The following is a 144179-nucleotide window of genomic DNA, read 5'->3' on the forward strand; positions in this document are numbered from 1 at the left end:
CGCTTCCGTGACTTGCAGTTTCAAGCTCCGAGGAGCCAGATGAAATTTGCTTATCTTTGGGACTGGTTCGAGTACTACCTTAAGAAATATGCCCGTCCCAAGAGAAAGTTTGAGATCAAGCCTCGCTCAACATTCTTCGTTGATGGAGCTGCGCAATCTCATGTGGAAGTGGGCACTGTCTCAACTGACTATCCGCCTTCTTCTTATTCAATAGCTCCACCACTGCCTAGTGATGTTGAGTATCATGCTCACACACATGTTCATCCTTCACACTCTCCCAACATCACTTCACTCAATTTTCACGCAGATTTGGTTGTGATTCCTTCATTTCCTCATATGCATTCTTTTCTACGACCTCCGTCTTCACACTCGGGTGTTCTTCCAGATGATTTTGTCTTGTGTTCATCCATTCTAGACTCTTCACTTGTTGTGAACGAGGAACAATCCACCGACGGAGTTGGTGTTGCACAACCAACATGCGTTGTCATTCAAGAAGAGTATGAGTGGGAGCTTGAGCATCAACACTCAGCAAGGGATGACTCCCTTCCATCTGAGCCCCCTTCGTTCTTTCCTAACATTGTTGGTGAACCTGCCATCCATGATTTCGCATGTGTGTCTTCATCCACGGATGCACCCATTATTGATCTTTCGCAGGACACACCATATGTTAGCCCATCATCCAACAATGGAGAGGACGAATCATTCATTGGAAATCCAGTTGATCTTTCATCTACTTTTTCCGGAAACGCAGAGGGTGAACATCCTTCCTCCTCATCTACCCCTCTATGTGATTCATCAAACCATGAGGATGCTGACCAATATCCTGAATTTTCTGATCTTGGTTGTCATGATCTCTTCACCTCATCATCCAATCATGATGTTGATTCACTTGTTGTTAATCTGTCTAAGCCACTGGTCTACGAAGATCCATCTGTCAACGAAGTCGAAACCCCACAGACCATCAATGCACTTCAACCTGAGATGATGGTTATGTTAGGCCCTCACTGTCCTGAGGTTGTTTTCGCCTCCGATCAAGAAATTGTTCAAACACTCAAGGCTCCTCATCACTCATCTATATGCACTCAAGATCAATCTAACACTCTGATCTTACTTCCTCCACTCAAACTACACGGTCCCATTTCTCATGCATTAGAGGATTCTTACATTGCAAGCACTCATACACGACGCAAGTTATCTTTGTTTCTTTCGTTTGCTTGCGTGTCACAGTAAAGAGTGTTATTATGCTTCAAAGTTGCATGTAGTGTCACACAGCACCATGATAAGTCCGTGGACTGCCCGTCATGCACATGCACTAACTTATGTCTCGTGGGAACTTTGAACCACGAAGTGTGGTTGTCTTCATTTTTATATATTTCTTTCTTACTGGTTCGCAGAACTGGGTTGCTTGCGGACCAAGCCTTCACCAACATGGGTCTACCAATGCATCGTTGGCTGCAATGGAAGTATCACTTCACGTGATCAAGCCCATGTGCCATTAGTGTAGGAGTAGGAGTAGTGTTTTTTTTTAGTTGTTTGCTTGCATTCTTGTTTGCTTATGTGATTTGTTTGCTTGTTTGTTGCTTGCTTGTTTGTTTACTTGCTTTTCTTTCATTTTTGCTTTTGCTCTTGCTTTGCTTTGTTGATTGTTAGTTCATTCGCTTGTTTCTTTCATAGGTTAGTTTTGCATGAAACCATGTATGAATCTTGAAGCAATGTGGGTAAAGTACAAGAGGGATTGTACAGCTATCGCTACTTGGTTATATATCATCTTGCCTCTGTATGATGAGTTTGTTACTCTTAGTCCATGATATCTCAAAGAAGAGTACATATTGTTCGAAGTGAACCTTGGTGTAAACACAATGCTTGCGTGCTAACTAGTGTCACCTTCTCTAGTTGATTGTTTTTGGGTTAACCCTTGTCAGCTCAGTCAAGTAGAGTAAGGTAAGGGGGGAAACCTTAATAGGCATGTCAGAGATACAACAAGCTACTTCTCTGTTGGAACAACCTCTTCTAATCTCAATAATTCAAGATCCCTCTTCTGCCTCTAAAATGAATAAGTGTTATGCACAGTGAAAAATGAAAAAATGAAAAGTCAAAATATTCAAAATGAAAAATGAATAAGGTGAAAGAAGAGAAAGGCTTCCTATGTAGTGAGGTGATGCAAGTAACTCTGCCGGGGTACTGTCCAGGCTTGCTGGCAGTGAAGCCATGCTTGTGTTCCTATGTGACTCCACCGAGGTACTGTCCAGGCCTGCTGGCAGTGGAGAAACACCAGAGAGGAAACTAAGACTCTAATGACTATACTACTTGAGCATTTATATACCCCTCAACCCTAATCAAAACAACTGTGTTGCCTTGGCTTGGAATGTGTCTCAATCAACCAAGGGTTTGGCAGATGCTACATCTTAGAATCAAGTTAGTGTGAAGCCAAGATGAGCAGAAAACTGAATAATAATTCCGGAGGTGTTAGACTTGCTTTTCACGAACAATGTCCATTCAGAGAGCTGGAGTTCTACCAGTGTCTCGCCAAGTGTTGTAGCGGCCACAACCACCCTCCAAAATTTTGCCTTAGCCTTGTGTTGGAGCCTCCCTTCCCACCTTCACAACATCTTGCCTTGCTTCGTCAAGTTCACAAGCTTCAATGTCTTTCTCGCACAAAGGCAGCCTGTCGGTCATAGCTTGATCCATTCCCCTCACAAGTTGTTCACCCGAACTTGGTCCAGCTGCAGGCTTAGCAGCTTCCCCTTGAAAATTGCGCATTTCTGGAGGGAAACTAGCCTTCCCTCCAGAAATTGCACAATCCTCTCTAACAACCTGCTGGGCTCCAGGATTCCGCAATCCTTCCAGCCAACCCTCTCAGAAGGATTTGCACAAATTTTCCCAGCAGCAGGCTATTCAGCCCAGGATTTGTGCAAATCTAGGTAGCATTCAACTGCTCTACCCAGAAATTGTGTAAATCTCCTAGGCAGCCAGCCCCGCTCCCAGCTAGAAATGTGCATTTTTCTCCATCAGTCAAATAGTCTCTTGCACGTGCAGCTGAGTTGACTGGTTCCCCTCTAGGACTGAGCAAGATAGACTTGCATGAAGGGGCTACTTCTCCCAAGGTAGCATGCAAAGGCATCCCTTGTTTCAGGGATCTATGTTTAGCGATTGGAGGTTACATGCAAGGATAAATTTCGAAACCTCCCACCAAGTGTCGCTTCCCCTAGATTCATGGAATGCGCGTCACAACCTCGATGTTATCAAAACTCATCAACCAGACTATTGGCTTATATGGGCCTGACCTAGGTTCAGAAGAGTTATTTAGCCAAACAAATCCCGCAGATCAACCAGACTATTAGCTTATATGGGCCTGACCTAGGTTCAAAAGAGTTATTTAGCCAAACAAATCCCACAGCTACTGGCCCTTTCGGCAATAGCCCATGGAGCACGGACTGAGGTCTCACCCGAGGTAGCAAGGGAGGGTGCGGGAACCAGGTTTCTGCACACTTGGGATGTCTTGATGTGGTCTAGAAGGTTCGTGCATCGTTCTGTGTCTTTGTGCCACTCTGCTTTGCATAGATCTGAACCCAGGAGACTCCTTAATACTTATTAATGCGTTGTTATAAATTAGATCTACCTTTTATGGTCTTTAAGTAAACATTTAACAGAAATAACCAATTCGCGCACCCAGACAGATATAGATTTGCAGAAACTCACAACATAAGCATATGCGCATAGATTAAAATAGTTATTTCAATCATAAATTAGCCAGATCCACAACAATTCAGATTTAACATAGAAATTCTAAATCAACTTATCTCTATTCAATTCTTCCACCAATACATCCAAATCTGCCCTGCGCACTCAACTGCAAGGGTCCACACACACATCTGCGGACTCTACTAGGCCTCTGCACACATAGCTGCAGAGCCTCTATCTACCTACCAACACCCTTGACTCAGACTTACAGACGCGTCAGGACTTCGCTCTTCAAAAACCCATTACATTCCAGATCCAAAAGTACATACCCAAAAAATACTTTCTACCCATACAACCTTGCTCTATTTATACATTCCCATGGTCCGACGCGTCTTCGCTCTTCAAAAACCCATTACATTCCAGATCCAAAAGTACATACCCAAAAAATACTTTCTACCCATACAACCTTGCTCTATTTATACATTCCCATGGTCCGCGGACCATGGGAAAGCTGACTTACTTCCTATTATTCTATATTATTTCTTGGGTGGAAAACCCTTTGACTCGATCTATTACATTTCGCGCTCCACATATTTCAAAGTTCTTACAATATTCTCCTCCTAATTTATAGGCTCTCAGCCCCAAAACTGTTACGCGGGACCTCCGCTACCCAATGGGCCCCCAACACAATCATCGTGACTCGTCCTGAGTCACTCGTCGGTGCGGCGGGACGCACTGCCTAGGCTCCGCGGTTCACCTCCCCCTGAGTGACGTCCTTCATTCTGCTGCTCCTTCTTTGTTTCCTGCAACGCTTCTTCTAGCTCTTGCTTCGTGGTTTCGACCAATTCTCGCAACCAATAATGCTCATTCTGCTGTGCTCAGTTAACACAAAGCATCCCCACATAAGATTTTAGCTCTAGCTGGGGTGCTTCATACGGGACCACCTCATACCAACATAGCCAATTTCTAAGTTCGTGTCTTCCCTTCGCACTGTCTGCTGCAGCTTGTGTTGCAATTTTGCAAGATCGTTGATGCTGTCCGCGAGATCCCAATCTTCAAAATACACCAGAGACGAATTGTTAACTTCAATTCCACCAATTAGCTCCATCTTCACAGCGTTTCCTTTATCCTTTATGTTTTGCTGACCAGCCCATGGGAAAGGTGACGGCATCCGGACCAGTTTTGCTTCGTGTCTATAAACTTCCGGCACATCCCCTCTCGTCGATGCTGAACTCTGCATGGTGCCCACAGCTATCCACATCGTATTCTGCCGAAAGCCCAGCCTCTTTGGCCATATCACAATTCTCAGCCTGACTCCTTGAGCGTAGATAATGAAGAGTTCCATAACAGCGGGAAAGAACAATAGCTTAAAGTTCTCGGAAGCGCAACTTGTTTGGTGAAGGCCTCCATGTAATTTATAAGTGTTTCGAAATTCAAATTTATTGGCTCCCACCTTTTCCAGTGTCCTCATTGTAAGCCTGCGGTAGATTGTTCCAGATCTGGTTCGTACCTTGTCTCTTAACTACCCACTGGCCACTCCCTTTTGCCATAAATCAGACATAATGTCATGAATAGTGAAAGCAATGGTCACCTCTTTGCTTGTCAATGTAGCAGCGCATCCTTTTCTGTGCAACTGTGACCCTTGTGACAGACCATATCCATGCGCACCCCAGTGGTCACGTAGCTTCCCCCCAGACTGCTTTATCATCTCGTGCTCTCTTTCAACTGGCTGGAGCAGCGAGATTGTCCTTCGTTCGGTTATTCAGGCGGTCGACCCACCTATGTAGAGCTTTAGGCGACTACCATTTACTCTTCCTGGGAAGGGCTCTCCATTGAGCTTAGCAAGCTGGACTGTGCCTCCATCTGTAACTTCTTTGACCATATAGGGACCCAACCAATGCATTTGGAGCTTGCCAGGGAATTTCTCGAACTTGCTATCATATAGTAATACTAGATCATTCTCCTTGAAAGTGCGCACCTTGATATGGTGATCATGTCATGCTTTCTCTCACTGTTTTTGTACTTGCTGATGGAATCTAGCCAAAAACCATTCCTCCTCGAGTTCCTCCAATTGTGCAAGCCATTCCTCCAAATCCCCGCGGTCGGCCATGCCTGTTATTGCCACGATTCACAAACTGGGTACAATATATTCCATGGGCAGAACGGCTTCCTTACCATAGACTAATTGGAAGGGTGTCTGGCCCATCAACTTCTTGCACATGGTTCGGTAAGCCCATAACACAGCAGGGATGCACAAGTCCCAATCGTTTTGTTGTGCGTTACAGACCTTAGTCAATGCAGTCTCCAAAATTTTGTTGAATGCTTCGACGGTCCCATTCGCTTGTGGATGGTATGGCGTACTTTGTTGATGATATGTTTGGAATTCCTCAGTGAGTGTGCTGATCATTTCATTCAGAAAGTGTGTTCCCCAGTCGCTTATTATAATTTTGGGACATCCAAACCATGTCAACACGTATTTGAACAAAAATTTCATCGTTGTACCATCTATGCAGTCCTTAACCGGCTGTGCTTCTACCCACCAGGTCAAATATTCTGTCGCGATGATGATATCGCGCGCACTCGTCTTCCCTTGAGGTGCAATAGGTCCCACGAAGATGATTGCCCACTTCTCGAATGGTTGCAACGTCATCTGTGGATTGAGTGACATTTCATCTCTTCGCGATGGTTTCCCAGTCTGTTGACATATGTCGCAAGCCCGACAGTATCCTTTTGAGTCTTGATGTAGAGTTAGCCACCATAGTCCTACATGAATAATCTTCTATGTTGTGGCACGACCCGCATAATGTCCTCCAACAACCCCTCCATGTGCTTCGGCCAGGATCTATCCTCGCTCAAATTTAGGTACATATCTGTGTAATATTTTGTCGTTGCCCATTTTGTAGAGGTGTCCTGCAATAACAGTAAAGTTTGTTGCGCATATCACCAATTCTTTCTTCTACTGAACGGAATATCCTTGGAGCACAGTTCCCATGGTTAATAAGTGGATTATGTCCTCAAAATTGCCATCCACGATGCACACTGCATAGAGTTGTGCATCCGGTAGTCCTTCCTCCAAGTTTGTTGGCTCTTCACCGTTCTCAATTCGAGATAGGTGGTCTGGGCCTGCGTTCAGACACCCTGGCTTTACAACGACTTCGAAGTCATATTCTAGAAATAATAACAGCCACCTACAAATGTGCCCCCCAAACACAGGCTTATTCACTAGGTATTTTAGCGCTAAGTGGTCAGTATACATCTTAAAGTGTCCGCCAAGCAAATAGTGGCAGTATTTCTGGAGCGCGTATACCATCGTCAATCCTTCTCGCTCAGCAGTGGAGTAGTTCTTCTCAGCTTTTGACAATCGTCAACTTGCGAACGCAATCAGATGATCTATTCCCTCTTCTCCTTCTTGAGTGAGTACTGCTCCCAATGCGATACCCGACTCCTCTCTGTTTCTGGAATATTGATGTTTCTAGGGTCGTCCTCATCATCTTCTACCTGCAAATTGTAACATTCCACGGCCTAGCTCAACTGTCGCAACCAGTTTGGTTGCACGATTTCTTATGGTTTTGATGGTATTTTGAATATAGTGGCCTTTACCACCTGCAACACGTCGTCCACAGTATCCATCCATTGATCCTCAAAGAGGAACGCTGACAAAAATCCTTCACGCAAGATATCCCATTCGCATGTGCCATGACGGAGCTCGGTTTTAGTATACCAATTCTTTGGGATGATGTCTCGGGTATGATAAAACAGGTGTACCCACTCCTGTTGAGGCTCTTATCCATAAGCTTGGACCCATCTGGTTAGGTGCATGCGTGGATCATCACGTCCATTGTATTTCTCGGTTATGTGTAGTTTCGACCTCCCAAATCATATCTGCAACATGTGCCTATAGTCGCACCAATTTTCGAAGGTTCCTTCATGTGTGTCCCACCAACGTGCAGGCATCACGCGCAATGCCCATTTCAACACATCGAACCGCTGGTGCTATGGTACCGTGCTTTCAAATTTGATCAAGGATTCATCTAATACTATTAGCCCATCATACATCAGTAGCTCTCGATCCTGAGCTTTAACGCAATACAATGATTTAGTCACCATATTGTAGTTTAACATGGTTACCCCATTCAACCAGTTATGCCATCGCTCATCTTCTTCATCTGAATCTTCGGTGCAAGGGTCTGCATGCTCCCATGATATTCTTCCTCCTGCCATCGGATTGTCCCCCACTTGATTTTGTGTAGTGATTTTGTAAATACAATCTAATTCATCATCACTTCCTTCGTTGCGCACGGGTTCAGTGTAATGCGGTCCTTCAAACGGGTCTAACGGAGTGACTTCTTCTCAAAGATCATTTTCGCTTCTTTAAAATAATAACTCCATTCATGTCAGTGGCCCAGTCTATTCCTAATAACACAGGGTAAGGTCTACTTTCATCCACAATTTACCTCGAAGTCCATTCAGGTCCTCGCGCCTTCTATATCTACCATAATCCCTTGCAGTCTTCCCATGTGTAAGATCTTTTGTTGATTTGCCATCCTCAATTGAATAGGAGACCATTGCAACATGAGCTTGCCCATGCGTTCCCACGTCTGTTTAGGTAGTACATTTGCATCTGAGCCCAAGTCCAGAATGATTTGATCCATCTCATAATCTCCAATCTATGTTTTTAACCGCATTTCCTGCCCAATCCGCGACGCATGTTTTCCCAATTTTCAGATCACACGAGTTTCATTTGACCCTGCGCACCTATTTATCAATTCATGCAAGCCTTTAACCGCTCTATTGTCGCGAAGCAATTTCATGCATGTCTCTGAAAAGGTAGTCAACATCGAGGGATCCTTTTCTAGCTCAGATTGATCCCTACTACCTGGGGTAGAGACCTTCGCGAAGCTCTCCCTAGCTTCCAGACTTGTCTCCTTCCGGACTCCTGCGTCCTCCTTGGTTGGTTTCTTTCCTGTGACCATGCCACTTCTGAGCACCATATTTACGTTGGGCTCTTCCTCGCATGGTTCGACCCTCATCATCTGGACGTTTTGGGTCATCGTAGGTTGTGCTACATTTTTCTCACGAATTTGCGCTATTAGTGTGGGGCAATCTATCAGTTCATGATCGAATTATTCACAGTAAGGGCATAATATTCTGATTGGATTAGTACAGTCCCACGCATAGGGACCTGGTCCTCCGCAATTGTAACAGATGAGCTGCCCACGACCCCTTCCTGACTCCATTCCTCCCCATCCTTATCCATGTCCCTGGAACCCACTGCGCGCTATCGCCGCGGCTGGATCTCGGCCTCGCACTTCAGCCTGCATTCTGTAAGTGGGTCACTGGTCCATCAATAATTGATAACTACGGTAGTCTCGTTCCTCGTGGCCGACCAATCTGCAAAATTTGCAAAATAGTTGTTGTGGGGGGGGGGGGTTGTCTCATGTTCTGTAATAGATGGCAGTTGTCTGTGGCATGCTTTCCTCCCTCCTGACATATCGCACACCAGAGTGCAGGCACCGCGCTTGGCCCTGCCTGTGCCTCTGGTTGCAACGGCGTTGGTCCCCCCATTGCCACATAGTTCGCAAAGACTAAATAGTGATCTTTATCATGACCCTGGATTCTACACTTTATACACCAAACTTCCTCCCGAGCTCCTGGGCGGGGTGCCTATTCTTGTTTTAACTTTTGCATTTCTAAACACAGGTTTTGTATTTACGCGTGGATTTGCTGAACTCCTAACCCCAAATCCTGTATCAGAGTTTCGTGCAACCTCATCGCTGTCTCTAATGCTTCAGCCTGGGTTGAGATTTTTTGCTGTGACAGAGCCGTCCTCAGATGTGGCATCAGTGACGCCACAAACCACGTGCAGTGCTGTGCATCCGACAACATCATGTTTTCCTCACAGATTGTGCTTTTCAATCTCTGATCTAGATCCCACAGAGTTTCACCAGGCATCATCGCGATTTCCTTGAACCCTATGATTGACTGCATTTCTAATTGCGGTCGGCTAAACTGTTTTTTTAATTCGATCCGAATCTCCGTCGTTCCTACATTCAGGTTATCGTTTGAGTACTTTATATACCATGTCAACACTCGGCCCTGCAACACGCTAACTAAGGTAGCCTTCTTGATGTTATCATCCATAACTCCATGTGCTTCCCATACCACCGCTACCACGAACCAAAATTGTTCTAGATCTTCGCTTCCTGCTCCTTTGAATATTGGTAGCTAGATCGCACTCGTCATTATTAACCTTTGGCTTGCACGTCTGTGTTCTATAAACTCGTCCTGCTCCTAATACAATCAATCTTCAAGCTCTTTCCTTGTAGGATTCTAGTGTTTCGACATCAAACACCCCTTAGGTAGATCCCGGTCCTGGCAACAGAACCATTTGTTGGCTTATATGGGCCTAACCCAGGTTTGGAAGAGTTATTACCAAACAAATCCTGCAGCTACTGGCCCTTTCGGCAATAGCTCGTGAAGTGCGAACTGAGGTCTCACCCGAGGTAGCAGGGGAGGGTGCAGGAAGTAGCAGGGGAGGGTGCAGGAATTAGTAGGGGAGGGTGCAGGAACCAGGTTTCCACACCCTTGGGATGTCTTGATGTGGTATAGAAGGTTCGCGCACCGTTCTGTGGCTTCGCGCCACTCTGCTTCACATAGATCCGAACCCAGGAGACTCCTTAATACTTATTAATGCACTGTTATAAATTAGAACTACCTTTTATGGTCTTTAAGTAAACATTTACATAAATAACCAGTTTGTGCACCCAGAAAGGTATATATTTGTAGAAACTCACAACATAAGCATATGTGCATAAATTAAAACAGATATTTCAATCATAAATTAGCCAGATCCACAACAACTCATATTTAACACAGAAATTTCGAATCAACTTATCTTTATTCAATTCTTCCACCAATACATCCAGATCTGCCCTGCGCACTCAGCTGCAGGGGTCCGCGCACACAGCTGTGGACTCTACTAGGCCTCTGTGCACACAACTGTAGAGCCTCTATCTACCTACCAACACCCTTGACTTGGACTTACAGACGCTTCAGTACTTCGCTCTTTAAAAACCCATTACATTCCAGATCCAAAAATACATACCCAAAAACTACTTTCTACCCATAGAGCCTCGCTCTATTTATACATTCCCATGGTCCACAGACCATGGGCAAGCCGACTTACTTCCTATTATTCTATATTATTTCTTGGGCAGACAACCCTTTGACTCGATATATTACATTTCACGCTCCGCATATTTCGGAGTTTTTACAATATTCTCCTCCTAATTTTTAGGCTCTAATCCCCAAAATTGTTACGCGGGACCTCCACTACCCAACACAGACGCTGCAGAGCTCATTCCTCACATCAACCTTGTAGCTCTGACATTCCACATCACATCTAGGAGCAGTCAACACATTCAACTCAGATGTTCTGGGGTAAGCCCACTTCCCATGCCTTATGCTGCATTTCTGTTGCTTTTTATGTTTTCACTTGTGGGAGTACTGTTTGCTTGATTTATTTGAATGCTTGTTTCCATTTACATGTATACTAGCTTTTCCTAGCTTTGTTTCAGTTTTCGTTGCTATCTCGATGTTGTTGCATGCATGAAACTATTTTGCACATAAGTTCGCCCAACCGGCGAACTACCTCACCCACATGGATGTTGATCTGTTTGCTGAATTTTTCATGCATTGTTAATCACTTCTGCTATCACTTAGTGTCACCATGCATTCATTGACTTACATTCTTCCAGTTTCTTGTCAGTGAGTCGGACCAACCTTGGCCCGAGCTCTGCCTTCACCAAGGCTGCATTGCGTAATCTAGGAAAGGAAGGCTCACCTTCCTCTCTAGATTTATGCATTCCTGCCCAACACTGGCCTCTAGGACTGTTTTGCGCATTTCTGGAGGACAATGGCTTCTTGGCCCAAGAAATTATGCAAATCTATCCCTAGGCCAGCAGTCCTTCCCAGCTAGAATTTTGCATTGTGTAATCCCAACAGTCAGCAGCCAGACTGGACTATGCATTGCATAGTTCCAGCAATCAGTCAGTCTCCCAGCAGCCCAAACTATGCCTTGTGCAGTCTTGGCAGTCGGTCTCCTGACCTCTCGACTGAAATTGTGCAACCTTCATGATCATGCACCCATGTATGTTGCAAGTCAATTCTCAGGTTCATTTTGGTTTTCGACTGACAGATTGCTTGTTGTGAGTGTTTCCATGTCTTCAGGTATCCCAAGAGTTCATCTGCCTCTCTGTTGTGGAGGTAAACCCCCTCTGCGGACAGAGACGATCCCTACTAGCCCAGACCGGGTCTAGCAACAATCAAACAATGCTATCACGCAAGTTCCTAATTGCAAATTAAAGGTGGATGATGAGAACCTACTTGGATTCCAATGCTAATGTTAGTAGAAGAGACGTCGCTCTCGTTCCTTTGCTCCGGCCGGTCACGATCCCCACGATCTCCGTGATTGGACACCTGCACATGCAAAGAACAACACAAATACTCAACATCAATCATTACAAAGGACAATGAGAGTGGAACCATAATGATAGTCATCTATTATTGATAAATAACAAAGAAGAATACAACCATCGTTCTGACGTCAAATCCTCCTTTGGCTGGGTGATCAGCTACACAAGTCTTGCAAAGCTTGTTGGGATGGGAAACAAGCCTCTCTCTCTCTTTGGTAACAAGAATCTCCTCACTTAGATTTGGCCTTATGGATGCAAAGAAGGCTCTTGCAACTTCAATCTCTTGAACTCCCGGAATTCTCACTATCACTAGCACTATGCTGGAACTAGCTTGCTCAAGGCATAGAGACAAGCTTTTATAGATAGAGGGGAAGGAGATAAGATCAATCACAATTTCCATGGGATTGGCTTTATCACTTAGAAGCTTCCATGAAAGGTGGCAAACCACTTCCCTTCTATGGAGATTCGAAGCCAAACCATCCTAACTCAACACGGATTCAGTTGGTGAATGGGTTAAGGAGAACCTTCGGAAGTTTGTTCGTTGAAAACTTTACCCAACTGGGTTGGCGTGAGTGCGACTCCGAGACAGAGTGCCACTGGCGCGCCCTCTTTAGAGGATTTCCCCCATTGGTGCGGGCAGTACACTGCGGACCCGCGCTAATGAAAAAAGGGTTGTTTTTATGGGTATACTGAAGGAGATGTCTTTAGGGCATATGAAACTCACACTTAGAGGAATATAATGCAAGTAGTTTCAGGTTATGTCACTTCTCACAAGTCCCGGAATGAGTCCTCCAATGTGTGGGAGAGGGGAAACAGGGACGGAGATAAATGGTGACAAATTACTATGTAACAGATGCCCCCTAAAGCATGAGGCCCGAGGGAGAGAGAGGGGTGAAATGCTTTTACAAGAACATGCGTAACTGAAAACACTGCCGCCGGAGAACCTGCGTAAAGAAGTACAACTGATATCTCAAGTACATGATATATGTGGTATGGGCGCAGCCATCCATAACAGAGCACACAAGAATCTAGATCCAAGGTATGGGCGCAGCCATCCAGTGAGGATCGATAAATAGACTCAGGCATGGTCGTAGCCATCCAGTGAATGAGTCATGTAATGATCATAATAAGCCACAAATCGCAGCCTGGATTCCAACAAACAAAATCCAGGGTCTTGTGCTCCATCTCGACCCGAACAAAGTACAAGTTCAAGCATGTGAATACATGAGTTGGAGTCGAACATGCATGAACATCATCTGATTACCAGCCAATATTGAAAGTTGTTAACAGACACAAGAGGTACCACTAATAATGACAATGGCCCTCAAGGTACTATAGGTACAATCTACGGCATGCAAATGAGTGAGCTGGCGTCGAACACCCGTAGAATCATTTGATTGGAGGCCAATGATGAAAACCTCTTGTCGAACATGAAGAACCTGCCATTGAGGCATGCAGGCTCCAAGGCACCGAAAGGGAGTCTCTAGATCAACTTCCTGGATAATGAGCTGAAGTCGACAGGAAGTGACCTTGATCAAAGGTGGGCCATAGTGTTTCCCACATCATTGACACGAGACAGAGGAAGAATGTTGTGGTGAATCAGAATTATGTGAGGTATCAGAGGAAGGTTGTAATTCTGCAGAGGTCAACTTCTCTTGAACATATCGGCGGCACGACAGTGGACTTGGCAGTATTTGACATTAAATGATCAAGGGTCATGGTGACAAGGCAATGAGCAGATGAGAGGTCAAATAGGATAACCCAAACCCACGGAGGCAAGTGAAAAGCGAGATGAGATGTCCCCAGCCAGACACGAATGCAGACAAGTGCCATGTTCAAGAGCGACATACTGCTGACACAATAATGATTACGGTTCCATTTTCCCCACCATTTCTGGCGAGTACCCCAGTTATTTTTAACAAGCTTGACGGGGATGGCATATGCTTGTAAGGCGTCATTCTGACAGAATCCGATGTCATTAAGTTTTAACGAGTCTGACAAAGGAAGAACTCGGCGTCTTTTCCTGTTTAGAGAGTCTGAAAAGACAGCAGAAAAGTGAACTCCAGGGGGGTCCTTTTTCGTAAAGTTGTGTCTCGCGAGCCCGAAAAAGTATAAAACAATGCTCGAAAGAACCGCCCGATCATTACGATCGAGGAGTACTTTTCATATGTAGTGACATCGACCTGAAAAAGTAAAAAAGTGATTGATATCACGTCGTTTCGTAACCATTAACGAACCTGAAACAACAAGGGTCCGACGATCTTTTCATTTTTTACACGGTAGGAAAAGAGTTTAAATACGACCGCCTCTTATTTACATTTAACGAGTCAAGAGGGATAACTCGGCGATCTTTTCATCTTTAGCGATTCAGAAAAGAGCTGAAAGATGACTCCACAATGACTTTTTCGTGTATTTACCGAGTCCAAAAAAGTAAAAAATACAACTCGTTTCACCATCGAAGTTGTGTAAAAGACCTGTCATTGCACAAGAAGCAAGCGTAAAATCCATTCTCGACCAAAAATATATTAAAATATTCAAAAAATAACTTTTTAAACCTAAGTATAAGTCAAAAAGTTTATAAATATGGTGAAAATGGTAAAAAATAGAATTACTTTTACTTTTTACCTCTTTGAATAGTAGCAGTGGTCTGTTTGGGGAGTGAACTTCAGATGGTGATTACAGCCAATCTGTGCAACCATTCGGGATTTCGTCGGTTCCAGGTAAGAGGCGCTTCCCTTAGCTCCATTTCCATACATTTTTATGCATTTTGGCTTCCTGATTGACCCTCTGCAAGGAGGATTTCAAAATTTAGGGCTACGCCCATTGGCGCGGGTATCCGGCACAGACCCGCACTAATGGGGTGATTTTTATAAAGGGGTCGTGCCAACCACGCAACCTAATTTTTACTTTGAAATTTCCCATTGCATTTTAAATTTGTCTGGATTGTAAGCTTACCAGTGTTCTAATAATGATTTATTCATCCTTGTGGGCGCAGGAAAACAGGAAAAATGGTGGTGGAATGGAAAGAAAGGGAACATGATGTCGTAGATGCCTTAGCCATAGAGAATGAGGGATGCATGAACGCCTTAAGAGACTGTGGTCTCAAGAAATTCTTCCTCACATCTTACCTGCGAGCTCAGCCCGAGCTATTGCAGTTCATAGTTGACGCTTGGGATGTTGATGACCAAGTATTTCGCTTACGGGACCAAGTATTAGAGCTGGATGTGTCCGATGTGTATTTCATCACTGGGTTATCACGGAGAGGGGCGAGGCCCATCTTGACTGGAAGTAGACCTTTCGGGGAGAAGATGGGTGAAGTGATGGCCCGAGTGTGTCCAAGGGCACAATTTGGGAAAAACAGTGCCAAGGTGGATATTTCCACCATTCGAGACTTGGTTCTCAAGGTGATACTATTCACCATCACTCGTGCAGCCGGGGTACAGTCGCCCCATGAGGCGAGCAAGAATCATCTGCTACTAGCAACAGAATGCCTCAGCCCCACCATTTTTGACTGGGCTACAGCGGTGACCACCAATATCAAAAGGCAGCTTACAAAGTGTAAGCGAGGAGGAGTGAAACAGTTCGGGTATGGATCAATTGTGGTGTTGTTCTTCTTGGAACGATTACCCCTTTTTCAGATTCAGGGAGCTATAGTGGCTGATCCATTTCCACGAGAGCCTAGGATGGCTCGCTGGGCAGCACTGATGCCTAGAGGAGGAGGGGGCCAGCAGATGTCCTGGCGGCCCGAGTTCTTTATATGGCTCCGCCGTCAGTTGATTATGGTGGAGGATTGGCCATACGCGGGGACTGATTTCACCGGGGATCCAGACCTCCCACTGCCAGAGGGAGAGGAGTGGGACGAGGAGCTGGGTATGATTTTTTTGTTTTTTGATGTTTTTTGTATTTTTTGTTTTTGTCAATACATGCATGTTCTGATGACAGTTGTATGTATATGCAGATGTTGGCCCAGAGCGACCAGCTGTCTTGTCTCCCGTAGCGCGGAGGGTCCAGCCCGCAGTTGACCCTCAAGCAGAGGGTGCCGTGGGGGAAGAGTTGGTTCAGAATCTCGAGGGACTCACTCGAGGGATTCCGGGTTACGCTAGACTGGCGGATGTGCCCTTTGCATACCAGAGGCACACAGTGGGGGTGCTGAGTCGTGTCCATCGTCTGTTGAGACGATTGGTGTGCGCAGTGACGTGCTATCATGAGCACCACCGCGATTAGACTTCTAGGCTTTTTTTATGCATATTTTTTGAGGGACATGTCATCCCTGGATGTATCAGGATGAACATGTATTATTTTTTGAACTATATAATGCACATGGTACAAACATTGCGACACACATATATATATACATATGCCTATGGTTTATTATTGTGCTTTTATGTGCTTGCTTGTATGATGTTTTGATTATAAATTACGCAAATGTCTATCTAATACATGATTAGCCAATGCATCAGATAATGTGTTTAATCGTCATGGAATATGCTGATATGTGATAAAGTCAAAATTCCTTTCTAACAATTTAACACGTAAGTACAACCTTAAAATGTGACGGTCTCTGATGGAATATCGCCCATTGAGCTGATGAGCGACAAGCTGAGAGTCTAGGTTAACAACCAATGTACGAATACTAAGATTAATCGCCTCGGCTAATAATTCAATAACAGCACTATATTCAGCGACATTGTTTGTAGTACAGCCTAAACACACACCTTGAAGATCTATCAACTCACCGTGAGGATCGTAGATCACCCATGCCGCAGAGGACAAATTGCGAGTGCTGCGGCAGGCACCATCAGTGAAACCAACATAAGGTGCACCCAACATCTGCACAAGAAGCAAAAACACAATAAGGGGCAATCACGCCTTCACACCAAGCCAAAAACATGAAAACACAAACACACACACACACACGCATGTATAAATCGAAGTGCATGGAATCATGCATAGTACTTTTTCAAGTATAGCCCATTGCGAGGCTTATCAAGAGGATTACCTTCGTAGTCAACTAGCTCATATGCCCCCTTCTGCAACACTTTCTTTACAATATAAGGGCCTAGCCACATGGGCTCGAGTTTTCCTGCCCCCAGCTTGTCATTTGCTTGGTCGTATAGCAGGACTAGATCTCCCTCAACAAAGGAACGAGGATGGATGGTATGGTCAAAGTGAGTTTTGACTCTCTTCTTTTGAGCTTTGATAACTAGAGAGGCTAGGCGGCGGGTCTCATCCAGCCGTTCTAGGTAAAGAAGCCGTTCCTCTACCGGAGTAGTGTTGGGAAGCAACTCGACAGCTATTTTTAACGAAGGGATTTCACATTCTATAGGAAGGGTAGCCTCCAGTCCGTAAACTAGTTGAAATGGAGTGAAACCGGTGGCATCCTTCACAGAGGTTCGGTAGGCCCACAAGGCGGGAAACAACATCAGATGCCAATTAGACTTATGCATGTCAACAGTACGTTGAAGCATCGTAACCAAAATCTTGTTAACGGCTTCAACCTGGCCGTTGGACTGAGGATAGTATGGGGTCGAACTATCATGCCGTAAGCCTAGTTGGGTTGTTAGTTCGGTCATCATGTGATTACGAAAATGCTTTCCGTGATCCATGATGATGGCCTGCGGAACTCCGAATCATGTAATAACATGGTTGAACAAAAACTGCGTCGCTGTGTGACCGTCTTCAGTTAATGTGGGCATCGCCTCGGCCCATTTTGTAAAGTAATCGACGACAACGATAATAAACCCATGCCCCCCGGCCGAGCGAGGCTTACAGGTCGTATAATCAATGCCCCATTTTGCAAAAGGGCCAACGGTGACTACAGGGTGTAGCGGAGCTGGTGGCGCACGCATCTTCCGCTGGTATATCTGGCATGCATGACACGAACGGACGGCAAGAATGCAATCCTTGAAAATGGAGGGCCAGAAGTAACCAGCACGAAGTATTTTTTGAGCTGTGGCATATCCGGACATATGACCACCATAGGCGCCAGAGTGGCAGTCATTCAGGACTCTCTCAGCTTCCTCGAGGGTTAAACATCAGCAGAGGACGGAGTCAACACCAAGACGGTACAGGGTGTCCCTGATAATACGGTAGGGTTGAGACTGATGACGGATCCACCGCCGAGCATCTTTGGATACAGCGGGGCGGAAAGAGGACATCTGCAAATATACAATAATATCCCCGTACCAGGGATCGAGGGTGCTGATCAGAAAAAGAGTTTCGTCTGGGATATGATCCTCTGAAAGAGAGGGTACAGAAGGATATGGCAAAGAGCAAAGTAACTCAGCAAAGACCAAGGACTTCTTAGACTTGGCAGCAGTAAATTCCAAGTCAAAATCTTAGAGGATGACGATCCACTTTGAGTATTTTCCCCCAACAACTGATGTGACAAAATGTACGTCATCGGGTTGCAATCAAAAATCACGGTCGTGGTGCGCAACAAGATATAATGCCGGAAGCGTTGGATGGCACAAACGGCGGCCAATGCCAACTTCTCGATGTAAACGTATCGAGTTTCTGTATCTAAGAGGTTGCGGCTGAGGTAATATATGACGTGCTCATTGTCATCATCGTCGTCTTGCATGAGAACCATGCCGATAGTGGTATCCGCGGTGGCCAGATACAGGGTATAATCACGGTGGTAATTTGGAGGTCGCAATAATGGAGCAGATACAAGGAGACCCTTGAGACGCTCGAAAGACTCTTGAGCGATAGCATCCCAATGAAAGGGTGCATCTCGCTTCAATAACCGTGTAAAACCTTTAGCCACCTCAGCATAGTTCGGAACGAATCGTCTTAGGAAATTTGCTTTGCCCTGCAAGCTCTGCAACTGCTGCAAAGAAGCAGAGGCAGGAAGATTCAGAATAGCCTCGACTTTGAGGGGATCCAGATGGATGCCCTCTCGAGAGACGATGAACCCGAGTAGTCGGCCTGATTCAACGCAGAAGACACATTTATGAGGATTGAGCCTGATACGGTAGTGTCGACAGCGGAGAAAGATTTCACGAAGATGGGAAGGATGGTCCTGGCGTTTGACTGAATGAGCTGGTAGATCATCCAGATATGGCTATACAATGTGACGGATGTCATGAAAAGCATAGGACATTGCACGTTGGAAGGTAGCACCGGCATTCTTCAAACCAAAAGGGAGCTTCTTGTAAGCAAAAGTGCCCCAAGGACAGATAAAAGCAGTCTTATGCTGATCAGCGGGTGCAATATTGATCTGGTTATACCCAGAAAAACCGTCCATAAACGAATAGATTTCGCTTCCTGCACACTCATCAATGAGCTGATCGATGAAGGGTGTGGGGAAGTTATCCTTAGGACAGGTGCGGTTAATGTCACGGTAATCAACACAGACTCGAATGGTACCCTACTTTTTGTTCACAGGGACTATATTAGAAACCCAATCCGTAAGTGGAATGGGGTAAATGAAACTATCCTTGAGAAGGTTTTCAACTTCTTCTTTAATGGTTGTAGCCTTTCGAGGGTGTACAGGGCGTAGGCGTTGACGAACGGGCTTAGCACCCAGATATGTAGGTATCTCATGCACCACTATGCTAGGGTCAATGCCGGGCATCTCTTCGTAGGACCAAGCGAAGACATCACGAAATTCGCGAAAAAGATCGGTGTAGAGTTGAACTTCCTCTGGAGTACAAGTGACTCCGATGTGAATATGCTCGACAATCCCTGGTTTCACAGAGATGTCGATGGGTTGGGTCTGCGTAATGTTTCCCATATTTCCTTCAGAAGACACTTGATAAACTTGAATAGGTGTTTGAAGGGGCTGAAATGGGATACAAGAAGCAAACCGTTCGAGACAGGCGATCATTTCCTGATGGGCAGGGAGGAACGAGGAACGGTGGTGATGATCAGACCAAGGGGGTTCCTCAAGAGACATGGTCTCTATAATGGCTTCATCGGAAGGAAATATTTCCTTTAATGGATCCGAAGTAGCATCATCTCCAAGCCAAGGGGAATGAACATACGAGTCGGGAATGCTGCTCGGAGGAGCAGGTTCGGTAGGGGGAGCCGATGCAGCAACGATTTCAATGTAGTTGAGCTCGGTGAGACTCAATGGCATCATACCGCCCCAAGATTCTATCTGATTAGCGGGAGGAAGGACCCACGAATCAGAGCGCACGGAGATCATATTAATAGGAGCGAGATTAGGAGGTGGGAGGGAAAAGACACCCATCAGGGCAGGATCTTTAAAGAGTCCAGCTCCCACACTCTCACATGATTTGGAGGTATGCTCCACGAAAGGCACGTTGCCTTCGGAAGAGGAGGCGAAGAAGGAGAGCTGGTCCACAGTGACAATCTTCCCCTGATGAGGGAAACGAATGACACAGAAAAGAGAGGAAGCCACGACTTACATGGCGTATGTCCAGCTACGTCCGAGGAGGAGGTTGTAGGTAAGACTAGCGTCGACAACTTCGACCTCCACTTCGACTGTCTTCCCTTCCAAAGAGATGGGCAACCATTGGAGGATACCATAAGGATGGGACTCTCTTCCGTCAAAGGCTTCTAATGTTGTAGGAGACTGGCTCAGCGTCGGAGAACTAATAGCTTTCCAACAGGCAACAGACATGATGCAAGTTGAAGCACCTTCATCAATGACTGTACGATGAATCGTTTTAGTATTGATAATGACCTGTATGAGGAAAGCGATTTGGTGAGGCAGTCTCGGCGTATGGCCCTCGAGGTCAAAAGAAATCAGGTCCGAGTCAGCTGGGTCTATGCCACCAATGGCCGATAGCAAGGACTTCCTCCTGGAGGGGCAACTCTGGAGCACTTCTAGGGCGGACATAGTAGACGGAGCCTGAGCTAAGTCCTCAACGATGTTGTAGTGCTGGGCAGCATGAGCATTAGGGTTGTAAGAAGACTTCCGGAGTACACCTTTTGGAGGGGGTCGGATAGTTGTCTCAGTGCTAGGTCTCTCGATGTGGAGTGGACCAGAACTGGACGGAGGAGCGCTGGAGGAGACCTCAGGCTCTTTCCCGGCATGAGATGGATATTCTTTTGCTCGAGTAGTGATGTGGATGGGAATCGTCCCAACCATAAATACTTGAGAGCCGAATGAAGAAGAGGGTTGCGATGGATCTGCCACCATTTGAGTTTGCTGTGAAGGGAAAGGTTCTTTAAGCACAGCAGGAGTCCCAGGAGCACCTTTCAACAATTGACTAACTTCGGACCACCTGGGGCAGTCTTTAGTATAGTGATCCTCGTCACAGATAAGACAAGGATACTTAGGTTTACGTTTGGCTCCTTCCTCGGGTGGAGGTTTAGGGGAGTCCTGTCTGGGCTGTTCGGATTTGTTCTTGGATTTCCCTTTCTTTTTCCCTTTCGAGGATTTGTCCGCCATGGTGGACTGGACGGCGTTAACCTCGGAAGTGTTTCCAGAATTAGATTGACCCTGAGAAGTGTTTTTGCTAGGAGTGTTTGGTTTTTGCTTCCCAGGGTTCGCGGATGATTTCTTTGAAGATGCGTTTACAGAGCCAATAACACCGTCAACAGATGGCTTTGGTGGAGCTTTGGATGTTCCGGGTCTCGGGGCGTCTGGAAAATAATCATATAAAGTACCTGACTGAGAATAAACTAAGTCGAGGTACTGAGCACGCATGATAGCTTGCTCTTCAGTTACACAAGCTCCCATAGCAATGTCTCGCGCGATCGCAGGGACAAAGGAGGTTGTAAACCAATCGGTTAGGAGTTGATCAGGAATCCAGAACTTGATCAAATGACGACACCGTCTCCATTCATGTATATGATCGGATATATGCGTGGCCGTGTCCTATTTGAGAGACGTAAGGAGATGCGTCCCCGTCTCATACCGAATGGGTAACTAAAAATGAGTTAGGAATGCCATAGCCAACGAGTTGAAATCTTGAAATGTTCCGCGATTCAACTCAATATACCACTTAGCGGCCAAGGCGGTGAGAGTCCTTTGGAAGAGGCGGAGCTAGATGGAATCATCAAGCCACGAGTTGGATGAGCACCAAAGGTGATAGGTCATGACATGGGCTTGAGGGTCTTCGCCAGCTTTGCCATCGAATTTCGGAAAATCACCGGGTATCTTAGTTGGAACTAGTGGCCAATATGGATTATGAAGAATGGGATCATTTTTCAATTTGGACACATCTGGCAGTTCCAATGTCGCTAAGAAAGGTAGTTGAGGATTGAAGGACATCTGTGGCCGTGGGAGAGAGGTAGTACCAGGGTTCCAACCAGGTGGTGGTTGCCCCCATGGACTTTGTCCAGACAGGCCTGGCCCATAAGGGTTCTGCCCATAGGGATTTTGTCCATAGGGGTTCTGTCCATAGGGATTCTGTCCATAAGCAGACAGCTGACCCTGGATATACCCCCCAGCACCCCATGGATTAGCAACTTGACTTGCAGGCGCAACATACTGTTGCTGATAATTCTGATAAGGGGTGACCTGCATTTGTTGATAATTTTGATAAGGGGCTAACTGAGTTTGCCCCTGGGGTTGCTGGTAACCATACGGTTGCTGAGCTCCATATTGAGCCTAGTAAACAAGCTGCGGTTGGTAAGAAGGTTGGGATTGCAACCCACCTTGCATCTGAAAACCAACTTGAGTCTGGGGCCCAGAAGGATGTCCTTGAACAGGTTGAGCTTGGACCATCTAGCTGGAAGGTTGTCCTGGATGGGTTTGGGACGGACCTGTTTTCCCAGAAGGACAAGCTTGCTGGGTATTAGGTTGTCCTTGTGCAACCGAGGGTTGTCCTTGCGGAACAGATGGTTGAGCAGGCTGGACGGCCGGTTGACCTTGAGGTTGACCAACTTTTCCAGAAGGATGACTAGGCTGGGCAGTGGGTGGGCCCTGCTGTACGTAAGGCTGACCCCTTGCCCAGAAGGGTACCCCTGTTGGACTGCCGGTTGAGCTTGTTGAATATAAGTTTGTCCTGCTTGTCCAGAGGGATAACCTTGCTGGACACCAGGTTGACCTTGTTGGATGTAAGGTTGTCCTGGTTGTCCAGACGGGTAACCTTGTTGGGTACCAGGTTTCCCTGGATTACCAGAAGGTTGAGTCAGATAAGTAAAAGATGGACCACCAGCGGCCGAAGGTTGTCCCTGATAGGGTTGTCCTTGTGGGCCGCCAGGTTGTCCTGGGTAAGACTAGCCGTAATATTGCTGCCCTTGGGTGGTTTGCGTATAAGACGGCTGGCCTTGGTTAGGCGGTCCCTGAAGTTGTGCAGGCATTGCTTGGCCCCCATGGTAAGTGGTGTTGCCCCAAGCAACGGATAATGGTACCGAGACCTCAACAAAAGGTTGAGTAGGCAAGGGTTTGAAAAGATAAAGGAACTGACCAATAGAATCGTAATCATAAAATGGACCTTGCGCATTCGGATCCTGAACAGCTTGCCCATACTGATCATACGGCCCCCCTCCTGGGACGGGACCAGAAGAGGGTGGCGCACTTTGTGCAGGATGAACAACTTTGGGTGTATGTGCCGGCTGGCCACTACTCACTTAACCGTTGGGCGGACCAGCACCAGTAATCACAGCTGAAGACGTCGTAACGACACTAACAACCGGAGTTGAATGTGCTACACAAACAGTTGGATTCGTTGGAACTGAAGTGACGGGTGTACTGCGAACTTTTGAAACAAAAGATCCCGTAGTGGGAGTGATACGGAGGTCCCACATGGTACTTGAAGCGGGGATCCTGGCACTCATATTATCCCTCAACGACTTATAGCGTGAGGGTACCGGAGAAGTGGCCAGGATAGGAGTTTCGATACTCGACAAAATGGGTGTCTCACTCACTCTAGGAGATGTCTCATCCATGTGAGAGGTAGACATTGGAGATGAAACACGAGGAGGGGTAAAAGGAATATCGTCCTCTTCAGGCTCCCAAATGGGGTTCCAATGAATTTCGTAATCCTCATCGTCTAGAGCACGAGAGTTGATCGGTTGGATACTCGGGATAACAGGAAGAGTATCACTCACAACCGGTACCTCAGGAGCAACGGAAGACGGAGACCCTTGATCACTTGGAACGGGAGATGGGATCGATGGTTCAGCCAGGATGACAAACTTCAAAACAAAACCTAAGGGAATCTAACGAGAAAGGACCCTACTCAAACTAACGCACACAAGATCTAACCAGGTAATGTTAATCGCGGCCAAATAAATTTTAAGACGCAAGGACACAACTTGACCTTTTCATGTTTTAAGAGTCGAGAAAAGGACAAAAAGATGACTCTAGTCTCCTTCGAATGTTTAGTGAGCCCGAAGTGATAAATGCTCAGATGAGCCTTTTCGTTTAAGGAGTCTGAAAAGGATCAAAAGTGACTACTCTGGAGAACTAGGCAAAAAGGTTTACCAAACAAATCCGTAAAACTGCATATACACCTTGGCAGTCATATGAAAACCAAGGACTTCCCGTACGGCAGTCAATCTTCCTGAATGTTGTGTTCGGTGCGTTACGGCTTGTAAGGCGGCAGACACGGCTTCCTGTGGATAAAGGATGATAACCTAGTGGGGTCTCCCCATATACTCGACGGTACGTGGGAGCTCAAGTCCGTGCTAGACCACTTGTTGCGTCACGAAAGGAGGAATCACCCAACCTTAAGTGAAACAAAAGTGACTAGGTTTAACGACGCCGGAGCACGTCTCTAGCCTAGACCTCTAAACAGTGAGCGTTATGTTCCAATGCATTTTTAAGTTCATTCAGTTCATTTTACGGTTGATCTTTGATTAGGTTTCGATTTCCAGGTCCTACCGTATGTAATCTCTCACAATTCCCTAAATGCAAGCTATATGCAAAAAAGTATCTTTTTGTTCGATGAACACTAGATAGGAGAGAGTTGAGAACTTTTCAATCAAACAAAATGACCATAAACAATCAAGAACCACTCTAATGTAGCTAATGGCAATAAATGAAACTTTTCTTTAAAGTCACTAATCAATGAAAAGCTCTAATTTCCATTAACTAATTCAACGCAAAAGAGACTGTTCGTTTTCTTTTCAATGGAAAAGTGCACTAAACAAATTTTGAGAGATAATAACACCGAGTAAAAGAGACAAATTTCACTCAATGAGAACACAATCAAATCCCCAAAACACCAAGTCAGTCCTTCAAACCAAAAAGAAAACACAAAGACCTCTGTGAGCTATGTGATCTAAGCCCAAACGAAGCCAAACGAAATCCAAGCAGAAAAGAAGCAAATCGCTTGAATAACAATAAAAATCTTTGACAACCACTGAGCAACTACAAAAGAGTAGTCACAAAGTCGACTGGACGATCAAAGAACCCAAGACTCCTACGGAAGGCTCGATGCACAAAGCCACTAGATGCCCTAGGGCTAAAATGTGAAATCGATGGAAAGAGGCAAACACCCGAAGGATGGAGGTCGAAAACGAGTCAAACAAGGATCAAACACACACCAGTAATTGAAAAAGATATGGCAAGATACAAATCCAAGCTCAGAAGGCTTGCAAACAAGCAAACTGGAAAAGTTGACAGGCTTGGCACGACTGTCAGGCTATAACTCGCGCTTTTAAGGGATTGGCGCGGGTTGTCTTTGAGCAACATGTGCCAACTGGCGCGACTGTCAGGCAAAAAGATGCACTAATCAAGCTTGCTAGGTCAAAAATAAAAACAAGCAGTCCAAGGCTTGGTTAACAGTATCCAGGCAGACCAGGAAGCAAGAGACAGAAAGAAATCCTACCCAGAAAGCTATCTAAGCAATCCAAACAAGAGAAAACCAAAGACACAAGACAAACTCCAAGTTGTTTAGTCCGCAAACCAAACCAGAGATTGACTGAAGTGGCTTTGATCTACTTCACTAATGCAAAGCAATAGCGTTTCGAAGGCTATCTGGCCGTACTTCAGGCTCCGTCTAAAGTTTACAAATCAAACAACAAGCTAACTCCCCAATGGAGTCGCCAAATTGTTGTGGAGGTAAATCCCCTCTGCGGACAGAGACGATCCCTACTAGCCTAGACCGGGTCTAGCAACAATCAAAAAATGCTATCACGCAAGTTCCTAATTGCAAATTAAAGGTGGATGATGAGAACCTACTTGGATTCCAATGCTAATGTTCGTAGAAGAGACGTCGCTCTCGTTCCTTTGCTCCGGCCGGTCACGATCCCCACGATCTCCGTGATTGGACACCTGCAAATGCAAAGAACAACACAAATACAAGCATAAAATCCAATAGATGCAATTATATATCAGTCAGAAAAGATATAACTCAACATCAATCATTACAAAGGACAATGAGAGTGGAACCATAATGATAGTCATCTATTATTGATAAATAACAAAGAAGAATACAACCATCGTTCTGACGTCAAATCCTGGGTGATCAGCTACAAAAGTCTTGCAAAGCTTGTTGGGATGGGAAACAAGCCTCTCTCTCTTTGGTAACAAGAATCTCCTCACTTAGATTTGGCCTTATGGATGCAAAGAAGGCTCTTGCAACTTCAATCTCTTGAACTCCCGGAATTCTCACTATCACTAGCACTATGCTGGAACTAGCTTGCTCAAGGCATAGAGACAAGCTTTTATAGATAGAGGGGAAGGAGATAAGATCAATCACAATTTCCATGGGATTGGCTTTATCACTTAGAAGCTTCCATGAAAGGTGGCAAACCACTTCCCTTCTATGGAGATTCGAAGCCAAACCATCCTAACTCAACACGGATTCAGTTGGTGAATGGGTTAAGGAGAACCTTCAGAAGTTTGTTCATTGAAAACTTTACCCAACTAGGTTGGCGCGAGTGCGACTCTGAGACAGAGCGCCACTGGCGCGCCCTCTTTAGAGGATTTCCCCCATTGGCGCGGGCAGTACACTGCAGACCCGCGCTAATGAAAAAATGGCTGTTTTATGGGTATACTGCAGGAGATGTCTTCAGGACATATGAAACTCACACTTAGAGGAATATAATGCAAGTGGTTTTAGGTTATGTCACTTCTCACAAGTCCCGGAATGAGTCCTCCAATGTGTGGGAGAGGGGAAACAAGGACGGAGATAAACGGTGACAAATTACTGTGTAACACTCTCAACATTACATGTATAATGGTTTCCAGGAGAGCAAAGACGAAGACACCATTCAAGAGCACACTTGGGGATGTAGTCGATCAAGTGTCCATGGACTTGCCTACCCATGAAGACATCAAGTTGTTTGTAGACATGGACATCAAGCAACATCATCATAGCGAGCAGTATCATGAACAAAAGCTGAAGGCAGCATACCGAATGCAACAAACGTGGAAAATGTAAGAGAAGGTTGTTGACAACACAGAGGTGGAACAAAGTTGCAAGATCAAGCAGATCCACTGATAATGAAAGAAACTTTGGAGACTCATGCTATGAAGTGATGGCACAACATGAAGATCACGCAAAGGTAAAAGATTGAACAAAGAAGGAGTTGCATGTGTTGAAGCAACAACTTAGGAAGAAAATGAAATTTCACAGACGGACGAATGAGCTTCACCAGGAACGGTAACAGTAATGGGTGCAACATGCACTCACTGAGGAAATTATGCCTGTACAAGTTAAGGATCCATCCCAATAGCTAACACAGAGTAGACATGGTGCGCAGTGTTGTTGATTGCATGCAAGGGATTTAGTAGCATGCATGTCTTTGAGCGCACGCATGCAATCCAACCCATTCAACACGCTCACCAAGGCGAAGACAAGAAGCAAGTCCAACTGGGGCTGAACATGCACTTCAAAAAGTTGATGCTCATGACCACTAGCACTCACTTGAAGATCAGCATGGACACTATGCATTAGTGTGTTTTCGGTTCAACCATACCCAAGAAGACCATGTGCATGTTAGCAGACGAGTTGGATGAAAGGGTCGAACCAATGCACGAGTTGCAACGGAGGCAAGAGTTCGCTTCAGCAAGATGTCACCATGAGGTACATGCACACTATCACGGATGACTAAGCTTGGCATCGGCTCACCAACTTCACCGTCACAAGCATGTCAAAGAGTTGGTCTCACCACAGAAAACCGAGTGTCAGTGATGTCTTGCAAGGCTTGTTCAAGCCATGTTGTCTCACATGAGTACATGTGCATTGTAATGTTGAGTCATGTCAAGTGTAAGTCGAGTGTCAATAGTTGGATGTAACAATCATAGAGTAGGTGAAGAGTCATGAGGGTAGTTGAAATATCACAAAGGGGAATGTCAAGGGTCACCCCACCCTTTGCTATAAATAGTCCCTCATAACTCATTGTAAGGGCTTTTAGTCAGCCAAGCTTCTATTATGACTATCTTGAAGAAGGCTTGGATAGTATTGTAACACGCCTTGGCTTCTCCACTGCACAGAGCTAGTACATCTCTTTGGAGGAGCAGGTGGATGTGGAGGTAACTTTCCGCTGTTGGGGCTAGCAGGTTTACATGGATGTATTGTATGATTGTGACCTACACTTCTTTATATAATAAGAGCCAACATATTTTCATGCATATGTTGTTATTGTAGTTGGATTGATCTGGTTTCCTTAATGATATATTTAACTTGCGTATTTGTGTATGAACTGATTTGTATGCAATTATATGAATCTTGTTGTTAATTTGTTGTATATGTTGTTAAAGTTTTCTCGTCTGTGTCGACTGCTCTGTTGGACAATAGACAGATATTTCACATGAACCTTGTTGTAACAACCGTTTCACTCGTCTCGGACTAATCCATGAGTGTTGTATGTGTTATCTTACCTTGTATGTTGTGATTGTCGCATCCGAGTGGACTGATCCACCAGAAGTTGTGCATGTCCTTTTGTGTTGTGTGTTCCTAGCTGAGTTGGTTCTGATCCCTTTCAACCTAAAACTCACCTTCACCCTCATCTCCCCTTTATGTGTTAGAACCTCTCATACACCTTCTTTGACTCACTACATCAATCACACCCTTGCCACTGACAGAGTTATCTTACTTGCCTCGGTATGACATCGCAGGTAAGGAATTACCTTACGACCCACTGCTGGGACTCCTACACCAAATGGTCTGAGGTCTAATTGGTACTTCTTACCGGGCAGATCCCCTTGACATGTTGGCGGGTCCAGCACCATCAACAGGATACTAACATACATGTTGATAATTCACTGTAATAAAGTAGAAATATTTTTGGCTTGTATGAAAGCATCATTTTCAAATATTCTTAACTAAATGCATGAAATAATTTTGTAGGTTGTTGCATCTATGGCAAGATTTAGTTATGTTTCTCGTACAAGGAGAAGTGGTAGGAGAGTGATAAGGGGTGCCCAGTTGTGATGCCCTTCATTAGGTGAGGACAGGACATATTATGTGAATGAAAACAATACCCCAAGCAATGTTGTTGAGGATGACCATGCGACTGAAGCCACCATCAACAATAGTCCAAAGGGAAAGGTCAACTAAAAAGATCAGTGATATAAGAGGTTGGAAAAAAGAAGAAATGTTAGTTTCAATTGACGACATAGAGTTTAATGGATATTCAGTTTGGACATATGAAAAAAAAACATGGTATTCCTCCCTCATCAATACATTATTGGATAAATGGGTTGACTCATACAAAATGTAGAGGGCCTCTTACAGTTATGACTGAAGAGGAGGAGACCGAGGTGGTTGAGTGGTGTAAAGAGATGGCCCAATCGGGACATGGGCTAGATTTGATACAACTCAAATCCACAGTTGCTCAAATATGTCAAGGGAGGCCAAACCCATTCAAAGATGGGTTTCTTGGTAAATCATGGTGGTTTGGGTTTAAAAAAAGGTATTCAAACCTTGTATTGTGTACAGCTGAGGGCCTTGATAGAGGCAGAGCATTAGATTTGTGCCTTGCAGTTATATGTAAGTTCTATGACACTCTTTCTAGTTCTTACAATAAACATTCTTATGATACATATTGTTAGCGCTTGGAATTCACCTAGGCTGAGATAGACAAACTCTCAAGGCTACATCAAACCATTTCACCTCGTAACTAGCCCTACGAGGTATGAGAAGGCTCTCTCGGGTCAGATTTGATAGATCTTTCAATAGGATTAGGCTGACCAATTAAGAATAAAGATTTTAGGCTAGTAAATTGATAGGGGGTTTGATTTGATGATTTGTGGGGTTTTTTAATGGAATGACAGGGCTTTTCTGGGCTGCATGGGCAAAATCACAGCTTCAAACAGAGAAATATAATGACTACACAGGTTATCAACTGAGGCAAGGTAGGCATGCAATTTAACACCAAATCTGGTTTCAAATGGGATGGCAAGACTGGTGAGGAGCTAAGGAGGGCAGACAATAACTCTGAATCCTCCTTAAACAGTAGAAAACATTGAACGCGAACAAACTTATAGGAGGAGCATATAATACTATGAATTCCTACCTAATCACTTCATTTGTTCAGCTTGAAATGGTCATGAAATGAAATGGAACATAACTGATTACATATGAAACAAGGGAAAACTTATGCTAAATCAACATACCACATGAATCTCAGCAAACAGAGCTGTGAAATTCCATTAAATTCTCTGCAGAAAACTGTACAATGAAGCTCTGCTACGCTACAGCAACTCTCAGCGCTCAGAAAACTCTCCCTACTCACTCTCTCTTCACAAATGAATTTTTAATACAATAAGTACCTCTGCTGCCCAAAAAAAAGGCGCTGTTTTAACTAACCTCACAAAAAAATCAAACAAAATACAGCTGGGGGAAAACAAGTCGACCCCAAGACCAGGAATTTGTTTTTATCCTTATTTAACAAAATAAACTAAAAACAAAACCATCAGCGCTTCCTGAAGAGAGAATGGCGCTCTTTCCACTGAAATCTATTGAAGTAGCATTTACAGGCGTCAATCCCGACTGAAGACAAACATAGGCAATCGCTCCTCGTTCTCTGCCACTTTGCATATACTGGAAATTACAACTGCTCCTGAATTTCTGGAAATACATTGGCGATTTTAATAAAACAAACTTTAAACTAACATTCTGTTGATGATTTGGCTAATTATGAGGCTAAACTGGAGCGCATATCTTTTTGATTTAGGTGGTCTTGAAATAGGAAATTCGTTCCTAAGTTTTTGTTTACGGTTGCGTGATGAGGACCAAGAACACGTTTCACGTGAAGTAGATGATGAGCAACGGCATTGACTGTCATTGTCTTTCCATTTCCTGATGGCCCGCAGAGAAGTATAATAGGTTCGGCTCCATAAGTTATCACATCTTCAAGACCAGCATTCTTTAATTGCTTGTTGAACGATTCAACTCCACCTGCTGTTGCAGATCATTAACTTTCTGTTCCATACCATGTCATAAGCCGGAGCTCCAAAGATGCTACCTCCACATGCAAGCTTAAAAACACAACTTTGGGATTTCGGATCTAGTGCATATATATTATGATCATGTGAACCACACCAGATTAACCCCCTTAATTTATCCACAATTGGCTGTGACTTTACCTCACCACTTGTCTGAAAGCTCCACAGGATATTGCCACTAAGAAACTCAAGGAAATATATTAATCCATTGTAATATCCAACAACCACCTGAGTGAAATCCTCTGTGACAGCAGCAGTGCTTTCAACCCGGCCTCCCAACTGAGCCTCCCATCGCACATAACCACTGTATGCATCAATGCACAAAAAATTGTGTGCATGGGAGCCAATAAATATGTAATATTTATCATGCCACTTCACAAATAAAGGTGACGCATCAACACAGGAATGCAACAAGGCTTTCCATAGCTTGTTCATCTTCCCAGAATCTTTATTACTGAAGATTGTACAGGATTTCTGAAGAACTGAATGAATGTCAAATTCTTCTTTAGATGCAATTTTGTTACATCGAGAAAATGCCACTGCTTCTGGTAAACTAAGACCAGACTCCCAGAGCTTCAGACCAATTTCATCATTTTTGGATTGCGCTTCTAGAAACTGCTGCATTTTTTGAGGTCTGGGAGCATAACTATGAAGACTCAGATTGTGTTTTTTCGTTTTGGTGTGGAACAAAGACTTCATGATAGAACTCTTCTCCTCAGGTACAATTTTTTATCCTTCCACATTGAAATCTAAAACTAAAGGAACTTCCTCGTAACTGCCATCTGTAGCGCTTTGGGTTTCAGGAATGATTACATTATGATCATGTAAACTCGGCACCCCCTTAATATCTCTTCTTTTTCCACTGTTGCTTAGTTCTGATGATACTTTTAGAGAGGCATCAAGCCCTTTAATTCTATCCAGCAATCCTGGAACTTGAAGCAAAGGACTATGAAGTTTCTGAGGACTCGGATGTTTATAAATAAGACGCATATCAATTCCTAATGTATAGGCGGCATGTGCAACAGATATTGAAGTCCCGCCAAGTAAAAAGAAATCATCATGACTCAAAACCTTGTCAACCATAAGAACTCTTCTGAAAACCTCTCTTATAATACGGATAGCTGTATCATTTAAATGGATAGCATCAGAATCTCTTTCTGTTTCCAAAACAGAAGGTTCGACCTCAGGCAATGCTGCAATAAAATGAAACCTGTAAGGGATCATTACAACAGGTAACCTTTCCTCTAACCAGCTCCTCAATGAAGCATGCAAGCCGTTTCCATTGTCTGCATTCAAGTGGCCATCGGACTTCTCTTTCCTATTAGAACCATACATAAAAGATTGATCAGTTCCTTTCATGACAATGTAAGCTATGATATGGATGCTGTCCTGTTTACCAACACGAAAAGAAACTGCAGCATCTGCTACATCAGGGTGTTTCCTCAAAATGTATTCTATCTCTTCAATTACAACCCGTTGCCCATTAATTTTCACCACACGGTCTTTTCTTCCAACAAATACAAAATTACCATCGTTAAGCTTTCTTGCAAAGTCACCAGTTTTAAAGTACATTGTATCTTTACCTACATAATCTGAAAGGATGCAGCGATATGCGCAATTTCCATTCAAATTGACAAACTTTGAAAAATCACCTGAAGCATCATTTAAATATTTCACTGCAAGACATTTACCCCCAACCCAAATTTCTCCCTCATTCTGCGACAATTCTAAAGGGTCCGTAAGCAGAGAAGAAAATCCAAAGTAAATGTAACATCTGAAGGAGACATATTCCCTCCATTTTCATGTATAACATGCGTAAGGACTTGCAATGCCTCCACTGCCATCTTATTTCTGCCACCATTACTCATAGCATCTTTCAGAATGATTGAATTACTCCAAGCTGCTTCATGGCAAGACTCTATAATCCTTCGAAGAAAACTGACCATCGTAACAAGAGATGATGATTTGAATTGTGTTTGTGCTTTTGCAGAGATAGGAGCTGAGGAAGCTGCTCCCTTTTGAAGAGCTGGAGATAAATTACATAATCTGAAAAACAACATTAATGATTTCTTCTTCAAAACCCTGTTTTGAAGAAGAATCAATCTCTGATATAAGACAGAGTCTAACACATACCATGTATGGAACTGTGATGAAATAGGCTTATAGGCAAGAAGGAATTGTGGCGTGGGTAATTGCCAAGAGAAGGAGCTGAAACATGCCAAAGGTTTTGCCTAAGAGAAGGGAGTGGATAACTATTTTGTGTTGTGTCAATGCAATTGGTACTTCAATCTTGTGATTTTATCTATTCAAAGTAAAAATAAACTGAAAAAACTATATACAAAATTGTAAACCGGGTGCATGCATGGCTACACATCCCCATGCATTGATGACTAAAGAACTTTTTTTAAATTGGCTTTGTCACTTTGCTTCATCTGTACCAGGTGGTGTCTCACCTAATAAAAAACACCTATTGATATTAGATGGCCATGGAAGCCACATGGTTGTACAAACAATTGAGGAAGAAAACAATTTGGGCATCAACTTGTTAACATTGCCCGCTCATACCACTCACATATTGCAACCCCTTGATGTTAGTGTGTTTGGCCCTTTCAAGAACTATTTCAGGTCAGAGTGTGTTGCATGAATGGAAAAGAATCCAGGGGTTGAGGTGAAAAGGTTCAAGCTAGTAGAGCTTGCAAGTAAAGTGTTTAAAAGGGCTCTGACACCATCAAATATCAAGGTTGGATTTAGGAGGATAGGAATCTCACCACTGAATTATGATTCTCTTATGCATGATACTAGTTGTAGATAGGCATTTCATGTAGATGGTTAGGAAGAAGGGCATTTCCAAATAGGTGTTGAAGTAAAAGAAGTAGATGAACAGGGTGATGTGGTTGCAACTGGTAATATGATTTCCCTCTCTCAAGGACACTTATATGGTGATGCTGATGAAACTGTATGTGAAACATAGTATAATCATGAACAAATTCACAGTAACATGGAGGTTGTTCTACCAGCTCAAGAACATGAAACTTATGTTGTTTATATTGTTAATGACATCGTTGAACATGCAGTTGACAATGACCAATTGACATTTCCAAGCCAAGTAACCCCACTGTCATGGTTGGTATAAGCCATGATTAATTTGAATGAGCGCAGTGTCTCAACAATCAATGAACAAAGCATGAACATGACTTCACAACTAGTAGAATTGAACAATGAAATTGTTCATTTTTTTGTGTACAATAGATCAATGGAATAAGATGAAGCACATAATGAGGCGTCAAATGAAGATAACAATATAGTTCAATCATTTGTCTCAGATACTGAAAGGGAAGTACCAAGCAATGACATGCAAGTGGGAGGGGTGGAGAAGTTACTTGGTCGGTTCCTAAAGCTACTAGTAGAGAGAGTATCAATGAAAAAAAATCAAGGTACACCGAGTAGTCTTCGTTTGGGCTGAAGTTCATAGTTACTCACCTCAGAAGACTATATAAACCTATTAGTTGAGTCTGAGAAAAAAATAAATTTGAAATTCAGGAATTAAAACAGAAAAAGAAGGATCTAGCCAAGGAGAAGAAGGCAACAAGGATTGTTGCAACACAATGTTGAGCAGATGAAAGGATTGAAAGAGATAAAGTAAGGCAAGAGAAGGACCAACAAAAACAAATGTAAAGACGGGAAAATGAATCAAGAAAGGCACAACAAATGCTTGAAAACGAACAAGGGATGATCAATATGGTTGACAATGATGCAAGCACAACTGATGAAACCAGGATTATGTCAAACACATTGGACAATATTGCATATAAGACACCATTATTCCAAGACTTCATAAACATTCAAGTGCCTCACTATGAAAATGAGGGTTTACCCACTTGCCTTATTCCTACCATAGGAGGTGTCAATTTTATGTATGTTCATCACACACCTCCACTTAATGCAGGGGTTAGTAGTGCAAATGTGAGGTATGGGTACTCAATTCCTCCATGGTTGGAAGGTGCAAATTGGACTCAATCATATGGCAACAATCAACCATTTCTTAATCAACCCTTTTTAGGTAGGCCGGCCTACTTGGCTCAATCAGGTAACTCAGGGAGTTTTGGCACTCAAGATTCTCAAGGCCATAAAGAATAGGGGTGTCATATGTTTTTGGTTGTAACCACATTATGATGTGGATTTTGGATGGATTGTCTCTTTCTTGTCACGGAAAGATTTTGGCTTACAACGTAGGTTGTTTTATTTCATATTGTTTGTGGCATTATAACCAAAATCAATTTTAGAAGGAACATATATAGTCTATTATAGTGTAGAAATATTACCTGAGAATGAAAATGGGATTTTTTGTTATGCCTCTACACACCAAATTATTTACAACACATTTATAACTGAGTTGTAAATATGATGACAAACGAGTGAATAATGAAATCTTGAACAAGTCACTTATTTTAATATGAAAATTCCATAAAACAGTGAACAGTAAAAGTACCTAACCTCACACCACATATGAAACCTCATCCACTGTAAGTTAACTTAGAAGACAAACAGACTTCTCCAAGCATGAGTAAAATACAAACCATGGAAAATAAAATTGAAAAATAGCTAAAGCCAAAAAAATTAGCCACTAGAACAAAATAAATAAGAATTGATGAGCTGGAATAGTGGATAATTAATCTAGGTGCTAACCCTAAATATGTGAAGTCACTACAAGATTTGGTCAAAACCAAAGACATTCAAATCCTAAAATTAAACGAAAATCTAAAAATACCAAATATTGGCCATGTTCAAGCTCCTAAATTGCAAGCAATATAAAAACAAAATGTTCAACTCCTACAATAGATTCTTGAAATGATTAATCATATTGAATTATATGAGCAATAGATTGAGGTTCTAAGGAAGGAGAAAGTTGAACATATATGCAAAAGATCTTCATCTTCTCAACCTTCAATACTAATAGACCCATCTGAAGAGTTAGCTAAGATATTGTTAGATTTGAGCCTCAAGAGATTGAGGTTGAGAATTTGAAGAGAATAATCACTATTAAAAATGATAAGTTAGATATTTTTAAAGAGAAAATAATGGAAAAAGATGGAATTATAATTGAATATCATAAGACTAAAATTAAATTGCAAGGACAATTAGAAAAGATATAGGGAAAATATAATTATAAAAAATTTCAACTCTAAATTTTGGGACAAATTAAAATCCCTTAGAGTTAATGACTACAATGATCATGGAGAAAATTAAAAAATTGACAAAGAGGAATCCGCTCCAACAAGCTCAAAAAACTTGTAATGTAATTAAAAGAAGCATTGAACATTTTAGGAATAAGTTCAATAATATGGGAGAAATGGTTATACCAACTTGTGGATTTTTCTCTTTTTATAAACTGTAGCACTTGAAATTCATTAATATAGAAAAGTTACATAGCTATTAGTTTCATATTCACAAAGAACCTAGCATTCCATACATCAACAAATATGGAGACAGAGAAATAAAGAAGCTCCTCAAGATGGCAAGATACAAAAGGACAACTTAGATCCATCTGATATAAACTCAAGAAGACAACAGACTAAATTTGACTAGAACCAAAACCATTTCCAAAATGACATAAAATCCAGATTTCTCCACAAACCAGATGCCACAAAGGAATGAAACAACAATACACAAGTACATTCGTTCCAACCCAAACATATTTTAACTGTACATTCATTCCAACCCAAACATTAAGTGCAATTACATCTTTTAATTGTAAGTGTTATAGAAGAAGGAATCGGAAAATGAATTTCACAGATTAATGCAGTCACTACATTTAAAGTATTTGTCTAAGAAGTTCGAATGTGAAATCTTTGCATATTATCGCAAACTCTATTCCAAACAATACATAAATTGCAGTCCTTCTACTGGCCACTGCATATGTTACCAAATTTTGGGACAAATTAAAATCCCTTAGAGTTAATGACTACAATGATCATGGAGAAAATTAAAAAATTGACAAAGAGGAATCCGCTCCAACAAGCTCAAAAAACTTGTAATGTAATTAAAAGAAGCATTGAACATTTTAGGAATAAGTTCAATAATATGGGAGAAATGGTTATACCAACTTGTGGATTTTTCTCTTTTTATAAACTGTAGCACTTGAAATTCATTAATATAGAAAAGTTACATAGTTATTAGTTTCATATTCACAAAGAACCTAGCATTCCATACATCAACAAATATGGAGAAAGAGCAATAAAGAAGCTCCTCAAGATGGCAAGATACAAAAGGACAACTTAGGTCTATCTGATTTAAACTCAAGAAGACAACAGACTAAATCTGGCCAGAACCAAAACAATTTCCAAAATGACATAAAATCCAGATTTATCCACAAACCAGATGCCACAAAGGAATGAAACAACAATACACAAGTACATTCGTTCCAACCCAAACATTATGTGCAAGTACATCTTTTAACTGTAAGTGTTATAGAAGAAGGAACCGGAAAATGAATTTCACATAGTAATGCATTCACTGCATTTAAAGTATCTGTCTAAGAAGTTCGAATGTGAAATCTATGCATATTATTGCAAATTCTATTCCAAACAATACATAAATTGTAGTCCTTCTACTGGCCATTGCATATGTTACCAAATTTTGGGACAAAATAAAATCCCTTAGAGTTAATGACTACAATGATCATGGAGAAAATTAAAAAATTGACAAAGAGGAATCCGCTCCAACAAGCTCAAAAAAATTGTAATGTAATTAAAAGAAGCATTGAATATTTTAGGAATAAGTTCAATAATATGGGAGAAATGGTTATACCAACTTGTGGATTTTTCTCTTTTTATAAACTGTAGCACTTGAAATTCATTAATATAGAAAAGTTACATAGCTATTAGTTTCATATTCACAAAGAACCTAGCATTCCATACATCAACAAATATGGAGACAGAGCAATAAAGAAGCTCCTCAAGATGGCAAGTTACAAAAGGACAACTTAGATCCATCTAATATAAACTCAAGAAGACAACAAACTAAATCTGACCAAAACCAAAACCATTTCCAAAATGACATAAAATCCATATTTCTCCACAAACCAGATGCTATAAAGGAATGAAACAACAATACACAAGTACATTCATTCCAACCCAAACATTAAGTGCAATTACATCTTTTAATTGTAAGTGTTATAGAAGAAGGAATTATTTACCCTTGCCTTACATTTACTGAACTACTATACAACTTCTCACCTTCAGAGCTAGACATGTCAGCCCTAGAACACTTACTGTATTTAGCTATTAGTTTCATATTCACAAAGAACCTAGCATTCCATACATCAAAAAATATGGAGATAGAGAAATAAAGAAGCTCCTCAAAATGGCAAGATACAAAAGGACAACTTAGATCCATCTGATAAAAACTCAAGAAGACAACAGACTAAATCTAACCAAAACCAAAAACATTTCCAAATTGACATAAAATCTAGATTTCTCCACAAACTAGATGCCACAAAGGAATGAAACAACAATACACAAGTACATTCGTTCCAACCCAAACATCTTTCAACTGTACATTAGTTCCAACACAAACATTAAGTGCAATTACATAGTTTAACTATAAGTGTTATAGAAGAAGGAATTCTTTACCCTTTCTTACATTTACTGAACTACTATACAACTTCTCACCTTCAGAGCTAGACATGTCGGCCCTAGAACACTTACTGTATTTAGCCCTTAGGAGGTACTACTATTAACTACCCTTCTCTTAGAAGCACCGATTGGGTGGGGGTTTCTCAAAAATCGTAACAGGGCAAGCAAAATCGTAACATAGGAAGCAGAGCAAGCAGAAATCCTAACACAACAAGCAAAAATCGTAACAGAGAAAGAAAATGCAGAAACCATGCAACAAGAGCTAATTTCCCAGCAAATTCAAGTGTTGAAAAACACAACAATGCAACAAGAGCTAAATTACAAAAGTCCCAATAGTGATTTTAAGTGTTGAAAAACACAGTTGATGGTAGGATTTAGAATCCTACCAGAGAGCCACATAAGCCACCATCGTGTCCAAATGTCCCCTAGACCTTGCCATACCTCTTCTGCGACAGCCACACAAATTACCTGCAACCAAAACTTGCAAACACATGAAAAAATTAGCATTTGGGCAAAAACCTACAAACAAATTACAAAAAATTCGAAATAAAACCCATGAATTTGCAGATTTACCTTCATGGACCTCGAAACCTGCATGTCGACCACCGAACTAGTTAGAATCTCCCACTGGCTCCTTCGCAAACAATAGGCCGCGAGGATGAAACAACAACCAAGGTATTTGTAAACCCTCGACGATGCAAAACGAACAACAATAGCGGCAGTGTTAAACCCCCCTCAAAACAGGTAAAGCAACCACACCCTAAACCCTAAATGAGAAATGAACCATTACAAACAGTAATGCTAGGCGCGGTAAAGAAACCACAACATAAATCTTAAACGAGAAATGAACCACTGCAAGCAACCTCGACCGGTGAGCAACTCCAGAATGGCGGACAAGGTGAACTAGTACTGGAGCCGAGAGAAGCCATCATCAACAGAATGCATTGCCCACACATCGGACTTGAACTAAATAACATGGAGCAACAAAAACATATTACAAAACACCCTAAATGACATATTACAAAACACCCTAAATGACATATTACATGTTGTCTTAAATGCACCCACCCATCGCAACGCGTGGCGGGGGCTACTGGGCATCTATTGTACACCATCACAAGTGTATCCACATCAACAACTTAGGTAAACGAAAGAGCGCACAGATAAAGCGGCCTTTCCATTTACACCTAAAAATGAATCCACTTCCTTTTTTTTCCTCCAAAAACATTTATATGCACAACAACCCAACAAAGTTTATTACAGAGTACATGATTTGACCATCACAAAAAATCTCTGCGATGATACGTCTATTCATGATTTTTTTTCTCAAACTGTCCACGATGATGTACGACTTGTATATTTATTTTTCATTTTCTCTTATTTTCTCACATTTTTTATTATTCATCTTTAAAATCTAGTAAATTTTCTTTATCGTTTTATGTACTTTATATGAATTTGGTTTTTTAATAGTATATTTACTATCATAAAGATAAATTAAATAGAAATAGATAGCTTAATTTTACAAATTTAAATTTATTTAAATGTATAAAACTATAAATATAATTTTAAATATTTTAATCATTTAAAATAAAGTCGTGAATACATTTTAATTATTTAAAATGTACCAAAAGAATTTTACACATTTTAGTCATTTAAAGCAAATTACATCTTATTCGTCCTCATCATCATTGTACACCTTAAATTATTTAAAGTAAAATATTTTTTAAAATTATAAATACAATTTTACGTATTGGTAAACATTTTAAATTCTAATCATGGTCTATATTTTAAATTATTTAAAATAAATGTTATTGAGTTTTTTTACAATTTAGTAGAAAAAGTTTGTTTAAGTAAGTTCTCTTTAAAATAATAATAATAAAAAATAAAAATTATGTTCTAAATAAAAAATAATGTTGGCTATAATAAAAAAATAATAGAAATAAAAAAATGTAAGGGTAAGATATTTAAATTTTATACTTTTTAAAAATATTTTAACAAGAAATTTAAATAAACTATTTGAAAATCAATATTAACTAGTTTATATATATAGGTTATCAATAAAATATTTTAATAAAAATTAATATAGATATATAGTTACAAATATATTAATAATATAAAATAATTTAAATTTGTCTAATAAAATATCTTCATGTACGCGTGATATAAAATATTTTAATGTAAATTATGTTTATATTTTTGAGAAGATTTTTTGGCGGAAATCACACTATAATATTTTTGTCGACCAAAGACTGTGGGTACGTGTGATATAAAATATTTTAATGTAAATTATGTTTATATTTTTTGAGAAGATTTTTCGGCGGAAATCACATTATAATATTTTTGTCAACCAACGAGTGTGGTTCATCGTCAAGACAAGTTGAAGAACCAGATCATGGCTACAGGTTAAATAGGAAGAGTATATGTTCCAACAGCGAGTATATGTTCCAACAGCTATATTTGACTAGGAAACGGCTATATTGGACCGGGCAATTTGTCTGAGAAACAGCGAAATTTGACTGGCCAGCCTGGAACGAGGGAGAGGAAAAGTTATTTTTGTTATAATTATTACCAAATTATTGTTATATTTATTACCAACATTTTGATTATAATTGGAGAAGAGGCCTAGTAATAACTAATTTATTAATTCTCTTAATTTTTTAAATACAAATTTTACCTTTATTTAAATCTTGGTAATAAATATAATAATAATTTTGCTAATAATTATAACAAAAATAACTTTTCCTCTCCCTCAGTCTAGTCTAGTCAGGCTGGCGAGTTAAATTGCCCGCTCCAATATAGTTGCTTTCTAGTCAAATATAGTCGTTGGAAGATCTGCTCTTCCTATTTAACTTGCAGCCATGATCTGGTTCTTCAACTTGTGCTGACAATGAACCACACTCGTTGGTCCGAAACGCGTCGACAAAAATATTATAATGTGATTTCAGCCGAAAAATCTTCTCATTAAACTTGATATGGATTACATCACCTTAAATTCAACCTATATTTATATTATATATCATTATATATATATATATATATATATATATATATATATATATATATATATATAAAATGAAAAAATAAGTAGTTTAATGTAAATTTAGTTTATATTATATGGTATTTTAAAAAAATTACGTATATATCATTAAAAAAAAAATTAGTCCTATATATAGCATTAAAACATTTATTTAGTCTTATATATATTCTATTTAGCATTAAAAAATACAATTTAAATAATGAAAAATAATATTTTGTATTAAAAAATTTGATCCTTTCAACTTATATTAAATATGTATTTAAAATAAATATACACTAATTTAAAATTACAAATACAATATTACATCTTTTAATCATTTAACACATTCCTCATCTATGTAACTTATAATCATTCTTATTATTTGTTGCAATATAATTAAATAATTAAGTGAAATTTTATATTAAGCTCTACCTTAATTCCTTTAGTTTTATTTTGAAATTTGCAACGCTTATTTCTTGAAGTGTACACACTACATAATATAAGTATGGAAATAAAAACATAATGAGAACGTTTATTCAATTTATTTCAAGTAAAGGTTATTTTTCGCATATTCTTAGTAGTTTGTTGTTTTTTTATTTAAAAATAATAATAATTATATATATAAAAGATACCTGGTATTTTTATATTTTTATATTTATTTTTCTTTTCATCGGAATTAAGTTAAGTTTAGGTTAGGGGTAGTTTCAATGTTGGATAGAAGAACAATCAACTCATTAATGGGATGCCATCACCAAGAATGTATGAAGCTCAATTGAGCTTGGATTCCCTTTGGGATAGTTTAATTCCCCAAAGGTGGATCTTATCCTCAACCTCTTCCCATGAGGTTTGAACTTGAGATATGGTGCGGACTATACCCCACACAAACTAATTGATCTACACTCCATTGGTTCAAAAAAAAGGTATATTTATAGAGGTTTAACACCTTAAAATAAATGTTCACGCACATAACTCAAAGATAAGTATATTGGTTTTTTATATCATTAAAACCATCGAAAAGCGAAACAATCCATAGACTTAACTAACATGAATATTTGACGCAATATATTAATGGAAAAAATGAATATAATACATGAACATCTCTCAATATCTACAATTGTCAAATGACCTCCATGCTCTTGAAAAATAGATCATGGACCAAATGGGTATTAAGCCAAAAATCTAGTGTCATTAAGATCGAGAAGATGGTTGTACCATTGAATCTCTCATATCTAGTACATGATTATGATCGTCGAATTTGTAAAGTTTAAAAATAAACTAATAAAACACATCATAACATGATCAAGGAAAAATTTAAGGGTTAATATTCACAGGTGGGCTAATTTTCCATGTTTAAGAAAAAAAAACTGCTAATATCATTTTTTCTAAAAATTATTCGCCAAATTTTATACTATAAAATTATTTTACATTAAAAATCGCTAAAGTTTTATAGATACTATATAAAATCATTATAAGTTTGAATACTTTGAGAACTGTAAAAATATCACCAAACATTCTATATTTTACATATTAGGGACTAGTAATATTCACCAAAGTTTCTAAACTTTATGACAAGTTTTCATCCTTAAAATCTCCCTGAACATGATATCATATTAATTCAAGTTGACCTTACCTAACTTATTGCATTTATATATCCTAACATGATGCTACAAGTTGTAGAAAATAACATACGCAACATGTCAACATCATCAAGTTACTCAAGAAGACCTCATCACATCAAAACTAAGCAATACAAAAGGATGGGAAGGGTATTGTGATCATCAATACAGCAATTCATCCACCATTACAATCATGCTTCATGATAAAGGGAATGATGAAGAGTTGGGGGTCAAAGCATGAAATATGAGTTTTATGCTCTAATGAAAGTCCCTTCTAGTTGTTCAAATGCCACTCTTAGAATTAAAGTATGAGCTTCCAAGGTCAAGTTAGAAGGGAAAGAGGAGGGGCAAACCTTCCCATGTGTTGAATAAAGAAATCCCTCATGACAGAGGAAGACTACAAATATTGTGACCAATGTTGTAGCCTACCAATACAAACAATTTGAAGTAGTCTAAAAGGAGATTGATGAGATAGAAGACAAAGGTAGATAGAAGAGATGTAAGACATCTAGTGGAGAAGTCAATAAGAGAAGTCATGATTCTAAGCACAGCCTGAGAATGGATCTCTATTGGCATGTTAAATAAATTATGGCCTATGAAATTAAAAATAGATTTAAAAGAAATTATAAGTAGGACATAGTCATCTAGAGGCTCGGTCAATTAGACATAAAATATGATGCCTTGAACAATGCCATCTAAGGGATTAAACTAGTAGCGAAGGAGAACAATGCAAGGGAGACAGAAGATGTTGAATCTACTAGATAAGTTGATGAAGTTTATACAAAGAAAGCATTCCATACCAAGGAAGTACGGGGTACACCAAACACTCCAATCAAGGTGGACTTAAAGTAGGAGGACTAACAATGAAATCATAATTGGAATATTGCACTAATTTATCCCAATGCTTTATAGAATGTAAAGGCGATAACCTATTTGGGCGTAGGTTAAGAACTAGCATTAGCAATGCTTTTATGTTTGCATTATATCATAGGGAAAATTTATAAGCTTCTAGACAAAGTAACAACTTTATCATAAATAAAAAAACTTGTGATATTTTATCTAAAACTTTAGGTGGAAAATTTTCCTTTAAAAATCCTGACACCTTCATTATATTCAAGCATTACTATATCACCAATTTGGTTGTCAATTTCCCATTTTGAAAGATCAACATTTGTGTGGCATGATGTTCTCTATAGATATGCTTGCAAGCATAATGGATGAAACTTGGCACCTAGTCAACAAAGTCTCAAATCCTCATGGTTTGGACCTATTGATAAGGGAAAATGTCCCACCTTCAATATTAGGGTTTTCCCTAATGAAAAGTCCCATTTATACCTTGCATTGTTTCAAATAGGAAACCCATCCAAATTATAGCCCAATAACCATTAGTGATTTTATGATTTTAAGGAATAAATTTTAAATCATAAATTCAATCTTAGAAATAACAATAAATTGTAGTCATAATCTAACACCTAGTTAGCACTTGAGAATAGGAAATGAATATGAAAAAATTAGTTATTCCAACCATTAGAACAAAAAATAATTTAATGTATAATAATGGTTAAAGCAATCAATCACCAATTCTCAAATCAAGTTAGCCTCATATTAATAACTATCAACCAATTCATGCTCGCCAATAATAACCTAAATAATAATTGTGATAAGAAATCACCATGTGCATAAGAATAGTCTAAAGAAAAAGTATAAATCTTATAGCTATTTTATAATAAGCAACTAGAGAATAGTCCCACACCATATATACACTAGAATAAGTCTCCAAAAAAGTGCCCAGTAATGGCTTCTCCTCATTATTATTTCATAGACTATTATATAAAAGTGCAAAACAAAAATGACATTTTCTATTGGGCTTATATTATTTATATCAAACATGGAGATGGTGGTTAAGCATTTGGATTCTACCACTTGACTATTTTCTTCCCTTCTTAGTTTTTAAGTTTCTTTTTTCATCTACCTTTTTTGCAACTTTAGGGTTCATCTCCTTTCTTAATTGTTCAAACTTTTTGTATTCTTGTGCCATCTAATGGTTTTGATTTATTTTGGTAGTTCAAACTTTCTTTTATTTTAATTATTTGAGTATATTTCTTGGTCATTTAATCCTCTTTCAACTCATTATAAATTTCCTACACGTTTGTGTACACAACATGGAACACACAGGTCAAATTTAACATTAAACCAATAATCCCTTTGAACCTTTCAAAAGATCAAATTAAATTTATCTTTTGGGAGAGAATCCTTAATTTGGTGTTCAAGGCCAATTGCCAAATTGGGCCTAAAAGGCTTCAATAAAATCTCAAGGTTTAAAATCAAGGATTTCTAAGATTAAAGAAAGTCTAAATATTCAAAAGATATCAAAGAAAAGAGTTGATGGTAAGGAGGCCACATTGAAAATCAAGACCAATCAAAAAATCAAGACCCGCCTACATGACAATGTGAATGAAGAGGGCCTGATTTGAAGACCATATCCAATAAAGAGATTGAGGGAAGCTCAAAAGGTGAGAAAGAAGAACTCAAGTCTCATGAGAAAATTTTTGAAAGGAAATCTAAAATTCAAAAGAAGAACTCAAAATTTGGAAGAAAAACTCAAAAGAAAAGGCTCAAATGAAAATTAATTTTATAAATCATGACCAACATGAAAAATCAGGAATTTCTCACACTTTGACTTCAATTGAGGAGACCTTAATTTGGACATCAGATTGAAACATAGTTACCAACTTAGCAAGTTACCACTAGTACAAAATGGCTAATTATTTACTAAAAAAATGGCTAAAATTTTCATATAAATGACCATTTTTTAGTCAGTGACCAATTGTGGCTAATTTACAGTATCTTATAACACGACCAAATTTTAGTCATATTTAGCTTAGTCATTAACTAGTTGTCTCAAGTTTCCTCTTGTAGTATATTTAGTCATAAACTTGGTCATTGATTTAGTTATTAATTACCACAAGTAATGACCAAATACACAACAAAATATACTACTACATGATCACCCAAGAAAATCAATTAATGACCAAAATTTTGGTCGTCTTATAAAATACAATAAATCAGCTACTAATAGTCATATATATGCAAATTTTAGTCATCTTTTGAAACCAATTAATGACCGAAGAAATATGACTAAATTTCAGTCGTGTTATAAGATACTGTAAATTAGTTATTGATAGTCATATATATGTGAAATTTAGTTGTCATTTGTAATCACAAATTTATCATTTACAGTAGTTATTTATCTTTTTTTGGTAATTTCATATTCATTATAAAAACCACTAATTTAGTAGTTTATATTCATTTCACTTGTTTTCATTAATAATCATTATAAATGACTAATTTAATCATTGTATATTCATTTTATTTGAGTTCATCATTAATCAATATAAACTACCAATTCAGGAGTTTTAGATTGATTTTATGTGTTCATTAATAATCAACATAATTTAATTAGTATGATTTTGTGATTAATTTAAAAAATTGGCATACCATGTGCATGTCCATCTAATATGAAAACACAAAGTTACATATGTTAATTACAATACTAAATAATATCAAGTATGACTATAAATAATTTCAACCACATAAATTATGTTATATGAAATGTCAAGTATTACAGTATGAGTTTCCAACTTATTATTGGTTGGACTACAATTTACTTATGAAATATTGTTTCATCACTTCAAAACATTATCATTCTGTTTCCTAGGCATTGCAGGTGAATTCACCAACTCTAAATACTTGACCATCAGTCATTATGTGTGTGTCTCATGCGAGATATTGACTTTAGGGGTATCACTAGATTGGTTCTCTTCTTTCTCTCTTTCTACATTTGACGCTCTAGTTTTATTGTTCTCCTCTTTCTTCAATTTCTTCTTCTCACCATCAACATTGAATTCCTCTTTTGACAATGAAAAATGATACAATGCAAGGTATAAGACATGAAAGACAATAAATGCTATAGTATATTCTAAAGTAGACTATAAAGGATTTATAAAACATATACTTCAACATTAGCAATGTTAATATCATTTTTCTTCATAAAAGCAAGAAACTTGAACAAGTTTTCTTCAGTTGGGCGATAGTGGCCACTTCTTCTCCTATGGTTACCTACACATGTTCCATATATTGGCTCCTCCACAAAATTCATTGTAAAGGATTACCAAAATTGGACTTCTCTGTCTGAATGGATTGTCCCAACTTCCAATTTGCCAATTGTTCTGCTGAAAGTGGATTTTTTGTGTTTCTTGTCTCTTTCTAGTGCTAAGATTAGCAATATTTTCACTGAGATATTTTTTTTTCCCAGTTATTTGAGATGAATCATTTTTTATTTTACTACTATTAGAAGTTGATACTCAGCAACTCAAAATCATTTCCATGGAAGAACATGTTTTGAGCTAAATAGGATTATATCACTAAAAGCAATGTAATGCTCTCTATGTCCACACATTCATTTCGAGTGGTATAATTCGGGCCGGGTATGAAGGGTGAAAAGCGCCAAGGTAATACATGGAATGAAATTCCACATAAGATTCAAGAAGAATGGATCTTAAAGAGATATGAGATTGTGTACAAGGATCTATTGTCGAATAATTCCCAAGAAAAATAAATCCCAACTTGAATCCTCCATGTTAACGATGACTCTTACCAATAACATTATATGTTGTTAGACATCTTATGTAATGTCAAGTACATTTGAAGGCATAATATACTGAAAGAAAGCAATGACATAAGCATAAATATATTTGTAAAATTCAAAATAGTTCACGAAAGACAAGATTCCAGACAGGGAATCTTCATCCCCATAAACATATTCATTCCCATGAACAACCAGTTTCTTCATGATCCAAACACACTTTACAAGAAAATGAGAAAAAGAAAAGCATAAATATGGTATTGCTAGAATTTGTCACAATTTACAAAAAAAAAAATCATAGAATACCCATTAGCATCAATACTTCATGATCATAGCCAAAAAATCAATAAATGATAAAAGAAACATTAATACGTTATGTGAAAATACAACAAGTGACTAGAATATACAAGGTTAGAATAGGTAAAATATCATCTCAGAGCATAAGATCAAAACCAAGCTTTATCAATCCAAGATAACGCATAAGAATACACAGAACATCAACCCAAAGCATTCTGGATAGAGGAGACTAAGGAGAGCACGAATTTCAAGCACAAAATTATACTTTCAAAGATAGAATTTAAGGGATCCCATTCCCCACAATATATTTATATTCCCCATGCTATTGTTTATATACTCCAAATACATGTTATAATGAACATCAGAAACAGTAAATAGAAAAAAGGAAATTAAAATAAAAATTAGATGTCCTTTAAAACTTCTTACCTATTCATCCTCTTCAGAATCTGTAAAAGAAGCTCCCACAGATTTTGACTTGCACTTAGCATGGACGATAGGAACCAACTTAGACTCGTCTATGCCTTCAGTGCTCCCACTAGGAGCCTGCATATACACTACTCCTTTATACATCCATCCATCTATTTCATTGCTATAGAAATAATCAAAGAGTTCTCCACATAGAACACAGACACTATGTTTTTCATTAGTAAGCACTACCACTTCCTCACTATATTTTTTATCCAAAGTTGTTTCCACAAGGAAAAAAGTAGAAACAACCTCAGATGTTGACACCTCTGTTCCACTGAGCCATTCCTTAGCACTCAAAAACTATTTCCAAGACATTGATTCTAGTGATTTTTCTTACAACGCTTAGATACAGTTCGATTTCAAGACACATGTCAATCCATGTGATTGTTGCGATATTATTGAAACTTGAAGCACAAACCGTATGTTGTGCACTATCCTCGAAAATCCTCATGCAATGCACTAAGAACAAAATCATGACAAACTTTGAGTATATTTGATTGAATTGAGTTTTAATGATATCTTGAGCAACATCCAGTGCTTCAGCTGGAACAGATTTTGGAGGTGTTGCATTCAAATATGGGGCTAGAAACAAGGATGTTGTAATAGAAATGGCAGGTATAGTTGCAGTTTTATCTAAGGATTGATTTAGTATTTCAGCCAAAGAAATAGGTATAGATGGATTAGAATAAGAGGTCGGTAAAGTTTCTACACATACTACACCATGTGCCATTAGTGACCATAAAAGCAACAACATGTTGCCTATCGAAGATGGTAATGTGGTGTCTGAAGTTGTCAATTGTGATGTCTGTGATGTTGATGTTACCAATAATGAAGTCGATGGTGGTCTAGGAGATAGAGGAGGTTACACTCCTAAAACCTAGGAAAACAAGTTATGGGGAAATATAGAAAGTAAAGCAGGCCCTGATGCTAAAGCCTGAATTAGGATTCATCATGCTACTATTCATAATAGATCCCATTGTTTGGGATGCCCCATAACTTAATTATGATTGTTTTTGAGGTTGGGATTATGTCAATGCCTGAGACGAAGTAATTTGTTGAAATGAAGGAGAATTTGTTGTATTTCCTAAGATATTGGTAACTGTTGTGGAATTTGGTTACCTTGTGAAAGGTTGTGTGGTAATTGATTCAAAAACTCTGGAGCAACTTAGAATTGTGACATTTTTTGTAAATGTGGTAGTTATTGAGGAATTTGTTGAACAAGTTGCGAATGAAGTGGATATTGTTGAAAGGAATATTAATAATGACCTTGGGAATAGAGAGAACGAAGTTGAACTTATGATTAACCAACCTTCATGAAATTAGTCTAATGTTGATGGCTTGGTGATTGAAATTGTTGATGTTGAAGGGGTGGTACAGATGGAGGTAGAGGTGGCAGAATTTGCATAGAAGTTCGTAAATATTGTATGAAATGAGACAAAGAAGCAAGTCTGTGTGATTGTTTCCTTTATGAGAAAGTAATGTTTCTTGATGATGGTGTCACTGGCGACAGGAATTCAAATATTAGGGGGATCAAATCCAAGGGAAGATCCAGAATTTTCCTAAGATTTGGGTAGCATTCATCATGCCATTTCTGTACCTAGTGACCTAGATTCAATTACTGAAGCCACAGGGTGACCAACAAAATGAGTTAAATTGAATTAATATGTCAAGTCATAACTTGAATTGTTGTGGACAGGAATAGAAAATTGAAGTGTTCTCATCCTTGATTGTGAATTTGGGTTATGGTTTAGATGTGTCAAGTGATGAGGCTAACCCATTACAGGTCGATGTGCTAATGCACGTTGACTAATTTGCATCAAATATGATGTCTCAGTGGAAGTATCTCTGATATTTCAAGACACAATACCTAATTGCTTTGTTGTCTCAATGGAAGTATCTCTAATATTTCAGGAAACAATACTTGATTGCAAAAGAGAATATGGTTAGTGCTCTTCAGAATCCTACGTAAAGAAAAATATCATTCTGTCAGACATCCTTCATCTTTGCATGCTAAGGACATCACTAAAAAGGCAAGAAGGAAAAAATGAAATGTGGAATAATTTTTCATCAAACTAATTAGATCAGAAAAGACAACAAGAAGAAAAGAAGGCTACCCTTATAGAAGGTAATCTCTTTGTCTCACTCATCATAAGTCTATCCATATGATCCAAGGGTCCATGCATTTTCCAATCACTATTAGGAAAGCAGGTTCCAAACCCATTCTTTTCTATCTCTCTCTAAGCCTGGCCACTTCTTTAGGTCATTGGGAAAATAATCATCTTTCCTTGAGTTATCACATCCTCTAACATGATTCTCCAATCTTGATCTCATATCCTCCCACAATTATTCTTCTTCCTCTGAATTTCGCTATTTTCTAGACACCATTTGATGGCTTATTATATCAATTTCCTGAGGTCGTTGTACATGTGAAAGTAGTCCATGTGAAGATCTTTGGCCCCTGTAATTTCCATAAGAATCAATTAGAGCATCATGCATTAGCTTATTAGAGTATCAATGGTCTAATAGTGGCATCAATGGTCCAATTGCTAAAATATTAATTTTTTGCACATTTTCCTAGAGCATGGAACAAACCAAATAGTAAGGATAGTATAAGATTTTCATGAAAATAGATACTATGAAACCTTGCATAGAAAATTAGAGTGTTAGCCTATGATAATTAACTTATCCTATATTATAGGAAAATTCATATGTAGAACATACAAAGTTATTAGTAGTCAATAATCATGCAGAATAGCTAAATTCAAAGTGTGTTAACCCCTAAAGTTTACCCCTTGCAAATTTAGAGGGTTAAATCACATATCATTCAATTGGAGGTCCAAAAATATATATGGATACAAGCAGTGGATTAGTTCCTAGGATGAGTAGCCTCAGGCTTGATTCGGTCATGATTGAGACACATTTTTCAACAATTTGAAGAGAGTTGTTATTCTTAGCAAGTTCCGTACTTTCTAAAAGAGGGAGTTCTAGGGATGATACAATTTTTTTTTTTTTTTTTATTTACAAAAGACAGGAAATGATAAGGGAATATCAAGCATACTAGAAACATTAAAAATTCATCCACATAAGTAAAAATGACACATACTCCCAAGGATCATTCGCAAGGAGAAGAACATCCTTCTCCTTATCAACAAATATTAGATGCCAGCCTGATATTGGGTCCTCTCGCTGCCCTTCTAGACCAAAAATACTATCAATCTTAGCACACAGATATGGATATCCCCTAAAACGTGTTACATCCATTGACCTCCCAAAATAACCTAGATTGTAAACCTAACAACGCACCAAACCATGTTTATTATTCAACTAGAAAAATGAAAATATTTAGGTAAAGCGAAAAGTGGGAGAATGGATAGTTGACCTTAGTGAATGTTCTCATAGGTGAATTCATCTTCACAAAATCTGGTGTAGGTTGTGAAAACCAACTTTCATCTAGGCCTCCAGAGTCCAGACACACCCATGTTTGAATTCATAAAGAACCCAGAGACAGGAGCACAAGGAGGCACATTCAGTAAATCCGTAACAGAAATGAACTGGCTACATAAGCACAATTGCCCACATTCCTTGCACTAGACACTGTATCAGGAATATCCAAAGTTGGGTTATCTATATTAATACCAAAAAGAAGATTTCTTTGGGAATCAAATTGAACTCCTTCCTATTCTATAGGATAATATCTTAAAGGAAGTTGAGGCAGTGGCATTGATTGGGCTGGAACATTAGTCTAACTTTTAGGTTCAGTTTGGAATAGGATACTATGACTACTAGTAGGAAGAGAGGCTTCAGTATGACCAGATGGAAGACAAGAAATCTGATTAGTTGACATTCTTTTGGAAGAAAACCATGGTGCAACAACTTGCTGATCCTGAGTAACACAAGACCAAGTTTTAGCTAGTTGTTGCACAATAGATTGACTTGGTCAGGGCACACTTAAATAGGTAGAAGCTCCCTATGAATTGAATGAGTCTAATATTATTTGCAAAGGAGATGCACTAGATGAACTCTTATGTGAGGCAATGGTAGCACCAGTATTTGTAAAGACTAATCGTGAGGTCACAAAAGAAATATCACTTAATGGAGACTAAGATTGAGATTATGAGAGTTGTGTGAATGAACCGATGACATTTGGAACTTGAAATGTCTTTTACTTGTTTTGTTATGCCAAAAAGATGATTGTTGCTATTCATTAATTTCATTATGCAGTTGTTGATGCACTGCTTGTTGCAATTTCTGCTGTTGTAATTTCTATTGCAAAAGAGGCAATTGAAATTGAGAAATCCTCCAACAACATGAATAGAGATGATGGTCTAAAATTAAGTAGCACCTGGAAACCCTTATTAAATAAAATAAAAAAGCAGTAAAAACAAATTAATAGAATAATAAATAAATAAATCTATCTAACTCCCTTTGAATATAATTTAATAAGTCAAAAAAATAAATAATTGAATAAATAAATAAATTTAAATATATACATAATAAAAAAAAAATAAAAAATAAAATAAAAAATTAAAAAATAAATATAAATCAAATAAATACATTTAAATATAATCAATCATTAATTAAAACAGTCACTTATTTATAAAATAAATAAATAATAATAATAATAATCATAAATAAATAAATAAATAAAATTAATTAAATAATTATATATATGAATTAATAATTATAGTTCAGTTAGGTCGACATTAAAAAAGACATCAAATATTTTTTCAAATAATTATTAATAGCTCAATAATTTCACGCTCTCTCTTCTCAAAATACAAATCACATTGCCCTGATGATGGACTCACTAAGCTAGTCCGAAACGTTGGTTTCATAAACTGTTCACAGTTTTTTCCACAAACATAAAATTCTTAACAAATTGTTGTTGATGTTGCTCAAAAATATTCCTTTGTAATTGTATCTGAGTTCAGAACTGAAGTGGTTCAGACTATATAGATTGTTGTTGCTGAAATTTCATTTTTTTAGATTGATTAAGATTGCCTATCTGTTGCAAGAAAGTTGTAGGAATTCCATGGTAAGTAGTGGACTAGATCATCATTGTGTGCAATCAATGAAAGCCAATGAGAAAAAAACACTAGCAAACATGATGCATATTTCCAAATAATCCATTGAACATACGTGGAAAACTCGCGTAAGCATGTTTAAATTTAACTAAAAAGAAAGCACAATGAGCAATGATGTAAAATTCACGCCTTGCATAAAAATGCATTGTAATTGAATTGAGCACGCCAACATCAAGTTGAGAAACACCAAACAATGGGAAACAAATAGTAGTAAGCACAATGGAGAAACTTTCTCAAAAAAATCCACAGAAACATAGAGAGATCCACATCTAGATAAAACAAGTCATTACAGATGGTTAGAATACTTGTGATACTTGGACCAGAAAAGGAATTGCAGATAGAACTTATACAAATGAAAACCAAGAAATTAACGTTTTAAGAAAATCTTTACAAATATCATAGTAAATTGATAAAGAACATAATTAGTAGATATTCTGGCCGAATTAAACCAAATCTACATCAAGAGAAACCATACTTGTGAAAGAGTAAGCAATTGGATATATGTTCAAAGGTAGATTATAAAAACGTTATTTAATTACAAATTGGTGCAAAATATCAACTGATACTACTCAATAAAGTTGTAATTATTCTCAAGTCAAAAAAAAGTCAAACCAAAGGAAATATGCCAAAGTTATATGAACTGCAACACTGGTAATTGTTGCAGACCTAAGAGATTAAATATATTTTCACAATGAATGTACATAAATATATGCTCTATATATGATTTGAATGCAGTGGGTCTAAAGCCAATCACTTAGGATGATGGTGATCTACTTGAGGAGTCATCTCCCACACCAACGAAAATCACTTGGATTAGATACATTGGAAGAGGGAGTAGAGCAGTGGCAGTGTCGGTCATGGTTACATCAATGTTGAATGTCAATCATGGATATATATAATATATATATATATATATATATATATATATATATATATATATATATATATAAAATTAAAAACATAACTAAATTAAAAATAACAAAAAAAAAAAATTAAAAAAATTAAATATGCTTATATATATATAGATAATTGATATCGTAAATAAAAAATAAAAAAGGGGAATTATAGTGGATAAGGGCGAGAATAATGCTCAAATTTTCCTTGCTCACATTTCACTTGAATTTTAGGTGAATAATGGGGAATGGTTATTCTCATAATCACACTACCCACTCTGACAACTTTGTCAGTATGTAGATGTCATATGTAGATGTCAATGTTTTGATAGTATATAGATGTCAATGTTTTGATAGGATGATTTTTTTTTTTAATTGTTAAACTTAATTTTTTTTTTAATTTTTGTTTTTAATTTTAAATTTCATTTTAAATTTTTTTGTTTTTTTTAATATTGTTTTTTAGGTTACAATATTATTATTATTATTATTATTATTATAGTGTTAGCATGTTTGTAATTTTTGGGACAAGTCTATAGTCTATGATTTTGTGACCCAAGGGCATCTAGGCTGTCAAAATCCCTCGGGGCTCACACCTAACCTGTGCTACAACAATCATTAACACAACTGAATTTTTATTGTTGTCCCTTCCCAACTATCATGATTTTTGAACCTTAGCCACCTTACAAAACAAAACCATCAAAATCTATTCATACAAACATGATTCAACTTTTATTTTTTTAAATTAATTTATAAAAATATTTTTTTATTAATTAAATTTTTTTAATTTTTGATATAGTTTATTAAAAAATATTTGACCTATTTTTTAAAAATACTTATAAAATACATTAATTTAATTTAATTTAAATTTGTATATATATATATATATATATATATATATATATATATATATATATATATGAGTGTGTGTGGAGTTAATATGCAAAACACAATATTATATAACATTATGGTTTTCATATCAACTCCCCTCAAAACCCTCATATCATATGAAGTGGAGGTGGAATAATATACAAAACATATTACAATATTTTATGATGTGGGGCCAAAGCTAAGTAAATATTGTATGATGGTGGGAATGAAGCTAAGTTGATATGTAACTCAGCTTCACCCCACAACCCTGATATCATATATGGGGGTGGAGGAGAGAGGAGTTAATATGCAAAACATAACATTATATTATGTTTTTCTTATTAACTCCCCATATATATATTATTATTATTTTTTAGACCATTTAAAAAATATTGAAAATTTAAGCTCAAAACAAAAATGAAGGTGTTATATATAACATTATGCCTCAATAAAAAGGATGATTTTCAAGTTTTGTTCCACAACATTGCTAGTTTTTAAGGTGGCAATTTTAAACAAGTTATATTGTTAACGATAGGAAAAGAGAGTGTTAATGCTAGAACAATCGTTCATTTTGGATGTTGACTTTAAGGTTTTTGTGCAATTGCTAATATCATAATATTAGATAAATTGTAATTTTTAAACCTCCAACCCCGCCCCCCCCCCCCCCCCCCCCCCCCCCCCCACCACAAAAAAAAAAAAAAAAATTAGAGGTGATGCTATGAACACCATTTTTTTTTACTTTGGGGGCAATTTTCAAATTTTCATTTGCAATTTTATAAGGATTCAAATCCATGGTGGAAAATTGTTGTGATTCTAACCTTAAAAAAATGATGCTACCAGCAACACTACTTTTTAATTCGATGGTTGGTTTTGGTGTCTTTAATATAAAAATATATGTTTTGAGATCTAGAGTTGTTGTTTTGAGGTCACAGTTCTCATTAAGTTGGTAGTTATGTTTTGACTGAAATTTTGGGCTCAAGAGGGCTTTAGTGAGCCCTTCAACTAGCTCAAAAGTTGGAATAAATTGTTTAGGTGTTTAAAAAGCTCGAATAAATAGAAAGAGCAACAAGGAAATGAAGAGGTTGAGGAGGATTCTTAAATGCCCATTGGTCTCAATATGAAAATTACGAAAGAAGACTAATTACAAAAGGAATGAAAGGACTTGATCTAGAAAAGAAGCCTAATAAAAATATCAAGAGACAAGTTCAAACAATAATTATTCACTCTGTGGAAAGAAAACTTGCACTTGAGAGAGGAAGAGAAGGAATTTTGAACATAAAACCATAGGTATATATGATCTTTGAAAAGAAAGCTTGCACTTGAGAGAAGAAAATAATTTTTAATATATATCTATATATATAGAGAGAGAGAGAGAGAGAAAAATCATTATTTTGTATTTATAAAATAAAAAAAAATCATAACAAAATTAATAATTATAATTTTATTTATTATTATATACTTGTAAGATTAATAACAAATAGGATATTATTTAAACTATGATATTTGAGGTTTAAATCCCCCTAATTAATATATTACATAAGTTCTTAGAGGTTATAGTGGTAACGATTGGAATCGACCCTACATTGAGTACAAAACTGACCTAGTCATTGGTTTTTCTACATACCCAAAAAATAAATATGATATAACCAAATGTAAAATACACTATGTGAGAAGATAATGTAAAATAATGTAAGGAGTGCATTAGATACAATAAATTGATTTGAATTTTTTTCAATTTTTCATATATTATATAATTTTAAAGTTTTGATATATTCCAAGACATGTATGTTAAGGCTTTAGGAATCCTATACTAAGGTCCTAATAATAAGTCATCATTAGTTTATTTATTATGTTTAGGTCGATCTAGTGTTATCTTTTATCATGTCACCTTATCTTTCATTTATAATAAAGGGCATTCATTTGTATAGGCCTCACATCTTGTTTTTTATTGGATTTATTGTAAAAGGAGGTTTCCCCTTTGGAATGGACTATTATTCATTGAATTTTAATCATTTTAAAGGCATTGGTTCATTACATTTGGTATTAGGGCTATGATCCTAGGGTATTTCTTCTTCAATCAAGATATCTTGGCATTCTTGCTATAAGTATTTTTTTGGGATGTTTTAGATAAGAAAAATTAGAGGGGACTACGATTATCAAGGTATTTGTGGTCAAATTTCAAACTTTGGTTTGTTATACTTTCAAATATATAGTCTATGGAAAATAAGGTTTGTGATTAATCCAGAAAATTAGTTTTAAATGAGTCATTTTATGATTTTCACTATAAATCTTATTTTATGAAGCTTCCATTAGGGGAATTTTGAGGTCAAAAATGGACCTCAACAAAAAATATACTAACAAAATCAACTCTAAAACAACCGTTGAAATTCAAGATGATGATATCAACTGGGTTTATCTGGGCTAATTGAGTGGAATGTTAGTTATCCTCCCCACCTAGTTACAATCCCCACAAGTGAGATGATGAGCATTGATGTAATGGATTCTAACCTTATTGTTGAGGATGAATAGTCCCTTGAGGACCAGAACATGTACATTCCTCATATGGAATATAAATGATGATGTCATCCCCATGGGTAAATATTTTTTGAGGAAAAAGAAGGAAACTATTTTTTAATTGTATTTCCAACTTATCTCCTTGTAGATTTTCTCAAATGTAAAGAGTATGCACCCGAATGTTAGTTATCCTCCCCACCTAGTTACAATCCCCACAAGTGAGATGATGAGCATTGATGTAATGGATTCTAACCGTATTGTTGAGAATAAATAGTCCCTTGAGGACCAGAACATGTACATTCCTCATATGGAATATAAATGATGATGTCATCCCCATGGGTAAATATTTTTGGAGGAAAAAGAAGGAAACTATTTTTTAATTCTATTTCCAACTTATCTCCTTGTAGATTTTCTCAAATGTAAAGAGTAGGCACCCATTGGGTGAGGAATTTATGTATATATTCATTAGGTGCCTACACTTGACATTTGAGTAAAATTACAAGGAGATTGGCTAAAAATATAATAAAAAAATAGTTTTCTTTATTTTTCTTTAAAGATTAACTTTGATTAATATTTTTTACAAAATTTACATCATCACCACTTAGAACAACATATTTGTCATGGTCAATATCAATATAATTCACAACTACTTCAATTTCTTTTTTCTTGAAAAGAATAGGATTCATTTGTTCACAAAGAACTTTAATAAGATCACCTTCTTTATTAGGAAGCATCATGCATCTTTTATCATTCATTGTATATCCTTCCAATAGAAAACTCCATTCTCTACCTAAGACAATAACATATATTGATGGTAGATCTGCCACAATAATAGTAATGATTGTTTGAATAGGTGGTGAGTATCTTATCCATGCATATAACTCTTCAATCTCTCCATACATCGAAATCTTTCTAGAGTTAACTGCATAAGCACTTCCTCTTGTTTTGAATAGTATTAGCACATTTGAAACTAGTAGCTTACATAATAGAAAAAAGGCATAATATTATTTGTAGTTATGTTATCTACAATACAATTGTGTAATATTAATTATGGTGTTTCTAGCAATATGTAGAACGGAGAAAATTGTCCTGTGTTCTAGTGGTTATCATTGTTGTTGTTTGGCCATAGTTATTACTTTAGCCCTTGTATTCATTTTTTCTCTATTTTTTAATATTTCTAATTAATCTTCGTTTTGTTGAGGAATTTTGACTATTTCAAAAATGGTAAAAGTAATTTGTAACTTTGAAAGATCATTCACAATATTATAGGACATATGTTTTGTTGAGGAATTTTGACTATTTCAAAAATGGTAAAAGTAATTTGTAACTTTGAAAGATCATTCACAATATTATAGGACATATGTGGTGCTCTTGATCTTTCTCCATTCTTATGAGGAGCTTGACTAGAATTTATAAGACTTGTTTGGAATGAATTCCCTTCTTAATTCACAATAACATTTTTCTCTTTGTTCATTTGAGCCTTTGTCTAGACTACATTTTCTTGCTCTTCTTCTTCTACCATCAAACCTGTTTCTATATATGGTACAACATCATGATCTATTTCCATTGATTCAATAACAATAGAAGACCTTTCATTATTGTTAGAATGTAAAGCTTTGGAAGGTAATAATATCTAGGTTATGTCAGAAGAAACTCCAATTTTATGTAAAAGTGGTATATACCATATTCATCATAGAGTAAAATACCTATGTAATAATTTATTATATAAAGAAGTAAAATTATATTGCTCTGCGTGTATTATGGGAATATAATTTCTCAATATCTCTTGATATATAATATAAATTAGGAGTCTCATAAAACACACAAGAAAAGCATATGATATTATTATCATTGTATAGCGGTGAAACATTTGTGGTGGTGTTTTTTATGAGATTGGAGATTTCTAAAGATAGTAAAGACACTATTACCTTACAATGGATGTTTCCCTAGTTGGGATTTTACCATGTAAAAAGGGTGTGTTCTCTCTTTTTTATATGATTTCTTTTATCGATTAAATGTTGCTATTATGCATAAAAAGTTAAAATTGTAAATTTCTATTGTGTTCTATATTGTTATATCTTTATGCATATTTTCAATATTCTAACATGGTATCATACATGTTATTGTTCTACCTTTTAAGTAATTTTTTTAAAGACAATATTTTTTCCAATATGAGCACTGAGTACATATTATTTGTAGATATATAAAGTCTGGCATTTTCTCTACAAAACTACATTTTAAAAAAAACTTGACCTCACTTTTGGATCCATAACAATGAAATTAGTTAGATCAATTGTTGGTTAGTTAAATATGGCTTCTATTTGCTTGGAATATACTTAATTTACCTAAGCTTCTAGGTTAATTTATTTTGTTTGAACTTAAAGGTTTTTTTAAGGCACTTTTCATTGATTCGGCTCAAGTGATACACAGCCATTCCATGTTTCAAGCTCAGCTTTGTGTCGACCATTGAAACGCTTTCATGAAATGATAAGCGTCGTAGTTGTTGTGGAACTTTCATCACAATGAAATTCGATGAGACGAGCAGATTAGTGCAGACGCTCCACCCCTGTAATCGGATTTTTGTGTACTAAATCCAACCCACCGTCGTGCACATTTCTTACTGCGTCTCAAACCCTAACCCCCTCCATGTCCAAAACGTTTTACCTTATTTGGTATAAGGTGTGTTTATGCATAGTTTATAGTATTTTTATATAATACATGATATTTTAATATAAAGTGAACTTTTTAATAAGTTTTTTTATATATTTTTTCTAACAAATATTTATTATTATTTTAAATGGTTGTTATATTAAATACATTTTGTTATATAGTTTGATATTTTACTTTTATAATAAATGGTTTGGTATTATAATCAAAGTTTTAATATTATAATAAATAAATATTTTATGTTGTGATATAATAATTTCGTATTCTTAATTTTTTAAAGTTAATTAGTACATATATAGTATTTTTATAAGAAGATTATTCTAAAATTTTCCATCATAAATATATTGATCTAAGACATAATTAGTATAGAGATCACTTAGGAGTCCATTCCTCATGTTTAATGTAGTGGTGTTGATGGTGCTGGACCCGCCAATATTCAGGGGATCACCTCGGTATGAAGTCTCAACTAGACCTCACACAGTTTGGTGTGGGAGTCCCATCTGGTATGATGGCCTGGTTTCCATTGTCTTAAGGATTTGTCTCAACTCTTGTTTGTCAGCGCAAGAGAGTGGTATGCTTTGTCTTCAGGAAGTTAGGTTCACGTGCCTGGTGATTGCTAGTGTTACTTTTGTCAATGGTTCTTTCACTATAGAGGTAGAGGGTGAAAGTGAGTCCCAAGTTAGTTGGGAGGAAGCTCCAACTCTGCTAGGAACACACAACATAACAGGAGATGCACAACTTCCCGAGGAGCAGTCCACACAGATTCGACAGCCACAACACACAAGGGAAGATAACACGTACAACATTCAGTAGATGAGTCCGCATGAGTGCAACGGTTGTTACAACCAGTTTTATGTGAAAGGTCTGTCGGATGTCTAAGGAGATAGCCACCATGGGCAAGACAAGGTTAACAACATATACAACACATTTTCATTAACAGATTATGCATTACAACAAGTGAAATAAGGTCAAGTGTTCAACACAGGTTAAACCAACATGCATTACAAGTGTTCAAAATTAGTCTTACAACAGTTACAATACATGTGTGAAAACGTGCTGGCTTGTTAGCAGGCTTTTGAATTAAGTGAAAGTTCCAAGACACATCGTTACACCATACATCACTAACCCCATGCGTGGGGAATTGGAGCCACTACTTATTCCTCAATGAAAATATTACAGACTCTCTTGGCTATGTGGGAGGAGCTGAGGTGAAAAAGCCCCTTGCATGTACAAATGAGAGGGTATTTATAGCCAAGGGTGAAAATGACCCTTGTGGCTATTCGACTACCCTCATGATTGTTTGAATTCCATGACTTTTCGACTTTACATGACTCTTTGTACAACAAGTGGGTCTCTTGGACTTCCACGTTACATTACATTAATTTACAACATGTCCCACAATAGAGATGTGGACGCCATGACTCATGACATGACTCGACATGACAATGATGGTATGTTCGTGTTGTTGCTAAAGTGCATGTCAAGCTGTAGTGCTGTTGGGTGATGGATGTCTTCATGGTGTGTCACAACTTCACCTCCACATGGAAAAGTGCATGAAGTCTTTGATGGTCATTGGTTCACTTGATGTTGCTTTGGCACGTTGCTTCTTACTTATATGTTGGAAGGCTTGGCATGCTCATATGTTTGTGAAAGGTGCATGTTCATCCGTTTGTCCGTTTGTGAGCACATCTTGCATGTGTGCTCGTCCTTCCATCCATGAGCACATCTTTTCACATGCATCGTTTGTTCGTCTGTGGATGAACTTGTCCTTTTGCATGTTCTCCCTTAGTTCATCCCATTTGTCGTCGCACCATGTTTGTTGGTATACCTGCCCCTGCAGTCACTCGTGATGACACAACATCAAATCCATAAACCTCCTAGTCTCTCATGACAGATGATCATTTTAGATGCAGGTGATTGGGAGAGGCAACACGGTTGCGAGGCGGAATGATGACTCCGGGCACTGCTAATGAAAAATGTGCAAGGGTCACTAGGTGATGAAGATGGTCAATCCAAGATGGCAATGACTATCCGCGAGGTCTGGCTTGGATGGAAGGCAAAAATGCGCATATTTTGGGAGGGACAGTTTGGGCTGCGGGAAGGCAAGGTAGAAAAAATCTGTGCATTTTCTGGAATGAGCGGGCAGCAGGGGCTTGACAACAAAATTTACATAATTTCTTGGAGGAACAGGTCGGGCTGCAGGGAGGATTGGTAGACAGGATTTGCGTAGTTTTTTGGAGGAACTGGCCGGGAGCCTAGCATTCAAAATTGTGCAATTCCTAGAGGGAACTAGCAGCTAGCTATTGGATCATAGGTAGCAGAAAATGCGCAATTCCTAAGGGGAAAAGGTAGTCAGCTGCTGGGAGCTTGGCAACAGAAACTGCACAATTCCTAGAGGGAACTGTCAGTCTGCTACTGGGAGCTGCTGGTAAGAGGAATTGCATAGATGCTGGGAGGCCAGTTTGCTGATCATGTTTGCACAATTTCTGAGCTGAGCGGACTGTTGGGGAGCAAAAGGCCTGCTCATGAAAACTACACAATTTTATGGATGAGCAGCCGGTTGAATGTCGGGAGGATTGACAGGGAAAACTACGCAATTTTTAGAGGGAGACAGGGACGGGCACTGGATGTCTATCCAACCTGTATGCAAAATTTCCTCAGTCAGTAGAGCGAGCAAGGTCAGCAACCTCTGCGCAATTTTTGAGGGGAGTCAGTCTCAGGGTTATTATCGGGTTCGCCACTCCGAGTGGCCAGCATGAAGGTTGATTGAATTACTTGTGGGCAGCACAGCTTTAAAAGACTTGCTTGGTGCTTCTACATTGTTCTGGGTGGTAGTCGATCGAGTTGATGGCGGGGTGATGGTTTGGCTGTCAAAGGGTAGTCCCATCGTCAGAACTTCAAAAAAATGACTAAGTGTGTGAACGAGTGAAAGATGCAAATGTGATCTTACAAAAACACACCCACATGGCTTGACGACGAGACGAATCAAACCAACCAGACACACATGTTGAACATGATTGACCGACAGTGCCAGCGACAAGTGCGACACTCGTGATTGATCATTGATCAACCATGATGACACTTGTGCGACAATGAATGTGACTCTAGGTGTAAGTGCAAGAGATGCTTTCATAGCGAACATAACATGTACACACGAAGCAAAGTCCTTGAGCATGACCAGAACATGGTCACAAGCAAGATATTGACATCAACACACAAAAGCTTGTGTGGAATGAACAAGAAAGGAGGGTGCCAAGGTTCACACGAGCTTATAGAGTGAACCTGAGTGTATGCAACCGTCAAGTGAAACTCTCAAGGGAGGCTTCGAATTTGGGTGCAAGCCAAAATTTTGGAGGGTGGTTGTAGCCGCTACAACACTTAGCGCCACACTGGCAGAACTCCAGCTTCTTTGTTTTAGTTCATTGATAGCACAAGGCCTTGGTCTTTCGGGGAGTATTGAAATGCTGTGCGGGTTACTTTGGCTTCCCCACTTACCCCATGGACATACGTGGTTCACGTTTTTCCAACTCAATCAAACGCAATCAAAAGTTCAGCTTGATCACAATGTTTCGAATCCAGGAAGGGTAGTTTAGTTCGCAAGTTGAAGATTTTCAGAGTATAAGTTTTTATCTCTGGTGTTGCTTCGCTGCCAGCAGGCCTAGAAAATACCCCGGAGGAGTCATGCAGGAAAACATTTCTCCACTACCAGAGAGCCTGGTCAGTATCCCAGTGGAGTTGCATGCTCCACCTCTTTGCGCAGGAAGCCTTTCTCTTCTTTCTCCTCTATATTTTCAAGAGGACTGTGCATAGGCACTTATTTATTTTTGGGGTGGAAGAGGGATTCCGACTTATTGAGAGCAGAAGATGTTGTTAATTCAGAGAAGCATGTAACCAGGAAGTATGGTGAGGTGTTCAGAGAGGGCTTGGGTATTACATAGTCATCCCATAATGCATTCGTCAAGGTGGTACGCCAGTTATGCTTCTCAGAGAAAACGATCTTCTTGATTATGCGAATGAGGTTTTTATTTGTGGATTCTGCAAGACCATTTCCTTGCAGGTAATAGTTAGATGAATGCTTTAGCACAATACCATTTTGTAATGCAAAATCATAGAGATTTAAAGACGAGAAGTATGTTTCATTATAAAAAAACAAGTGATACTGAAACGCTGAAGCGTGAGATGATGTTCTACTAGAGGAAGCTGATGACCTCCTGGTCGTTCACTTGTTTGAGTGGAACTACTTTTGTCCACTGCATGAAGTAGTCAGTTGCTATTAGGATGTAGCAGTGTTGCTTTGACGAATGTGGGAAGATTTCCCCAATGATGTCTAGGCCCCACTGTTGGAATGGTTCGGTCACTGCAACAGGGTGTAGTGGGGCTGCTGATCTTCATGTTCTGCAGTGCATCGCCGATAGACCAGGCACTTGCAGGCATAAGCATGTGCATCTTTGAATAATGTGGAACAGTAGAAACCAATTCGCATAAATTTGTGTGCAGTGGTGTTTCCCGCAAAGTGACCCCCGGTGGGTCTGTCATGCAGATCATGAAGTAACTTCTCTGATTCATGTGCCTCCAAGCACCTAAGCAAAACTCCATTACTGTGCTTTCTATAAAGCACTCTATGCACCAACTGATATGCTAAGGATTTAAGGAGCAATGCCTTATTCTTTCAGATGGAAAAGTGAGAGGGTACAGTGTCATGCTCAAGGTACTGGGACACATATGCGTACCAAGAGGTTTCGTCTTCAGTGGGTGTTGCTCACCTTATATCATACATCTCAATTTCCTGTTCCGAGTCGATGAGCTCTTCTTTGCTCTACAAAGTGTGTACTACTTCAACTGCAAGTTTGCATAGCCCATGTCCTTTGATCGTGTGAACTGGATTGATTTCAAGATCATACTCTTGCAATCTTGTCATCTAGTTCGCACGTCGTTCACCCAGTTCTTGTTGTACAAGCAATGTGCAGATTGCTGGGTGAGGGACGAAGACTATGCAGTGGTTCTTCAGCAAGTAGGGCCTGAAGTGTTTCACCACCTTGTAAACTACATAAGCTTACTTGTCAACAGTGGGGTAGTTGAGTTTTGGTCCCTGCATGCTTGCGCTCATGAAGGAGATTGGGCATTCATTGTTCATCTCATCCTTTTGAGTGAGTACTGCAGCTAGTGAATTATCAGAGGTGAAGGTGTATAGTAGGAAATATTTCTTGAAGTCTGGGTTGTAGAGTGCAAGTTCTTCTGCAATGGCTTGCCTCATCTGGGTGAATGCATACTTTTTCTTCTTACCCCAGCTGTAGAAATAATCCTTCTTGACCATGTCCTACATGGGCTTAACTATCTGCGCATAATCCGAGATGAACTTCTGGAGGAAGTTTATATTGCCCAAGAAGGACTACATGGCTTTCTTGTTGACTGGGTAAGGGATCTGTGTAATGGTCTGGACTTGGCCCAGATCCACCTTGATCCTGCTTTTGGCAACAATGTGTCCGAGAAGATTCCCCTCAGACACTACGAATACACTCTTTTTGGGATTCAAGGAAATCCCATATCTCCGGCATCACTCAAATATTTTCTTCAGATGGCGTATGTGGTCCTCTCGTATTCTTGAGAACACAGTCACATCATCGAGGTATACCACCACGCTCTATCCGATGAGTCCGCGAAAGGCGATGTCCATGACGCACTGAAATGTTGCGCTTGCATTTACAAGCCCAAATGACATTCGTCTGTAAGCAAACGTACCCCACTTGGTACGGAAAGTAGTTTTGAGTCTATTAGGTTCTGCTACTAGAACCTGATTGTATCCTGAGAAATCGTCAAGAAGAGAAAACATTTGTGCCCCAGATACTGTTTGCAAAATGTGGTCCATAGATGGAACGGGGTAGTTGTCTTTGTCTGAGGTATCGTTTACGTTCTAGAAATCAACACACAAGAGGATTTCCCCGGACTTCTTACGTACAAGAACAAGATTTGAAACCCATGTGGAATGACGAACTTTGTATATGATCCGTGCATCCAACAACTTAGTAAGCTCTTTCTGTATGAGGGGTTCAAGCGACAGATGTACTTTCCTCAGCTTCTGTTGATATGGCTTGACCCCTTCTTTGATCGGGATGATATGTTGGATGATTCGCATGTCATAAGTTTTCAGATCATCATACGTCCACGTGAACACATCTCAGTACTATTTGAACAAGCGGATAAAGGCTTGCCACTCTTGCTGTGTACAACATGTACCAATATTGACAAACTTTGGATCTTGTTTTGTTCCCATGTTAATCAGTTCGTGCCTCATGGTGGCACTGTGGGTCTTGCTGTTCCTTGGCCCTTAAAAATATTCTTGCAAGTCATAAAATGTTTCCAATGTTTCCACACCCCTTGTGATAAGGTGGCCTTTCCTGTTACCATCTTCAGCTTGCAGAGAGCGCTCGTGCTCATCATCGTCTATCGCCATATCTTTGAAGACGTCAGCATTGACCATGAAATGCAGTATCTGTTGATCATCATTAAACACGCGTAAGTTAGTTATGTTGTCTGAGATAGATGGTTTATACAAAATTTCAATAGTAAATCTATCCCTAATCGGTGACATTCTCAAAGATGCATTTGCTAGTGCATTGGAAGCTGCATTATGTGTACGTGGTACAACAATGATATTAAATTCTTGAAAGTTTGATATTAGTCGCCATACATCTTACTGGTAACTTTTTCAGATGTGGTGATAAATAGTGAATGGTGTTATGTACCTGCCATACCACTATCTCTGAATCACCTACCACTTTGAGTCTGACCACGTTGAGGTTGATGGTTTTCTGCAATCTTAACACGAGTGATTCATACTCAACAACATTATTCATGCACTCAAACTCCAAGTGACTTGAAACCATATGCTTCCTATTGTAAGGGTCGACCAAGACATACCTGACTCCTGAGTCGTCCTGTATCTTTGATCCATCAAAGTACATGGTCCACAACTTGTCTATACAAAGACTGCTTGATGTGCTAGTACTACCGCTACTACTACTACTATTGGTACAATGTACTATACAAGTTTCATTACCATCAGTTGGGCAAGGAAGGAGTCCCAACTGCGTGTCTGGTGGGGTTGGAGTTGGCTGTGCAGGATAACACCCCAATGTTGTTTCAAGGAGGCAGTTGCCAAACATGAGATCTATGAAGGCCAACGGTTCATTCTCACCATTAAGGTGAGTGGCATTATGCTTCATGTACCTTTCAGACAACACCTGAATTTGGTTGCACTTTCCCTTGTACGGAAGCCACATGTGAGACTAGTCTGTAGCAAAATATCCGTCTAGCTTGTTGGACCAGTCTCTACTGAGTAGTAGACCGTATGCTTCCGGTATGTCCACAACCACTATGTTAATGCATTGGTGGACTCAACCGTCATGAGATAGTCGGATGATCACATCTCATAGTTCACCAATGGTTGGTACTAATGTTCAATCAAGTTGGATGATTCACGCAAATGTCTCACTCCATTGTGCATTGATATTTTTCGCAATGGAGAGTGGCATGATGTTGGTTGTTGCGCCAGAATCAACCAAGCATTTGTGAACATTGCAATTGAAAATTTCAAAAGATAGCAGGAATGGAGGGCAACCTAAGTTCGATTCTTCCATCCAGCGTGTATTGAGCATAGTGGAAGGTGATCTAGGAGGTGTGCTTTCTCCCTTGCTAGTAGAGGCTGCGTTATTCGTTGTTGTCAGTCCCAATGCGCACAATAGGATATCTCGCTGACTCTAGATCTTAGCTAACTTGAACAAATTGATGTTCACTTGAGTTTTCTTCATTTCATCAACAATGTTGTAGTTCAAAGGTGGTAGACTCATCGAGGTGTCCAGGGTAGAAAAAATGGTCGTGTTGTCTAGCGGAGTGTTTTGCAGCTTGCTACTCATCTATGTACTCTTGTCCGCCACTGTCTTCTCAGACTTGTTTTATGTTTTATTTTTTGGGGCAACCAGTGGGTCAACCTTGCTCATCAGTGGTTTCATCTTCTCTTTCATTTCCCAAAGTGTGGGGGGAGCCCCTTTACTCCTAAGATTGTAGTGGTCAGTTTTCTTTTGGGGATGCTTCTCGATATTCATCTTTGACATCATTCGTGACCACTGATATGCATTCATCACATGCCCAAAGCTTGATGGTTCATCAGGTGCAACCTCTTTGTCATCATCAATGTCTTTTGACTGCTCGTACATATTGCTTTCCGCATCGGGTGTATGACTGCAGAAAGAGCTCGCGACTCGCTTCCAGTCTAAACAAGCATTCTCAGGGTGATGTTCTTCATGGAAAGAACAAAACTTAGGATCTACACACTGTTCAACCTGGAACACAGGTTTCTGCATAGTTTTTGGAGTGAAATGATTGTTGCTTGATGAGCTACTTACCTGTCTTTGTCTAGGCAAATGGCTGCTTGCAAATGTGTCCATTTTCCGTTGTTTGAGCTCGGACACTTCCATGGTCAAGTTCTTGACAAGGCGAGTGAGGGTCTCAATATTGGTTGCTTCCTTGTCTCTACCCTTGCTCACCATGGCTTGTGACTTCCTTCTCGCATCCTTGGGTTCCCTTGATGATTCATCATCCTTGATGACTCCACTTGCGTGCAGGTCTTTTTCAACAACAATAGCCTCTTCGTAGTTTTCTAAGAGTGTTGGTTTCGCAGCTCACTTGAAAAATTGCGTAATGCTGGTTGGCAGTGCGGACATGTAATAATCAACAATGATGGAGTCATGAGGTTTAGTGTCCGCTGCAAACTTGTTTAATATGTGTGTAAACCTCTGATTGAAGTCTTTTACTTCTTGTTTTCCCTCCATCTTGAGGCTTCCCAATTCTTTTAGTAGCATGGCTGGGGTCTTGTCATCAACAACTTTTCAAGGAACATGCATTTGAATGCACCCCAGTTCTGTATAGAGTTTGGTGGAAGGTTGTGATACCATGCAACTGTGTGACCGTCCAAGTTACATGGGAACAATCTACATGCTACGTCGTCATACCGTATATTGAGGGTATGCAGCTATAGGTAGAAGTTTTCCAAGTGGTATTCTGCCTTCACCATGCTGTCAGGGTTGAACTTGATGTTCATTCTCTCTGCTCACTTCAGCATCTTGTGAAGAACGACCGGGAGAGCCAATGGTCCCTGAATCATCCATTCAATATTTGGGTCAGCCATTTCTTCTTCCTCTTCATCCTCCTCCTCTATTTCAGAATTTGATGGTTCTGACTTTGAGTCCATTGGTTCGTCTCCGCCTCCACCTCCTCCACTGCCTTCCCCTCTACCTCCTGTACTGGAGCTCGATCCCAAGATCACAAGAGTGTCTTGTTCACCTTTTCGGAATACTGAAGGTTCCTCTCCATCTTCAATAGCTTCTACCAGACCTTCGAGTGTGGCAAGGATTGCTTCTTCCACCGATGATACAACAACTCCTGTGGGAGTGGCTTTTGGCTTCCTTGATGCGTATGGAAGATGTTGTATGCCTGGGATCAGTCTGACTGCTTTCGCAAACTGGCGAGTGATGGGACAGATGGAGCGAAGGTGTTGATATAGAATCTCGTCTTCAATCTTGGGCGATGAGGAGTAACCAACTGTAGAGTCGTGTGTATGTGAGAGGGAGTGCGAGTTATTACCTTGACCAGATGGTTGATGAATGAGTGTGAGAGGATGTTCAACAATATACAGTTGGCTACCCTCCTTCTAGCGCCAAAAATGTTGATGGTGCTGGACCCGCTAACATTTATGGGATCAACCCGGTATGAAGTCCCAAATAGACCTCACACTATTTGTTGTGGGAGTCCCATCCAGTATGATGGCCTAATTGCCATTGTCTTAAGGATTTTCCTCAACTCTTGCTTGTCAGCACAGGAGAGTGGTCTACTTTATCTTCGAGATATGGGGTTCGTGTGCCTGGTGATTGCTAATGTTACTTGTTTCAATGGTTTTCACTATAGAGGGAGAGGGTGAAAGTGAGTCCCAAGTTGGTTGGGAGTAAGCTCCAACTCTGCTAGGAACACACAACACAACAAGACATGCACAGCTTCCAGAGGAGCAGTCCACACAGATGCGGTAGTCACAACACACAAGGGAAGATAACATGTACAACACTCAGTGGATGAGTCGACACGAGTGCAATGGTTGTTACAACCATTTTTATGTGAAAGGTCTATTTGATGACTGAGGAGATAGCCACTATGTGTGAGACAATGTTAAAAACATATACAACACATTTTCATTAACAAATTATGCATTAGAACAAGTGAAATAAGTTCAAGTGTTCAACACAGGTTAAAGCAACATGCATTACAAGTCTTCAAGATTAGTCTTATAATAGTTACAATACATGTGTGAATACGTGCTAGCATGTTAGTAGGCTTCTAAATTAAGCGAAAGTTCCAAGACACATTTTTACACCATCCTTCACTAACCTCATGCGTGGGGCGTTGGAGCCACTACTTACTCCTTAAAGAAAATATTACAGACTCTCTTGGATATGTGGCAGGAACTAAGGTGAAAAATCCCCTTACATGTACAAATGAGGGGTAATTTATAGCCAAGGGTGAAATTGACCCTCGTGGCTATTCGACTACCCTCATGACTATTTGACTTCCATGACTTTTTGACTTTACATGACTCTTTGTACAACAAGTGGGTCTCTTGGATTTCCACATTACATTGCATTGATTAACAACATGGCCCATAGTAGAGATGTGGATGACATGACTCATGACACGACTCGAAATGACAATGCTAGTACGTTCATGCTGCTGCTGGAGTACATGTCAAGCTACAGTGCTGCTGGGTGATGGATTTCTTCATGGTGTGTCATGGCTTCACCTCCACATGGTAAAGTGCGTGAAGTCTTCAATGGTCATTGGTTTGCTTGATGTTGTTTTGGCACGTTGCTCCTTGTTTGTATGTTGGAAGGCTTGACAAGCTCATCTGTTCACGAAATGTGCATGTTCGTCCGTTCATCCGTCTATGAGCACATCTTGCATGTTTTCTCATCCGTCCGTCCATGAGCATATTTTTTCACATGAATGATTTGTTCATCTATGGGTGAACCTATCCTTCTCCATGTTCTCCCTTCATTCATCCCATTCGTCGTTGCACCATGTTTGTTGGTATACCTACCCCTGTAATCACTCATGACAAGACGAAATCAAATCCAAAAATCTCCTAGTCTACCATGACACATGATCATTTCAGATGCAGGGGATCGGGAGAGGCAACAAGGTTGCGAGGCAGGATGATGGCTCTGGGCACTGCTGATGAAAACTATGCAAGGGTCAATGGGTGATGAAGATGGGAAATCCAGGACAACAATGATTGTCCGTGAGATCTAGCTCGGTTGGGAGAAAAAACTGTGCAAAATTTGGGAGGGACAGTCTGGGCTGCGAGAAGATAAGGCAGATAAAATCTACACATTTTCCAGAACGAGCGGGCAGTGCATGCTCGACAACAAAATTTGTGCAATTTCTTGGAGGAACAGGTTGGGTTGCAGGGAGGATTGGCAGACATGATTTGCACAGTTTTTTGGAGGAACTGGCTGGGAGCCTGGCAGCAAAAACTGTTCAATTCCTGGAGGAAACTAGCAGCTGGCTACTGGGTCATTGGAAGCAAAAACTGTGCAATTCCCAAAGGGAATAGGCAGTCAGCTATAGGGAGATTGGAAGCAGAAACTACGCAATTCCTAGAGGGAACTGTCAGTTTGCTGCTAGGAGCTGCTGGTAAGAGAAATTGCATAGATTCTGGGAGGCCGACATGCTGATCATATCGGCGTAATTTCTGAGCTGAGTGGATTGCTGGGCAACAGAAGGCCTTTTTAGGTTCCTATACCAATAGGAGTCATAATTTGAATGACTAAGGTGACACCTTGTAATATTGTACATACCTTTTCTTTCTACAAATATTTTCCATATTAAAAAATAAAAAAATGTAAAGAGGGTATGTCCTAAAAGAATAAACAAAGGACAAAATAATAAGAAAAGGTCAAAAAACAAAGATATATGAACCCCAAAAGACAAAAAGAGACCATGAAAGTGTGCAAGTGAAAAATGCCACTTCTACTTACTTTTATGTATAATAATGATTGTGTGTAGCTTGTTACTCATGCCACAATCCATGGTAATCAAACTGTTTAATCTTGATTATACCATGCTTTGAATTTTATGTTTATAGTTAGTGAATAAAATCTAACCAAACAATGTAATCTTGGCAGATTATTAGATAGGTAGAGAAAATAAAAGGAGCTCATCAGTTTAATCTGAGCCCTTGGATGATATAAGGTTAGAATTAGATAGTGTATTTTGTAAAGAAAAGAAAAGGATTGATAAGGGTTTGCTAGCCTAAATGCACCCAAATAAAGTGAAGAAAAAATGGTAGGATGAGTAAATGGGTAAGTAGTAAGAAGGTTGCAGGAATATCATGTGATTACACAAAAGCACTTATGTCATGGTTTTAAATGCATCTTTCAAATGAGCATAAGTAGTAAACAAACCAAAGACAATGGTTCACAATATGGCTTATTTAAAATCCCCTCATTCATTTCACCCCTTCACTTCACTAATTTCCCATAAATAAGTTCTAGTACTTAAATCCCACAAGTTAAAAAGGCTCAGAGCATTTCTCTGACTTTTGGAGGGACCAGACCCTTAGTTTGATGACTTATGGGCATAAGTGCTAGAATCCCCTTCATCAAAAATTCACCCCACTTCATTTCCCTAGTAAAATCACACTTTCCTATGGTTGACATCATTTACCTAGGAAAAATGGGAACCCCCTTGTAAAACCCCTTTCACACAAAAACCCACCAAAATTTTTTATCCTAAGTATAAAGCTAAACACGCAATCGCATATACTTTACCGTTTTTTTTAGGAAAATCCACTCTGCCATCACTTTCATATTAATTAAACTAACTTTATTATATAAATTCCCCAAAAACCATTAAGCCTGTATTAAATTAAAACCCTATGTAAAATACCCCAACCCCTTAGTTTTAATAAAAACTAATATAAACTACCCCTTATCCCGATATAATTTCACTTAATTTACCTAACCACTATAAAACTTAAGTTAATCCCTCATCAGCCTCACCCGACTCCCTAATCCCTCATTAAAGCCCGACCTGATCACTTAACCCTGAATTAGTCCCTAAATTAATCCCAAAACCACCATAACTAAATCCCTGGTCCCCCCATCAACCCCCGTCATTTTCCCCTGCACAGCTTCACCTCCCAACTACCGTTGATCATCCCTTCCCAACATCCAACAACCCATAATCATATCGGTCGCGCCCGATGACCAAACAATAGCCGCTAAATAAAGTGGTTTTCCTCCTAACCCCCGATGCTACGTGTCAAACGATGTATGGAATCAGGCAACCCCTCCTGAATACTGCCCGCACCATAAAAGCGGTGTGATGGCCCTCCAAAACTGCTTCCCCCATTTAAGCAAAAAATCGTCACTATTCATTTGAAGGTGAACCTGTAAAAAATTAATTGTTTTTCCTATAAAACCGCGAAGCCCTCCTTTGCTCTTTTTCCACGCATTCCCTTTGTAAGCTGTGTAAACCATTACCAACCACTGCAAACGCTGAATTTACCCACAGACTTCCAATTCTTCCCCAGAAGACATTACAAGTAGTGAGCCAACCTTTTCAGACCATACTAGGACTACGCCAACCACTGCAGCTACCGTGAAACACCATTTTCAGAGCCAATTTTCCCATTTCCAGGTATTTCACCACAAAATTACCTCTTACCCCTACAAATTTCAAGACCTTTAGCCTGTGCAGTATTTTAAATTAAGAAATTAAGTAAAAATATTGTAAATTAAAGGAATCACTTGCCTAAACCCTCTGAAAAATCCCAAAAACCTTTGTTGAAACTCCCAGAGCATAATTCAAATCCACAAGAACTGAATTATGGCTGCCCCTATCGCCATGGACGTAAGACCCATTACCACTCCCCATTTGGACCTCGACCACCTTCCCCTGGCTGATAGGGACTTCCAAATAAAAGATACCACTGCCCTAGAGCCCCTACTCAAAGTGCATTGTCAAAGTAGGGATAGATACCTCAACCATGCTGATGAGATTAGCCTTTGGGAGTCAAATTTACCCAATACCAGTTCCCCCAAGTTCACATCTTTCCAAAGATTGTTCATATGTGCTATACATGCTATGTTCCCAGCCATAGAACCATAATGGCTCATGACAAGAAGGTTCTATTCACTATCATAGTTGAGTCCATTAATCAAATCTTGCAGTCCCAACCAGGGCCAAACCTAACTCCACTCTCAATTGGAGACTTGTTGGACCAGTATCCCAAGATAAGCCCTGCAAAATTGGCCCATTTGTTCCAAACCTTCATTAGGGAGGAAAAACACATCCCTAAGGACCCCCCTCAATATGTAGCAGTTATTTTCTCTCCGTGGGGACATAACATTGTAGCTATGCTATCATGTGTGTTAGATTACACCACAAGTGAGTACATTGATGAAATTATCCTTGCTTTCATGTCCATCTATACTCTAGGACAACCTCCTGCAACCATATATGACTTTGCCACATTCATAGCTGATAGAATGCATGAGCAATTCACAAGAATGGGCAATGAGAGGGTGTTCAAATACTCTTCTGTATTGTACCATCTATTTTTGTACTATCAGTCGGATAAGTTTCCTTTCACTCTCCAAAAGCTTGACACCAGGGGCCAGCCCAGATCTGTCATCTTTTGGACCCCACTTTTCCATGAGTTTAGATCACCTTATACATACTCTGACTTCATAGACTCTTTTTTGCATCCAATCATGACTATTCTCACTAGGAATCCTCCACCTAGGATAAGCCCAGAGATAAAGAGAGTCCTCCATCTTTCCAAGCAAACCAAAGTGGGTGATTGGTACCTTTACCAAAATCACACAAAAATCTGAATATATGGTTGCCTGCTTGCACCATATAAGTTTCCAAGATACCTCCCTATGAGGTTTTTTGCCTTAGAATATTACAGATGGATCATCAATGCAAATAAGGTCAACTTTGTCAATGCCCAGAATAAAGCCAATTTCAAAATCAAAGATCAATTAGGTCCCTTCATATGCAATTCTAGAGAGGCAGGGAAAGAGGTAGACCTAATCCTACAGAGAATGAAATTCCAAAGGATTTTTGTATGGAGATATGACCCTTTGGAATTCATTACCAAGAAAAGGCAAAAGATCAAGTTAGGACCTTTCATCCACCACCCCATACCAGAAATAGAGGCATATGAAAATCAAACAGAATGGGTGGAAAATACTTTAGTGGACAGAGACAGCACGAGGGTATATGTAGAAAAAAGCAGCTTGATGAGAGAACTTTCCTGCAGGTACCAGAACAGCAAGAAAAATCCATGAGCACCCCTCCAGTCATGCAGAATCCTTAGAATGAGGAGAAGATTCCAAAAAGAAACAGAGAGGGAGCTTCCACTTCAGGAATGGACACCTCTAATTTGCAACAGGAAACAAGCAAGAGGCAAAGGCTCAATCTGGCCTCTGAACAGGAATACACAGAAGAATCAGCATAGGTTACCAACACAGAGGTAGAAAGAAGTAGGCCCACTACTCCATCTGAAGGCATGCAAGAGCCTTCCACATCATAGACTCAGATGTTGGAAAGGCAGCTTAGTGTGGAAGTATCTTCCTTCAGCAGGCCTGCTGATAAAGACCAGGACATAAAAGACAGGTACAAGGAAATCAAAGTAAGAAATGAGAGGCTTAAGGCCCAAACATATGCTCAGTACCTAAAGTTGACTCCCACAAATCAAACAAGACTAATGTCAGCCTTTGACATTAAAGAGGGAAAGTTGCAGATGTCTTTCATCAAACCTACAGCTCAGCAGCCCAAGACAACATCTGATTTCAAAAAGGTTGACTTTGAAGTGTTGGCAAGGGATATTCATCCCATAGACCAGATTGAACTGCGTAAATAGGATAGAGAGATGTTATACTCCACCCTGTCAGGTAAATCCATAGCTGCTCATCAGCTACAAAACTCTTTAAACAACATCTGGACACAATTTCAGTTAGAGAAGGCCTCCTCACAGGCCAAGGATACAAGAATCAAGTCCTTAGAGGACTTAGTGATTGAATTGGGACGCGATCCCAAGGATATAAAAGCTACGGAGCAACTTATAAAGAAGAAAAACGATGATATTGCTACACTTAAGAGGAAATTAAAAATACCCTAGCTGCAACATCCTCAAACTCTAGATGTCTTAGAGAGCCAAACCAGACATGAGGAGTTGATGGACTTGGTCCTAAACCTAAATGATCAATTAAATGAGACAAAAAAGGAGCTGGAAGCTTTAATTCAATTGAAGCAAAGTGACTTGGCCACAACTTCTAAAGATGTCATCCCTACAGTGTCCATAGAAGTCCCTTCTACACTGGCAGCTTCACTGGCACCTATATCTCAACCTGCCACAGCATTGCCAGTCACAACAGAATCTACAACAACAGGTGCATCAAGAGAGAAAGCAGCAGAATTGGTTAAAGCCATGGAAGAGATGTCTATCCAGGCTACAGAAATGAACAGATTGAAAGAAAAGGTGGCAAGTTTGGAAACTGACTACAAACTTGCCCAGCTTAAGAAAAAGGAAGAAGCACAAAAGGCCCAAAGAATGAGTGAAAGAATCAAAGTCTTAGAGAAAGACTTAACACTGGAGAAACCCCTTGGGAAAACCAAGGAAATGTTGTGGGCCAATATCATTGACTTTGTCAATGATATTTGGCCATCTATTCAAGTTATTTTTTAGCATACAAAATTAGTAAAGATAGCTACAGAAGCTATCCAAAAGGTTAAAGAAGAATTAGGAGACATGCCTGAGGATGCCAATAGACTCATCCACTTCCTCAACAACAAACATAGGTATGAGCTCCTTGAACTGGACATAGAATATAGAACTGAGAACATTTTGGAAATAAGGGAGGTCCTTTCTAAAAGGAACCTTATGCTTAACTTAGAAGAAAAGAGCCACAACATGTAGGTAGCCATTGATAGGTTCATGGCTAAATTCCAAATTTTGAGGGAGAAATGTCTACCCAGTCCTTTGGTTATCAATGACAAACTCATGACACAGTTTGACTATGGTAATAGATTCAGACAGTTGGCTAAGGAACAAGCTAGCACTTCATCAATAAAAGCCCTGCCAACAGGAAAAGTTTTGTACAACACATTTGAAAACTTGTTTTTCCTTGAGCATGAGATAAAACATTTATTCCTCACCAAGCCCAATTTTTCCAAGTATACTGAAGCCAATGAGATCTATAGGAGGATGATGAATGTCAAATTACCTAAGGCAGAATGGTGGGAAAAGATGACTAATCTACTATGATAAATTTACAGCAAAAAGTTACTGCACAGTAAAAATGAGAGCAACTAGGTAAACAAATGAAAATAGGGCAGCATAGTCAAAGAGTATTAGGGTCATAGAGTATTAGGTGAAAGATCAAAATTGAAGAAGACTCCAACGTGAAAAGACCACAATTGCAAGCCAGCATAAGGGGCTACAAATCCAACCATAAAAGCCAGCAGTACCACAATAAAAGGGACAACATGAAACAGTTCAATAGTTGTCTCTATATTCTTGCAAGAAGATATTTGTTTTTCCTAGAATAAATCTCAAGTTTATTTTGAGATATTTTGTAAAAGTTTTTGTATAAATACTTCACAATTCGAAGTATGTAGTGTGAATTCTTAGACATTTCTATAGACTTTCTTGATCAAAAACTGTAAGCTATTGTATCACTGTTTGGACTAGAAAGCTGGATTAATGAATAAAGACAAGACACTTCACTAGATTCATGTGTAGAGTGAAAGTGCAGACAAGTATTTTCTTTTGTGTTGTTATTTTTCTTTAAAGGTTTTTCACCATCTTTAATGTATTTGAAATCTGAATGCTATAATATGGAATGATATCTCATAATTTGCTTCATTGCACTCTGTTTTAACTATTATGCATTTTAATGTTTTCTGCTAATTATCTAAGTTAAGGAATTCTTTATTGCTCCTTAGTTTAGGTAGTTTCCCTCTAATATATAGTAAAGGATTCTTAATTTCCCTTTGCTCATGATTATCCTTTGTTCCTCATTTTAATCTCAGTTTGAGAATTCTTAAATGCTCTCTCACCCTGGTTAAGATCATTTCACCCATTCAGCCCAAAGACCTACACTTTACTCTGCTAGCTTGCCCTTTGAACACTCCCTTTAATGAATTAATTCCAGTTTTGCTGCCCTTCTTTGACTCCATAGCCCAATAGTCTAGAGACATCATTCTATCCATTTGTTTTAAGGATTCCACCATCCAACCTTCAATACAAATCAAAACCCCCTGAACTTTAAGAACTAGCCTAAAATCCCAGCAAACAAAGCTAAATCATATAGAGAGAGCCCTCTCTGAGTCATAGGTTGGCTAGAGCCTATACTTAAAATATTGGTTTGTGGTTACCTCGGTCTTTTCCTTCTTCTGATAACTTCTAGGGAAAAATTTTGAGTGATAACATAGTGGCGACTCCATTGGGGACTCAAACCATCAGTCCTGATAAATCTTTAAGAAATTTTGAATCTGTATTTTGAGCCTCTTAAAGTAATTTATCATAAGTTATTTTAAAAATCTCACAAAAGAAAAACAATTAGAAAATTTTTGAAATTCTGGCTTCAAGGAGAACTCATTATACTAGAGCTAACCCAGATCCAAATCCTACCCCAGTAGTTGATAATCCCAACCTGATTTCAAGAAAATCCAAAAAAGAAGAAAGTTCAGCTAGACACACAACGTTAATTAAAGCTAATTCATGTCCTGATGAGTGGTTGTTTTTAGAATATTTTCCCTTTGATGAGCCATTATTTAAAGAAAAGTGTGAAAGTGAAATATATGATACTCTTCTAGACCCTAATTTCATTGCAGACCTTGAAGTCCAAAAAGCCAACCAGTCAATTGATGAATACATTTTTAATTATCCACAATCATCCCTTAGTAATGCTAAGATCTCTGAGCTTTCTGAACAATTGTTAACTACTCTTAGCTCACCATTGTTCCCTTCAACTTTTGAAGTCGATTCTCCACCACCATTTATACCTTCACTCCCTCACCAACCTAGCATTGCTCATTCACCATCTACTAGTTCTGGTGCATCCTCCACTATTGTATCATCTTCCAGTACCTCAACCCCACATCTTAGCCACTCCTAATTTACAACCATGGCTAATAGATATGCTCCTCTTGTTTTACCTACCCCACTCGGTGCTATGCCAGCAGACTACCAAAGAAAAATTGTTCAATTTGATGGCACAGGACACTACACTGCACAACACCATGTCAATAAGATGAAAAATTACTTTGAACTACATGAAATTGATATTGTGGATGTTCAAATGAGACTATTTGCTCAGACTTTAGCTGGTGATGTTAGGAAATGGTTTAGAGCATTGCTTGATAATAGTATTGATAGTTTAGAAGTATTTCATCAGCAATTTTTGAACAGATGGGAAAAGAAGAAAAATCCCCTACAAATCCTTTCAAAATATGAAAATATTAGAAGGGGACCTAATGAAACTGTTCAAGATTACTGCACTAGATTTAACAGTATATATAACGCAATCCCAGTTAATATTAGACCCCCACCTGACTTAGCCTTAATAAAGTTCCCTGATGGTTTTGACACAAATATGGCATTCCAACTTAGGGAAAGAAACCCCCCAACATTAGAAGAAATGCAAAGTGTAGCTGTTAGTGTTGAAGCTAATTTGTTAGCTAAAAGAGCTAGAGTTAGAAATGAAAAGAGAGGAACTGCTAAAGATGAAGCTTCACCATCTGACATCAAAATAGATAGTTTAGCCAAAAGTATGGAAAGACTAATGGATAGAATAGATAACATAGAAAGGAAACCCCAATGGGATAATCAACAGGTGCCTCCAGTTAGAAACCCGAACTTTAGGAAAAACCAAAACCAAAACACTGGACAAAATGGACCTAATCAGAATATTAGGCCTCTTTTTCAAGAAAATTATGTGGAAACATCCCATCCTGAAGACCTAGAGCAAGACACACAGATGAATTTAATGGGATTAGATGATGAGGATTCTATTTTTCTAACCCACGATGAGCAGGAACTTCATATGTTGCAACAATTGCAAATCCAGTTCAGAGAGTCATTTGATTATAAACAAGGATATGATTCTGCCATCTTTGAAGTGCATAAACAATATAACCTAAGGAGTAAAACGAACTCTAATATCCCCAACTAAACCAAGAAAACAGTGCCAAATCAACCCAAGAAAATCAAAGAATCCTTGGTTTCTAAAATCCTTCAAATTCTCCCCAAACAGAAATGTTAGTGTCAGTCTTTGTATCCTTCCTCTAGTGATCAAACATGCTCTTACAAAGTGGTTTTAAGGTGTCAAAGTCAAATTTTGTCATTTCAGTGAGTCTTCAAGTAAAATTTGATCACTAGGCATTAGGTCTAGGGTTTGCTTTCACTCCTTCCAAAGTCATCCAAATGTCGGTCTATGTCACTATTCAGCTGAGTCTACCATCATTAGGAGGGTTTTCATCATCATGTCAGGTTCCAATGGGTCATTTTACGCCTTGTTCATGCTTCAGTTGCGCCTAGGTAAGGTCATTTCCCTCTCCTAGGGTTTTGAAGGCAATTTCTCTTGGACGGTCAAATCATAGGAAAAACTTGTATTCTGATGTTCATACACCTTCCCCTATCCTTAAAGTACCTTATCAAACACTTCCCATCACTAAGATCCCCCAAATTCCTCATTTTCGCACAAACCCTAGTTTCTTGCTACAACCTGGCAGTTTTCTAGGTTGGGCTTTTGCCTTTTTGGACCCCTTCCCCTCATGAAATTTTAGATATTCCACTTTCCCCTACTTCCTAACATCCCTGCCTACTTCCCAAAATTTTCTCAAGAATTTAGAAGCTCCCTATCCCATTCATTTCGCTTCATTTCGACAAATCCCTTGTTCCACACATCGGGGTAGGTTTCACTCAAATGCTTTTTATGAGCAATAAAAGATGAATTTAGGAAAAATGAGAGCGTGTTTTGTGCCAAACAGGCCAAGTAATAAAAACCTCCTTCACTTTTTACACATGTGTCATGGGTTTAGAGAAATGTCAAAAATACAATTGCCTCAGGAGAATTGATGCACCTCTGGAGTGACCTTGGGAAAATCAAGTTTTCTCCTAGCTAAGTTGGCCAAATGACTTTCTTGATGCGGTAAATGATAACTAGACACAAATATATTTCCAATGAGCTATCATGAGCTCAATTTGGAGTTGATTAAGGCATTAAAAAGTTGACTGTAACAGCACTCTGCCTTGAGGCAGCCTCACTGGGCACATTTTGACCAGTCTTGGGAGATTTGACTTTTGACAGGGTACATGAACTCCAAATTGAAATATTATGGTTGAGTTGGAAAGTAGACTCAAATACCTTTCCAACGAGCTATCCTGCACCCAATTTGGACACAAAGAAGACCTTCAAAAGTTTCCTGCAAAAAAGCGCGGCGCACAGAGGGAGCGCGGCGCACTGGGAGAAAATTTCCAGTGTAAATTTACACTGGCGCGATGCACAGGGAAAAAAAAGACCTTAAAATGTGCCATTTTGCCTCAAACGTCTTGTGAAACCCATCAAATTTCAAGGTAGGCTCTATAACATCACTTGTTTATCAAATTTTATGAGTGATATGGTGGTTATATGCCTATGATTGAATGCAACAAATTTCATAAAGACAACCACAAGAAGACACCTATTCAGCAGGAGATAGAGGCTGATTGAGAGATTTGGCTCGAGAGGATCCACATCCACTTAGAGAAGCTGTTGGCGAAAGCAAACAAGAACAGGGATCACCATCACATCATGAGGCTTCTTTGCATGATGAGGAGCTCATTGAGCATGATTTTGACCTAGTTGACTTGGAGGCACAAGATGAGCATAAATCCATACAAAAAGTCATCAAAGAGAAGTATTCTTAGATCATGTAGGTCAAGGAAAATTTGATAAGGGCCAAATTTATCATTTCATGCCTTGATCAAGAAAATAGTCAGCTTAAAGCACAACATCTACCTATGGATAAAGAACAATTCAAAGTCAAGAAACAAGAGATGAAGGGAAAGGAATTGGTGGACCATGATAACATTGAGCACCATGAAGAACATGTGGCAAGAAAAAGGCCAAGAACAAGTTTTTCACCATGAGCATCTCAGATGTATATTTCCCTCACCTTGATGGAAGACAAAATCACCATTGCAGGGAATGATTTCATGTTTTCAGTAGATTCCATCTCTCAAGCTACAGGCATACCAAACCATGGTGAAAATTGGTTCAAAGACATGAACCTAGACCTAGAAGAGTACAAACCCTAACTGAAATCATAATATAAAGAAACTCCCTCACATGTTTTCCCATTCATATATTTTTTGGAGATATATGCACCATTAATGAAGGCTGTCATGAAATCCTTCACATGTGAGGGAAAATTTTCCAAGTTGCATCAATATCACATAAGGCTGCTCATGCACTTTACAGCAACCAAGTCGCTCAATTTGAGTAGTTACTTGTATAGGATCTTAACCAAGATGTCTAAAAAGGTAAAATTGAAAGGAAAAGTGCATTATCCCAGTCTCTTTAATCATAGCTTGATAAAGGTTATGGTTCTCCATCAGTTGACAAAAAATAACATGACATGGGACACTTTCATTGAGGAAGCTTTGAACATGCATATAACTACTTCACCAAGCCAGCACCAAACTATGTCAGCACAGTTAATGGAGGTTGGGTCATCAAGAAAGAATGATGAGGTTCCAAGGCACCTAGGACTGAGGTGACCAATACATATCAAAGAGGCAAAAGAGCAAGATAGGCTTAGAATCTTGGCTGAGGCTTCCTTGGCTTAGCATGGCACCCCATAGAGAACCTCCAGCCCAAATTTCAAGAAATTTGGGGAATTTTTGTCACATGGAATTTTTTTGGGCAAAAAACTGTGATTTTCTCCCTGTGCGCCGTGCCACTGGCGCGACCCTAAAATTCTAGAGCTCCAATTGAGAAATGGGTTGCAGATTTGCATTCATCATGGAAAATTACGACTACTGGTGTCCGGGAAAGAAATTTGGGCAAGATCCGGGTCTCCTAAAGGTCAAAAAACACCCAAAAATGGCATCTCTGCCACTTTTTTGACACACAGAAAGCAGTCTTGGGAGAATGAATATTTGGAGGAGCAAATGAGCACCAAATTTGAAAATTCTAGTTGGGTTAGAAAGTAGACAGGATAGGTTTTCCAACAAGCCCACTTGGGCACATTTTGGACACCTACAAGTGCCCCAAAATAGGCCCCAAATTGGCGCAACGAACAGAGAAATTGGCGCGGTGCACAAAGGAAAAACTGCCAATTTGCTCCTGTTTCGCGAAATTTCGGTTCGCGACTTCTCCAAGTGGGCCCGGTCATCTACACTTCAGTTTTTTGGCACCAAAGGCGGCATTTAAATTGTTTTTTCTCCAGATTGGCATCTATCCAAGTGGCGAAGGAAGGCAAAGGGTCACCCAGGCCAAATATCATGTTTGTGAGCGCTGCACCTATAGCTGATGGTTGGCTCTCCATCTCCATTTTGTAATGATTCGAGTAACTCCCCAACCCTTGGGCGTTCTATCTCTTCCTCACACATTCTATATATTGTATGCAAGTTATTTGCAAAGGGTTGGTTGGCTTGTAACTTCTGGGAGACTGTGGGAAAGAAACTTTGTTTCTTCACTATGTATTTTTGACAGAGAATTAATGAAAGGCAGCGACTCTGTTTCATGAGATTCTTGTGGTTGTGAGTGTAGAAAATGTGTCTCTTATGCTTTCATATGTATTTCGTTGTGTTTCATAATTCAATTCATGTTCATTTCCAGTGAAATTTTCTTAGTGAGATTAGGTAGAATTCAATTTTATTGCTCTGCTTGTGGGAAAATTTCATGTTCAGTGTTATTCTTCTGTTGAAAAGGGTTCATGTCACTATGCCCTTTTCACTTTTTTCAACAATCTATTCATGTCGCGGTACCTCAAACTAAATTGTTACATTTCCTGCCTACCTTGCCTCACGGAATAATCTGTGCCTTTGTATTAAATCCTCTGTTCTTTGCTGAGTGCCGGTCCCATACCGTCCCAGAAGCTCGGTCATTCATCAAAATTGTTTCCAGAATCCCTATTCACTTACTAGCCTAAGGTAAATATTTCATTGTAAGTCATCTCAAACCATTTTCGACTATCTATTCACTGAGCGTGACTCAGAGAGAGCCCTCTCCTGCTCTGGTAGGGCTAGCTACCAGACAGAGTGTGGTTTGTGGTTACCCTAATTGTTGCCTTCCTTCAACCTAAGGCAGATTTAGGTGCTAACACAGTGGCGACTCCACTGGGGAAGAAGTTTACTTGTAGATTGTCTTGCCCCAGTTCATATCTCAAGTTCCGATCTAATTGTTGATGGTGGACGACGATCAGACACTGGAAAGGCTGAAAGCATTCACCTGGCGACTCCATTCACTGAAGAATCCAGCAATCGATGCTTCATGGTGACTCCACTGCAGAGAGATCAGTAGCTTTGACATTTTAAAAATGGAGTGGATTGCAAGAAGATACACTCCCATGAGCCGAGATCACATCCCGGGTTTTCCAAATAAAATGCCCAAGGTAGATTGGTCAAAGAATTTTCCCGTGTTCAGAAATGTGGAAGGTAATGACACTGCTCTTCATCTGGTGAAATTTCACATTCATGTGCATAGATTAAAGATCAATTTTCCTAAAGACTGTTTGATGGAAATGTTTATGGCTACCCTGGAAGATGAAGCCCAACCTTGGTCTGAAAGTTTGTCGCCTGCTTGTATTTACTGTTTAAAGGATTTTCATGCCCTGTTCATTGATAGATATCAAGAATCTTATCCATCATTAAATCTAGTTCATGACTGTTGCAAACATGCTTCTACTTTTATTGAAAGCCTTGAAAAATATTATGAAGATGATAATTTCACGGATGAAGAGATCATGGAAGCCCTGTGTGAAAACCCATTTCAGCAGCATGAAGATGATCATAAAAAATTGTAGCAGAAGCAAGATTGTAGTAAGGTGGAAAATGAAGGAATTTTGCATCTTGACAGTCAACGTGAATTACATGAAATTGATCAACAGGTTGAAGAGTTCCATATGGCCGAAAATGAGGAAAGAAGAAGTTTTATTTCAGATCTGGTTGAAATAAATAAGGATACGCAGGAAAATGATGTTCCAATCTCAAAAAATGATTATGATAAACCAGATAGAGAAACAGATTGTGATGAGGAAAAACATGTTGTTCCGGATCTCATAGAAGAGAATTGCATTTTTGAGGCCGCCTCAAATAAAGAAGATAGAGTTACAGACCTAACTGCCCTCATCTCATCAGAACACAGCCTTTCTAACGAGGTAATTCAGTCAATTCATGAACAGCAAGAGGATATCTTTGTTCAAGTAGGTGAAAATGTTTCTCTGGATGAATTTATGATAGAGGACAGAAAGGTCATGCTTGAGTTTCACGAAGCATTTGAAGTTTCTTTTCTTATGATTAATGAATGTAACGAGAATCTGGCTGTCATATCATATGAAGATAACCTACAAGATGTTCAAACTACCAAAGATCTGACCATTCAGGATGCCATTTCAGATTCTTCTTCCTATGTTTCATGTTTTGAAATGTTCTTTGAAGAGGAAATCCACTCATCTGCTTGTTCAGAATTTTTTGAGGACCAGGAGCATACTTTTTTTGAAGTATATTGTGAAAAGAGATCAGCATCACAAGAAATGGACCCCTTGTCTTTTTAGCAGGAGGTCAATCTTCATGTTTTTCATGATCCAATAGCAAATCTGTTACAGTCAGCAGTGAAGGTCATTATTGTAGTATTCAGTGATGAAGGAGATCATGGTCAATTATGTTTTTGGAGGCCCAGTTACCAGTATCTGTTGTTGACCAGAAGATCTGATCCGGAGAATCAATCAAGGAGGCATCTACTTGATTTTTTACATTGGAAGACACATTACACATGATTGTACATATTGCATTAGTAAGCAGGTGGCTGTCATCATGATTTGAAACCCTCGAATCTTGATGGGCTACTGCCATTGAATAAGTTTTTCAGTTCTTGTTTTAGTTAAGTCAATCATGAGTCATTTCCTTTTGCATAGAGTCAAGTTTTTCAGTCATTTCAGTTCGCATTGAGTCAGTTTGAGTCAAGTTTCAGTCAATAAATTGAGTCATGTTGGTTTGTCGGAATAATGGACTCCATAGCCCAATGGACGAAGGCACTGTCTGCTCACCCAAAGATCTGCAGTTCTTGGCACCTCCAAGGAGCTGCCATCCCTATTGGAGCCAATGTTAGTGTCAGTCTTTGTAGCCTTCCTCCAGTGATCAAACATGCTCTTACAAAGTGGTTTTAAGGTGTCAAGGTCAAATTTTGTCATTTCAGTGAGTCTTCAAGTAAAATTTGATCACTAGGCATTAGGTCTAGGGTTTGCTTTCACTCCTTCCAAAGTCATCCAAATGTCGGTCTATGTCACTATTTAGCTGAATCTACCATCATTCAGAGGGTTTTCATCGTCATGTCAGGTTCCAATGGGTCATTTTACACCTTGTTCATGCTTCAGTTGCGCCTAGGTAAGGTCATTTCCCTCTCCTAGGGTTTTGAAGGCAATTTCTCTTGGACGGTCAAATCATAGGCAAAACTTGTATCCTGATGTTCATACACCTTCCCCTATCCTTAAAGTACCTTATCAAACACTTCCCATCACTGAGATCCCCCAAATTCCTCATTTTCGCACAAACCCTAGTTTCTTGCTACAACTTGGCAGTTTTCTAGGTTGGGCCTGTGTTTTACCTTTTTGGACCCCTTCCCCTCACTCAATTTCAGAGATTAAACTTTCCCATACTTCTTAACATCCCTCCCTACTTCCAAAAATTTCCTCAATAATTTAGAAGCTCCCTATCCCCTTCATTTCGCTTCATTTCGACAAATCCCTTGTTCCACACATCGGGGTAGGTTTCACTCAAATGATTTTTCTGAGCAATAAAAGATGAATTTAAGAAAACGGAGAGAGGTTTTTTTCCATATCAGGCCAAAGAAGAAAAACCTCCTTCACTTTTTACACAAGTGTCATGGTTTTATATAAATGTCAAAAATACAATTGCCTCGGGAGAATTGATGCACCTCTGAAGTTACCTTGGGAAAATCAAATTTTCTCCTAGCTAAGTTGGCCAAATGACTTTCTTTATGAGTCAAATGATAACTAAACATAAATTTATTTCTAATGAGCTATCATGAGCTCAATTTGGAGTTGAGTAAGGCATTCAAAAGTTGACTGTAACAGCACTCTGCCTTGAGGCAGCCTCACTGGGCATATTTTGACCAGTCTTGGGAGATTTGACTTTTGATAGGGCAAATGAACTCCAAATTGACAAATTCTGGTTGGGTTGGAAAGTAGACTCAAATACCTTTCCAACAAGCTATCTTGCACCCACTTTGGACACCACGAAGGCCTCCAAAAGTCACTTGGAAAAGAGCGCGGTGCACAGAGGGAGCGCACCGCACTGGGAGGAAATTTCCAGTGTAAATTTACACTCGCACGACGCACAGGGAGAAAAAAGGCCTAAAATTGTGCCATTTTGCCTCAAATTTCTTGTGAAGCCCATCAAATTGCAAGGTAAGCTCTATAACATCACTTGTTTATCAAATTTTATGAGTGATATGGTGGTTATATTCCTATGATTGAATGCAACAAATTTCATAAAGACAACCACAAGAAGACACCTATTCAGCAGGAGATAGAGGCTGATTGAGAGATTTGGCTTGAGAGGATCCAAATCCACTTAGAGAATCTGTTGGCAAAAGCAAACAAGAACAGGGATCACCATCACATCATGAGGCTTCTTTGCATGATGAGGAGCTCATTGAGCATGATTTTGACCCAGTTGACTTGGAGGTACAAGATGAGCATAAATCCATACAACAAGTTATCAAAGAGAAGTATTCTCAGATAATGTAGGTCAAGGAAAATTTGATAAGGGCCAAATTTATCATTTCATGCCTTGATCAAGAAAACAGTCAGCTTAAAGCACAACATCTACCTATGGAGAAAGAACAATTCAAAGTCAAGAAACAAGAGATGAAGGGAAAGGAATTGGTGGACCATGATAACATTGAGCACCATGAAGAACATGTGGCAAGAAAAAGGCCAAGAACAAGTTTTTCACCATGAGAATATCAGATGTATATTTCCCTCACCTTGATGGAAGACAAAATCACCATTGCAGGGAATGATTTCATGTTTTCAGTAGATTCCATCTCTCAAGCTACAGGCATACCAAACCATGGTAAAAATTGGTTCAAATACATGAACCTAGACCTAGAAGAGTACAAACCCTAATTGAAATCATAATATAAAGAAAATCACTCACATGTTTTCCCATTCAGATATTTTTTGGAGATATATGCACCATTAATGAAGGCTGTCATGAAATTCTTCACATGTGAGGGAAAATTTTCCAGGTTTTATCAATATTACATAAGGCTACTCATGCACTTAACAACAACCAAGTCGCTCAATTTGAGTAGTTAACTGTATAGTAGCTTAACCAAAATTTCTAAAAAGGTGAAATTGAAAGGAAAAGTGCATTATCCCAGTCTCTTTAATCATAGCTTGATAAAGGTTATGGTTCTCCATCAGTTGACAAAAAATAACATGACATGGGACACTTTCATTGAGGTAGCTTTGAACATGCATATAACTACTTCACTAAGCCAGCACCAAACTATGTCAGCACAGTCAATGGAGGTTGGGTCATCAAGAAAGAATGATGAGGTTCCAAGGCACCTAGGACTGAGGTGACCAATACATATCAAAGAGGCAAAAGAGAAAGATAGGCTTAGAATCTTGGCTGAGGCTTCCTTGGCTCAACATGGCACCCCATAGAGAACCTCCAGCCCAAATTTCAAGAAATTTGGGGAATTTTTGGCCACATGGAAATTTTTTGGGCAAAAAACAGGGATTTTCTCCCTGTGCGCCGCGCCACTGGCGCAACCCTAAAATTCTAGAGCTCCAATTGAGAAATGGCTTGCAGATTTGGATTCAGTGTGGAAAATTGTGACTACTGGTGTCCGGGCAAGAAATTTGGGCAAGATCTGGGTCTCCTAAAGGTCAAAAAAACCCAAAAATGGCCTCTCCGCCACTTTTTTGACACACAGAAAGCAGTGTTGGGAGAATGAATATTTGGAGGAGCAAATGAGCACCAAATTTGAAACTTCTAGTTGGGTTAGAAAGTAGACAGGATAGGATTTCCAACAAGACCACTTGGGCACATTTTGGACACCTACAAGTGCCCCAAAATAGGCCCCAAAGTGGCGCAACGCACAGAGAAATTGGCACGACGCACAGAGGAAAATCTGCCAATTTTCTCCCGTTTCGCAAAATTTCGGTTCGCGACTTCTCCAAGTCGGCCCGGTCATCTACACTTCAGTTTTTTTTCACCAAAGGTGGCATTTAAAGTGTTTTTTCTCCATATTGCATCTATCCAGGTGGCGAAGGAAGGCAAAGGGTCACCTAGGCCAAATGTCATGTTTGTGAGTGCTGCACCTGTAGCTAATGGTTGGCTCTCTATCTCCATTTTGTAATGATTCAAGTAACTCCCAAACCCTTGGGCATTCTATCTCTTCCTCACACATTCTATATATTGTATGCAAGTTATTTGCAAAGGTTTGGTTGGCTTGTAACTTCTGGGAGACTGTGGGAAAGAAACTTTGTTTCTTCACTGTGTATTTTTGACAGAGAATTAATGAAGGGCAACGACTCTGTTTCATGAGATTCTTGTGGTTGTGAGTGTAGCAAATGTGTCTCTTATGTTTTCATATGTATTTCATTATGTTTCATAATTCAATTCATGTTCATTTCCAATGAAATTTTATAGTGAGATTAGGTAGAATTCAATTTTATTGCTCTGCTTGTGGGAAAATTTCATGTTCAGTGTTATTCTTCTGTTGAAAAGGATTCATGTCACTATGCCCTTTTCACTTTCTTCAGCAATCTATTCATGCCGCCGTACCTCAAACTAAATTGTGACATTTCCCGCCTACCTTGCCTCACGGAATAACATGTGCCTTTGTATTAAATCCTCTATTATTTGCTGAGTGTCGGTCCCATACCATCCCAGAAGCTTGGTCATTCATCAAAATTGTTTCCAGAATCCCTATTCACTTACTAGCCTAAGGTAAATATTTCATTGTAAGTCATCTCAGACCATTTTCGATTATCTATTCACTGAGCGTGACTCGGAGAGAGCCCTCTCCTGCTCTGGTAGGGCTAGCTACCAGACTGAGCGTTGTTTGTGGTTACCCTAATTTTTGCCTTCCTTTAGCCTAAGGCAGATTTAGGTGCTAACAAGAACCAGAATCCGTCTGGCCCCACCATTGTAGATATAAACCCTAATCAACCTTCTGATGATTAGCCATCCACTTCAATTCCCCCTATAGAATGAGTGGACAAAGCTCACAACACCAGATTTGAAAACCCACAAAAAGAGGTCCCCAATAAAGGAAAAGAAGACCACCCTACGCAAATCCCTGTTGTGAAAATTCAAAACCCTTAAATAGAAAAATCCCCTTTTCCGTTCAATCAAGGAGTAGAGGTAGCTAAGCTAAAAATTTTAGTCCCTTTAACAAAACTGATCAAGAATGAAACTTACAAATCACAGATAAACCATACCTTAAACATTACTGAAAATGAGGATTCCATTAACCTGTTGGATGACTAACCAGAACTTATATTTGTCCTGATTTCAATGGAAAACCACTAGAAGGAGGAGTACCACCTTTCTACATTAGCCTTAGCATCCATGACAAAATTCTACACAATGCAACGTTGGATTTTGGGGCCTCCCACAACTTAATGCCCAAATCAGTAATGGAGAAATTAAACCTAGATATTACAAGGCCTTACAAGGACTTATTCTCATTTGACTCAAGTCAAGTAAAGTCTCTAGGATTGATTAAAGACCTGTGTGTTACTCTAGTCCAATATCCTACTAAGAGCATCCTTATGGATATTGTGGTTGCTGACATCCCACCAAAGTATGGCATGCTTTTATCCAGATCATGGGGAGCCAAACTTCAGGGATCTTTACAACTTGATATGTCATATGCAAAAATCTCTGTTTTTGGACAACCTAAGAAGATGTACCAAGAAACCTTAATGAAATACATGGTAAGTAGCCATGATCGACCTTAAAAATTTCCTATCTACTCCGTACATTCAGACATTGATTCCTTTATCTTGTATAATGTTGATCAAACATAAGAAACTCTTTTAGACAATATTTATACAGAACCAAAAGAAATTGCAGTTTCTATTCAAAATAAAACTAACCAAAATTTAGAACTTTCCAATAGACAAGGTGGCCAAATTACTTTAAATGAGGAAAAGTTCGTTGCACTGGATAATGAAAATTATGAGCATGAGATATTATGGCATCTTGAATTTGATGAGTCAGTCAATAAGTTTGGAGCAGGAGCAGGAGTGTGGATATATAATTTGGAGAATAATCACTCAGAAGGCCATGCATACAGACTGAATTTTAAATGTACTAACAATATGGCCGAGTATGAAGCATTAATTTTAGGTCTTAAATTAGTTAGGAATCTAGGAGCTAAAAGAGTTTCTATCATGGGAAACTTTGAACTAGTTATAAAACAGATTGATGTTGTATATATGAGAAAGGACCCTAGATTAAGTTGTTATAGAAAAACTATTATAGAAATACTTAATACTTTCTTAGAAACTAAGCTTGCAGTAATCCCCAGAAAACACAATGTGCAAGCCCATAGTTTAGCAATGTTTGCCAGCACTTGCAAGTTACCTTTCCAACCTAACCATCAATATACTGTTGAGGTTAGGCATAGACCTGAAATTCCAGATCATTTGAAGTATTGGCAAGTATTTTCAAATGATAAACAAATAAATAACTTCTTAAATTTAGAAGAAGAGTTTACAAATCACAACATAGATACTAATACATCCATAGATCCTGACTCTAAGGATGAGCTAGAAGGTGATGAACTAGATAGATTTAACCCAACTAAATTTAATAAGTCATATGTAGAAAACATACATCAAGTTGAGATTGATGAAATAATTAACGAAGACACTGAAGTAATTAATCTCAAAGATAATTTCTTACCTAAGGAATTAACCCCTCTGGAATATTTATTTGATTCAAATGATGTTCCTGGGAAACCTAAAATGGAACCAGTAAGGTTTGATATAGAGGAATGTAATATAGGCACCAGTGAAAATCCTAAACTGATCAAACTTTCAAAATCATTACCTCCCACTGAAAAAGTGAAATACGTTGAATTATTAAAAGAATTTCAAGATGTCTTCGCTTGGAGTTATGAGGACCTCAAATCCTATGACACCAACATCATACAACACACCATTCCTATAAAAGAAAATCAAAATCCTTCAAACAAAAACTTAGAAGGATAAATCCTATCTTATTACCTATAATTGAAAAGGAAATTTAGAGGATGTATGATGCCAAAATAATTGCACCAATCAGATTTTCTGATTAGGTCTCAAGCTTGGTGCCAACTAGGAAGAAAACCGGTGAGATCAAACTCGGTGTGGATCTCAGAAACAAGTGTCACTAAAACACAATTACCCTCTCCCCAAAATGGACCACATTTTACAAAGAGTAGTTGGAGCAACCAAAATCTCATTATTGGATGGGTTTTCTAGTTACAATCAAATTTTGGTTCATCCAGATGACCAACCCAAGACTGCCTTCACTACTCCTTGGGGCACATTTATGTATGTGAAAATGCCTTTTGGGCTAATGAATGCAGGAGAAACTTTCCAGAGGGCTATGGATATAGCCTTTGCAAAATAAATTCATGATTTCCTTGTGATATACCTAGATGACATTACTGTGTTTTCAAAATCTGACAATCAACATCTGGATCATCTACGACAAGTCTTTATTAAATGTAGGAAATATGGAATTTCCTTGAATCCCAAGAAGTCTTTTTTTTGGTTAGAAGAAGGAAAGTTATTAGGTCACATAATTTCAAAAGATGGTATCTGAATAGACCTTGCAAGAATAGAATCCATCTTGCAAATACAACACCCAAGTAACATTAGAGAATTACAAGCTTTTTTAGGAAAAATTAACTTTCTTAGAAGATTTATATCTAATTGAGTAGAGTTAATTAGATCACTGAACAATATGCTGAAAAAATATTTGACCATAAAATGGACTTTTGAGGCTAAGAAATCCTTTGAAGACATTAAACTGGCCTTAATTAATACACCAGTGTTAATCAGTTTAAAATTTGACAGAGATTTCATCTTATTTTCCTTTGCTTCTGAGCACACAATTACTGCAGTCCTACTGCAGAAAAATGATCAGGGCTATGAACAATCGATTGCTTTCTTTAGAAAAGCCCTGAGAGATGCCCCCTTGAAATATAACATAATGGAAAAATAAGCATTTTCTTTGGTCAAAGCCATCAAGGATTTTAGGGTATACATCTTATATTCTCATATAGTGGCCTATGTTCCTAATTCAGTAGTCAAAGACATCCTAATTCAGAAAGGTCTAGATGGAAAGAGGGTAAAGTGGATTGCTACTATTTTAGAGTATGATATAGAAATCAAAACAACTAAGTTAATCAAGGGCCAAAGTTTAGCCAAACTCATGGCTGAATCGAACTGTCAGGCCTTGGATATAAACTTTATTGCAGCAACAGATGATTGAGATGAGATGGCGACTCCACTAATCAACCAGGCCTTTATTGAATCACCTTGGTATGCTAATATTATTTATGTTTTATAGAACCTACAAGCTCCTCCCGAATTATCTAGAACTAAAAGTAGGTTTTTAAAGATGAAATCCTTAATTTTTTTTATTTTAGACAATGCTTTGTTTTGGAGAGATCATGAAGTCATTCTTCTCAATTTCTTATTAAAAGATGAATCTGACAGTGTTTTGAAAGAGTTTCATGCAAGTGACTATGAAGGACAACTTTACTGGAAGACCACTGCAGATAAAATCCTTAGAGTAGGTTTCTACTGGCCTACCTTGTTTTCTGATGTCAAGAAATATGTGACCTCCTGTCACAAATGTCAAATTTTTGAGGGAAAGAAAAAGCTTTTACCTTTACCCCTTAAGCCAATCTCTGTTGAAATACCTTTTCAACAATGGGGTTTAGACTTCATTGGTGAAATTCACCCACCCTCCTCTGCCCAACACAAATGGATCCTCACAGCCACAGACTATTTCACAAAATGGATAGAGGCCATACCTTCAAGGCAAGCCATAGACACTGTTATCATAACCTTCCTTGAAACCAATATTCTATCAAGATTTGGATGTCCAACTAAGATCATTACTGATAATGCAGCAGCCTTTAAATCCAAAAGAATGATAGATTTCTGCAACAAGTATCATATAACCCTAGGCCATTCCACAACCTATTATCCTCAAGGAAATGGACTGGCAGAATCCTCAAACAAAAGCCTAGTAAACATCATCAAAAATTTGCTAGAGGAAAATAAGAAAACATGGAACAAGAAGCTAGTCAATGCCTTATGGGCAGATAGACTAACCACTAAGAAATCAATTGGTACTCCCCCCTATCAACTAGTTTATAGGATGGAAGCTATTTTTCCATCTTCCTTGGGAACACCAGTGATGAAGTTGCTTCAAGAAATGCAAGTTGAACCAAATAGTACCAGAGAATAATCAACCAAACAATTCATCTTCAACAAACTAGGGAAGAAGTCTATATCAGGTCTCAAGTTGTGTAGGAAAGGGTTAAAAAGATTTTTGATAAAAGAACCAAGGCTGAGGATTTCTACCTTGGTGATAAGGTGCTTAAGTGGGATTCAAGGAGGGAAGACAGAGGTAAACATGGGAAATTTGATTTCCTATGGAAAGGCCCATATGTCATTTATGCTTTCAAAGGTAATAATGCTTTCTTCTTGAGAGAACTGGATGGTACAGAAGCAGAAGGTGGGCCAGTGAATGGTCGAATGCTAAAACATTATTTTGAGCCTAATTACTAATTTTTCATTTCCCATTTGTACATATTCTATTTTCAAATGTCTAGTTTGGATTGGATGGTGATTTTTGAAGTTAAAGCCCGAAGAGAAGGCCCTAAGCTTTAAAAGATCCACTATCATAAGTATCAATAATGCAGAGGCATAATGGAAATTTTTACAAGGAAACATCAACAACAATTTAGAGGCTATTGAACTACAAAGTTATTGACATTTCACTAGAAAATGCCATCCCCAAATGGAGCCACTGTTAGGTTCCTATACCAATAGGAGTCATAATTTTCAATGACTTAGGTGAAACCTTGTAATATTGTACATACCTTTGCTTTTTGCAAATGTTTTCCATATTAAAAAAGAAAAAAAATGTAAAGAGGTTATATCCTAAAAGAATAAACAAAGGACAAAAGAATAAGAAAAGGTCAAAAAAGAAAGATATATGAACCCCAAAAGACAAAAAGAGACCATGAAAGTGTGCAAGTCAAAAATGACACTGCTATTTACTTTTATGTATAATAATGATTGTGTGCAGCTTGTTACTCATGCCACAATCCATGGTAATCAAACTGTTTAATCTTGATTATACCATGCCTTGAATTTCATGTTTATAGTTAGTGAATAAAATCTAACCAAACAGTGTAATCTTGGCAGATTATTAGATAGGTAGAGTAAATAAAAGGAGCTCATCAGTTTAATCTGAGCCCTTGGATGATATAAGGTTAGAATTAGATAGTTTATTTTGTAAAGAAAAGAAAAGGATTGATAAGGGTTTTCTAGCCTAAATGCACCCAAATAAAGTGAAGAAAAAATGGTAGGATGAGTAAATGGGTAAGTAGTAAGAAGGTTGCATAAATATTATGTGATTACACAAAAGCACTTATGTCATGGTTTTAAATTCATATTTCAAATGAGCATAAGTAGTAAACAAAGCAAAGACAATGGTTAACAATATGGTTTATTTAACATCCCCTCATTCATTTCACCCCTTTACTTCACTAATTTCCCATAAATAAGTTCTAGTACTTAAATCCCACAAGTCAAAAAGGCTCAAAGAATTTCTCTGACTTTTGGAGGGACCAGATCCTCGACTTGATGACTTATGGGCATAAGTGCTAGAATCCCCTTCATAAAAAATTCACCCCCCTTCATTTCCCTAATAAAATCACACTTTCCTATGGTTGACATCATTTACCTAGGAAAAGTGGGAACCCCCTTGTAAAAACCCTTTCACACAAAAACCCACCAAAAGTTTTTATCCTAAGTATAAATCTAAATGCGCAATCGCATATACTTTACCCCTTTTTTAAGGAAAATCCACTCCGCCATCACTTTCATATTAATTAAACTAACTTTATTATATAAATTCCCCGAAAACCATTAAGCTCGTATTAAATTAAAACCCTATGTAAAATACCCCAACCCCTTAGTTTTAATAAAAACTAATATAAACTACCCCTTATCCTGATATAATTTCACTTAATTTACCTAACCCCAGTAAAACTTAAGTTAATCCCTCATCAGCCTCACCCGACTCCCTAATCCCTCATTAAAGCCCGACCCGATCACTTAACCCTGGATTAGTCCCTAAACTAATCCCGAAACCACCATAACTAAATCCTTGGGCCCCCCATCAACCCCCATCATTTTCCCCCATGCAACTTCACCTCCCGACTACCATTGATCATCCCTTCCCCACATCCAACAGCCCATAATCATATCGGTCACGCCTGATGACCGAAGAATAGCCACTCGATAAAGTGGTTTTCCTCCCGAGCCCCGATGCTACGTGTCAAACGATGTATGGAATTGGGAAACCCCCCCAAAATACTGCCCACACCACAAAAGTGGTGCGATTTCCCTCCAAAACCAATTCCCCCATTTAACCAAAAAACCGTCACGATTCATCCGAAGGTGAAACTGCAAGAAATTAACCGTTTTTCCTATAAAATCCGCAAATCCCTCTTTTGCTCTTTTTTCACGCATTCCCTTTGTAAGCTATGTAAGCCATTGCCAACCATTGCAAACGCTGAATTTACCCATAGACTTCCAACTTTGCCCCAGAAGACGTTGTAGACAACCAGCCAACCTTTTCAGACTGTACCAGGACTACGCCAACCACTGCAGCTCCCGTGAAACACAATTTTCAAAGCCAATTTGCCCATTTCTAGGTATTTCACTACAAAATACCTCTTACCCCTGCAAATTTCAAGACCTTTAGCCTATGCAATATTTTAAATTAAGAAATTAAGTAAAACTACTATAAATTAAAGGAATCACTTGCCTAATACCCTCTGAAAAATCCCAAAAACATTTGCTGAAATTCCCAGAGAATAATTCAAATCCACAAGAGCTAAATTATGGTTGCCCCTATCACCATGGACGTAAGAACCATTACCACTCCCCATTTGGACCTCGACCACCTTCCCCTGGCTGATAAGGACTTCCAAATAAAAGATACCATTGCCCTAGAGCCCCTGCTCAAAGTGCATTGTCAAAGTAGGGATAGATACCTTAACCATGCTTATGAGATTAGCCTTTGGGAGTCAAATTTTCCCAAATACCAGTTCCCCCAAGTTCACATATTTCCGGAGATTGTTCATACGTGCTATACATGCTACGTTCCCAGCCATAGAACCATAATGTCTCATGACCAAAAGGCTCTATTCACTATCACAGCTGAGTCAATTAATGAAATTTTGTAGTTCCAACTAGGGCCAAACCTAACTCCAACCTCAAGTGGAGACCTGTTGGACCAGTATCCCAAGATAAGCCCTGCAAAATTGGCCCAGTTGTTCAAAACCTTCATTAGTGAGGAAAAACACATCCGTAAGGACCCCCCTCGATATGTAGCAGTTATTTTCTCTCCGTGGGGCCAGAACATTGTAGCTATGCTATCATGTGTGTGTTAGGTTACACCACAAGTGAGTACATTGATGAAATTATCCTTGCTTTCATGTCCATCTATACTCTAGCACAACCTCTTGCAACCATATATGACTTTGCCACATTCATAGCTGATAAAATGCATGAGCAATTCACAAGAATGGGAAATGAGAGGGTGTTCAAATACTCTTTTGTATTGTACCATCTATTTTTGTACTATCAGTTGGATAATTGTCCTTTCACTCTCCAAAAGCTTGACACCAAGGGCCAGCCCAGATCTATCATATTTTGGACCCCACTTTACCATGAGTTTAGATGACCTTATACATACTCTGACTTCAAAGACTCTTTTGTGCATCCAATCATGACTATGCTCACTGGGAATCCTCCACCTAGGATAAGCCCAGAGATAAAGAGATTCCTCCAACTTTCCAAGCCAACCAAAGTGGGTGATTGGTACCTTTACCAAAATCACACAAAAATCAAAATATATGGTTGCCTGTTGGCACCATATAAGTTTCCAAGATACCTCCATATGAGGTTGTTTGCCTTAGAATATTACAGACAAATCATCAATGCAGATGAGGCCAACTTTTTCAATGCCAAGAAGAAGGCCAATTTCAAGTCAAAGATCAATTAGGTCCCTTCATATGCAATTCCAGAGAGGCAGGGAAAGAGTTAGACCTAATCCTGCAAAGAATGAAATTCCAAAGGATTTTTGTATGGAGATATGACCCTTTGGAATTCATTACCAAGAAAAGGCAAAAGGTCAAGTTAGGGCCTTTCATCCACCACCCCATACCAAATAGAGGCATATGCAAATCAAACAGAATGGGTGGAAAATACTTTGGTGGACAGAGACAGCATGACGGTAGATGTAGAAAATGCTCTGATTGATTTAGAAAACCATCTTGATGAGAGCACTTTCCTACAAGTACCAGAAGAGTAAGAAAAAGCCATGATCACCCCTCCAGTCATGCAGACTCCTCAGAATGAGGAGAAGATTCCAAAAAGAAATAGAGAGGGAGCTTCCACTTCAAGAATGGACACCTCTAATTTGCAACAGGAAACAAGCAAGAGGCAAAGGCTCAATCCGGCCTTTGAACAGGAATACAAAGAAGAATCAGCACAGGTTACCAACTCAGAGGTAGAAAGAAGCAGGCCCACTACTCCATCTGAAGGCAGAAAGAGCCTTCCACATCACAGACTCAGATGTTGGAAAGGAAACTTAGTGTGGAAGTATCTTCCTTCGGCAAGCCTGCTGATAAAGACCAGGACATAAAAGAAAGGTACAAGGAAATCAAAGCAGGAAATGAGAGGCTTAAGGCCCAAACATATGCTTAGTACCTAAAGGTAACTCCCACAAATCAAACAAGACTAATGTCAGCCTTTGACATTAAAGAGGGAAAGATACAGTTGTATTTCATCAAACCTACAGCTCAGTAGCCGAAGATAGCATCTGATTTCAAAAAGGTTGACTTTGAAGTGTTGGCAAGGGATATTCATCCCACAGACCAGATTGAACTACACAAACAGGCTGGAGAGATGATATAATCCACCCTATCAGGTAAAGCCATAGCTGATCATTAGCTACAAAACTCTTTAAACAACATCTCGACACAATTTCAGTTAGAGAAGGCCTCCTCACAGGCCAAGGATACAAGGATCAAGTCCTTAGAGGACTTAGTGATTGAATTGGGATACGATCCCAAGGATATAAAAGCTATAGAGAAGCTTATAAAGAAGAAAAATTATGATATTGCCACACTTAAGAGGCAACTAAAAATACCCCAGCTTCAAGATCCTCAAACTCTAGAAGTCTTAGAGAGCCAAACCAGACATGAGGAGTTGATGGACTTGGTCCTAAAGCTGAATGATCAATTAAAGGAGACAGAAAAGGAGTTGGATGCTTTAATTCAATTGAAGCAAAGTGACTTGGCCACAACTTCTAAATATGTCATCCCTACAGTATCCACAACAGTCCCTTCTACACTGGTAGCTTCACTGGCACCTACAGCTCCACCTGCCACAACATTGCCAGTCACAGCAAAATCTACAACAATAGGTGCATCAGGAGAGAAAGTAGCAGAATTGGTTAAAGCCATGGAAGAGATGTCTATCCAGGCTACAAAAATGAACAGATTGAAAGAAAAGGTGGCAAGTTTGGAAACTGACTACAAACTTGCCCAGCTTAAGCAAAAGGAAGAAGCCCAAAAGGCCCAAAGAATGAGTGAAAGAATCAAAGTCTTAGAGAAAGACTTAACACTGGAGAAACCCCTTGGGCAAACCAAGGAAATGTTGTGGGCCAATAACATTGACTTTGTTAATGATATTTGGCCATCTATTCAAGTCATTTTTTAGCAGACAGAATTAGTAAAGACAGCTACAGAAGCTATCCAAAAGGTCAAAGAAGAATTAGGAGCCATGCTTGAGGATGCCAATAGACTCATCCACTTTCTCAATAGAAAAAATAGGTATGAGCTCCTTGAACTGGACATAGAAGATAGAACTGAGACCATTTTGGAAATAAGGAAGGTCCTTTCCAAAAGGAACCTTATGCTTAACTTAGAAGAAAAGTGCCACAACATGCAGGTAGTCCTTGATATGTTCATGGCTAAATTCCAAATTTTGAGGGAGAAAGGTCTGCCCAGTCCTTTGGTTATCAATGAAAAACTCATGACACAGTTGGACTATGGTAATGGACTTAGAGAGTTTGCTAAGGAACAAGCTAGCACTTCATCAATAAAAGCCCTCCCAACAGGCAAAGTTTTGTACAACACATTTGAAAACTTGTTTTTGCTTGAGCACGAGATAAAACATTTGTTCCTCACCAAGCCCAATTTTGCCAAGTATACTGAAGCCGATGAGATCTATAGGAGGATGATGAATGTCAAATTACCTAAGGCAGAATGGTGGGAAAAGATGACTGATTTACTGTGATAAATTTACAACAAAAAGTTATTGCATAGTGAAATGGAGAGCAGCTAGGTAAACAGATGAAAACAGGGTAGCATAGTCAAAGAGTATGAGGGTCAAAGAGTATCAGGTGAAAGATCAAAATTGAAGAAGATTCCAGTGTGAAAAGACCACAACTGCAAGCTAGCATAAGGGACTACAAATCCAACCATCAAATCCAATAGTACCACAATAAAAGGGTTAGCATGAAACAGTTCAATAGCTGTCTCTATCTTCTTGCAAGAGGATATTTGTATTTCCTAGAATAAATCTCAAGTTTTTTTTGAGATATTTTGTAAAAATTTTTGTATAAATACTTCACAATTCGAAGTATGTAGTGTGGATTCTTAGAAATTTCTATAGACTTTCTTGATCAAAAACTGTAAGCTATTGTATCACTGTTTGGACTAGCAAGCTGGATTAATGAATAAAGACAAGACATTTCACTGGATTCATGTGTAGAGCGAAAGTGTAGACAAGTATTTTCCCTTGTGTTGTAATTTTTATTTAAAGGTCTTTCACCATCTTTAATGTATCTGAAATCTGATTGCTATAATATGGAATGATATCTCAGAATTTGCTTCATTGCATTCTGTTTTAACTATTATGCATTTTAATGTTTTCTGCTAATTATCTAAGTTAAGGAATTCTTTATTGCTCCTTAGTTTAGGTATTTTTCCTCTAATCTATAGTAAAGGATTCTTAATTGCCCTTTACTCATGATTATCCTTTGTTCCTCATTTTAATCTCGGTTTGAGAATTTTTAAATGCTCTCTCACCCTGGTTAAGATCATTTCACCCATTTAGCCCAAAGACCTACACTTTACTCTGCTAGCTTTCCCTTTGAACACTCCTTTTAATGAATTAATTCTAGTTTTGTTGCCCTTCTTTGACTCCATAGCCCAATAGTCCAGAGACATCATTCTATCCATCTGCTTTAAGGATTACACCATCCAATCTTCAATACAAATCAAAACCCCCTGAACTTTAAGAACTAGCCTAAAATCCCAGCTAACAAAGCTAAATCATATAGAGAGGGCCCTCTTTGACTCCTAGGTTGGTTAGAGCCTATACTTAAAATATTGGTTTTTGGTTACCTCGGTCTTTTCCTTCTTCCGATAACTTCCAGGGAAAAATTCTGAGTGATAATAGGCCTGCTCATGAAAACTACACAATTTTCTAGATAAGCAACCAGTCTATTGTCAGGAGGAATGACTGGGAAAACTCCACACATTTCTGAGGGAGACAAGGACAGGCATTGGATGCCTACCCAACCTATCTATGCAATTTCCTCAGTCAGTAGAGTGGGCAATATCAGTAGTCTCTGTGCAATTTTTGAGGGGAGTCAGTCCTATGGTGGGTGTCGGGTCCGCCTCTCCAGGTGGCTAGCATGAAGGTTAATTGAATTGCTTGTGGTTAACGCATCTTGAAAAGAATTTCTTGTTGCTTATGCGTTGTTATGGGTGGCAGCCGATCGAGTCGATGGCGGGGTGATGGCCCGACTGTCAAAGGGGAGTTCGGTCGTCATAATGTCAACAAAATGAATAAGTGTGTGAACGAGTGAAAGATGCAAATGTGATCTTACAAACATACACCCACATGACTTGACGATGAGATGACTCAAACCAACCAGACACACGTGTTCAACATGACTGACTGATGGTGTAAGAAACAAGTGCGACACTCATGATTGATTATTGATCGACCATGATGATGCTTGTGCGACATTGAATGTGACTCCGGGTGTGAGTGCAACAAATGCTTTCATAGTGAACATAAAATGTACACATGAAGTGAAGACCTTGAGTATGACCAGAACATGGTCACAAGTAATATATTGACATCAACATGCAAAATCTTGGGTGGAATGAACAAGCAATGAGTGTGTGAAGGTTCAAACGAGCTTACAGAGTGAATCCGAGTGTATGCAACTGTCAAGTGAAACTCTCAAGGAAGGATCTGAATTTGGGTGTAGGCCAAAATTTTGGAGGGTGGTTGTAGCCACTACAACAAGTGGATAAGGCAAAGTCAAAAACAACATTAGAATGGAGAGCCATGTAGATGTACACTCTGGCAGAGTGAAAGCTATAATGATGGAGGACAACAATGACAACATCGACCAATGTGCAACAAAGGAACAAAAAAGAGGAGCACATTTGAGCAATGTGGGGGGGAATGAAACATTGTAGAGATAGCTATGTGGAGAGCTATGTGCTAAGTGTGCACTACTGTGTGTGAGGCTAAGTGAGCCTATTCTACTATGAAAGGCTAAAAGTGCCTAAGAAGAAGAAAGAGACCCCAAGAGAGAGCTAGTGTTGCTGTGCAAAAGGTCGAAGGTGCCTGTGTATAGGAAGAAGGCCGAGAAGAGTGTGATGTTGTGTGCAGTGGAAAAAGGGTGAAGAGAAGTATGATGTTGTGGTGGTGACAATAGGCTATTTTAGAGTGAGCAGAGTGAGTAGAGACAAAGTGCTACATGGGCCAAGGGCTGAAGAGAAATAGAGTTGATATTAGGCAGAGTGGCTACTAATAACAATGAACATTGAGTTCCTATTTGACTGTGGGTTAGAGTCTACATACAGGAAGTTGATGCTTCCATCTCTAGTGGGTGATTGAGAGGCTTGGGGGTTGATACCTCTTGCAAGTTGGTGCTTGCAACAAATATGTGAAGTTGGTGCTTCACATGGTGCTTCTGGTAAGCTGGACAAGTGTCTACAAAAGGAGGGAGTTGGTGCTTCCTGTTAGTGGGTGCTAGCAAACAATAAAAGGGAGTTGGTGCTTCCTGCTAGTAGGTGTTAGAAAACAATCAAAGGGAGTTGGTGCTTCTCGTTAGTGGTGGCTCACAAAACAGATTGTTGCAATAGATTAGGTGCTCTTATTTTACATCAACAACAACAACGAGCTTTGGTGGTTTTTTCCTAAAAGGGTTTCCACATAAAACCTTCATGTCTAATGTGTTTGTTTTTCATGATGTGTATGCTTGTGTTGATTTATATGGCTATTGTTATGTTGTTAAAGGTTTCTCTCATATAATGGATTCCAAGTTTGAAAGAAAAATGAAATCAACCTTAATATTGATTCACCCCCCTCTCAGTATTAATATTGTTTCCAACACATTTTGCTATCATGGGCACTAAAAGAAGCAATGGGATTCCTATTGTTGTCCTTGATCAACGCTTCTTTAGGGTCGACATGTTTCAATAGCCATTCAACAACTTTTACACATTGGAGAATATACATATGAGCGACCAACTTTGGAAATCAATATCTTTTAACAACCTTATAGATCTCTAAGTTTGGGTCATTTGCAAGTAGATTCTTTCCCCAAAACAACCGATATATATCTGACCATGTGTATGTGGTGTATTTATTGATAAAGAAAATAGTGTCCTAGAACTCAAGACCATATGAGTTTTCAGGTTCTTCTTTGTTTGAGGTATTAACTATTGGGGTTTTGTAATCTCGTTTCTTGGAAACATGCATAATCCTCCTACAAATATAATAAAGACAAAGGGCACTCATTATGCAATTTATCTTACAATGTTAGATGTAGAGAATTGAAAAGTTTAGGTTTCAAGGCTAATTTTCTTGTGCAAAGGTAGTAGGTTTCAACAGTGGGGAAAAAGAAATACTGATAGATTTAACCTAGGAAACACTCTTTACTGTCATAGTTAAAAACAAGGATTCATAATATTGACTAGGATGATGATGTGTTTTCCCCTAAAGAAGTTTCTATGTGCCACCGGGAGAAACTAGGGTTTTTGGACAAGAAAAACACTTGTTCATATACCCATCCTTGAAAACAATTTTTTTTTTAGATTTAATCCAAAAAGCTAAGTTGAAAGCATTTGGATGACCCTGGGCATGGAACCCTAGATGTTCTGGTGGGATAAACCCTAAGTAGTATAAAAAAAAATTACGAGCTTTGTTGTAGTGGAAAAATGTTATATAAGCTAAAAATAAATTGTTGGTTGGCTTGGGTACACCTTTAAGATTGAAATGATCTAGGAAAGATAGTGAGGTACCTTGGATGAGGGTTGAATGGCCTTTATTTTTCTCCTAAGCCACCATTGGGTTTGTGTTGGGTAGCGCAAGCCCCCCGGAATGAGTATGGGGTGTGAAGCCCAGAATTGTGGATAATATTAGGGTAAAAGACTCTGCAGAAACCACGGAGCGCGAACTATAGTAGGTTGAGTCAAAGGGTAGTCCACCCAAAAATAATGTAAAGAAATAATAATAGATTCAACCCGCAGAGGGATCGCAGGCCAAGGGAAAGTATAAATAGAGTGGAGCTCTATGAGGGAAAGTAGTTCTTTGGAAAGATGGAATGTAATGGGTCCTTAAAGGCAATAGCTTGAAAGCGTCTATAATTCTGAGTCGAGGGATTAGGGCAGAAGGTAGAGGCTCTACAATTATGTGCATAGAGGCCTGTAAAGTCTGTAGCTATGTGCACGGACCCCTACAGCTGAGTGCACAGGGTGGATCTGGATGTATTGTTGAAGATTGATAATAAAGATAAGTTTCTTCTGAATTCTGTGTTGGTTGCGACTTTACTCTTTTATGATAAATGAACTATTATGATTTCTGCATTTGCTATGGTTGAATACATGTGAACTGGGTTAATCTTGATGTGCGAAGTAACCAAAAGTAATAAATGTTTGCTTAAAGACCGTTTTAACTAGATCAAACCAGTAATAAGTGATTCAATCTATAATAAGCGCGATAAGGGTATTCCGATCTGCGCGGATCTAGCATAGCGCGAGGCTGCAGAACAGCGCGCGAGCCCCAAACCACATCCAAGACATCCCCAGGGTGCGGAAACCTGGTTCCAGCACCCTCCCCTGCTACCTCGGGTGAGACCTCAGTCCGCGCTTCGTGGGTTGTTGCTGAAAGGGCCAGTAGCTGCGAGATTTGTTTGGCTAAATAATTCTTTCCAACCTAGGTCAAGCCCATATAAGCCAACAAATGGTTCCATTGCCGAGACGGGATCTACCTAAGGGGTGTCTGGTGTGAAAGGTGGGGATGCTAGAGAAAAGAGCGACGAAAGATCAGGACGATAGTAATGGCGAGCGCCATCCAGTTACCAATATTCAAAGGAGCAGGCAGTGAAGATCCAGAAAAATTTTGGTTTGTATTGAATTCAGTATGGAATGCACAGCAAATCACGGATGATAATATCAAGAAAGCCGTCTTAGTTAGCACACTACAAGACCAAGCGCTAACATGGTATATGAAGTATTTAGGCATCAACCCAATGGCGGGGATAGTGGACATCCACACAAAATTAAAAAAGGAGTTCAACCAGCCAAAATCGGAATCATAGTCGGTCGTGGAATTCAAAGAGATCACAATGATGCCTAGTGAGACCCCGTGGGATCTGGATCAAAGGTTAAAAAGCACTATTCGCGAGGCCAACATGACCCTGACAGATGCACAGCACCGCGCTTGGTTCATCGCATCAGTAACACCATATCTGAAAGTGGCTTTGTCATAGTAGAAGATCTCAACCCAAGCAGAAGCGCTGGAGGCAACAATGCGGCTACACGAAACCCCTGTATAGGACCCAGGGTTAGGAGTTCAGCAAATCCAAACACAGGTCCAAAATCTATATTTAGAAATACAGAAGTTAAAACAAGACCAGGCACCGTGCCCAAAAGTCTTGGAAGAAGTATGGTGTAGGGCGTGTAGAAGCCAAGGACACGATAAGGATCACTGTCTGGTTGAAGTGAATTTTGCGGTAATAGGGGGGCCAAAAACCTTGCAACTAGAGGTATAGATGGGACCAAGTGCGATTTCCCCACTTTGGTGCATGATTTTCCAGGTAGGGGGGAAGCATGCGACGGACAGCTGCTACCTATTGTCGAACGTACGACAACCTCCTCAACACTTATTTTGTAACTTTTGCAGAACAATGGTCATGAGGAAAGAGATTGTCACATGTTGATGGATCGACCCTCTACGTATAGGATGCAAATAGAGACGTGCGAATAGGACCTGACTGCACCATTCATGCGCGGGGATTCTCGATATGCGAACGAGGGTGTGGAGGATGGGGGCCCATACGGAGCCGTGGATAGTTGATCTGTTATAATTGTGGTGGATAGGGACATTACGCTTGGGATTGTACGAATCCTACTAGAGCCTGTTGTCCAACATGCTACCAATTTGATCACGATGCATCTAATTGCCCCACGCTGCTCGCACAATTAAGGGAGAAAGGAGTGCTCCCAGCTAGTCTCGCCCAGAACGTCCAAATGGTGAAGGTTGAACCCCGCACTGAAGGCCCCAACATAAACATGATGCTGAGAAGTGGTGCAGTTATAGGGGAAGATAAGGGGAAGAAGCCGGAAGAGGATATGTGGGTTCGTAAGGCTCCCGCAAAACAACCAGAATTTGATTTGGTGCAAGAAAAGGAAACCTTTTTGGAGGCTAAGAAAATTTTTGCAAAAGCATCGACTTCGGGTAGTAAGGAGCAACCGGACCTACAACAGGATAATGCCTTGGTAACTGCCTTTTTAGAAGCCTGTATGAAGCTCCTATGGGATGCCAACGTGGTGAAAGGGTTACAAGAGATAATAGCTAGATGCGCGGGGGCAGACGAACTGCTCATAATCCGGAAATTGGGTAAACACGTCTTATGCACCAGATGGGAGATGTGACTAACTGCCCAGATTGGCGATTACGAGAAGGACCAGGTCATCTTAGATCTAGGTTTCGATGTGAATGTCCTACCAAAACAGACTTGGGAACGCATGGGCAGGCCTACACTACAATGGGCCCCAATCCAATTGCGATTGGCAAACCAACAAAAGATCCTATCGATGGGAAGATTGCAAGGGGTTGTCATAGATATCAATGGTGCCTACACACGCGCTAATTTTGAAGTCATAGAATTCATGGACGACAGTAACCCCTATCTGGCACTACTAGGAATAGACTAGGCAATAGACATGAATGGAATCATCAACCTCAAAAAGCTGAAAATAATCTTCGAAAAGAATGCACTCTGAGTAGTCATTCCTTTGGATCCAGCCGAAGGTGCCCGCTATACTGAACCAGTGTACGCCGACGATAATGACAGGGAACTAGACTGCATCTACTAGCTCACCGCGCGAAATGGGGACCGAGTGAACCCAACTACGGATGGACGACTCTCATGGGACCGCGATAGCTCTTGCACGTCAAATTCAGATGAAGAAGTTGAACGATGGAAAAATTGACTGCACGAAGTAACCACATTGAATTGTAACAGAATGGTCGCAGTAGGAGTCGTCGCGTCGGTCAAAAGGTCGCTAGAGAACCAATGGTCTCGGTGAAATCAAAACCCGGCGCACCGAAGGTAATCGCATCCCGAAAAACTCGGACATTGACAAAAGAGGCAGGCGCGGTTAAGCCTAAACTAAAACATGGAGTTCACGATCGCACGTTAATACCGGTAGCTAGACAAACTAAGAAGAATAACCCGCAGTAGCACGAATCGCCAGAAGCTGACCACAGGGTCCACAGAAGCCCAAGAGATAGCATACATCATGGCGCTACATTAACACGATGCTCTTGGAGGCTGCGGATATTGCGACCTAGATGGATCTGCATTAGGCAATGGAAGAAAAACCAGAAGAAGCTGGGTAGCTACCGGCCCCGCACTGACAACACCCTTAAGGTATGATCCGGAGATCGAAGCATGGTAGAAAGGACTAAATTCAAGAGAATACCACACCGTCATGCTTACAAAAGCTCATCCCTTTTTCACCTAAGACGACTCAGACCCTCACGGAATATTGCTAGAACTAACCCAGAGGGGACCAGGCTATCAAGACAACACACACATCTGTGGCACAAAACCTTGGCTGACCAAGTGCTCGGATGATGCTCGTAGCACAAGGAGGTAGGGATAATATGGATATGCATTGATGGTGTGGACACCTGACTAATATTTATGGTCACAGTCTTAGCACCCCAAGCAACTGAAAGAGGGCGCGGTACTATAAACAAGTTTGCAGGGAGTCGATCTGGCGTATCGAGTTCTGCCTACATTACCTTGTCTCCTCGATCACAATAGCGAGTGATGGGTTACACTACCGCGCAGCCCAGTCGAAAGATAACTGTTAGCACTCCTTTCCATAACAAAGACATTAGGGTACGACAGGAAGGAGCAGGCGGCGAATCATTAAGATGAAAGTTCCGAGGTGGATTCATTAAGATCATCTGAGGGAACGTTGGTACAATACTGAAACACAAAGGAATGACGTTGTTCAAAGTGACGGTCTTAATTTATGACTGCGGGAGTATACGGGCACATTGGCCCTATATACCAGGATCAATCAGTATACACCGGCCACAAATCAACCCATGCGTCCTATGGCCAGAACCCGAGCATGATTCGCCAAAGAAATGCATTTGAATCAGGAAGAGTTAGCAGGCGCGAGCCGGGAACAACAAGTTCCAAAATCCCCATGAACACCACAAAGGCAGAAGATGAAGCAAAAGACCCACACAGTCCGAGCCTCACCACGGCACACCAAGCAAGCTGTAGCCGATAAGGGCAAAGCTGTTTCGACAGACAACGAGGAAGAGGATGAGGCTCTTCAAGAGCTCCTTGACCAGATCCATGAGGACGAAGTAGAGGCATTCCAAATTCCGTCATTTTCCCCATATCTGTCTCCATGGACAGGGTCAACAAAGATACCAAAGGACTTATACGGAGCGAAAGCCAAACTTTAGACCCCACTTCTTCCAGATGATATAAAGGTTGAAGGCTCACCATGGGGACACATTCCGACCCTCAAATTTGAAGATTGGGATCTGGCCGACAGTGAGAAGTTCCCTGAATTGGCCGCAGACAAATTATTACTACGGGTGTGGCTGCTGGGTATAGAGAGGGCCGAGATCCTCAACCTCTGATGGCTACCTCACTACCACCATGTGACTATTACAACCTTTGTGATCCGGCAACTCCTCTGTCTTGTACATGATGGATTCTTATGGTTGGAAGAGCTGATTCTGCTCACAGCTGACTTAATCCACCGCATAACGCACCTACCACTGAAAGGAGATGATCGCGCTAACGCCATAGGAACCAGCGGCAAGGTCAGCCTCCCCGAAACATTGAAGATGCGGTACAAGCTGGTGAAAGGAAAGCACGGATATGTCATAGCTAGCATCAACGACCGGGTCGTCCGAGTGGCTACACAGCTCCTTGGGGGAAAACTCATGAGGAAGCATCATGCAGATGAGGTACTCGCCTCTGTCATTATGCTAGCCGGGCAATGCGCCCAGGGGTGGAGTTTAATTGGGCACAGTTCTTATGCACAGAGTTCTTCACCAACTACCGAGAAGCACAGGACAAAGGTAAGACATTTCATTATGCTTGGTTGCTTCTGTCAATAATTTTGGTAACAAGCGTGCTGCTAGTGGATAGCCAGTTCCCTAGAATTACAGATGACCTACCTGAGGCCGTACGGTTTATGGTGCTATGCGCAACAAGGGACATGACAAGGGTTTCTACAATTCGAGCATTTTGGACTTCCATGGCAGAACAAATATGGATCCGGATTGCTCGCCGACCACACATGTCTCCCACAATCTACAATAATCTCCAAAGCATGGCTAAATTTAAAGCTGACATGCATCATGTGTACATCCGAGCGCAAAAGAACCTGAACCAATCTTGGACCACACTTTCGTTCATTGCAACGGACGAAGCAATCTATTGGGTTTTGGCAAAATGGCCTCTCGAATGGCACGCTCCGGACAAGCCCATCCTAGACCAATTCTCTGCCAAACAGCAAGAGAAGGAACAACAGTAGCAGTTCCAGCATCTGGTAGAAAAAGCACGATAGGAACAACAACTTGCTTCGCAACAAGCGGTTTCCCAGATCCCGCCAGCTAAAGAGACTTCGGTAGCGCAAGAATTGGATCCAGCACAGGAAACAAACACTCAGGCTCCTGGAGAACGGGTCAAACGATCACAGTGGGAGGACCCACCAAGTATCAGGAAAAAGTCCAAAGTAATAACAGGGGTGGAGAATGAATTCACAACAAGCCCTGCATTGCCTGCTCTACTTACAGAACAGACAACTGTGTTGGGGAAATCCGGAAGTAGTTGGAAACATTGTAGGCACAATCTCTAGGGAAGGCTCACCTCGCTAACAACACAGGTATGATTGAGCTACTAATGAGCACGCCCGCACTGAACACTGTAACATTGCTAGCCACTGCTATTACAGGACCTGGTGATGAGGGTAGTTTGCATTTAGATCTGGCCGCCCTACCTAGTAGCATACTTTTTCAATTACAGGATGGGCTTACTAATGAACTCCACGCTAAGGAAGGTCGTGCCCTCCACATTTTATGGGAGTAGAAAGTTGAGATAGAACAAGTCAATCTTCAGCACGCTATCTGGGTCGAGCGTTACAGGAATGTTGAACAAGCTGTCATAGAAGCATGCTGCACAGTTCTGAGGGTAGCTATCTCGGAGGATCTTCCAACTCTGACCAAGGTCCAACACATGGTCGCAAAAGTCCGCACAGTCCAGGAAGAGGCCACAAGAGCACAGGGGGAGCTTGCCCTATAGATTGCAGAGCTTCGGCTCTAGGCACAACAACCCTGGCCCGATGATGGACACCATCGCATGGAAATTCAAGAAGGCATGGAAACCGTGTGAAACAAGGTCCAAGAATATTCAGAACTTTTGGATCAATCTATTGACCTACTTACATCTCTCCAGGAGGACCCCACCATTCAGCGTGTCGAAGCTGAGGTACGCACATTGCAACAGGCCTATGGTATAGCTCGCGGAGATGCACAAATGGTCACTATCACACAATGGCTAGCTAAGATGAGGGAAGCTCAAACCCTCAAGGCCCAAATGGACATTTCCCTGCAAAAGGAGGCAGAGCTTAAAGACCACATTTAGCCATGGATTGAGGAAGTGTTTAACATTTCTACAATGATGGAGGGCAAGATAGCACAGATGTAGGCAGTCTGTGATTCTGAGCAAACGAACCCATTAGACATGGATACATCAGCGACCTGAGTGGCACTAGTACAACGGACCGTTGCAGAATTCGTTGAAGAGACATGCATGGCGCAGAAATTGTTAATCGACTTTGGCACAAAAATGGATGCACTATCTCAGTGACTCGAGACGAGTCACGATGATTGTGTTGAGGGACTATTGGGTAGCGCAAGCCCCACGGAACGAGTATGGGGTGCGAAGACCGGAATTGTGGATAATATTAGGGTAAAAGACTCCGCGGAAAGCACGGAGCGCGAACTATAGTAGGATGAGTCGAAGGGTATTCTGCCCAAAAATAATGTAAAGAAATAGTAATAGAGTCGGCCCGCGAAGGGATCGCGGGCCAAGGGAAAGTATAAATAGAGCGGGGCTCTATGAGGGAAAGTAGTTCTTTGGAAAGATGGAATGTAATGGGTCCTTAAAGGCAATAGCTTGAAATCATTTGTAAGTTCGAGTCGAGGGAGTAGGGTAGAAGGTAGAGGCTCTGCAGCTGTGTGCATAGAGGCTTGGAAAGTCCACAACTGTGTGCGTGGACCCCTACAGCTGAGTGTGCAGGGTGGATCTGGATGTATTGTTGAAGATTGATAATAAAGATAAGTTTCTTCTGAATTCTGTGTTGGTTGTGACTTTACTCTTTTATGATAAATGAACTATTATGATTTTTGCATTTGCTATGGTTGAATACGTGTGAACTAGGTTAATCTTCATGCACAAAGTAACTAAAATTAATAAATGTTTGCTTAAAGATCGTTTTAACTAGATCAAACCAGTAATAAGTGATTCAATCTGCAATAAGTGTGATAAGGGTATTCCAATCTGCGCAGATCTAGTGTAGCGCGAGGCTGCAGAACATTGCGCGAGCCCCAAAACACATCCAAGACATCCCTAGGGTGCGAAACCTGGTTCTAGCACCCTCCCCTGCTACCTCGGGTGAGACCTCAATCCGCGCTTCGTGAGCTGTTGCCGAAGGGGCTGGTAGTTGCGGGATTTGTTTGGCTAAATAGTTTGAGTTGATGGTTTTAACCTCCTATCATGGGTTGTACAATGTTGTAAAATTGCATACACAACCACTAGAGGGTGGGAGTTGAAGGGGAAAGGCTCAACACAACCCAAACATAATAAAAAATTACTCAAAACCACTCAATTGATTAAGGCACAAACTAAGAAAGTGATTTCAATAAAATAAAATATTTGTAGGGAAAGTAACTACATGAGAATAACCATAAAAGATAAAATTTAGACTGAATGAGCATGAAAAATCCCTTATTTGGGATGAGCTGGCTAAATCTAGTGCTAATGAGGAAAACTAAGGTGTATCACTCCATAAATAGAGTATTTATGCGAGCACAAGAGCTAATCGATGTGAGGAAGAGGAAGCATATGAGTACTTTTTAAAGAGATTTCAATGAGATTTAGTGCATTTAATTCCTCAATAATTCCCTTTTTTAACTTAATTTTTTCCTCCAGTTAAGTGATTGTTACACAAGAAAATCCTAGGAAAAGCATCATGAGTGAGAGAAAAACATGAGTTATCATGATGTTGTCTTGAGGCTCAAGAGAGCACTATAACGATTAGATGATGCCTAGTTTGGCGTTGTAGCACTGGGTTAAGGCCCAATGGGGCATTGTAGTTCTCCACTATGGCTCAATGGAATGAGACACTAAGGTAATAAGGCCAAATTAATGAGCTCCAAGTTGAGTTGATGATGTTATAATGTTGAGATGATGCTTAATGAGGCATTGTAACACTACCTTGGAGCTCATTGGGGTACTAAGGAGGTATAAAGAGGAAGAAAAATGAGCTTGAATGTCAGAACTTGGATTCGTGTCATTGTCTTGAGGCCAAATGGGTGTTATAACTCTATATAGAGGATCAAGACAGTGCTACACTATCTTAAAAAGTTAATATATCAAGAGAAAAACTCAAAAGAAGTGTTTTCCTAGAGTTGTAGTGCTAGCTTGAGACTCAAAGGGGTGGTATAGCATTGGGTATGTTGGAATTTCCATGCACCCTAGGTCTAGTCTATGACTTAGCTAAGCGCATAAACACACTAGAGATGCCTAACCAAAAACAACTTTGCACAACAAAATATAACAAAAAATAATAATAATAATACATAGTAATTATGGCCCAAAACATGTTCTTTATTAGTTCTTCAATAAGAAAACATTGGAGCTCCCGTATCAAGGATCATGGCCCTTTACAAACCCCAATACAGTGCTAATATACATAGTCCAACCTTTGACCAATACAACTAGGGTTGAGTCCTAATCCATCAGGCTCTTATTTTCCCATAAAAACAAGAATAAAAAATTATACTTGATGTTGTTGTCCTTGGAAACCAACCTTTCCAGTCCTCAAGGCCTGCTCATTTAGACCTTTGTTCTAGCTTTCCTGTAGCCTCTACAAGCTCCCTTAGGCCTATGGATACCTTCTACCTTCTTTAACAACAAGTTCTTCTAGCACCCTCCAATCAACTTGTTGCCCTCTTCCCTAATATTGTCAACCTAAACTTAAGCCACAACCTACTTGCATAGGCCTAAACCAACATTTGACCTCCTCCAATAAGCCACTACAGTTTCTCTACAGGCTGCGACATTAACCAGACCATAATCTGACCCTTCCACAGGGTTCAAACCTCTCTCAACCACTTGCGGATGCCTCTTAATCACCTTGGCCTACTCTCTTTTCCACATGTTTCTGCTACAATGGCCTTTAACTCAACTCCACCTCCTCCTTTGGGCATGTGGTCACCTCATTAGGGATACAATTGTCTCTATTCAAACCAAAGATCCTTTTTTCCTTCAAAAAACATTAAACATACCTCAAAACAACTCCTACTCAATCACATAACTTGTCCTAAAGTTGTCCCTTATTGCAGTCTCTCTTAGCAATCTTGAGACTGTCTTTTCTTCTTTTATTGCTCCTATGGATGTCCTTCTAGGTTGCAGCTCCTCTAAGCTTCATCTCTCACAAATTAAGTCACATCTCATATTGTGTCTTAGCCTTTGGCTTATATGTATATCTCTCCAATATGTGACTTCAGAGCCCTCTTTATCCTTCATGAGACCCCATTACACAAATGATAATATTAAATTCATTATCTTAGGTTCTAAGCCCACTCCTTCAGGCCCAAAACCTCAAACTTGGGTACTTTTCCCACAAGCTCATCTTTTGTGGGTTTTCTCCTCACAAGCCTAGCACTCAAGGCTTGGAGGAGTACCTCCAAAGCTACTTAATTTTGACACTCCTTAGTGTGGGAGGTACTTCCATTCCTTAGATGTATCTCTTCTTCTCGCACTAGAACATCATCCTCTTCCACAACTTCTCTCCAATCATCATATGATTTCAACATAGAAGCGAAACCTATTTCCAGAATATCACTGTTCTTGGAAGTGTCCCTACTACTAGAATAGGCCTTTAATCCATTTCATGGCTCTTGCTTTCCAGTTATGGAAGTATCTTTTCTTCCCTCTGATAACTCCCTCTCCTTGGGCCACAAACTGAATATGTGAAATCCCTCTCGAAATTGACTCCCTCTAAGTCTCATGAACCTTATTTTTTCCTTGGTCAATAGGCTTTGCCTTCAACCTATATAGACCAGTCTCTCTTATTCCAAGAATTGCTCTAGGATTGGAGTTAGAACCACTAGGATTGAGCATCACCTTTCCATCTTGGAACATTACTTTAAACCCCTTAGCCTCAATTACTGAGACAAACAACATGCTGCACCTGAGCTCAGTACCCAAAGTACATCTTGGACTCAGAGTAACCCTCCTAACTCCATCATGAATGGTATAGTTCCTTCTCCTCTCACAACCTTCCAACCCTTATCACCAATCTTCATGTGTAAATCTAATTCCCATTCAATCAGGCTTTCAAATACTTCTCTTGATCCTAACATATGCTTCAACGCTTCACTATCTATGAACCAAGCACCCTCATAAGTGGTGCTCCCTGAGAAATGAGAGATAATGGGAAAGACCTCATGGAACCTTTTCAAGAAATTATTTTGTTTGATTATGGCTGAGGAAGCCTCTATATTCTTCGACTTCTTCTCATTCCCTCCTTTCTTCCTTCGAGGACACTTACTTGCATAATGACCAAAGTTGCCACATGTAAATCATTTCACTTTACTCAAGTCCTTCTTTTTCTTTCCATTGTCGAACTTCTCCTTTCCCTTTTTCAACTTACTAGCAAGATCAATATTCTCTTCATCATAATTATTCTTCTAAAAATCCTTGTCTTGGAGTTTGTCATAGATTAAATCATCCCCATACCTATTCTAATATGGCATATTCTCATGTGAGATTATTCCTTTGACAAATGGTTTCCATTTCTCGAAGAATCCCTTCAAGGTAGCCCTCACTAACTCAGGATCTGTCACATCATCACCAATGGAACTAAGCTCATCACAAACTTGTCGAATCCTTGTTAGATACAAAATTACATTCTCTCCATATGTCATCTTGATGTGCCTAATATTATTTATTAATACCATCTCCAATTCTTGTTCTTATTTTAAAACAATGCTTGTAGAGCTTCCCACGTATCCCATGTAGTGTTCTTCTTGGTGAGGTGAGGTATCAAGTGATCCTTGACTCTATTAAGTATGATCAACTTGGCATTCACATCTGACTTCTGATGCCTAGTCAAATCAGTGTGTTGGTTAGTGGGGAAATATTATTATAAGGAAATTCCCATATATCATTCACTAAAAACACTAGATTGATCCTTTCCTTCCATGGAATATAGTTGGACAACCCATCTAATCGATCCTCATACCTCAATCCAATAGCCATCTTTGACAAGTTGTTCTTCCTTCAAAAATAAGTCAACTCAACTCCCTCTCAAAGCTAATCTTGTGCACACTCTGATCCAACTACCCTTCAAAGTAGCTTTGATACCATGTTGGAATTTCCATGCACCCTATGTCTAGTATATGACTGAGCTAAGTGGCATAAACACACTAGATATGCCCAATCGAAAACAACTTTGCACAACTTAATATAATAGAAAATAGATCAATAATAGTACATAGTAATTATGGCCCAAAAAAAATTCCTTATTAGTCCTTAAAAAAGTAAACCTTAGGGCTCCCGTACTAGGGATCATGGCCCTTTAAAAACCCTAATACAATGCTAATATACAAAGTTAATCCTTTGACCAATATGACTAGGGATGAGGCCTAATCCATAATGCTCTTATCTACCCGTAAAATCAAGAATAAATAATTGTACTTCCTTATTGTTTCTACCCTTTGAAACTAACCCTTTCAGTCCTCAAGGTATTCTCTTTTAGACCTATGTTCTAGCTTTCCTATAGCCTTTGTGAACTCCCTTAGGCCTATGGCTACATTCTAGCTTCTTCATGAAAAAACTACTTCTAACACCCTCCAATTAGCTCACTGCACCTTTCCCTGATATTGGTAGCCTCAACTCAAGCCACGACCTGCTTGCATAGGCCTGAATAAATCTTCAACCTCCTACAATAAGCCACTATAGGTACCCTACAGGATACAATCTTAACTAGACCACAGTCTGATTCTTCCATAGGGTTCAAACCTCCCTCAACCACCTGTGGATGCATCTTGAAAACCTCAACATACTCTCTTTTCCACAGGGTGATGCTACAACAACCCTAAACTCAACTCAACCTCCTCCTTTAGGCATGTAGTCACCTCATTAGGGATGTGGCTATATTTTTTCAAATTATGGATCCCTTTTGCCCTTCGAAAACCCTTAAACAAACCTCCAAACCAACCCCTACTCAGTCATAGAAATCAACCTCAAGATGTCACTTGATGTGTCCTCTCTTAGCAATGTTGACATTATCTTGTCTTCTTCTATTACTCCCACGACTATCCTTCTAGGCTGCAACTCCTCTAGGCTTTCTCTCTCACAAGTGAAGTCACATCTCAACTTGTGCTTGGCGTATCCTTTGGCCTATATTTATATCTCTAATGATAGGTGACTTAGGAGCCCTATTTATCCTTCAATAGAGCCCACTACACAAATTAAAATATTAAATTCATTAGTTTGGGTTCTAATCCCACTCCTTTGGGTCCAAAACCCCAAACTTGGGTAATTTTACATAAGAAGAATAGAAAAAGTCCTTGCAACAACAATTAAAACATGGCTACTTTTACATATGAAGAATATAACAAGTCCCTACAAGGTTTTGTATGCCTTAAGAAGTCAAAGATTCTAGAATTGTTTATGGAGTAACATCCTGAACTTCTAAAGTCAATAGCATTAGATTTTTTGAATCTCCTTATTAATTTCTTAAACAATCATTTGGACATTTTTCAGAGCCTCAATTGACTCATTAACTTTCTCTACCTCACAAAAATAAATTTCCATATGATCATCAAGTTGTTCTACTTGATTAGGAGATTCAATATCTATTATCATTTTTTGTTGAAGAGAAATGTGTTGTTCCTAAACAATTATTTCCTCTGTACCTTGAGAATGTTGTAATGCTTTTGTCTAAGTGATTTATTTATCTGTCTTGTCTAGATCTGATTGAACATGATATTTATCTATAGGAATGGAAAAAACAAGAAACTTTGGAGGAATTGAAACCTCAACATTCTCTTCTTGTCTAGATTGAGAATCAAAATCTGAAGGAATATCTATGAAGCAAAATACAATACCTTCAAAAAGTTTCAATTTTTCAAGTGGTGTACCATAATTTACACTTCTTTTCTTGAGGTAATAATCATATGTTTCCTCTCTAAACTTCTACAATTTGACCTTTTCCTCTATACTCATAAAACAAGCCTTTGATGAAACTTGATCAAAATTATCATAATTAATAAAGACATATTCAAAAAGTGGTTGTTGATGAAGATAAACTTTTGAAAAATTGATTAAGCTAAAATGATCAATAATAACATTCTTTGGATCATATATATAATGAGGAAGTGAATGCAACTAGATTTCCTATAGATTGCTTACTTCTACCACATCATGCCCTCTATCTTTTAACATCATATGGCCAATTTTGCTAGGAAAAGTAGGCCATAGATTCTTTTGAACTTTATGCTAGAATATTGTAATTCCATTCAAAGCACTTTGATTTTCCATTTCTCTGATTTCTAATCTATCCAGGGGGAAATGTGGCAGGACATGAGGGCCTACTTCACTTCCATAAATTCTGATGTAAGAAAATATCTCTTCAATGAACCATTCTCCAATTTGAGATAATGCAGATTGAAATTTCCTTCTTACCCTTGTTGGGGCTCTTCCAAACAAGATCTCATGAAAATAAAGAATAATATTGTTAGATATATCTTAAAAATGATTGTTGTATCTACTTTCCCACAGAATTGTTGAGAAATGGCAATAAGAATTCCAGTTTAATTTGTCCTTGAATTAAACTAAGAATTAAAATTGAATTCTATTCTCATAGCAACTTGTAAATAGTTAATTAAGTTTGATTAACTTAATTATCTTAGGAATTTCGAGTTGGAAGTCTTTCTAAAGTCATGTATATGTTCTCCCTATTTTATAGGGGTCCAGGATGAGTTAAGTATGAGTTGTAATTATTTAACTTAGTTTACTGAGTTAAGCCCTGTTAAATTAGTTCCAAACTGTTTGAGGAATTAATAGTGAGTTAACAGTCAGTTGGTGCACCAATGCATTAACTAGTGCTACTCCAGTTAACTAAAGATTCCCTCATCAAAAAATCTTTGTTGGCTTGATGGGCCCTAACCTAGGTTTAGCATTAAGAAGCCAAGAAAATCCCTATACTATTGGCCCTTTTGGCATCAATCCACGGAGTGTGAACTGAAGTCTCACTCAAAGCAGTATGGGGGGATGCAAGAACCAAGTTTCTACACCCTAATATGGTTGTAATGTCGGTTATTTTCCCTAACCTTCCTTCGTGTAGAAAAATAAGCCCTTTAGAGCTTATCCAAGTACGTCTCTTATTCATCCTCGAGGCCCCCGCAAAAGTCTTCGGTCATCCTTCATGGGCCCTAAATAGATAGATCAGGCACCTACGCACCCCTGTAATTACTCTTACTTCTATATCTACCTAGTTTCGCTTAAGTATTGGTTACTTTAACATGCATTACGGTTATCTTCGTGTAAACATATATTCCTACTTGTGTTCATATGACAAAGTAAAATACATAGATTCACGCATCAATATAACATTACTTCATACTCCAATATTCAACATAACATAATCACAACATTCATAACAGAAGTAAAATAATGCATACACAGATAATTGCAAAATATTCCTCTTTATTAATAATCCAAATTTCCAGTACAGACTCTGACTGCCCTGCACACACAGCTGCAGGGGTCCATGCACTCAGCTGCAGACTTCTACCCTAGGCCTCTGTGCACTCAGTTGCAGAGCCTCTTCCTACACTAAGACTCTTCGCTCTTAGCTCTCACAGACCCATACATAAAACATAGCACCAAAGATACTCCTAAAAAACGTCTTAGACTCTTCTAAGACTCCCTTTTTATACAATCTCATGGTCCGTAGACCATGGGTAGATCTCTAAAGCTGACATGAGTTACACAAAAGAAGTGTGGAAAACACTTAGTAACTCTTTACATCTTCATGCTCTGCGGCCACAAAATGTGGAGACTTCACATTATTTAAACAAAAATTGGGCATTTATCCCCAAAATTTGGGCTTTTAACCCCAAAATTGACCCTAAGGGACCTGTTCCCAATAGGCCCCCAACACAAATCTGGTGACTCACCCTTGAGTCACTCTTCTGGCGTAGAGACCATGTCACAAAGACCTCCCAGCTCCACTTATACCACTGTGACTTCGGGGGTGCACTGTGTTTCCGCCTACTTCATCTGCTTGACCAGCAGCTCCGTCACTGGCCCTGTGCCATCTGCCTGTACCTTCTACTGAGTTCCCTACAGACTACCAATTTTTGATGGTGGTTGTAATCGCATAGGCTTCATCAAGCCAAGGCCCTATTCTAGCCTTGAGGACACCCTCTTTGCGCTGCGCTGCATCCACCTACTCCTTTAACACCTTTGCCTCATGCAGCTTTTTTAGCCTCTGCGTAAGGGCGACGGTGCGCGCTGTCACTTTGACTTCATCATATCTCTCCTACAGCTCTCGGGCCTCCGTTTCCAACATTTGCAAGGTGGGATCCTCCTGCAAATTGGTAACCACTTTGAGCGCTTGCTCGAAGAGCATTGTGCACTCCTTCACTGCACTATCTAAAATGGCTACTATATCTCTGACAACGGCCTCACGCTACTCCTTTACCTCTTGCAAAGTCGAGAGCTGGTCCCTCAAGGCAAGTTCTGTGATCTTAAGGTTTAGGTCCAACTAAACCTTGGCCAACTCTTATCTCACTTCGTGCGCTCCGGAAGCGAGCTTCCGAATTCGTTCATCCACTGGTGCATCTTTAGGAATATCCAGCTTGGGGAAAGACCTGCATGCCTCCGCCACTACCTTGGTAGTGCACTCATTCTTCGCCATGATAACCTTAAAGAGATCGATGGCAGAAGTCTTCTCAGCAAACATTTGGGCATTTTTCACCTTCTGCTCACTGATGATGTTCAATGCTTGTTGTTCCCGAGCCCGAAGTTCTGCGATCACACCATCATGTAGGGTGTGAAGGGCTTCTCTTATAAGCGCGACCAAGTCTAGCTCGACCTTCTGGAGGGCGTAGAATGTGGCCTGATCATCTTCTGCTTCCATGGTCAACGCACCATCTGGTAGAGCGATAAACCAGGGGTCCAAGGGGTGAACCATTTTTGTTGCTTCATCTGTCCCAGGCACCAAGCTGGTTGATGATGTGCTACTTTGACCCACACTGGTCTGCACTTGTGATGCCTGGATCTGCAACTCACGCAGACCCATCTAAATGGGGCCCAAGGCCTGCTTCTACTGCTTCTCGAACTACTGTAGCATTTCTGCATTGATATCGCTCACCGTATCACCAATGTCATTCAAATCACCTTCTATCAAGGTGATCGAGTCAAGGGAAGTTTTGCTAGCCTTAGACTTCTTCCGCGGCCCTACCTTCTCTGGTTCCCTGTTGCGCTTAATCTGAAAAGGAGTAGTCTTTGGGTCCTCTCCTCCTTGCCTTGTCTGTTGTTCCTCCTCCTCCTCTTCTGTTTCTAGGGAAGCTGACTTCTAACTCCTGTCAGAGTCACACTCCTGTTCTTCCTCTATCTGTTTTTTGGCAACGTGCTCTGTCCTAGCTTTGTCCTCATCCTCCTTCTTCCTCTTTTCTACTAGTTGTTCCATCTTCTGCTTGGCCTCTTCCTTCTTTCACTCCACTGCGATTGCATCCTTTGTGTCCAGGTATGGAATGTCATACCACTTTTGTTCAGGATCCTTCCACACGCACATGGAGACATGGTGGAAGTCCACCTTGAACTCCACATACTCTGTTAGCTGATAAAAAACTGTCAGCGACAACCGTGGCTTGCGGTTGATGGCCATGTGGATACTCATCTCCATCGAGATCCTAAATATCTTGTTTTCCTTGACCCTTTGGGGTCCTTTGTAGCCCAGATCGAAGCGAACTTCGCTGCTTCCGACAGATCCTGCACGACTGAAAGAAACTAACTATCCTCTGGTGACTCCCACGCGACCAACACTATGGATAGCAACAACCATGTGTAGTGAAACATCTTGCTTTGATCATGCACCTCTCTACAGTTAGCAAGAAACTCGTTACAGAGCTAGCGTGCCCAGTTGAATTGTACGCCCTCCGCACACTGGGCCGCTAATGACACTATTGGTGCCGACACTTCATCTGCACGACACTTTCACATAATCTTGCCTTCCAGGATATGAGCAGGTACCTTGACCGCGGGGTTGGTTATGCTAGTGATGGATTAGCCGCGCAGCTTCTTTGCGAGCTTAAATTTATCTTTCATTGCTTCGGCGAGGTCACGCTCACCTTCCTTTCCACCAAATTCCATGGCCATATTTTATCCTATGTGCGGTAGCCGAGTGATCCTATGGATCAGCATGTTAGTGATTGGTATCGGCTCCTCTAGCCACAAGCACCCATCATGCACCAAGCACAACAACTATTTGATTACTATCATGGCTATGGGTGTACGGTTGTAATGCGCTACCCACAACATGTTTAATAGACTGGCCTTTTCCACCCCTTTTGCCCACTTTCTTGGCTCTAGCATGGTCACACCTGAGTCTTTGTAGAAGACATGGTGCATGAGTTGATCCATCGCTAAGTGGGGAAAGCATTCCGTATCAGCCAAATCCCAATCCTCCAATTTTAAATGGGGGACGCACCCCAGGCGTAGTCCTCCAAAGACGATTTTGTTTGGCAGTAAGGGTGTATGTAGCATGACCTTACTTTCATCAATGTCCTTCGGAATCTTTTTTTTCCTATGCGTGTGTTATGCTCCTATACCAATAGGTGTCATATTTCATGATTGACTTGGTTAGCTCTGTAATATGTTCATACCTTTCTTGTTGCAAAGGTTTTCCATATTTTGGAAAAAATAAAAAATTTAAAAAATGTAAAGAGGGTATACCCTAAAAGAAAAATCAAAGGGTAAAAAGATAAATGGTCAAAAGAAAAGTGAAAAGGAATTAACCCCAAATAAAAGGACAAGGAAAGTGTGCAAGTCCAAATGCCACTACTATTTCATTTTTAGTAAATAAAGCATCATGTACAGCTTGTTGAACCTTTTATCATAGTTGATGAATGGCCAAATGGCTTAATCTTGGCCAGTTCATGTTTGAATTTCTTGCTTTAGAGATAGAGAATAGAAATCTGTCCAAACTGTTTAATCTTGGTAGATAAATAGATAGGTAGAGAAGCAAAGGAGCTCAACTGTTTAATATGAGCCCTTGGAAGAAATAAGTGCAAATTTAGATAAGCTTATTATGCAAAGAAAAGAAAAGCTGAAAAGGGTTTGCTAGTCCAAGTGCACCCATGGAAAAAGAAGAAAAAATGTTAGGCACAGTAGGTTGCGTAGGCAGTTTTGGTGTTGCAGAATAAGACTTATGATTGATTTTGTCTCTCAAGATGTTCATCTTACTATTATCATAAGTACCTTGGCAGATGTTTGAATGTAGATCAAGCATACTAATCTCCCTTCATACTATTTCCCTAAAAACACTTACTAATATCCCCCAAGGTATTGAGATCTGCTTAATATCCTTGAAATCACTCATTCCATTTTTATCAGATGCCTAATTGAATCCCTGTTTATTTAGGGAAATGGCCTCATTTTTTATATAAATCCCTATTTTTCCCTTTTGCCTAAGCTTCCTAACATTATACTTAGCCCATTCATTTTTCAAGTTTCATATTAACAAAATAACCTTATTATTTAAATCCCATATAATCCTTTCCCAAAACTCGTAATATGTATAGATGTACAAATTCCCAAATACTACATATCCCACCCCAGTTTTATTATAAACCATATGTTACTGTACAAATGGGAGTTAAAGGTTTATCTGAAACCTTGTAATAATCCTTCGCATGCGTAACCTTTGGATTTATTGACCTCTGGTTAATTAAATAACCAAACCCGCAACCCCGCGACCAATTGTAATAATCCCTATGTATTATAAAACCCTAATTTGTTGTATGGGTCCCCCGCCTTAACCATCTGTCACCTCCGTTGACCGCCAACCGTCAGATCAACGGCCCTAGATCCAACGGCCGAGATCTGTATCGCGACCCCATCCGCCGCTGCACTTTAACGTCTGGGGAATTGGAGGTATCGCAGCCCGTACCCGAAGGCATGTCACATTCCCGTACTGCTCGCGGCCCTCCTGTCCAAAACTACTTTAGCCCAAAAGAAATCCGGGGTAAACCACTTACTGCCCTCCCGTTGACCATCCGCCACATCACCATCCCATACCCCCCGCTAAATGACAAGGTGTCACGTCATGCTGATGTCATCGACCAATAAATGCCAAAAATACCCTCCAAATCAATTTTTGTTAAATAAAATGATAAAATGTCATTTTCGCCCCGATTTTCTGCAAACTGTGCTCCATGCAAAATACGTCCAGTCAATTGTTCGAGCAATTAGCCCATCACCCGGCCAAGAAACTCCAATGTCGTGCTCTGCAGTCCACCATTTGACTTGCAAATACACAATTCACCTCCGTAATCTAGGTATTTATCCGTTTTTTCCCTGCAAACCTACAATTTTGCTTTTCCACTGAAAATTCTACCTGAGAAAGCCAAATTTGAGTTAAAAAACAGTGTATTTATTCCATAAAAAGACTCCTAGACCTATTGTTTAGTCCAATTCTCCACAGAAATCCCAAATTCCAGTTTGAAAACACAAGAACCAAACATGGAAGCTCCTATAGCCCTGAATGTCGCGCCCATGAACGCACCTCATAAAGATTTGAATTATCTACCCTTGGTTGACAGAGATTTCCAAATAAAAGACTTATCTGGTGACGGGAATCATCTTTAGACCTTCTGCCAAATTAGGGATAGTTATTTAAGCAATTCTGATATTTTTGGACTGTGGGAATCAAACCTTCCCATATACTTCCTGCCCTTAGTCCATGTTTACCCAGACATCATTCACCAATGTTGTGCTAATTATGACCCTATCCACAGAGCAGTTATGTCACCTTCACAAACTGTTCTTTTTTCCATAACTGCTGAATCCATCAATGAGATGATACATTTCCATTCCACTGAGCCCCTTGCTCGTCTTTCCATGGGATTTTTGCTTGAAAAAGCTTCTCAGAAATAACCTGTATTGCTCAGATGTTCATGAAACCAAACTGCCAGCCCCAATGCCCACCTCCTTATTTGCATGTCTGGTTCACTGAGACTGGAAAACTCATTCTTGACATGATATGCTTGATCTTGGGATAAGGTCCAGTGAATATGTGGATGATATCACCCTGGTTCTATTATCAATCTTTACTCCAGGACAGTCCCCTGCTGTCAAGTACGACTATGCCACTTTTATTGCAAACAAAATCCATGACCAATTCCTGAATTTGGATAGAGAAGGAGTCTTCAAATACACATCTTTTATATACCATCTGTTGTTATATAATCAGCTAGACAGCTTTCCATTTTCCATCAGGAAATTAGACTCAAAGGTAAATCAGAGGTCTGTGATCTTCTAGAGCTCAGTCTTCCATAACTATGACTCCCCTTATACCTATAGTGAATTCATTGATTTATTTGTGCACCTAGCCTCCACTCTATTGATAGGAGCTCCTCCTCCTAGGATCACTGGTGATATGAAAAAGATTTTGCAGCTTTCCAAACAATACAAGATAGGTGACTGGTACCTCTACCAGAATCACACAGAAATCAGAATGTATGGGTGTGAACTTTGCCCTTTTAAGTTGCCTAAATATGTGCCCATGATGTTATTTGCATTAGAATATTTCAGGCAGATCATCAATGTAGACCTAACCCACTTTTGCAATTCAAAGAAGAAGGCTCAACTGAGAATCAAAAACCATTTAGGCCTTTATGTCATCCATTCTAGGGATGCATGGAAAGATGCTGAGAAGATATTAGAAGAACACCTTAGATTCAAGAAGAGTTTTGAGTGGGTGGCATATGACCCATGTAGTTTCATAAGTGACAGAAGGATAAGAAACAGGCTATCAGTGTACGTACATCATAAGATCCAGAAATTGAACAGTATGCAAATCAGGAAGAATGGGTAGAAGGGACATTAATAGAGGAAATTAGTGAACAGGAAAAGATGGAAAAGGCTATGAAAGATCTTGAAAAAACCCTTGACCTAGACTCTTTTGGACATGTATATTTTAAGTGGCCTCAACAATCAGGAGTTGGGACATCCTCTGTTGGAACTTCTCAGTAGCCTGCACAGAAAACCAGTGCATCAGCCACAGGGAATTCAAAGGGAAAAGAGGTAGAAACTACAGAGCAGCCAATAATGACGGATCAGCCAGGGGGGTCCAAAGAATAGGAACAAGTACAAATTCCTCCTGCCCAATCTAAAGCACCAGAAATTCCAGCACTACAAACTCCTCTAAATGAGGAAAGAGGCAAGAAGAGAGGCAAAGAAGAGGCCACACCTATCAGTGGACCTGCTGAACAACCAGGAGCAAAGAGACAAAGACTGAATCCTCTGTCTAAAGAGGAAGTTATTGAAGAAACAATAGACAGTCTAAGAGGTGAGAGCGTAGTCAGCCAGTAGACTTCCCCAGTGATAGATACATCAACTAGCTCACATAGGTAGGAGCTAGAAAGGCAGCATAGTGTTGAAGTATCATCTACCAAGCCATAAAGTAAACAGCCCTCTAACATTAAACGGACTTTCACCGAAATTAAGGCTAAAAATGACCCTGTGAGGATTCAAATGTACAATCAATACTTGAAGATGGCCCCTTCAAACCAGCAAAGGTTAATGTTTGCCTATGACATTAAAAAAGGAAAAATGATAATGAGTTACTTTAAGCCTAAGGTCCAGCAACCCCAGTCAGGAGCAGATTTCATCAAAACAAACTTGGAGGTCCTAGCCAATGACATTCATCCAATGGACCAAATTGAACTTCATAAACAGACTGGGGAAATGGTTTATTCCACACTAACTGGCAAAGCAATGTTGGCCCACCAGCTACAAAGTTCCTTAGACAACACAACAGCTCAGATGAATTGGGAGAAAGCTTCTTCTCTGGCCAAGGATAACAAAATCAAATCCTTAGAAGAGATCATCATGGAACTGGGGCATGACCCCCAAGATGATAAAGGCATAAAGGCACTAATCAAGAAAAAGGAAGAGGACATTGCTGCCTTGAGGAAACATCTTAAGCTACCTCCTTCAAGGCACCCTCAGACTGTAGAAGTTATAGAGCATAAATCAGAAGAAGACATGATGGACTTGCTCATGAAACTTGATGAAAGATTAAGTGACACAGAGCAGGCGCTCAAAAAAGCATTAAAAGAGAAGTAGGGAGAGTTGACCTCCCAGCCACCTGAAGTAATCCCTACAGTCACAACTGCAGTCCACTCAACAGTTGGATCAGCACGAGCTCCAAACGTCCCAGCAGCCGCAACAGTAGTAATTACAGGTACAGAAACAACAGCAACAGTGCCAGGCAGCAGTACAAGTATGAGCACAGAAGAATTAATAAAAGCCATGGAAGAATTGAGACTCCAAGTGTCAGAGTTGAAGCAAGTAAAGGAAAAATTGGCAAAAGTAGAAAAGAGTTATGATAAATCCAAAATGAGTGTGGCAGAGAAAATAAGAGAGGTTAAAGCATTAGAGAATAAAGTGAGAACATTAGAGAAGGATCTCACTATGAACAAGCCTATGGCAGAAATCAAAGGAATTCTTTGGACCAACATCACTCAAATCCCTAAGTAATGTTTGGCCATCTATCCAAATTATTTATGAGTAGATTGACTTAGTGAATGTAGCACATGGAGAAATTCAAAAATCAAGAGCTTTATTAGGACAAATGCCTGATCAAGCCAACCGACTCATACATTTTTTGAATTACAGAAATAGGGAACAGTTGGAACAACTTGGCATCCTAGACAGAACAGGCACCATTTTGGATATCAAAATATTTCTAACCAAGAAAACTTTAATGCAGAATTTGGAAAAAGGATACCAGGATATGCAAGTAGAAATTAATTCTATCATGCAAAGATTTGCGGTTTTGCAAGATAAATGGCTACCAAGTCTATTAGGAAATAATGACCGGCTTATGAAACATGCAAATTATGTACATAAGTTGAACACATATGCTGTTGATCAAATTAATTCATCAACAAGTGATTCAGGGGCAAAAGCACTCCCCACAGGCCAAAGTCTCTATGATAATTTGGAGAATTTATTTTATATTAAACATGAAGTAAAACATCTGTTTTAGCTCCAGCCTAATTTTGTTAGATATACAAAAGCTGATGAAACCCTGAGGAAACTTCAGAGACATAAATTTCCAGAGCAACAATGGTGGAAAGACATGTTGGAGATTTTGTAAATTTCTCTTGGGTAAAACGTACATTTTGGGCTATTTTTCCATAATAAAGATAAACAGAGATAAATGAGTCTCGAGCGTGTCAAAGTGTATTGAAACAGGATTGAAAAACATATGACCACGATGGAACAACCAGCATAGAGTATCAGTCGAAAATAGTTGTAAACCGACTCGCAGAACCTACCTCCGGTACATCTGATAAAGATGAAACGGCCAGCACAACATCAATTTATTGTTTCCCTGTTCTCGAGACTGTTTGTCTCTATCTTTTGTAAAAATAGGGATTAGTAATCATGAGATATTATTTCCATCAGATATTTTGTAAGATTTTTTGTAAAGATATTTTGTATAAATACCCCCCCAAACGGAGTATTTGGGGTGGGTTGGTGGGTATTCATAGTTTTGACTGTAATACTGAAATTTTTGGAGTAAAAGGATGTTGGAACCATTTTTGTATGGCCTACTGGATGAGGAATTGTTGCTAAGGACCATGTTGTAGAATTCTTGAATCAGCTTATGGATCAATAAGTCCTTTCTAAGTTGTGTTTTACAGTTTCTTCATTTTCTATATCATCTATGTTTCATGATCTAAATAATAGAGAGAAAGAATAATTCAAAATTTGCTTGATTACACTCTGTCTTCAGTCTTTATTATTCTCTATGTTTTCTTCAGAATTAGTACAAACAGTGAATTCTTAATTGTCCCTGTTTCCCCTGATTCTTTCACCTTGAGTTTTTGCTAAGGAATTCTTAATTGCTCCTTAACAATAGTCATTCACTTTCCCTCTGTCAATATGATGAATGATTCTTAACTACCCTTCACCTAATTGACTCTATTCCATCTGATTCCAGTCTATAAATTGTTCCATATTTGAGTACCTTGCTCTGTGATACCTTCCTCTGTTAAGAAACCTAATCCAGGAAGCTATCCTTCTTTGACTCCATCATGCCCAATGGACTGAAACTCTTCAGTTTTACCTCATTGTTCTATTGAATCTCTCCAACCAAACTCAAAACAAAAACCCTTGAACTTCATAACTAGCCTAACACATTTCAAAAACAAAGCTAAATTATAAAGAGAGAGCCCTCTCCGAATGCAGATTGGCTAGAATATGTATCTAAAAGATTGGTCTGTGGTTACCTTGGCCGTATTCCCTTTCTTACAACTTTTGGGAACAACCTGAGTGATAACATCATTGGCGACTCCACTGGGGACCTGAATAATTATTTGTTATTGTTTATTTCATAAGCTACAGATGGAGCCTGAAGTTAGCCAGGTACCCTTTGAAACTGCTTTGCTATGCAATTACAGGAGTAGATAAATGCTGCTTCAGTATATCTCCAGTCTAGTTTGTGTTTTGAACATCTAGTTTCAAATACTTGATCAGTTCCTTGTTTCAATAGATCATTAGGAAAGTCTAAAACTCCTACATTTAAAACTTCCTAGAAGATACTGTTAAAGTTGTATTGTTAAAATATTCCAAGAAAAACCAAAAAAACATACTTAGAAACTGGCTCCAAAGAAAAAGATCTGTTACACCAGATCAAATCCTGATCCAAATCCCCCACCTGTGTTTGAAAATCCTAATCGAATTCCCAAGATCCTTAGAAGACAAGAGAGCCAAGAACATTTTGCTAGTTCACACCTTGACCAGCATTTGCAGAACCCTACCCAATCTGAGCTTACTTCTGGAAAAACACCAATCCTTTCTATCATTACTGCAGCTTCTCCAAGCTCACCATCAGCATCTCAAACCATCCTTCCCACTCTTCCATCCACAACATACATTTCCACTATTATCCCTGTTCTTCCAGCTGTCACACTTATCTCTGCAATCATGGCAAACCGATATGCTCCCCTACAATTACTTACAAATCCAGGGGCTATGCCTGAAGATTATCTAAGCAAAATCACTTATTTTGATGGTACTGGCACTTACACAGCTCAACAACATACTAAGAAAATGGCTGACTATTTTGAAAACTATGAGATTGATGATGATGATGTCAGAATAAAAGTCTTTGTTCAAAGTTTAACTGGAGATGTTAGATCATGGTTTAGAGCACTCCCTGCAAACACTATCAATGACCCAGAAGCTCTTTATCAGACCTTCTTGAACAGATGGGAAAAGAAGAAAGATCCTCTCCACATTTTATCAGAATATGAAAACTTGAAGAGAGGCCCACAAGAAATTGTTCAAGATTACTGTACCAGATTTAATAATGTATACAATGCTATTCCTCAGAATCTCAGACCTCCTCCACATTTGGCCTTGATCAAATTCCCTGACGTGTTTGACTCTGATATGGCATACCAGCTTAGAGAAAGAGCTCCTTGTAACTTAGAAGAGATGTAGAGTATAGCTGTTAGTGTTGAGGCCAACCTGATTTCTAAATGAGCTCGAGCTAGAACTAAGAGGAGGACACCTTTTAAGGAAGAACCTTCTGCATTTGAACATAAATTAGATGCTATTATCAAAGGAATGAATAGACTGGGTGATAGAGTAGAAACAATTAAGAGGAAATCCCCTTGGGATGGTCAACCGAGCAACAGTGGGAGAAATCCAAATTTCAGAAAAAACCAGAACCCTAATTCTGGAAAGGCTGAGCCTGATCAAAACATTAGGCCCCCATTCCAGGAAAATTATGCTGAAGCTTTAACTTCCAGTGAACCAGTAGAAGACACTCAAATTAACTTAATGGGTCTCAATAGTGAACAACAAATTTTCTTGACCCAAGATGACCAAGAAGCTCACACTCTTAATCAATTCCAAACTCATTCAGGTGAATCATTTGATTTTAGGGAGGGATATGATACAGCCATTTATGAAGTCCACAAGCAATACAATTTGAGGAGCAGAAGAATGGATGTTCCATAAACCAATAAACAGAAAGATACCAAGCAATCTAACAAAGCTAAGATCAAGAGCCCCCTGTACAAACCCTTCCTAGAACAGGTACTAACCCAAACAATCCAATAGTTGAAGATGTATCAGATAATCAACAACCTAACAAACAATCTTCCACTTCCACTCTTCCCAAAGTAAATGTGGAAGAACCTCCAGAAATTGACTCGGAAGTAACTTTAGCCAATGACACCACTCCTGAAAAAGATAAAAACACTGAAAATGCAACAGAAAAGGAGAATCTCACTGTCCGAAATATAAAAATTCAAACTGAAAAACCTTTCAATCTTGAGACTGAAATAGGAAAATTAAAGATAGCCATTCCATTGTCAGAATTGGCTAAACATGATGTCTACAGAGGTCAAATTAGCAGATCACTCCAAATTTCAGAAAACAAAGATTCAGTAAATCTCTTTGATGACCAGCCTGAATTAATTTTGGCCCTAAGGTAAACAGAAAGTTAGTAGATGGAGGGGTCCCTCCTTTCTATGTAAGTTTGAACATTCATGATAAAATACTTCATAATTCCATGTTTGATTTTGGTGCTTCTCATAACTTAATGCCTAAATCTGTAATGAAGGAGTTGGACCTAGATATTACCAGGCCATACAAAGACTTGTTCTCTTTTGATTCAAGCCAGGTTAGATGTCTAGGACTGATCAAAGAATTATGTGTATCATTAGTCCAATACCCTGCCAAGACCATTTTAATGGACGTAGTGGTAGCTGATATTCCACCAAAATATGGCATGTTGTTGTCTAGATCTTGGGGTGCAAAGCTCCAAGGATCTTTACAGTTGGACATGTCATATGCTACCATTTCTATATTTGGTCAGTGAAAGAGATCGTATTAACAAACTCTAATGAAATATGTGGTAAGTAGCCAGGAGAAACCCCAAAATTTTCCCATCTACTCCATGCATGCTGACATGGACTCCTTCATTCTCTACAATGTTGAAATTGATCCTCCAACTGATATCAAGATTTTAGCACTTGAACAAGAAAAAATTATAAGCAAAAAATCTAATATTCAAATTCAAGAAATTTCTGTGAACAATGATATATCAGACACTCAGGAGAAATTAGATGAAACTAAAGAAACATATCTTCCTATCAAGTAGATTACTGAAACTCCTGATACCAATTATGAACATGAAATTCTCTAGTACTTAGAATTCGATAGTTCAGTCAATAAGTTAGGAGCAGGAGCAGGGATTTGGGTACACAATCTAAAAAATGATCATGCTGAATGGCATGCTTACAGATTAAACTTTAAATGCACCAATAATATGGCTGAATATGAAGCCCTGTTGTTAGGACTTAAATTGATCAAAAGTTTAGGGACAATCAGGGTGTCAGTCTTGGGAGATTCTGACTTAGTCATTCAAAAGATAAAAGGGAACTTCCTCACAAATGATCCCAGGTTAAGATCTTACAGAGGAGCAGCAATTGAGATCCTCAATACATTTCTGGAAACACAGCTTGCCAAAATTCCAAGGAAACATAATTTACATGCTCGCAGTTTGGCAACATTTGCCAGCACTTGTAAATTACCTTTTGAACCCAATCATCAGTTTACAGCTGAGATTAAACACAGGCCAGCAATACCTGACAATGTAAAGAACTGGCAAGTGTTTGACAATGATATTCAGATTAACAATTTCTTGTCCCTAGAGGAAGAGTTTTCTAGCGCTAATATAGACCCAGACACTGTTAGTGAGGTGGATCAAATGGATAAAATTGAAACAGTCATTTCAGCAAAAAGTGCAACTCAAATACTTCACCCAACGAAATTTACCAATAAAAAGTTTCAAGATCTTAAAAGAGTGGACATCGATGAAATTATTGGAGGAGAATCTGAAGTTGTTAATTTAAAAGATAATTATTTGCCCACAGGATTAACTCCTTTGGAAGATTTCTTTGATTCAAATGATATTCCAAAGAAACCCAAGATGCAACCTCTAAACGCAGACATTGAAGACTGTAACATAGGAACTGAAGAAAATCTGAAAATGATAAAATTATCCAAAACTTTGCCCCCTGATTAAAAGGTTAAATATGTTGAACTGATCAAAGAATTCCAGGATGTTTTTCCTGGAGCTATGAAGATTTGAAATCTTATGACACCTCTGTTATTCAACATACAATACCCCTTAAAGAAAATCAAAAACCATTTAAGCAAAAGCTCAGAAGAGTTAACCCTGTACTACTCCCCTTAATTGAAAAAGAAATAAAAAGAATGTATGAAGCAGGGATAATTGCTCCTATCAGGTTTTCAGAGTGGGTGTCTAATTTAGTGCCCACTAGGAAGGAAACAGGAGAAATCAGATTGTGTGTTGATTTAAGGAATGCAAATAAGGTTTCTTTGAAAGATGACTACCTGTTACCTAAGATAGACCACATTTTACAAAGGGTAGTAGGTGGCTCTAGGATTTCACTTTTGGATGAGTTTTCAGGCTTTAACTAGATTCTAGTCCATCCTGATGACCAAGAAAAGACTACTTTTACAACACCATGGGGAACTTTCAAATATGTCAAAATGCCATTTGGACTCAAGAATGCCGGGGCAACCTTCCAACGAGCAATGGACATAACTTTTGCAAAAGAAATTCATGATTTTCTAGTCATATATCTAGATGATCTTACTGTATTCTCCAAATTAGATCAGCAGCATTTAGATCATCTGAGACAAGTGTTTTTAACATGCATAAAGTATGTTATTTCATTAAATCCTAAAAATTCATTATTCGGTCTGGAGTAAGGAAAACTGTTAGGTCATATAATCTCCAAAGATGGCATCAAAAATGATCCTGATAGAATAGAAGCCATTCTACAAATACCCCACCCTAGAAATATCAAAGAACTTCAAGCTTTCCTAGGGAAAATTAACTTTTTAAGAAGATTCATACCTAATTTGGCTAAACTAATTAGATTGCTAAACAATACGCTGAAAAAAGATTCCAATTATGGACATTAGAAACTAAACAAGTATTTGAAGAAATCAAAATGGCTTTGACCAGAACACCAATCCTTACAAGTCCTAAGTTTGATAGAGACTTCATAATATTTTCGTTTGCATCACAATGCACCATTGTTGCTGTTTTACTACAAAAAGATGATCAAGGACGTGAAAAACCCATAGCCTTTTTTAGTAAAGCACTTAGAGATGCACCGCTAAAATACTCAATCATGGAAAAACAGGCTTATGCACTTGTGAAAGCCATAAAAGACTTCAGAGTCTACATATTATACTCTCATATAATAGCCTATGTACCAAATGCTGTTGTCAAAGATATCCTGACCCAAGAGGGGATTGAAGGCAAGAGAGGTAAACGGATTGCTACTATATTAGAGTATGATATTGAGATAAAACCTACAAAGCTTATAAAGGGACAGGGATTGGCTAAACTCATGACTAAAACCAATTGCCAAGCCCTGGATATTAATGAACTGGATAATGAATAGGAGATGGCGACTCCACAAATCAGCCAGGCCTTCCTAGAATCACCTTGGTATGTTGATATATCTCATGTATTATTAAACCTGCAGGCTGCTCCAGGGTTATCCAGAACAAAGAAAAGGTTTTTAAAAATGAAAGCTTCGAAATTTTGTGTTTTAGATGGTGCTCATTTTTGGAAAAATCATGAAGGTATTCTATTAAATTGTCTAATAAAAGATGAAGCTGACAAGGTACTCAAATAATTTCCTGCAGGGGACTGTGGTGGACATCTTTATTGGAAATCAACTGCAGACAAAATCCTAAGGGCTGGATTTTATTGGCCCACCTTGTTTGCTGATATCAAGAAATTTGTCACTGCTTGCCATAAATGTCAATTTTTTTAAGGCAAGAGGAAACTGTTACCTCTACCCCTTAGACCAATTCCCACTGAAAAACCATTTCAACAATGGGGTTTAGACTTCATTGGGGAAATCCATCCTCCCTCTTCTGGCCAACATAAATGGATCCTCACTGCCATGGATTATTTCACCAAATCGATAGAAGCCATCCCTTGTAGACAAGCCAATGACACAGTGATCATACAATTCTTAGAAACCAACATCTTGTCTAGATTTGGCTACCCTGAAAAGATCATAACTGACAATGCCGCTGCTTTCAAATCCAAGAAAATGATAAGTTTCTGTCACAAGTACCACATCACCTTAGGCCATTCCACAGCCTATTACCCTCAAGATAATGGTCTAGCTAAGTCCTCCAATAAAAGCCTGATCAATATTATTAAAAATGTATTGGAAGAAAACAAGAAAAACTGGCATAAGAAACTTACTAATGCACTATGGGCAAATAGATTAACTACCAAGAGATCCATTGGAACTAGTCCTTATGAGCTAGTTTATGGTATGGAGGTTGTATTTCCTTCATCCTTAGGAATTCTTGTAATGAAATTACTGCAAGAAGCTTAAGTGGAACCAAATGACATTCAGAGAAGAATAAATCAGACCACCTACTTGCAGCAGACCAAAGAAGAGGTTTACCAAAGATCTCAAGTGTTACAAGAAAAACACATGAAAATTTTTGATAAGAGGACCAAGGCAGAAGATTTTTACTTTGGGGACAAAGTTTTAAAATGGGATTCCAGAAGAGAAGACAAAGGAAAACATGGGAAGTTTGACTTCCTATGGAAGGGACCTTTTATTATCCTGGCTTCAAAAGGCAATAATACTTACTTTCTAAAAAGCCTGGATGGTACAGAAGCAGAAGAAGGACCAGTAAATGGTCGAATGCTGAAACACTATTTTGATCCAATTTGTTGATATATCCTGACTCTAACATGTACATAAGGAAGTTCATTTTCTGCAGCTTGAAAAGAGTGTCCGGTTTGTTTATTACAGTAATAAGAATGAGGAGGAATGTGCAGAAAATTTTGAAAAATAGTGAAGGAACTTTACCATTTTTGTGTTGCCTCACTTCAGTTTATCAGACATTTCAAAAGAAGACTTGGGAGTAGAAAACATAAGAGCAAAAATCCAAGTAGACTATACAAAATAGATATACAGTTGTCTTTGTACAGTTTTTTTTACTCTCAGCAAAGGAAGATTTCAGAGCACAGCTAGAGTTGTTCATAAGGCCATCTGACCTATTGTTCTTGACTTTCCACCAGGGAAAGCCATCCCCAAGTGGAGCCAGTGTTATGCTCCTATACCAATAGGTGTCATATTTCATGATTGACTTGGTTAGCTCTGTAATATGTTCATACCTTTCTTGTTGCAAAGGTTTTCCATATTTTGGAAAAAATAAAAAATTTTAAAAATGTAAAGAGGGTATACCCCAAAAGAAAAATCAAAGGGTAAAAAGATAAATGGTCAAAAGAAAAGTGAAAAGAAATGAACCCCAAATAAAAGGACCGGGAAAGTGTGCAAGTCCAAATGCCACTACTATTTCATTTTTAGTAAATGAAGCATCATGTATAGCTTGTTGAACCTTTTATCATAGTTGATGAATGGCCAAATAGCTTAATCTTGGCCGGTTCATGTTTGAATTTCTTACTTTAGAAATAGATAATAGAAATCTGTCCAAACTCTTTAATCTTGGCAGATAAATAGATAGGTAGAGAAGCAAAGGAGCTCAATTGTTTAATCTGAGCCCTTGGAAGAAATAAGTGCAGATTTAGATGAGCTTATTATGCAAAGAAAAGAAAAGCTAAAAAGGGTTTGCTAGTCCAAGTGCACCCATGGAAAAAGAAGAAAAAATGTTAGGCACAGTAGGTTGATTAGGCAGTTTTGGTGTTGCAGAATAAGACTTATGATTGATTTTGTCTCTCAAGATGTTCATCTTACTATTATCATAAGTACCTTGGCAGATGTTTGAATGCAGATCAAGCAGAGCATGACTAATCTCCCTTCATACTATTTCCCTAAAAACACTTACTAATCTCCCCCAAGGTATTGAGATCTACTTAATATCCTTGAAATCACTCATTCCATTTTTATCAGATGCCTAAGTGAATCCCTGTTTTATTTAGGGAAATGGCCTCATTTTTTATATAAATCCCTATTTTTCCATTTTGCCTAAGTTTCCTAACATTATACTTAGCCCATTCATTTTTCAAGTTTCATATTAACAAAATAACCTTATTATTTAAATCCCATATAATCTTTTCCCAAAACGCGTAATATGTATAGATGTACAAATTCCCAAATATTACATATCCCACCCCGGTTTTATTATAAACCATATGTTACTGTACAAATGGGAGTTAAAGGTTTATCTAAAACCTTGTAATAACCCTTCGCATGCGTAACCGTGGGATTTATTTACCTCTGGTTAATTAAATAACCAAACCCGTAACCCCGAAACCAATTGTAATAATCTCGATGTATTACAAAACCTTAATTTGTTGTATGGGTCTCGCGCCTTAACCATCTATCACCTCTGTTGACCACCAACTGTCAGATCAACGGCCCTAGATCCAACGGCCAAGATCTGTATCGTGACCCCCTCCGCCACTGCACTTTAACATCCGAGGAATTGGCGGTATCGCAGCCCGTACCCGGACGCGTGTCACATTCCTGCGCTGCTCGCGGCCCTCCCGTCCAAAAATACTTTAGCCCAAAAACAGTCCAGGGTAAACCACGTACCGCCCTCCCGTTGACCATCCGCCATGCCACCATCCCATACCCCCCGCTAAACGACAAGGTATCCCGTCATGCTGACGTCATCGGCCAATAAATGCCAAAAATACCCGCCAAATCAATTTTTGTTAAATAAACGATAAAATGTCATTTTCGCCCCAATTTTCTGCAAACTGTTCTCCATGCAAAATACGTCCAGTGGATTGTTCAAGCAGTTAGCCCATCACCCAGCCAAGAAACTCCAGCATCATGCTCCACAGTCCGCCATTCGACCTGCAAATACACAATTCACCTCCGTAATCCAGGTATTTATCCGTTTTTGCCCTGAAAACCTGCAATTTTTCTTTTCCACTAAAAATTCTACCTGAGAAAGCCAAATTTGAGTTTAAATACAGTATGTTTATTCCACAAAAGGACTCCTAGACCTGCTGTTTAGTCCAATTCTCCACAGAAATCCCAAATTCTAGTTTGAAAACACAAGAACCAAACATGGAAGCTCCTATAGCCCTGAATGTCGCGCCCATGAACGCACCTCATAAAGATTTGAATTATCTACCCTTGGCCCACAGAGATTTCCAAACAAAAGACTTATCTGGTGACAGGAATCATCTTCAGACCTTCTACCAAATTAGGGATAGTTATTTAAGCAACTCTGATATTTTTGGACTGTGGGAATCAAACCTTCCCATGTACTTCCTACCCTCAGTCCATGTTTTCCCAAACATCATTCACCAATGCTGTGCCAATTATATAACTGTCCACAGAGTAGTTATGTCACCTTCACAAACTATTCTTTTTTCCATAACTGTTGAATCCATCAATGAGATGATACATTTCCATTCCACTGAGCCCCTTGCTTGTCTTTCCATGGGATTTTTGCTTGAAAAAGCTTCTCAATTGCCCAACTCAGAAATAACCCGTATTGCTCAGATGTTCATGAATCCAGACTGCCAGCCCCAATACCCACCTCCTTATTTGCATGTCTGGTTCACTGAGACTGGAAAACTCATTCTTGACATGATATCCTTGATCTTGGGATTTAGGTCCAATAAATATGTGGATGATATCACCCTGGTTCTATTATCAATCTTTACTCCAGGACAGCCCCCTCCTGTCAAGTATGACTATGCCACTTTTATTGCAAACAAAATCCATGACCAATTCCTGAATTTGGATAGAGAAGGAGTCTTCAAATACACATATTTTATATCCCATCTGTTGTTATATAATCAGCCAGACAACTTTACATTTTCCATCAGGAAATTAGACTCAAAGAGAAATTGGAGATCTGCGATCTTCTAGAGCTCAGTCTTCCATAACTATGACTCCCCTTATACTTATAGTGAATTCATTGATTTATTTGTGCACCCAGCCTCCACTCTCTTGATAGGAGCTCCTCCTCCTAGGATCACTGGTGATATGAAAAATATTTTGCAGCTTTCCAAACAGTACAAGATAGGTGACTGGTACCTCTACTAGAATCACACAGAAATCAGAATGTATGGGTGTGAACTTTGCCCTTTTAAATTGCCCAAATATGTGCCCATGAGGTTATTTTCATTAGAATATTTCAGGCAGATCATCAATGCAGACCTAACCCACTTTTGCAATGCAAAGAAGAAGGCTCAACTGAGAATCAAAAACCAATTAGGCCCTTATGTCATCCATTCTAGGGATGCATGGAAAGATGATGAGAAGATATTAGAAAAACACATTAGATTCAAGAAGAGTTTTGAGTGGTTGCCATATGACCCATGTAGTTTCATAAGTGACAGAAGGGTAAGAAACAGGCTATCAGTGTACGTACATCATAAGATCCCAGAAATTGAACAGTATGCAAATCAGGAAGAATGGGTAGAAGGGACATTAATAGAGGAAATTAGTGAACAAGAAAAGATGGAAATGTCTATGAAAGATCTTGAAAAAACCCTTGACTTGGACTCTTTTGGACATGTATATTTCAAGTGGCCTCAAAAATCAGGAGTTGGGACATCCTCTGCTGGAACTTCTCAACAGCATGCATAGAAAACCAGCGCATCTGTCATAGGGACTTCAAAGGGCAAGGTAGAAACTACAAAGCAGCCAATAATGACGGATCATCCAGGGGGGTCCAAAGAACAGGAACAAGTACAAATTCCTCCTGCCCAATCTAAAGCACCAAAAATTCCAACACTACAAACTCCTCTAAATGAGGAACGAAGCAAGAAGAGAGACAGAGAAGAGGCCACTCCTATCAGTGGACCTGCTGAACAACCAGGAGCAAAGAGACAAAGAATGAATCCTCTATCTAAAGAGGAAATTATTGAAGAAACGACAGACAATCTAGGAGGTGAGAGGGTAGTCAGCCAGCAGACTTCCCCGGTGATAGATACATCAACTAGCTCACATAGGTAGGAGCTAGAAAGGCAGCATAGTGTTGAAGTATCATCTACCAGGCCACAAAGTAAATAGCCCTCTGACATTAAACAGACTTTCACTGAAATCAAGCCTAAAAATTACCCTGTGAGGATTCAAATGTACAATCAATACTTGAAGATTGCCCCTTCAAACCAGCAAAGGTTAATGTCTGCCTATGACATTAAAGAAGGCAAAATGATAATGATTTACTTTAAGCCTAAGGTGCAGCAACCCTAGTCAGGAGCAGATTTCATCAGAACAAACTTGGAGGTCCTAGCCAAAGACATTCATCCAATGGACCAAATTGAACTTCATAAACAAACTGGGGAAATGGTTTATTCCACACTAACTAGCAAAGCAATGTTGGCCCACTAGTTACAAAGTTCCTTAGACAACACAACAGCTCAGTTGAATTGGGAGAAAGCTTCTTCTCTGGCCAAGGATAACATAATCAAATCCTTAGAAGAGATCATCATGGAACTGGGGCATGACCCCCAAGATGCTAAAGGCATAAAGGCACTAATCAAGAAAAAGGAAGAGGACATTGCTACCCTGAGGAAACAGCTTAAGCTACCTCCTTCAAGGCACCCTCACACTGCAGAAGTTATAGAGCAGAAATTAGAAGAAGACATGATGGACCTGCTCATGAAACTCAATGAAATATTAACTGACACAGAGCAGGTGCTCGAAAAAGCATTGAAAGAGAAGCAGGTAGAGTCGACCTCCTAGCCACCTGAAGTAATCCCTACAGTCAGAACTACAATCCCCTCAACAGTTGGATCAGCACTAGCTCCAAATGTCCCAACAGCCGCAGCAGCAGTAATTACAGGTACAGAAACAACAGCAATAGCGCCAGGCAGCAGTACAAGTATGAGCACAGAAGAATTAATAAAATCCATGGAAGAATTGAGACTCCAAGTGTTGGAGCTAAAGCAAGTAAAGTAAAAATTGGCAAAAGTAGAAAAGAGTTATGATAAATCCAAAATGAGTGTGGCAGAGAAAATAAGAGAGGTTAAAGCATTAGAGAATAAAGTGAGAACATTAGAGAAGGATCTCACTATGGACAAGCCTCTGGCAGAAATCAAAGGAATTCTTTGGACCAACATCACTCAATCCCTAAGTAATGTTTGGCCATCTATCCAAACTATTTATGAGCAGATTGACTTAGTGAATGTAGCACATGGAGAAATTCAAAAATCAAGAGCTTTATTAGGACAAATGCCTGATCAAGACAACCGACTCATACATTCTTTGAATTACAGAAATAGGGAACAACTGGAACAACTTGGCATCCTAGACAGAACAGGCACCATTTTGGATATCAAAAGAGTTCTAACCAAGAAAACTTTAATGCAGGATTTGGAAAAAAGGATGCCAGGATATGCAAGTAGAAATTAATTATTTCATGCAAATATTTGCAGTTTTGCAGGATAAAGGGCTACCAAGTCTATTAGGAAATAATGACCGGCTTATGAAACACACAGATTATGTACATAAGTTGAACACATATGATGTTGATCAAATTAATTCATCAATAAGTGCTTCAGGAGCAAAAGCACTCCCCACAGGCCAAAGTCTCTATGATAATTTGGAGAATTTATTTTATATTGAACATGAAGTAAAACATCTGTTTCAGCTCCAGCCTAATTTTGTCAGATATACAGAAGTTGATGAAACCCTGAGGAAACTTCAGAGACATAAATTTCCAGAGCAACAATGGTGGGAAGACATGTTGGAGATTTTGTAAATTTCTCTTGGGTAAAATGTACATTTTGGGCTACTTTTCCATAATAAAGATAAACAAAGATAAATGAGGCTCGAGCATTTTAAAGTGTATTGAAACAGGATTGAAGAACATCTGACCACGGCAGAACAACCAACACAGAGTATCAGTCGAAAACAGCTATAAACCGACTCGCAGAACCTACCTTCGGTACATCTGATAAAGATGAAACGGCCAACACAACATCAATTTATTGTTTCCCTGTTCTCGAGACTGTTTGTCTCTATCTTTTGTAAAAATATGGATTAGTCATCATCAAATATTATTTCTATAAGATATTTTGTAAGATTTTTTGTAAAGATATTTTGTATAAATACCCTTCCAAACAGAGTATTTGGGGTGGGTTGGTGGGTATTCATAGTTTTGACTGTAATACTGAAATTTTTGGAGTAAAAGGTTGTTGGAACCATTTTTGTCTGGCGTACTGGATGAGGAATT

At 39.3% G+C, this 144179-nt stretch overlaps 1 pseudogene; it reads right to left on the bottom strand.

The window, feature by feature from the left end:
- Window positions 1-31362: 31362 nt before the first annotated feature.
- On the bottom strand, window positions 31363-75100 carry LOC149180849 (putative acyl-activating enzyme 19; annotated as a pseudogene).
- Window positions 75101-144179: the final 69079 nt, after the last annotated feature.

The sequence above is a fragment of the Pinus tabuliformis genome, chromosome 3_2 (genome assembly GCF_031772625.1).
Source record: "Pinus tabuliformis cultivar Carrire ecotype Pingquan chromosome 3_2, CPIR1, whole genome shotgun sequence".
Taxonomy (NCBI): Eukaryota; Viridiplantae; Streptophyta; class Pinopsida; order Pinales; family Pinaceae; genus Pinus; species Pinus tabuliformis.